Source organism: Haemaphysalis longicornis, unplaced genomic scaffold (assembly GCF_048455015.1).
Source record: "Haemaphysalis longicornis isolate Haplotype H1 unplaced genomic scaffold, Haemaphysalis longicornis Haplotype H1 scaffold_9, whole genome shotgun sequence".
NCBI lineage: Eukaryota > Metazoa > Arthropoda > Arachnida > Ixodida > Ixodidae > Haemaphysalis > Haemaphysalis longicornis.
In genome coordinates this window covers 156,173,465-156,317,643 of record NW_027526460.1, presented here as the reverse complement: position 1 = coordinate 156,317,643, position 144,179 = coordinate 156,173,465, and the positions used below count along the sequence as shown (strand labels likewise).

The following is a 144,179-nucleotide window of genomic DNA, read 5'->3' as shown; positions in this document are numbered from 1 at the left end:
TCACGCCCTCCTTGTTCTCGATTTACGTCGAAGAGGCAGTTGCAAGACCTGGAAGGATGACATGTTGCAACTTTGTACACGGCAAGAATTTATAATTTATGAACAGTCCGTTCGGCCTGTAAATCATGTACGTGCAGCCAGGACGAGACGTAATATTTTATTTTTTGCACACGACACGCGCCTAGGCCGGCTTCGGCCTGCTTTTTGGGAGGTGTTGAATTCACGCTGAATGTACACTTGAAAACGCCACAGGCCAAGAACAGTATATCTGGAACCGATCGGCATATAGGCCACGGAGGTTGCTAAGGTTAGCAGTTTGGGTGACCCGGTTCATACAGGTCAATTTAAAGGCAAAATTAACTTACTCAGCTGAACTAGGCACTGTTCTGTCAATTCAAAACTGCAGAATGAAGTGGTCCCTTTTTAGAAGAATTGGCGGGAACCAGATATTACGTGTGTTCATAAACACGCACCGACGTCTAAAACACAGTCCCTCCCAGTGTGGTCAGCACGTTTGAGGAGCAGCGTGTAACGGTTAAAAGGGCGCAAAGGCGCGTCAAGTCATTCTGCTGCCGCGTCACCGTCTCAGGTATAGGAAAACAGTTCATCTGCCCATGTATATCACGTCCCTTTCACAATTTGTTAGACATAAAAATAACAGAATTCATCACTAAGTCAATCAAGACACGTATTTATTCGAATATAAGTCGAGGTTTTTTACCAAAATGTGCGGTCTCAAAGTCATACCCCGCCTTATATTCGAAGCTCAGTATCCCAATATGCCGATTCTGGTGTGACAGTTTTGGTTTCCACCTTCCAACCATTTCCAAGCTTCCAAAAGAGCCCGATGACACTGTTGGAAATGTAACAAACAGATTTCAGAATAAAACATATAAAATGTTACACAAACGCAGGTTGCAGTAATTAGCGAGTTTGGGCAACTGCAAGGGTATTGAATATTTCGCGATACAGCAGAGGCCATGGCAGCAGACGCCTTCGACCATGTCAACGAGCTGAGCCAGAAGTAACCGTTCCAAGCCAGTAGTAGCCGCAAAGCTTGTGAACAAGTCGGGACGCCTTTTTGAATTTTTTTGTTAGAGCTCTCGGAGTCCCTGCTGCAAAATTTTCTTTCTCTGTGCTCGTTTCGCGCGACCAGCACAATGGCGAGTCGTCGTTGCCACTACGATGCAGCCTTCAAGAGGAAAGTCGTAGCAGAGGCGGAAGCATGGCGGAAGTCACTGGAAACTGCGCGGCGGGTCGAAAGTTTCACGTTCCCGAAAACAACGTGCGTCGTTGGCGCAAACAAGACGTCGCTCTTAGCATGCGCTGCGACGAGGAAGGCCTTCCGTGGCCCACGAAAGGGAGCGTTTCCCGAAGTGGAAGAAGGGCTGACGGACTTCGTCAAATAGAGAAGAGGCCGTGGTTTGGACGTTACTACCGACATTGTGCAGATGAAGGCGCGCGAAATCGCTTGAGAGCATGGCATTCCCGCTCTCAAGTTCAAAGCCAGCTGGGGCTGGGTGCAGAAGTACATGAAGACGGCCGGACTTTCGTTGCGAAGGCGGACCTCCGTGATGCAGAAGTTGCCAGGAGACTATGAAGAAAAAATAATTTCCTTCCAAAAATATGTTATCGGCCTGCGACGCGACCACGACTTCTACTTGGACAGATTGGCAATGCCGACGAAACTCCGTTTTTTTTACATGCCGTCGGCCCAGACCATTCACCAAAAATGTGATCGCCCAGTGAGCCTGCGCACTACAGGTAACGAGGAGGCTCGGATAACCGTGATGTTAGCCTGCACCGCGGATGGGCGGAAGTTGCTCCCCTTCATCATCCTGAACAGAAAGACTATGCCAAAGAACGAGGTGTTCCCGCAGAACATCCACATTCGTTGCCAGGAGAAAGGGTGGATGAGGGAAGAGCTTTTTCTTGACTGGATAAAGTCGATGTGGTGCCGGAGACCAGGGGCACTGCTCGCCCGAAGGTCAATGCTGGTGCTCGACGCCTTCCGCGGGCACCTCACGGAATGTGTGAAGAAGAAGCTCATGGACAACCAGACGGAGCTGGTCGTCATTCCCGGGTGCATGACGAGTCAACTACAGCCGCTTGACGTTTGCCTTAACAAACCCTTTAACGCACACGTCAGACGGCTGTACAATGAATGGATGGCGTCTGACACTGTGGCTCTGACGCCGTCGGGACGTCTGAAGCGGGCGTCCCCGCCTATGCTCGCCCAGTGGGTGGTCTACGCTTGGGCAGGGATCCCCGAAGCCATGGTTGCGGCATTGGTCCGCAAGTGCTGCATTTCAAAGGCTCATGACGGCGGCGAGGACGATGACCTCTTTGAGTGCGCAAGTGACAAGGAAGATTCGGATACCACCACCTCTGAAGACAGTTTCTAAGTTGGACTTCCGTGTCGCTCTGAATAAATATCGTTGTGTGCAGATAGTTCATGAATACTTGGTGTGTGCTTTGCTGAAAGTTAAGGAATTTAGTTGTCTTTTTTGTTTCCTTATTTCGCCTGATATTAGTGTGCAAACTTTTTTTTCTTTTTCTTGGGTCCATCAACTCCCCCCTCGCCTTACAATCGTAACCGCCTTATATTCGAATAAATACGGTACTTAGCGTTGAAAGATGGGAAACATGATAGCAATACGGGACAGAAGCGCTAGACACGCTAAATGCTAAACTAGTGTTTACTAGACACCCAACACATGGTGCAACAAAGGCACGTGTGCCGAAAAAGAGAAATGCAGTAGACTCACGATAATTCAAACTCGGAAAATGCTATATTTGGGTTAATTCAAACAAATTTCAGAGTTTTGGTGGGCCCGTTATGTTTTCAACGTATTTAAAGCCGTTTACGTTAAACCGCTACATTGCATAAATTCGGTAAATTGGTACTTTTAGCTTGCGCTTGCCGGAGAAAATCTGCGGCGTTTGCCGCTTCTAGCGGCACACTTGCATCATTATATCACTAATGGTCACAAAGAAAGCCAGTTATATTCATCCGCAAGTTTTTGACTAGTGCATAAAACTCTCCCAGTGAAGTGGCAGCTTTTACTGGTATCTAAAGCATTGTTTTTACTCTCATGCAAAGGAAAGAAGTCATAATTTTGTGATTTCTTTTTCAAGTGTAGATAGCACTTCGGTATTGTGTGCGAACGTTGCATATGTGAATGTTTCATTAAAACTCATGTTGATATTTTGTCGCGAGTAATATTTATGAGAACATCTGATAATTCAAACCGAATCCTTTGGTCCGTTTGAGTTTGAATTATTGCAAGTCTATCGTAATTCATTCTTCCGTGCCAGCGCTTAATGTGTGCTTCAAGGAGCCATGAAGAGAAAATGCAAGTTTGTTTACTCGAAAGATTTCGTGATTTATAGTGCCCCTAGCACTTGTCCGGATACAAACGATGCTTTATTCACTGAGAAATTAATCAATCCAAGTTAAAATTTTGAATTTCCCGCTAAATCCTTTGTTTTCGGGGTCTGCAATGGCATCACAGGAACCGACTGCTTTGCAGCCTAGAATACCTTCATTCACGCATCCGCCGTACAGGGTAGAGACAGGTATACGCTGGCGGCGCCTTTTTGGGTCCCTCGCTCGCCGCCGAAGCAAGTCATTGTGTGAAAACTGCGCTAAAATTATCGCCGCAACGCGGTTTACTGGTGAAGTTTGAATCATATTATCTGTTTCGCGTTCCTAGGTCTCGCGGGAAACGAAAAGAACAACGCGTTGAGCACGTTGGCCCAATTGCAGCGGCACGGGATCGTTCAAAGGGTGTCTCCACCCTGTACAGCGGTGTTGGTATGTTCCTGCGTTTGTTTACGTTACCCGAACGTAGTTGGCGCCACCATACCGTGGCAAGCCTTTGGTTTGTTTTTGACCGTGTTTAAACCTGGCTTGTTTTTGTTCTGGGAGAACATAATCGTTCCCTGAAACAGTGCTCGCTCGACAAATATGGTCACGTAAGACACCGTTGCTTGCGTCAATCGGCCAGTGTCGTCTGAAACAACCCCAAGCCCCGTAGTGCTGTGCAGCTAAACGAAGCATAGTGCGCGCCGTACGAACAGTAATACGCATGGGTACTTCTATATTTACACGTGCTTTCGTAACTTCCACTGTTTCTCCCACCATTCTTATTGCTTTGTAAAAAATGTGCCCTAAATTTAAGCGCAAATCGCTCGTTCCACTAGCTTCTAAGCTCTACCTAATTTGCGTCTGCTTGTGCCGTCCTCCGCCAATCGCAGAGCTGGCTCGAATGACATCATAGGTTCTGTTGCGGAAAATGAGCTGGTGGGTCGCATGGCCATTCCCTTTTTTCCCAATTATGTAGCTTATTTGAGCGAAGTTAACGTAAAAAGTGGTGTCAGTATTATTCTAACGAGGCAATCGTTTGAATGAACCTAACTTGTGGCTCCTTTCATGGCTTTTTTCAAGATATACCTTGCTTTCCTGAAGAATGGCGCAGAATTGGTAGCGACACAAGGGTTGCCTTCTGCACCGATGCTGAATCCCTGAAAGATTTCTCTCCGGCGTTGGCCTGCGCACAACACGTGCATTTCCATACGCTGGAGTGCACGCCCACCTGTGACAATGCTCGCCCAAGTAACCCTCTCCCATTACCGCTTGTGCTGCTGTGGGATGCGCTATAAGCCTCTACTTCAGACGTCCTCCCATCCGGCTAATGTAACAGTTAAAGCAGGGCCGGGATGTGGTATGCTACGCCAGTACAGCAAGGCCCGTAGCGCGGATGTGCTTTTTTGAGCGCCCAGGTCCTTTTTATTTCAAGCCACGCGATAATGCCCTTGCTGTATACCGGGGCGGGAAACCGCCTGCCGCTGTTTCGCGGTACTTGTTTCATCGTGCAACGGAGACCGCGTGAAGTGGGCGTGCCGTGTGGCGAATATTACGTTTTATTCCTGGCCAGCCAGGCTTAGTAGGGACGGCTGAGCCGCGGAAGGGCAGCTCTGTGTGCCGGAGCCCTGTCGAACGGGGCACGCTGGGAATGGGCGTCCGAGTGGCCGAGGGATGACCAACCAGGAGTCAGGGGTTTGGGCAGGGGAAAAGAATGCAAGGCATCTCAGTGTTATTGGTGGAGTTGGGTGTATATTTTTAGTCCTCGCAGTGTGAGGAAGCGGGGGTTGGAAACAGAGTTGGTGATATGTGGCTGAGGATGGGTCAAGTAGAGGGCGTTTCTTTTTGCCTTCAGAGTGCGAAGTGAACAGTTGGAAAAGGAACGACGAGAAGCATTTCACCATTCCCCCCTCTTCACACAGACACTTCAAAAGATGTGTTGCAGTGAGTTGTTCTTTTGGAAGAACCCGCTAACTAAGAAATCTATTTGTGTTTGTGTTCAGGTCCGTCTGATGTTAGGTGAGGACATCTACTTGGAGAAGAGCACCGATCGTGTCTTGGCCACTAGGATGTATCAAAGACCGCCGCCACGTCCCAGGGTCATATGCAACGTAAACAACCGTAGGCAGCTCCTATTATGATGATGTCTAATAAAGTTTTAGTCATAGCAACCTTAGATGCAGGAGTCAGAACCCCATACCTCAGTATCTGGGACGCCGTGAGCTGTGCTGGCGGATTAGTCGTCGTCACAAGCTTATGTCATTCCAAGTACGAGCTATTAACGCTGGTCAGCCACCACTGCTCGCACGAGGGTGAGAGTGCTTGCGACATACATAGGCAAGCAAGGAACGGTGTCTTGTGGCACTCCTATCCCGGTTAGTAGTGAGTCAGATGTAAGACAGATGAGGGAGGCGGAGAGGTGTTGTGGTAAATCGCAGAAGGAGAGTGCTAGGGGGGTAGGCACTTATTTCGGACAAATTCCAATCCCCACTGCACCGTCCTCCATTCTATCTACCCCCCTCAGCATCCCTACCTTTGCAATTTCTGTCCCACGCCCGGCACCCTGTGCCAACAGGTGTGGGAGTGCCAACAAACTTCAAACCTACTCCCTATCCTTTTCCCATCTTTTGAGCAGTGTATGGCTCGTCTGGTCGATCCGGACCTTGGATACCAGCAAGCACCGGTAAAGAGGGCCTGGACGGCAAGTCGCAGCCTGGGAATCCCGGAATAAGGATGCCGTTCACCGGGCGAGTGCCCTGCCATCAGTACTTACGCTTAATAATTTTTTATTCTCTCTTTATCTTTAATTAAGGATGCACAGTCAGCAATATTCTTCTCTTGACAGTTGTGACTCAAATGTCAGCACACCTGACTAGAAGTTTTATCTTGCGACCCACAATCGGGGATTCTCTTTCACGTGTGAACGCACATGGGAAGTGGCGTGAGCCGCGGCATTACCCTCCAGGTATACGTGGAAGGGTGTCCAAATGAGCCGCGGTATCAGGAATAGGTATCAGCTATATCAGGAATCAGGAATCAGGTATCAGGAATAGGTATCAGGAATAATCTTAAGGATGTGAAGTGCAGTTTTTCTGATGCCGCCTCCGTAGTAATTGCAGTGCGCCGCCTGGGAGAAGTATGATAGAACCTGTTCCTCTTATATCGGCTAGAGAAATTACGGCGTCTCCAGTGAATTATGTCCATGTTGTGCGGACGGGACGGTGAGGGCGGTCGTTTGCTTACCTGTTGCGTTGATGACGGCGCAGACCATGCGCTCTGGCTGGTGATTGTACAGAGACACTACGTGGGAATAAGCGTATTATATGATGATGGCTCGAGCTATGGCTATGCGCCGCGCGTTCTTTACTGGATGCATGTCCTTTAGAATTTGGGCTACCCGAATCACTCGTTGTCAGTTGGTGAAGAACCCGTTATTGGTGACTCAATTAGCGATTTTATTATACCAGTCCTATTAACTTAGCACGCCTGCCTGGCGTTATGAATAATCCTTCCAGCTGGGAGATGAGGTGTTCCTCCTGTATTTTGTCTAGGAGTTGTGTAGTATGAACTGAATAGCACTTTCAGTAGATGCTTGTGGCTGCGGTCCTCAGGATATTTTCTACCTCCCAAATGGTGATGTTGAGCCTTAATTTTTCAGATGTTTTGTGTTTCACTAAGGCACCAAATTAGATACCCGGCTGTGAGTATGGCCTGTAACACGCGTAAAGTGACTCAAGCCAAACCGGCAGTGCGACATACAGCGTATCAGAAACAATAGCTGCCGAAGAACTGCAACTGTATGAAGCCCTTATACATTTTTGGTGTGAAAGCACTAGTTAAATACGTTGGTGGAAAATCCGGCATCCGTGGCTCAAAAATTACGGTAACCGGTGGTTATAACAATATGGTCAATGGCACACAAAAGATGACCAACCTCCCAAAGGCTCAGTGTTGCTGTCTTGAAGGGCTCTTTCAGCAGCGTTGTATCAGGGTGAGAAAGATCTTGTCGGCTCAGGCGTGCAGCTTCAGAGGAAACCGGTCAACCAGGCTGTAGAGGTGGCAAGATCTAACGGAGAATCGAAATGAGGAACCTGGCCCAATCGCCGCTCTGCAGTGAATATCTATTTCCCTGTTTTACTCAGTAAAGATATCGATGATGATTCTGCCGAAGCACGCGCACATCGCCGGTCGTCACCCGTTTATGTTTTTGTGGGGGAGTGGCGTGCACAGGCGCTCAGCGACGTTTAAGAAGAAAGAACGGCAGCTGGATGAAGCGCCTGCGCGTCGCACTGACACCTTCTGTCCGAGCAACATGGACATCTATAGCATTGCAGCCCCCTCTCGACCTGCCCCTGCTGCAGAGGCGACATTGGATCGCTTCCTAGGGACGTGTCCAGGGCTCCAGCCAGACCGGGATCGACACAGGGGGGGTGGAGGGGGGGTCACAGGAATCCTCCAGACCAAAATCCCGATGTTCATCTGTGGACGCAAGTCCCGCTTTACAAGAAACTGCTAGGCTTCATTTCTGAAACTGGGTTCTATCATTTTCTGTAGTGCATGAAGCGACCCGCATCGTGTAGTTGTTTTTACTTTCTTTGTGTGCCGTGCCTATATACCATCTTGTACATAGTCTCTTCATGTTTCTTATGCCCACTTGTAAAACTCCGCAATGAAAAATCCCATAGGGTGCGGTCTGCCCCGCTGCGAAATATCCCACGAGCATAGGAACTACACAATAGGCATAAGGCTAGCAGCAACGCACGTTCCCGCTAAGTATCATCTTTGGTTGGCGATGCCCATGCGGGTGTCTGCTGACTCGTGGTTACCGAAACAACAGACACAAAAAGTAGGGGATGCCGACAACAATAACAGGACACGGGCGCGTTCTGTAATTTCACACTCGTACAATTGAAGAAATGATGGTGGCAACGAAGAACGCCATCGAATCCATCCAAGCCACACTCTCAAGCAAGACAATAAGTACAGCATCCTGGAAAAGAATCAGCAACTAATGACGAGCCACCCCATCTTCGCACAGATGCAGCAAGGTTCCCAAGTGCAACAACCCAACGACCAAGCATAACCGTATGGCAATGGAACTGCCGCGGCTTCCATGGGAAAGGGGCAGTACTTTAACAAGACATAGAGCACGCTGGACGCAAACCCGAGGTGCTGTTGTGCAAGAAACGCTCACGAATACACCATCCCTTCCCGCTTACACAGCGCACGTGAGCCCGGCCAACGGCAGAGGCCTGTGCGCCCTGGTCAGAAAGGGAGTAACTTTCATAGAACACGAACTGAGGTCCGTCAAGACCGAACACACCCTGGCAGAACTCATCGCAACCAGGCACAGAAAGGGCACCATCTTCCTCCTGAATGTTTACACCAACCCGTCACAAAGGCTCGAAAGATTCAAGACGGTCCTACACAAGGCGAGTACGACAGCTGGAAAGCACACTTTGATAGCATGCGGCGACTTCAACGACATGGACCAAGCGTGGCCATGCCAAGGACACGCAAGAGCAATGCCAAGGGAAGAAACTTGGCACACGACGCGCTTGAGCTGAACCACACCCTCATCGTTGACCCTTCACATCCTACCAGGATCAGAAACTCGGTATCCAGAGACACCACCCGTGACCTTACCTTCATCACAACAATGAGCCGATCACGATCACCTGGAGCAACACTGGCACCGATCTAGGCAGCGACCATATGATCGTCGAGATCCGAGCGACAACAGGACGAAATACACCTGGATCGACTGGATGGAATTCAGAAAATCTAGAGACCAGGACCAAGAACGGGCGCAAGAAGACGAGATCAACGACATCAACGAATCGATGAAGAAGATTTCCCAAGACGTCTGCAAGTATACTAAAGAGATCGAGACGGACATCTAACTCGAAAGAATGGACAACAGACTCATCAACCTGATGGATGCCAAGAACTCCATCCAGAACAGATGGAAGGGACGTCTCAACCGAAAACTACCCAAGAAAGTAGCAGAGCTCAACCGAGCGATCGAAGCGCACTGCCGCACACTATCTACCCAACAATGGAGTGATTTATGCAACACTGCCGACGGACAAATCCGCAACGGCAAAACTTGGAACCTACTCAAGCACCTCCTCGACGAGACCAAGAAGAAATCACATCAAAGGGACCGAATAGCAGAGCTCCTACACCAAGAAGTTACGACGCACGGGACGGACGCCATCCTGAAGCGAATGCAAGAAAAATACTTCCCATCCACACCAACTGACCATCACGCACCGTACAAGGGCGATGCAACGCGTGCCTCACAGGGACATCGAAGCAGAGGAGGTCGGAACTGCACTGCACGACCTCAACAGCAGATCGGCACCCGGTCCAGACCTCATCACGAACAAAGCCCTCAAGAATCTAGAAGATCGATCTATCGAATCTAGAAGATCGATCTATCGAGAAACTAACGGCGTACTACAACAAATGCTGGAAAACCGGCTCGCTACCACCACAATGGAAAAAGGCCAAGACGATACTCATCCCCAAACCGGGGAAACCGCCGAGCACGGACAACCTCCGCCCAATGTCGCTTACGTCCTCTGTGGGAAAGGTGCTGGAGCACGTCCTGCTGAACAGGTGGCAAGAGTACCTAGAAAGACAGGAGCTGTATCCCGACACCATCATCGGCTTTCGACAACACCTTAGAACACAGGACGCCACGATCCAACTCAAACATAAAATCACAGACAAAGGCACCAAAGACACCAAGGAAATACTCGGTCTCGACCTGCAGAGTGCTTTTGATAAAGTCAAACACTCCGCCATCCTAAAGCAAGTGTCCCAACTCAACGTGGGCGAGAGGACGTAGAACTTCATGAAGGACTTCCTCACGAGCAGGACAGAGGAACTTAAAGGGATACTGAAGTGAATTTGTCAAGCTCCCGTTTTTGCTTGCACTGCGTAGACTGGCTCAAATTAGCACACCTTTCATCGTTTATCCGGTTGACAAATCGGTAATTATTTTACAAAGAGCGAAAGAAGAAAAACTACCATGCGCGGTTTGAGGCGGCCGCACCAACTGAGCTGTGACGTTGGGAGGAGGGGGCACCTTGATTGGACGATGCCCAAGGTTAGCAATCAAACAAGTTTAGGTTTCGGTTTCGGTTCTGTAAAACAACATGTTTCACATTCGATGGCGTCGTTGGATGGGCATTCTCAATATCTCAGTAATCGTAGTACCGCGCTTCTGCCATGTTGTCGGCTGTAAAATGCATGAGATAAGCCTCCCAGGACGGCTTGGAATCGTAGCATTCACTAGCCGAGGCCTACGCAGTGCATGCACGCCCTCCGCGTCCCCGCAGACGCACAAATGCATGCGCTTTTCCCCCATATTTGGAGCTTGCATCACTCATGCCTGTATCGTAAAAAGCGTGTTCGCACCAGGCCGAGGGTGTGTTGATTTTGGCCTGTGCCCATTGCCCGCAAGCAGCCGGTGCTTATGGCAACAGCACGCCAAAGAGAACTCGCTAGCGCGCCAGCGCCAGGCTGCGCGAGTTCTGCGGACTAGTTCGTGGAGCAGTGAACGTGGCGGCCCGGAAAAAGGCGAACTCAGTACAGAAAACATCAGCGAAAAACAAAAAAGTTACCTTATAAAGAAAAAGCTGTACCAGCGGGGATTCGAACTTGTGACGGGCAAAACACTTGCGATGATATACCTAGCGCTCCAGACCACACGGCCACGGACGAGAGCGCTGCCGACAATGGAAATATAAGGTATTTAATGTATGACCAGTTTACACGTTTATTTAGTTTTAGTATTTCAAGCAGCTTAGGTGACTATTTGTTGTATTGCGCTCGTGCAGTAAGCGTCCCCCGAGTTTCCACAATATCTGATGTCTAGCAATTGCATTTTTTAGACGAAAAAGCGTTCGCAGATGCGCAGTCGTGCTGCTGACCGCTGTGCTTGTTCGCCCAGCGCAAAAAAGTGCATCCCGCACCCTAGTTTACGCTGTGCGGTAAAAATATCAGTTGATTTTATTTCCTTACTACCTATATTGACTTCGCTGACTCTTCTTCTCCTTCAAGAGGCCTTATATTTTCCTACTGGCGTACCAGTCAGCCAAGCGTCGAATGTGCGCTTGTGCAGCGCTTGTGGGAAGCGACCTTGACTTGGAGCTAGATACAGAGTACAAACTAACGAAGTAAAGAAAGGCACATTCTTCCATTCACAAACGTGTTGTGGCTTAGTTTCAACTGATCGAGCGAATTGTATGACCCGTCGGCGGCCGGCGGACTAAACGTTGGGCCGACTAACTCGGTCGCGGAAGGTCGGCGAGCCGTGCAGTAGCGCAGCTAATTGCTAGCTCCTCTCCTGCTGAAATCACACGAAAACGCCAAAAAAAATGGGCGAGAGTGCAGAGAGGAGGACAGCATTTTCGAATTGATTTTTCTACTAAATAAATTCGCATAAACGCGCTCAGAGTGGTCGAAACAAGGCGTAGGGACTCCGGACTACAATTTGCGCTCGTAATCCCACATTGTTTACAAATCACTTCAGTGTCCCTTTAAGGCCGGTGACCTGAAGGTGAAGGAGAAACGTGTAGGCAGCACGGTACGCATACGACATTACGCTGTGGGTAGACGGAGGCAGCGATGCTCACATAGAGTCTGCTCTGCAGACAGCCGTCGATACGATCAAACACTTCCTCAAAGGCCCCGGACTCAAATGGTCGCCGATCAAGTGGGAGCTTTTGTTGTGTCTACCGATCAGAAACCGCAGAATCAAAGACCAAAGGGAAAACGAGAAGATCAAGATCAAGACCAGCGACAGGACGAAGATGGCGATAGTGAACAAGAGTCCTGGGGCTGACAATAGGGTCACTCGGCAGGAACGGTGACACGATCACCCAACTCACCGGGAAGGCGGTGAACTCGACCAGACTTCTCAAACATGTTTGAACAAGGAAAGAAGGAATGAGAGAAGAAAATCTAACTAGGCTCATGCACTCGTTTGTGATCTGCCACATAGCCTAGCTACGTGGCGGCCTTCCACAAATGGAGAAAGAATGAGAAGACCAAGGTCGAAGTACTGATACGCAGAGCCTACAAGACGGCAGTGGGGCTACCCGAGACCACCAACACGAATCGCCTGCTTCAGCTAGGAGTCCATAACACCTTGAACAAAATTGCCGAAACACAAAGGACCGCTCAGGTTGAGGGGCTGTCAACCACCAAAGCAGGCAGAACGATCCTGAACAACCTCGGCATAGGCTACCACGAGCAACAAGGCGCGAAAAGCTCGATTCCCGACGACGTACGACGAAACCTCAGAGTAGATCCCATTACAAAGAATGTGCACCTGGAGTTCAACAAAGGCAGAAGAAGAGTGAGAGCCAAAGCGCTAATAGACATACACGCCAGCGACACCCAGGCCAGATACGTGGACGCGGCAGAGTATGTAGGCCGCAACGGTTTCGCCGTCGTCGTGGTCAACGGCGACGGAAACACTTGCACGGGAGCTAGCACGCTATGCACCGAATCTGAAAAGGCCGAGGAGATAGCCATCGCCCTGGCCATCGCAGACCGGGATTGCCAGACCGTGCTAAGTGACTCCAGACAGGCTGTAAGGAACTTTTCCAAGGGCAAAATCGCACCGACGGCGGTCCGCATGCTACAAGAAGTAAAGGGAAACAAGAAAGTACGCATCAAATGGTTCCCAGTGCACACGGGCGAGGGGTCGGAGAGAAACGCAAACCGCAACGAAACGCCACCCGCCAGGGCGCGCGCATTTACCGACCGCGCCCACGGCGACTGTCCGCTATGGTTCAGTACAAGAGACAGAATGACAAACTATAACGAAGTGACAAAGGCCTTACGTCTGACCCGAAGACTTCTCCCGCCGCCCTGCACGGGGCTAAACAAGTCGCAGGCGGTTGTATTCAGGCAACTACAACCCGGCACTACTACACAGATTGTACCCTGAGCCACACCCAAACGACAAGTGCAAGGCATGTCGCAGGGAGACGGCCACCTTTGCACACATGTTGTGGGATTGTATCAAGAATCCAGACGAGGCTAAATCAGGACGCATGCCGCCGCGATTGGAGGCCGCGACCATGAGCAACAACCAAGAAGAACAACTATGGGCCGTCCAGCAGCTCCTCGAGGCGCTAGCCAGGCAGAAACCCGGTGAGGCGGCAACGGCAAGCGGGGATCCGCGCCGCACGCCCACCAAGAGGACGACGTAGGCCCAGTCTACGCTCCAAAGCGCGCACTGGGGGCATCAATAATGTTTTTCCAATCCAACAATCGCCATTACATAGGTATGCTAAACAGGAGCGGTGATATATGGCCCTTGTGAAAAGGCCTGCTCTTCTTGTAGTTGTATTCCTGTAAAGTGTGTGTCCACTGTGAAGTATTTAGGTTTGTATTTCGATAGCGACCTTTCTTGGAATTCCCACTTAGCTTATGTATCTAAAAAAATTCGTGCTGTGTCATCTTTGTTGTACAAATTAAGAACATTTATTCCATTTTCGCTGCGAAAAGTCATTGTACATTCCCTTTGTTATAGTGTGCTTAGGTACGGTATTACAGTTCACTGTTCTTTACATTGGATAGAGCGAGTCAATTCCATTTTGCGTTTTTTGCTGCGTACCATTGCATATGACTTGTGTATGGAGAAAGGTGACAATGTATTCAAAACCTTGATATTGCCCGATTTTACCTCGCTCCTAAATGAAACCGTTATCTTAAAAGATTTTTGGATTAATACATTCAAAACGTGTTACACTCCTGCTCGGTCCCTGAGACCGAAGCAACGTCACGCAATTCCTCGTTGTTCCACAAGGTACGGGAAAAGAACACGCCGTTATTATGTGCCAGCTATATTTAACACTTTGCCATCTGACTTTTTTGCGCATGCTTCGAAATATAAACTGAAAAAGGCTTTAAGGCGCATGCGCTAGTGCTTTCCAGAGATTTCGGGAATACCACATGGTTATCTGTTCTTGGTTGCTACTGCGTAATGTAACATATATAATTTTTTTTTTATTAACGCTTGTCGCCTGCCAGGCTCTGCCTGACAAGCCCGTTGCGGCATAGGTAGGCCTGATTATGTACATGACTTCTGTCTGACTAATAAATATTATTATTATTATTATTAATATTGTGAACTGCCTCGGGGAATACTCTGGAAAATTGTAGGGTGGCCGTGTCCGACGCCAGCGGTTGGTGCTCGGTCGGTTGGAAACGCTTCGATATATTTGTACATGCCGTGTACATCTTTTGTGAATAGACGGAAGAGATTGGACGGCCGCTTGATCGCTTTTATTGAAGGCGCCATTTATGTTCACGGCCAAAGTGCATCTCTTGTTGATATTAATCAGCATATCAATTCCTCTGTTTTTAGTGCGTAGCATCCTTTTTCTCTTGCCTTCATACTTTCTCATCTCTCCCCATCTTTAAGCATCATCTCATATGCCGCGCGGCGAAAACACGAAGTTAAAAAAAATGTAAATATTTTAAAAATTCATTTCCGGGTACCCCAACCCCCCTCCCCCCCCCCCCTAGCAGGACCATGCATCTCCACAAAACTGCTGATTTGGTGAGCGTAACACTGCTAATAATTACAGTAGCGGGGATGGAGAAAATTTTCAGAGCCGAATTTTGAACCCCTCCCCCCCCCCACAAAAAAAAAAACACGAAAAACATGTATGATTTAGTTGATAAAGGAAGTGCTACTGGAAGCACTGTACGCTTTACGCATTTTCATCGTTTTCTAGTTCCCGTCTGGACCGAAATTACGTTTCGCAGGAAAGTGTTCCATTTTAAGTAACTATGTTGTAAGGGCAATATTTTTTTACTGATCACTGCATGGTCTCTGCTCGGATCGTTCCACGAGGCTGGCGTACTCTTGCCTAAAACTCTCGGATGGAATTTTTGGACGCACCGAAGCAGCTTGCTTGAAAGATACACTCGAACTTTCAAGCCTTGGTATTTTCTAACAATGGGACCTTTTTAAACAAGAAATTAAGAACTCAGCTATAGAGGAGTCGGCTCGTGCATCCTTTTTGAAGCGACTCTACATGCGTGTACTCAGCAGTTCCTTGATGCAATCACATGGGGATGAAAAGCTGAGGCTGGGACATGTTTTGATAAACTATTGTTACGTGGCAAGGGTACGCATATTTACAGCTATTTACGAGTCAAAATAAGCCGGGAAGCGTTGGGGTGACCAGCAGCGTGAGTACGAGCCAAGTGTCGCGTTCTATTTCTCTTTCATCAGCGGCACAGCGCCGATCGCATGCTTGGCTTGAACAGGGATTGCCCCGTCACATGACCCCCTGAGGCAGAGGCACCGTCTCGGAGCTGTCCAAGGAGCCCCGGCCGGAGGGAGCTGATGTGGCTTGAGAGGGGCGACGTGGACAATACTGGTAGGCGTGACAGTAGAGGACGAGGCCCCAGGAGCCTCATACGTCACATCTGTTGCGCGACGCAACCCTTTGTATGGCCCAGAATAGGGTTTAAGCAGTTTTTCGGAGAGGCCAACACGGCGTGCAGGGAACCAAAGCAGGACGAGGGAGCCCGGAGGAAAGCAGACCGTGCGGTGACGTTCTCAGTACCGTGTCTTTTGTGATACTTGCGAAGCAACAAGGTGGTCGCAAGCCAGTTGACGAGCTTGATGGGCCCTACCGATAGTTTCGCGAGGGTATTCAGATGATTGATTGATTGATTGATGGAACGTGTATTACCATTTGTCACATCAAGTTTACAAACACTGATTGGACACATAGCGAAGGGCTAGTGCCGGGTCCAATGAGAAAAGTAATGGACAGAAGCGGGAAATATCAGTTACACATATTACAGACATAGCTGTACAGACACTGTAAATACCGCTTCTGTGTAATGATGAGCATATACTTTTACACAGTAGAGAAGACTTTCTCTAATTAAACAATCGAGTCACAAAAAACAAAACTACATGTGCACATACAATCAAAACAAGCAGGCCGGAAGGAGCGAATCCAAAGGCAAAGTCGGTTCACGGCCAAACAGTATATAAAATGGGGGGAAACCGGACGTTTCATGGCGGGAGGTGCACGCGAAAGTGACGAATGGTAATGCGAGATCCCAATCTCGGCGGTCTGAAGACACGTACATATACAGCATGTCGGCCAGCGTCCGGTTCAAGCGCTCGGTGAGGAAATTAGTTTATGGGTGATCGGCCGTAGCAAGCTTGTGTTTCGTCGCGCAAGAGCGGAGGATGTTGTTGATAGCTTTGGCCAAAATTTTGTTTCTACGGTCAGTTAAAAGCTGGCGGGGAGCGCCGGGGTGCAGAAGGACGTCGTAGAGGAAAAAGTCAGCAACGTCAGTTGCGCAGCTGGTTGTAAGGGTGACGGCGTACCAAGTCGTGTAATCCGTCGCAACGGCCACCCACTGGTTTCCCGCGGACGGCAGTGGGACAGGGCCAATTAGATCGAGGCCCACCCGGAAGAACGGCTCATGTTGAATGTCGATGGGTTGAAGTTTTCCAGAAGGAAGTGTGGAAGACTTCTTCCGAGGCTGGCAGCTGTCACACGAAGCAACGTTGCGGCCATTGTAAACGGAAACTAGACGGAAATGGAGTTTTTAACAAGTAATGTGGCCTGAAAAGTACCTATAGCAAAACATTTATTCCCTAGCCATGGTGTAAAAAAGTGGACGCACCTCCATGGTACTACCGTTGTCCATCCGTGTAGCAAAAGAAAGGATTTAGGACGACTTAACACCATTTGTAAGATGGCGTTCGGTTCCTTGTATACAACCACAATAAACTCCCCATCTGGGGTAATCATCTCAAGGGGGCGGCCGCCATGTTAGTCTTGTGTTTTTTCCGTGTATAAGCACTTCAACCGTGGCCTAATGCTAATTAGAACGAGAAAGCAGGACGCGACGATTGCATGCAGCTATAAAACCGATACCGTACGTATACCAGTATAGATGCTTCAGTCAGCGCGATCACAAGCAGACAGCGTGTCCGTGTTGCTTCAATCTGTTTATTTTGGCGATAGGTGTTGTCAAACTCTGCTGCTAAGAAAGAGACAGTTCTCGCCGTTGCGAACAATTGCAATGTTAATCTGCTTCGCTTGCTTGCGCATATATAGACGATTTAAATTCTCGTGCCAACGCACCCGACTGCAACGACTCAACTTGCCCTGGCGGCACGTCTTACTGCCCGGATGTAAACAACTTCCGTGCTATCAACGCAGCGCGGCCGGTGACTTGGTGCGGCCGGAGCTTCAAGCGCCTCGCCTTGGGCCATCATTTTTAAATGCAGAGCATTTCTTTAACTCACATGTAGCGTCCGCCGTCCGTCCACAACAGCTCAGCGCGCAGGTGGGTCCTCTCCCCCACTCCTCCTCTCCCACATCACGCTACCCTCCTCGCTCTCAACAACAGGTCCGCACCCCTCCCCCTACACTATATAAAAAAATAATAGTTATCGGCGCCTCGTTTCGATCCCACGACCCTGTGGGCGGAACGCGAGGTACCTGGTGCTCTTCCCACTGCGCCACAAAAGCGACACAGAATGAAAGGGTACGAACGCGCCTGATATCCTTGACTCATTCAAACTACGTCAAGAAGCTGCTGATACACGGCAGCAGTTGCATCGATCTCGTCTTCACCAGTTGCTGCAACGCACGACCACTGCGTAAAGACCCCTTAACAGTACACCCCACGAGTGGGGACTCGAGTCGCAAAATCACGAAAGTAATAATTAATATATGAAAGAAATAATAATAATTAATAGTAATAAGCAATAATAGTTAACACATTCACTGCCAGCCCACCACCACCCCCCAAACACTAACGTTAACGCAATACACCCACCCCCTACGCGACGCATTTACTCGAGTCCCCTCTCGTGGGGAGATGGGCCCAATTTTGTCTTATTTGAGAAGGACTAGTTGTGCCATTTGGTGGAAAGATTTTCATGTGCCCCTGTCACACGAGGAACGGCCGCTAACAGCATTTGGATACGGCGACAGCTGTGGACAGCTCGCTGGTAAGTGGTCTGTCATCAGTCGATGCGTTTGTCAAACGTGTGGATAGGGTTAACTGCGAAGTACCCGTGCCGCCCACAGCACGTATACGCCCGGGCAAAGAAAAAAAGCACTTATTCGTTGTATTTTACTTGTTTGTGGGTTTCGGGGAATGCATTCGCCTTTTTTTTTGTAGGCCGGTTTGTAACAGGGCATTCGAGATAAAATCGCTTGTCGCTCGCGGCGTCGTTTCCGAGCAACGTGACGGTTACTTCGTGCTGGCGAAAATCAGTGCAGTCAGACGGAAGCCGGAAGGAAGGTAGAGAGGTCGGGAAAGAGGGCGCTCATATTTAAAAGAAAGCATAATGCAAGACGAGAAAAGGAACGCAACCCGCCTGCGTTTCTCCGAACTTCAGGACAGAGCCGCACACGGGTACGTTGCCACAAACTCGAGCGTACGGCGTCTAAAAGTACCGTATATTTTTTTCATTTTTATTGTACAGCACCTAATTCTTGTTACAGTCGTCCGATTCATTCAGTTCAGTTCCATTCGTCCCGCGAAAGTGCTGGAATTCTCTCAAACGAAGGGGTGGTAACGCGACCACTCGCCGGCTCGCCGGCAAGAAAATACCAAAATGAAAACTCCTCCGCTCAGCTTTCACCGAAGCTCAGTTCTTTCGAGGGGGCGAGCGTAGCTTTGCCAGTGCTAAGGCGTGTCGATGATTCTAGAAGGGAGAAAGAGGAAAGTGGTGTGCTCATCGGCGGCGGGCGCGTTGCGGGTTGTGCCCTCTACCTCCGCGAAGTGCGCAGTTATAAAAAGAGACTCGCGCCGAAGCAAGTTAGCTGCGTTTGGACGTCGTTCACAGGTAGCCGAATCGCCTCCGAGAGCGGTGCATCGTCCGACCCGGTCGGTGAATATTGTGGGACTCTGTCTCTGATATGCATCGAACTGTTCCTTTTTTTTTAGTTAACTGCTCTACTTTGTAATATATATTTGTTTACGCTCCTCATTGTACATTTTGTATTTGAACTGTTGCTCACATTTGTATTCATTCTAAGTTACCTCTCGCTTACGTTCCTGTCCTCGTGGTTGTACCGTGTTTTGCCTGTCCAAATATGTCTTTGTGTTGTTTTCGTTCAAGGCTCTGACTCATTCTTGCCGCTCTGGTCGGCGAAAGCCGCACATCAGACGGCCACCCCATTCGTCACCTGTGCCCTGTAGATTCGGTGGGATTGTTTACTCGCTTGAGTCTACTCCCCGCATCTTCTAACAGTGCACCCTATTAAGGAATCGGTAAGATACGTAAAAGGTGCTATGAGCCTATCGAACGATTAAATGCATATAGTGTGGTCCACAACAGCGACGTGGTTCTAACCCGAAATGTTTTTATTCCCTTCCGGATGAAATGAGGGGTAGGTATACAATCGGGGCCTGTCAGTCGCCAGGTAAGGTCACGTAATTAAAAACAAAAATGCATGCCCTTATGGAAGAGAACCGTGTTTGCCGTAGCATGACACAAGTCTGCCGGGCATAAAAAGGGATATCATTTTATATAAGAGCAATGCACATGCTCTTTTGTTGGTAATAACTTTATGTCATAATGAATACTAAGACCATACACAAATATTACTCGAATCATCTGACACTCGATTTTGACACGGAGCTTGAGCTCCAAAAAATGCACTGTGGTTTTGCGTGACGGAAACTTATACAATCACGTTAACATTAACTAAGGCAGGTGTGTGTGGCCTGCAGCGTTGGTAAGTTTGCGAGAATAGCGTTTCCATTTTAACCGTTTTTTTTTGTTGCCATGCAATCACAAGTAATTTGGTGCCATGAACGAGGTTTACGTTAGCTAACAAGGCTGTACTAACGGTTGCGGCTACAAATGACCTTATGCACCAATCATGCTTGTCAGCACGGTGAACTTCAACTTCAACAGAATATTAGGGTGTCGGAATACGGATGACTGAGTCGCGTAGTTTATCACTACTGTAAAAAAAGAAAGTGTTTTCTCACCCAGTGAAAGACTTTCCTGTATGACAAGCTGTGTTATGACCGATGAGCAGACTTGATGAGACAAGCCGTAACAAATTAGCTTTCGATGTAACACCAGAAGGGAAAGAGGTGGAGGTATCTGCAAGTATAACTGAAACAGTGTGTGCCTGTCCGGCATGAATTCATTATTTGCTGACGCGATTTTCTTCTGCAGATCCTGACACATGATCGAGTTGAATGACTTCATAAATCTTAACACAGGATAGGCTGTGCTGTACAAGGCAAAGCTGCATTTGGAAACCAAGTTGGCCCCTCCAGCAGAAGTGAGTGTTGCCACGGCTCGCAACAGCCGCCCAGCTCGCAAAAGCTGCACTTTTTCTATGAAAGTGAGCCACCATGATAGGGGAGAGGCAGTGTAAGGGTTTGCATCTTTAACAGTGTGCCCACTCACTTGAATAGATGCAAACTGGCATCTTAAAGCAAGAAACCGCAGTTAACAAAATCATGCAATACCAAAGTGGTTTTCAGTCAAAAACACAAAAACTAGTCTATCAACCTAGAGACACTTGCATTTTATCTTCACTCCCATTTAAAGTTGTGCTCGAGTATATTGTGCGGAAGTAATATCTTTTTTATTGCTGCAAAAGCCACGATGGTTAATGCACTGGAACTTGGTTTTATGAAGCGTTTGCATTCCTAATTTAAGTACTGGAATTCGCAGGGAACCTGGCCCTAAAATTTTATTACTGTACCGAATTATTAAGTTCATTTAACCATATTGTGTGTTTTGAATTTTACTTGTGGGGCATTTTTTTTCTTTTTTTTCTTTTTCAGGCAAATGTTCCTTTGACTCCCTGCCTGCATTCTGTGAACGGGGAAGTTAGCCTCCACATCGATGGCTAGCGTGTCTTGACTGCATCATCTTTACTTGGAGGACTGTGTAGTCTGTTTGCATCGTTCTGGGTTTTCAACATTCAATATCCCAAGAAGGCACACGGAGCTCTAACGTTTGTGGAACATGCCTTTTTGGACCTTGCCAGCACCAAACCACGTGTGAAGGCTTTAGAACTAATTATCCCTTATCGCATCAATATCGCTCACTAATATTTTATTTGTTTTCAATCCTGTAATCATTGGATAGTAGTCAAAAAGATTTGTGTATTATATTTCTGACTTTTTCTTTTTTTCTTTTTTTACTGAAAATGAGATATTTGATGGGCCGTTCTGTATGCTGATAATACAGCTATCTTTCAGTGAAGCAAATATATTACCAAACTAATTTAACTTGAAACAATTATCTGGTGCAAAATGAATCAACTAAAAATGATCCGAAAAACACGAATTTCGCACTCTAAGGAAGCTGTCGTGATACCACCCATTCTGTTCTGTATCATTGCAACACAGCTCTCGCTCATTTCACCACCAACTGAAAATGTTGCAAACCACTGCAACCATTTTTTTTTTCACTTTGTGTACTGAGTACTGATGCGTACTGATAAGTTCTGATAAGTACTGACGCGTTCTCGATCCTCTAGTATTATATAATGATTTCACTTACCATGCGGTTGCGTTTGTGCCTATCTGTTTTTCAAGTATTTCCAGTTCTTGTATTATTATTTTTTCTACAATTTGTTCAACTAGCACACAGCTCTCGCTCATTTCACCACCAACTGAAAATGTTTTTTGTTGTTGTAAACCACTGCAACCATTTTTAAAGACGATAGTCTTTCTTGGGCTACTTAAATCCAGAAATTTTGGTCTGTCTGTATGTCTGTATGCCTGTCCGTCTGTCTGTCTGTGACTCGATTCAGCCACCTGGCCAAAGCGAAACAATGTCTGCGCAATAGTCTTATATAGTCACAGCTAAATCTACCCGTCTATGTCCGGTGTAATGTTCATACTTGTCAACATTGTTGAAGAAGAACAAGACATTACGCAAATATGAGACAACAAATCAATACAGAAGTGATATTTGCAGTGTTCCTTTATAAAAAAAATCAAACATGCTTGACTTTTGTGAAATTAAATACTCTTTACATTGGGAGGAGCGCGACGCAAGAGGAACAACATGAGAGGTGAGCGGGAAAACGAAGGGAGGCATTTACTTCGCAAAAGCGGATAAAGACTATCGTCTTTTGACGGCATTTGCAACAAAAGGAGCAGATACGCGGCCAATTTTTTTTTCACTTTGTGTACTGAGGGCTGATGCGTACTGATAAGTTCTGATAAGTACTGACGCGTTCTCGATCCGCTAGTATTATATAATGATTTCACTTACCATGTGGTTGTGTTTGTGCCTATCTTTGTTTTTTGCGTATTTCCAGTTCTTGTAGTAATATTGTTTCTACGGTCTGTTCAACTAGCATCGTATTGCTGTCTTCAATTCCTAACTGGCGTGTTATTTAGCAATGTACCATTTGTGCTTTCTTATAGGAGGTCGCCCTAAGTTTTTATTTTGGAACCTCCTTGTGTACACCATGTACCATGTAAACTTGTCTGCGAAAGTTCGTTTGAAATAAACCTGAAATTGAGAAAAACCGTGTGAAATCAGTACTCCCACAGGGAACTAGAAATTCTCCCTTGTGGCCTTGAAAACCTCTTTTCGGAAGGCCTACGAAGCTACCCAAGCTTTCGTAAAACTCCATGCAAAAAAAGTAAATGCTTCCCTTGAACCTCCTAAAAACGCCCCTAAACTAACAAGTACTTCCCAAGGGAGCCGTAATAGGCTCCTATTCATCCGCCTAAAAATTCCATAAAAATCCCTTAAAAACGCCCTTTAGGAAGTAAAGAATACTCCATTTTGACCTCTTTAAATTCTCCCGGACATTTCTTAACACTCCCTAAATACCTCCTTTCTATCACCTAAAAACGCCCTGTTTTGAGGAGGTAAACAAAACCTCCCTGTTTCATGTAATAAAAAAAACTCCTACAAGGAGGACCACTAGAGGACAGGCGAAGAAGAACCTCTAGGGAGTATATGGGAGGGAAAAAAGTTTAGAGTACTGATCGACAAAGGCCAGGCCAGAAGAACGCACTTCTGGTTATATGGATAACCAGAATCCCTAATCATAACTTCTGGTTATCCTTAGTTGGCCTGCGGTGGGTGCTTCAAGTAGCTGGTACAGGACCCTTCGAACGCAGGTGGCTGGGGACGAGGAGGAGGTTCGGACCGTCAGAACGCAATTTATGGCGATGTAAGAAGCCATTTGGGGGGTGAAGTTGCGCATGGAAGGGTCGGGTGACGAAGAGGTCAGGAATGGAATGAGTGATCGGAGCGACGGGCCACGGCGCTCTTCGTCACCTATGTGAAGAAAGTCAGGTGGTCACGAGGCGTCAACAGGATGACGTAAGGCTGTCGGCGTCTTTATGCAAGTGACGCGACTTATGGGAGACGGAAAACGCATATTCCTGCAGACGTAATGCCCAGCGATCAAGCCGTCCGGTTGGATCTTTCAAGTTGGTTACCCAGCACAGCGCGTGGTGATTTGGGATGACTGCAAAAGGTGTGCGTACAAGTAGGGGCGAAAGTTTGTGAGAGCCCATACAAGGGCAAGACAGTCGAGTGATGTAATTGAATAATTGCGCTCTGACTTGAACAGCAAACGGCTGGCGTACGCAATCACACGATTTTTACCGGCTTGCGATTGGGCCAATACGGCGTCGATGCCGTGGCCGCTTGCGTCGGTACGTACATCGGTGTGAGTGGAAGCATCGAAGTGACCCGAAATAACCGATGAGGTTAGAAGGGAAATCACAGTACTGAAGGCTTGGACTGGAACAGGACCCCACCTAAAGGTGGCGCCGCTCTTCAAAACGTCTATGAGAGGCGAGCTACGTGGGCAAAATTTTCTATAAAATGACGGAAATAGGAGCAAAGTCCGACAATGCTGCGGACATCGTGAGTCGAGCGTGGCATGGGGAAATCGGTGACGGCTCCAACTTTTCCGGGGTCAGGCTGAACTTCAGAAGCGCCGACAAGGTGCCGAAGAATTGTTATCCGGTGGTGGCTAAAGCGACACTTCTTTGAATTTAGTTGGAAACCAGTGCGTCGAAATATTTCAAGTATATCTGACTCCAGATGCGTCTCAAATGTTAGTGCGAAGACGATAATGGCGTCTACATACCATAAGCATGTGGTCCACTTAAAAACGCGCAAAAGGGAGTCCATCATTGTTTCGAATGTGGCCGGAGCATTGCAGAGACCAGGAGTATCGCTGCTAGGGGGCCGCGCCGAGCGGTCGTGTTCCAAACGTGCTCAAGTTTTTTTCGCAAGTTATAACGTTTTAAACGACGTTGGCCCGTTTTCCTGTGTTTAACCATCTTCATGGACATGTTGTGACCCCGCCGAACCCAAAATTTGGCCCTTCGGAACCACCACGCGCTCCAGAGCCAAGTCTGTTTCCCGAACCGTCGGTTAGGCCTAACCCAACGGCATCCACGACGTACTCGCCTACCGCCGGCCGGAGCTGTCGGCGTGGCTCGTGTGCGGCTGTCGAAGCAGCTGCTAACCCAACGGCCTGTACGATGTACTCGCCTACCGCCGGCCGGAGCTGTCGGCGTGGCGGCTGCGTGTGCGGCTGTCGAAGCAGCTGTGGATGGAAAGGTTTCCACTCACTCGGATTTCATTCCCAGCCTCGCGTGCCTCGGAGCCGCTGCGCCGTCGAACGTACATCCGGTCGTGCGCCGGTTCCCGGGTTTCACGCACCAAAATATGTGGAGAAAGAGACGAGCCGCTATGACCCCGCCCGATGATGCCTTTAATCGAACACACTTCGGATGATGATAGTGGGGCACGAGAGAAGGATATCCACTTATTTCACAACAATAATCATAAATATAAAATAATATAAAATCAATAAAATCACCTTACCACTTCATTGCACTCTTACCCAAATAGTGCACCTCATACATCGGATTTTTCGGAGGCGCTCAGGGCTGAAAGAATAGGACACTATACGAATAATAGAGGCGATTCTCATCAGTTAAATTGCTTGCGGAACACCCTATCTGAGTCTGAAACCCGCCGAAATTGCCAAGCTCAATGTTCTGATAAGAAAATCATTGAAAACAGTACTGAAACCCCCCCGGAAACCTCGACGAAGAAGGTCCTTCAAATTGCAATATCTAACACCTGGGAAGAAATGTGCGAGGCACATCAGACCTACCGATTCCGCCAACTACGCCTGACCAGCGCCGGCCGCTTTACTTTGCCCCAACTTGGCTACCGCGTTCCTTCTCAGCAGGACCAGGAAACACGCATCCCACCCCGCGTCGGACAGAACAAACGGGCAGCACCCATGTCCCCTAAAATGCACCCCAAATACAACAAAGCAAGACGGGAGGCTAGAACCAGATACATACGCAAACGGTATTAACACCTGCCGACCACCAGATGCAGTGACGCATCGCCATACGCCTCGAACTTCGCGATCGCTGCTCCGCCTGCCGCCACTTTTCTGCGGCGCTTACGGGAGGAGGGCTGCATGGCTGGTGGGGGTTCATGAAGTGTTATTATTCTCTTTCGCTTCTTTTTGCCTTTCCGCGCCCGAAACAACTTATTATGGTTATGTCCGCACGCAAATAGGATGTTTCGGGCACTTCAAAAAACAGCTGCGTCTGTGGGCAAAGTGCTCGAAGGCCAACAAGAGGTATGAGGGGGCGCGGTTCTGCGCGCTTTTATGCTGTTCCTAAGGGCGTCGGCGACGGCAGCAGCATATCACCACTGTCACCTCCGAATACGTCAGACACAAGTGAATTCTATTGTCGCCAAGTTTACACCTGATACTGGCACAGTGAGAAGTTGTTTCGCTTTGCAGCGCGGACAACGAATGCGGGTTTGCATCGAATACATGCGTCGTAAAAAACTGTTTCGGTGATGTGATTACCCAATACCTGACAATTGCTTCTGCCTTTTATGGGAATACAATCCACGCGAAAATGGTGAGTGTATTGCAATGCTTTGTTTCGCTAAATATGTGCCCACACACGCCTCATACCAAGGACCAACGAAAGCCAATAAAACCATCAAAAAATAAATGGTCTAACAAATCCGGAAGAACAAGAACAGCCGGTAAGGGAATGAAAAAAACCTAGTGTAGCTTAGGAAATGGTTAAGACGTTTGTCAAAACTTAACGAAGGTAGGACTCACCGGATGAACTAGATAAGAAATGCACTGATATTTCTCAAGACATGCGTGGGAGTACGCTTAAGTATTGTTGCGTAAAAATGCGGAGCGTAATCAAGGAATGAACGTTTTAGTAATCGCACACAATCTGCGCGTTCACTTACCTTTTGTTTTTCGACTTCAACGAAAAGCTGGTCACTCGGTGGAGGCATTTTTAAAGTATACAGAAAGTTTGCAAGCAATAAAAGGTGTTGTAAGAGTGTGGTATCTGATAAGACCCTCTGATTTCAGTTTGTGCTGGATTCTGCAGGCTCCCTTTGTCGTATGACGATGTTTCGAAGGAACGTTTAGTCGCGGACGCCGATTACGCTATAAGCCCGTGTCCGAATTTAAGGGCAGTGGAATTGCAATCAGCTCCATGCACATGCCGGTTTCGCATTTGATACGCATTTGATACGGATACGCATTTGATACCGTTCATTTATTCGCATGAGCTCCATGGTTGAGTGCGGTGAACCACAATCACCGATAATGCAGGCATACCGGCGTCTCCTTCCCCACGCTTCGTTTGTACGCACAAGCCAACACTTTAACTGGAGAACTCAGACCGACTGTGGACTATACCGCCCAACTCTCTATCGTTCAGAAGTGAAGTGGATTGTGTCAACGCCACAGTTTTGACGGCATGCACTGATTTGTAAACTCTTCTGGAGCTAAAAACTTGTCAGCCCCGCCGACATGTGTAGCGTACTTACACAGTGCGGGCGTAGTATACCGGAAGAGCAGCAGGCACATATGCTTACGCACTCGCTGGCTTACGTCTGCTAACTGGCTAACCAAACGGTTTGCGGAAACGACGGAGACTCCCGGTGGCACCAGTCTCACTGGGGCGTACACTTTTCAAATTGCTTGCTTCGTTTGTTTTGCCAGCTTCTGCTTCTAAAGCTTCTTAAAAATCGCATACGGTGAATGAAGTGGCGAGTCAATTAAGTGGCTACGTAGCTGCCACGTCTTCTTAAAGTGTAGGTTGCCCTGCAGATATCACATATCTGGTCACACCGGCTTTGAGCGACTTCCTCTGCGTGTTTTTCGATTTCCGACTGCAGGACGGTTAGTCGTAGTTGGAGCTTACGGTTGAATTTATTTTGTCTCCAGCGTCTTTGAATGCTTTGGAAAGCTTCCCAGAGATGGGAAAGCCTGGAGTCCACTGTTAGAAAGGGGATATCTTTATCTATCTGTTCCGTTACGGTTTTGATATCAGATAGAAGCTGCGAGGCCCAGTTATCAATGCTTGTTATGGGGGACTCTTCTGCATAGTTTTCTCGCAGCGTGCGAAAGTCATCCCACTCAACAAGTGAACATAGACGGGCTAGTTATTGCCTCAGGCTACTTAGAAAAAAAAGCACCAAAAACGATACGACAGAAAGTAAAGACAAACACTGCGCTGTCGTATCGTTTTCTGGCTCTGTTTTTTCTAAGTAGCATATCATCCCACTCCGTGAGTATTTGTTGTCCGGGGACATATCTAATCCTGTCAGTGTGTGCTATAATGGTTTCTATAATACAGTGGTCACCGCGTAACCTATGTCCAGTGTTGTTCCATTTGTCTTGTTGATGTGTAAAGTGAATGTAAGATCGGGGCTGGTGTCTGCCTGCGCACTATTGTCGACTGTGGTGCCAGTGCTTGGGTCGTTAAGGAAATTAAGGTGGTGTTGTTGTAACTTATCCCAGAGGTATCTCCCTTTAGCACTGCTTTTCTTGTATCCCCATACAGTGTGTGGGGCATTAAAGTCCCCTAAAATTATGAGCGCATGCTGTCCGGCCTCTTTACGAGTCAGCGAGAAGAGGTGGTTAAATCTATGCTCGCGGTGTTTTGGGGGACTGTATACGTCGAGAATAAAGATTTTGGTGTAACCTCGTGTGCGTATTTGTCTCATGCAGCGCAGTTATATCAGGCCGAATGTCTTGAGATTGAATCAGTACATGCAAAGCGGATGGTTTACGTTTATATCCCCGGCAATTCCACTGCAAGACTTTAACTGCTTGGTTTGTTCCTTCCGCGTTCGACATGTGGGGCTGTGGATTGTTGCGGGGTGTCTGTTGGTACCTGAAGATGCTGTGCTGATTATATGCCTTTCGTAATGTTGTTTAGGAGCTCCATGGTGTTGTGGAGTTTCGTGCCGATGTCCTGAAATTGAGTTTCGAGGGTTTGTTCCTACCGGTTGAGATGAGGAGGAGGAGGAGGAAAAACTTTATTGTGAGCCAGGTGATGTGGGAGTGGCTCCTCAGTCCAGGAGACCATGGGACGACCTTGCTGTCTCAGCCCTGGGCACCAGGAGTTGCTGTGCATCCAAGCTGGCGCTGGTCGTCAGGTTCTCCCACAGCTCAGGAAGGGGAAAGGAAGTGGGTAAAGGAGGGAGGGCTGAGTTGTGTGCGCACCCCAAGATCATGTGTATGAGGCTACATGGGTTAGGGCAGAATTTACATGTGGCTGGATGACGACATAGAGTTTTTCCTCGTGGTCAGTGAGTTAACTAGTTACCTCTTTAGTGACGGGAGTCTCTACAACGCGTTTTTTGACAGGAGGAGAGCACAGGTCTGCTACCGTTGTGGTTGTTGCCTGAGCTAGGTTGTTGCGCAGTGCTTGATTCTTTGAATGCAAGGCCCACTTACTTTTTGTAGTTTCAACATACTTTGTTTGAGCGCTTCGATTTCCGCTCGCATGCTAGCTAGTTCTTGTGAGTGTGCAAAGGAGGGATGGAGTGTTTGCTGTTGATTCTGAGGAGCATGGGAGCCCGCGCCACCCCAGCTCACCTGCTTATTGTTGTGGGGGTGGTGGTGGCCCGAAAAATGGCGCATACCCACTTAGGGGGATTGGCGAAGAAGAGTTATGTTTTCATTACAATCAATCGTGCGAGGCAAAATAATGGAGCAGAAGAAAGAATTTGGTCTAGGTTAATGAGAGAGAGAGAGAAAACACGAAAAAAACAACAACAGAGAGAAGAGTAGGAAAACTATAGTAAAAGTCAGCCTAATCGGAATGTTTTTAATCGGAACTGTCTCCGAAATGAAGGAGTGGATGGTGTTGCACACGTCCCTATGGCATCGGCCCAGCCTAGTTCCCCCAAACGACAAAAGCACCGGTACAGTTAAAGGCAGTCCAAGATGTAGCAGGGGAATCTCCAGCAGCCTTCTCCGATGGTTAGAAAATCGGCGGCAAAAAAGAAAGAAATGCTCTTCGGATTCAATTTCTTGGCAAAAGTGGCACAAAGGGGAGGTTATCAGATCTGCCCTGTGTAAATACCGATTAAGTGGAGGCACACCACAACGAAAAGAAGTTAGCAATACTTCGCACAAGCGAGTTTGGCATAAACTTCTCTCCCAGCGGTACCTGAGGTGTTCAAGTTCAGGAGAAGAGTTCAGACCATGGTCGGAGGCATCTTGATTGAACAGGTATTGGCGATATAACGTGCCAACAACACGCAAGAAAACGGGGGAAGAACCTTGACGATCGGTAAAGCCAAAGCTCCTTTTGCTAATATGTCAGCAGCTTCATTGAGGGTTAATCCACAGTGGCCAGGCAGCCAAACGAGCCGAATCTCCCGCATGTGAGTGGGGACGCATGAATAAAAAGTTTTGACAATAGGATGTAAAGTTTCTGAAGCCATGCACACGGACAAGGAGTCGGTGAGTAACATCACGAAAGAATTCGACGGGTCAAGTTTCAGGATTGCAAGGAGTAGAGCAAGAAATTGTGCATAAAAAACGGGGATAAAATCTGGTAATCGCAATGAAAAAGACCAGTTCAACGTCGGAGAGAAAATGCCCACTTCAACCTTTTCGTCTTTTTTCGAAGCGTCAGTTGCAATGACCACGTGGGATGGGTATTCGGACTGGTGAGCCAGGAGAATGTTATTCAGTATCTTAGGCGGGAGAAGCTTAGCGTTTTTTGGGAAAATATTATCAAACGAAATGCTGGGTTAGAGGTGGTGGTGGATGGGTTTCTTCTTTCTCGTTGAGCAGAGCGACGATTTTTGTTGATAGAAGAATTGGAGCGGCTTCTTTCGCGTTCCCAAAGACCAGGCCAATCTTCTGGGCTCCTGAGTTGAGGTGGTGGTGGTGGTGGAGGAGGTGGTTGTTGGCAGAGTAACTGTAGGGGTGGTGGTCTCCTCCTTCGCTGGAAACTGGATTTGCATTCCGCAGAAGCAGTGATATGAGCGCCGTTACACACTACACATTTGATCTGGCACGGGTGTTCCTGGTTTGGGTTGAGTAGTCCGCACTTTGGAAAACGCACTTGGGAGGTTGGGCAGACGTCCAGTCGATGTTCTGTGCGCCAGCATCGGGTGCATGCTTCTGTTCGTCGTCGGAAAGGTTGGAATTGCTAGGCTGCTCCTCGGCATGACACGTGGTAGGGTATAATAGTACCGTCGAATAGGATTTGTACCGCGTTGGAGTTGTCCATTCTTCTGGCGTTTGGAATGCTGCTTGTCGGGTTGAATTTTATGGGGCTTTCCGTAATGGCCTCAGGCGAGTCGTCAACGGGGACGTTGAATATTATTACGGTCGCTGTGCGAGATGGGGCGGGGACATTCGTGGCGACCTCGAAGGTTCGGCCTCTGATTTTGATATGTTTGATCAAGGCGATTATACTGCATCTCTCCTCCGAAGGGGTGTTGAACATGAAGTAGTTGGAAGTCACGTTCGTTCTTTGTTCCTCACCTTGTACATATGATAGCCCCGCTGAATTGTACACGGCATCCAGGATGTCGGCTTGGCTTGTGCCGACATTGAGTCCGTCATGAGGTCGGAAGACGATCTTGAAGTCTTCAGGCAGCTTCTCTAGAGGTGGAATGCGTCGCTTCGGGCGAGGGCGATGCTGCTTGGTCGCATGGTCGGCCGAAGCAGTTCGGTTGGGTGCTTGAGCGATCTTCTTGGCGGCCGCGTACTCACGATGTGTACGGTCGATTTGCTTCCAACCGTCGTTTTGTAGTTCGTCAGGGGTGATGTCTTCTCCTTCCACGACGACTTCCATGCTGCCGCTGGGTGTCGGAGTGCAAGCTAGGCCTAACGGGGTAAGCCTAGTTCCGGCGTGGTTTTCTTTGGTGGCAATGGCTCCGGAGATCTGGGCCCGGGGACCCAAAAAATTCGCATAGGTCGCACACTTACACAGCACGGGTCTTTTTTTGCCAAAACACGCGGTGAAGAACGGTGGTGTTCCGCTCAAACGCTCAAAAGCGACGGAGCAGAAGTGAGGCACGGCTGTTCGCTGCGGCGACTTGAGCGCCCCCGCCTCCCCCCCTCTCCCCCCCCCCTCTAAAGCGTGAGTGCGTAGGAGGTATTTGCCTACCCACAAAACTCCTGAGGAGGCTTCGGGACATGACTTGAGTATTCGCAAACCTAGCTTAAGTATAAGTTTGGCTTCCGGCACTTCTCGTCGGCTTAACGCGTTTCAATAACGAAACTTAATCTGCAAGGACACCTTGTGGCGAAGTTATTGGGCCGGAAAATACGCGCTACTTAAAGGGACACTGAAGACAACCCGAAAGTTAGTTTCAAACGAAAGTCTGACCGCCCCATAACCATTTTAGCGTTGATTCGGCGTCAAAACATTATTTGATTGCTGAGAAATCGCTAATCAAACGCTGATAAAACGTGACGCAAACGGTGACTGCAGCGGCTGTTCGCGTAACGATAAACTGGAAGCAACCCAGGCAGCGCTGATGTATAGCGGTAGAGAAGCAGCCGTGTACAACGACATCAAGGTTTTGTCGGTTTGCGTCAAATCAGACATGTTTTCACGTTCTCTGCCGCTCAGGATGACCACTGAACAGAACGTTCCACCATTGGACCCGTGATCAATATTGCCGGTTTATTAAAGACAAAGAAATTCAAGCCGTTCCACTCAACGTGAAAGCTACCGGTAGTGCAGAGCAGTGATTCGCCATAGTGGGCTGTAGCGCCGTTATCCGCTCGCTGCTACCACCCAATGCAATTCAAATGTCCCGCTTTCGCAGTGCTCGCGCGTATCCCTGGCTAAAACAGCGCCAGCGAGAGTTCTGTTCTTTCTGTGCTTGCTTTTCTTCCCGCACGTGTCGGAGTTGCACTCCCACTTTTTTAAAGACGATAGTCTTTCTTGGGCTACTTAAACCCAGATATTTTGGTCTGTCTGTCTGTCTGTCTGTCTGTCCGTCTGTCTGTCTGTAACTCGATTCAGCCACCCGGCCAAAGTAATATGCTTACTGAGCAATAGTCTTATATACTCACAGCCAAATGTAAACGTCTAAGCCCGGTTTATATGTTCATACTTGTCAACTTTGTTGAACAAGAACAAGACATTACGCAAATGTAAGACAGGAAATTAGTACACAAGGGATATTTAAGTTCAAGTTCAAGTTCAAGTTCAAGTTCAAGTTTTTATTTGCATCGTGAAGATGTGGGTTGGCTGGAGCGAAAAGTGAAAGGAGTTTCACTTGAATAAGTCCGAGCCGCCCTTGCACAAGGCATCCATGCAACAAGGGCAGATAAAACAGTTCTCCACACCACAGGTTACAGAATCGAAACAATTCTACTTAATGTTCGTATAACAGTTAGGTGTGACACCACAAAATACACGCGATATTTCTAACAGTTCACTAATAAAGAAACAACAACAAAATTACCAATATAACACACAATTTAGGTACACTGTACATGTGTAAAAATAATATGAAACGAAGTAAACCGTAACACTTTTAATACCTCACATTCCGGGCTATGAAAATAAAAAAGGAAAAATTTGACGAAGATTACTTGAAGGATACCGTTCTAAAATTATACTCTGGCGCATTAACCTGTTCAGTAGGTGAGGAACAGCGTAAGAAAGCATTTGGCGGCCATATTCAGTGCGACAAAATGGAATGTGCCAGTACTCTTGGTTCCTTATACTATACATGGGAATGTTTACTTTTAATTGCAATAACTGTGTGAAACAACATTGATTATTATGAATGGAGGTTTTGTACCGAAGTGCTAGGAAATAGTCATACAGTTTATGAATAGGCAACAAATTAAAACGTATGAACAGTGGTCCCGTATGTGCGAAATATTCTGCATTTGCAATCTGACGAATTGCTTTCTTTTGCAGCAGGTGTAATTTGTTAGTATTGGTGTGGGTAGTGGAACCCCAAACCAAAAAGCAGTAATTAACATGAGACATAGTGAGTGCATCGTAAATTATCATTTTTATTCGCGCAGGAAGGAAATACGGACATTTAGCAAGAACGCCTACGCACTTTGAAACTGAGGTTATAAGATAATTAACGTGCGTATCCCAAGACATTTTTTTTGTGGAAGAAAACGCCTAATGTTTTTATCGTGTCAACGATTTCAATATTCGAGTCGCCAATGTTAGGTGATATATATCGGGGGCAGGTATGCCCCTTTGGATGAAAAATGATGGCTTTGGTTTTACGTGAATTGATAAGGAGCGTATTTGCTTCACTCCATGTTTGCAATGACTGAAGTGCTTTGTTGATGACCGGCTGTAGTAGTCGTACGTCCTTGCCTTGAAAAAATAAACTTGTATCATCTGCGTATATGATGTATTTGGGATTTTTATCAATTGTAACAATATCATTAATATAGAAAAGAAATAATAATGGACCTAATATGCTGCCTTGGGGCACGCCTGTTGTAATTCTCTCGAGTGGTGTTACAGTGCTCCTTTATTAAAAAAAATTCATGGGTGCTTGGTTTATCGATAGCAAATGATATTTTACATCTACTGCAGAAAACCGCCTCCTCCTATATGAAAAATCACACGGCAACAGCAACGAAAGGTTCCACTAGCTAGGTTCCACGTTCTGCTTGGAACGCACGTGGAGCACGACCACGCGGTTCTATAGAACTTGTAGTCGTCCGCCTCCATTCACGAGCATCTCCGCCGTACTGCAGCGCTGGCATCGAGGAACCCGGCCTGTAGCAGTGGAACGCGGTAAATTCAAATCGCCTTGAGGAAACCTTTAGTGTGTTTACCTTGAGATGAGCGCGACGGTACAGGAACAGCATGAGATGTGAGCGGGAAAGCAAAGGGGGGCATTTCCTTGGCAAATGTTGAACACTATCGTCTTTTGACGATATTTGCAACGAAAGGAGCAGACACGCGGCAAATGTTTTCTCTTACTCTCGAAAAAACCAACCCAAAGAGCGTTGATAAATAAATGAACACTAGTGCTGCCGGTTAATTACGTATATTTTGCCTCAAATGTACCTGCAGTTTTCTTCGCGCTAAACAACGGGGAGGTGTATGACAAGCGCCAGGGGTTCCCGAGTTTATGACTATATAAATTGCTTGGCTTTCGAAGCCTCTGGATTACGCCGCGACGACACCCGCTGCGACGAAACGCCGTGTGGCTCTACTTGGGCCCAGCGAGCGAGCTACCGCGACAAGGCGAGGTTTGGAAGTGCCCTGCACTTAAAACATATTGTATTTTTGAGGCCCGGTGTATGTTGGCGTGGAACCGACCGCTCGTGCCTATCTTGCACGCTTGCACGTTAGGTGTCTCAATTTTTTATTCATGTTTCGGTTTGGTTTGGCTGGGCTCTCTTATTTCTTACCTTTGTTTTATGAGGGTGGTTTATATAATGCACATTTTTGTTTCGCTTGTTTATTTGGGAATTTGATTTTCATTTTGATTTTGTTATCTTTGGAAGTTTCCTTCAACCCGTTATCCTTATTTCCGCTGGTGTACGGAATAAATGTCTTACTTTGCCAGTTACACAGTCTTGCGCAGCAAACGCACAGCGTCCCGAGACTGGGGCTGGGTTACTCGACAAACAATGGCACGCATTGACGCGAAACTGCGAGCGTATTTTACATCCGTTGCGATTGGACCGCAGCCGCGGCAAGCGGCCTTCTATGCAGCGTTTCCTGTTCCGTTATCCCGTGACCTTAACTACGACCCTGGTTAAACTTGCCCCGCAGAAATGAGCGAAACCCTTCGTCTCTCTGTGGAGGATGACTGCGAAAGTTCGAGAGAGCCATTTCGGACACGTGTGACTCTGGAATGCCTAACTACTGTGAAAACCCTGCACTTCCGATCTAGCGACATCCTGTGTGAGCAGCACCACCGTAAATCAAGAACCGAATGACCTGAGCGTGGCCTGTGGAGCCAGCCGCGATTTGGCGCCTTTTCCTGCTCCCACGAGCGACAAACCTTTTACGACAAGCACAAAAGCGCTATATTGTACCCACAGCTGCAACAGTCACTTGAGGCCGTACCTGAAAGCGAAGCCAAGCTCACACTTTCATTCAGGCACTCAGCGCTACTGGTAAGCCTTTACGAGTTGCATTGCTTGAAAATACAAATATAAGCCCACCCAAAAACCGCGTTGGTCGTTTGCGATGTGTCGATCCAGGCGAAGTTTGTCGTGCTATCCCACTGCAGCGTAGCCCCGTTCGAGTACAGTTTAGCTGGCTGACGTTGTTATTGCTGCCCATTCGGCTTTCATGGTTTCCCCCTTGGACAGCTTTCCTCTTTGCGGATTCAGCACTTTTGTTAGGCATAACGAAGTCACTCGTCCAACAGTCCCTTGCCGCTTTCGCCGAAATTGTGCGTGAAGTTAAGTATCAGTTTACAAGTAATAACTAAGGCAGTACGTTTCTTCGTTTGCGATATAATAGTTAAAAATGGAAGCAACAAGGGGGAGAAGCCGTAGTGGCCAAAATGGATGTCTTTTAATTTTATTCACTGCTTAAAACGTCATTTCAATTTTCCGAACATCCGCACTCTACTTCGGAGAAAGAGACAATCGAAAGCGGCTGTTCCACAACTGCAAATGTTGCGAGTTCGGAAAGTCTTCAGAGTATGATCGAATGGATACGTCGGTTACCTACTTCTCATTCCGCTCATTCCGCCTAGAGGCCTGCGGAGCAACCCAGGCTGTAAAATGTATTTCAGCCAAATATTTCAATCACAACAGAAATGTCGTTATTTGGCTCGTTCTCCTATTTATTTATTTATTTATTTATTTATTTATTTATTTAGTATTGATTAAATAATTAATTCTAGGTTTGACGCGCCCACCCTACACAAGTTATGTGAGGCACGCCGTAGTAGAGGGCTCCGGGTTAATTTGCACCCCCTGGGGATCTTTAACGTCCCCCGAAATCTGGAACACACGGGCGTTTTTGCTTTTGGCTCCATCAGAAAAGCGGCCGCCGTGGTCCGGAATCGAACCCGCGACCTCGGGCTCAGCAGCACAACGCCATAGCCACTGAGCCACCGCGGCGGGCCATCTGGAGGATTTAATGCACCGAAGCTGGACGTGGACAATGAAATGCGCCGCAGGGAGAGCTCACGATTTGTTCACACCACCTGGGCGTTATTTACGTCTTCTAATGCGTGCGCTATATTTGGCGGCTATCCCAAAGAACTAAATGTGTAATGGCCTGCATCCGTACGAGAATGCATGACTGGCGAAGTTTGAACATTATTCGCGATCGTCATCATCATCACTTATTTATTTATTCATTGTAAAATAAGGGTAAAAATACACTGTAGAGGGGGAGGAGCAATCAAAATGAAGAAGGAAACAATACAAGCATAAAAACAGTTCGACTGGAACATAAGTGAAGAACATCAAGTTCGTATGGGCGAACTGGTCTAGGGTACAACTCAGTGTACAGTTAACACGTAAACAAAAAATAGCACTGGCAGACGAATAGAATCCTCTATACTTCACATAACAGCTCGAGCACTTTCCACGTAACGAGAAAATTAACCAGTGGCTAGCCTTTCCACCTACAGCGGATAAGAATAAAATAGAGAAAAAAAGAAAAAAAGTACAGAGGCGAAAAAGAGGACCTTATTTTGAAAGGGCATGCCTTTTCTATTGCCTTTTCATGTACGCTAGGTAAAAAAAAAATACTTTCTGCAATTCTAGTTCAGAGATAATTTTGAACAGAGCCAGCGCATGCTCATAGAAAACAAACAGAACCGCAGCACAGAAGGTCACATAAATCGCATCAGGTTGCATTTCCGCACGTCGTATAGCGGAAACTGGAACACTGCAAGGGTAGCGTAGCGGGATTGATTGATTGATTGATTGATTGATTGATTGATTGATTGATTGATTGATTGATTGATTGATTGATTGATTGATTGATTGATTGATTGATTGATTGATTGATTGATTGATTGATTGATTGATTGATTGATTGATTGATTGATTGATTGATTGATTGATTGATTGATTGATTGATTGATTGATTGATTGATTGATTGATTGATTGATTGATTGATTGATTGATTGATTGATTGTGATTGATTGATTGATTGATTGATTGATTGATTGATTTGAAGGTTTAACGCACAGACGCAACGCAGGCGATGAGGCGCGCCGTAGTGGAGGGCCCCGGATTAAGTTTTACCACCTGGCGATCTTTAAGCATCTCATGCTCGGGGCTGTGTCCCTCCCTCCCTCGTTATCGTTCTCGTTGTCCGCCGTCCGCACTCTACTGCGCATGCGCGTATCTTCAGCCCCGTCAGCGTTTTGGCTGACGTCTGCGCAGTCCACTATAAAAAGAAAGGGTTAGGCGGCGCCCGGTTTCGATCCCACGACTCCCTGGCCGCAACGGGAGGCACGTGGCACTCTTCCCACTGCGCTACAAACTGAGACGTAATGCACGTACTACGAACGCGCCTTATGTCCTTCACTCATTCAAACAACGCCAAGAAGCCACTGATACAAGAAGGCACGCGAAGCTGAATGTGAACGGAAACGACGAACTGAAAACTAATGGGAATTTCAGTCGGACCCATGGCTGCTTCGCATACTACTCAGGGTTCCCCTACGGGAAGATGGTGTAATTTTTTTTTTTGCTTTTCTCTGTCATCAGAAAACTGGCCGCCGCGGCAGGGAATCGAACCCGCGCCCTTGGGCTCAGCAGCAGAACGCCTTAGCCACTGAACCGCCGCGGCGGGTAGCTGGAACGGGGGGGGGGGGGGAATTAAACGAAAGTATGACACTACGACGTGAGTAAATTATTCAACGCACTTTCAACGAGGGTGAATTAAATGCGAAGTTACTGCAGGACGATTTATTGGTGAACAGGACTAAAGAAATGATAAAAAATCTGTTTCCCGGGGATCTGAATGACAGCGCGTTTCTCTTGAGGGAAAATGTCAAGCAAGTGGTCAAGGGCTGGTATATTGCATCAGAAGGCAAAGGAAACCGAAAAACGATTGCAAGCGCAACTTCAATTTCTTTTCGGCATGGAAGCATAGAACCCGCGCAAGTGTAAAGACAGCATAAGGGTAGTTAACGCACAACTAGAACTTTTCGAAACTGAAGAATACCGTGGGGCCACAATTTGCGCACGGACAAAATGGCTATGGTTAGGTGACAGGCTCACGAAACGTTTTTCGGGAGAGGAAAAAAGACACGCAAAGCGTAATGAAATAACAACCATAAGCAACCGTGGCGAGGCAGTCCGTGAGGGCGAAAAGGCAGAGCAGGCTATTTATGAACACTATAAGGATCTTTTGGGACAAGCGCACAGCACTGATTAGGGGTTCACGACCACTTTTCTGCCGCTGATGCCCAAGTTAGAAAACGAACTAAAAGCTGGCCTAGAAGCCCCCATCAGCGTATCCGAAACTGGAAGCGCTATTGATGACGTGTCCTCGCTGAAACTGTTAAATGCGAGCTATCAATGGCCCGATATCGAGTAATTAGGAAAGCCTACAAAATAACAGCTGCCCACGTCTTTCAAGAAATCTCACGTTGTCTTGATTCCCAAATCAGGATAGGACACTGTATTTTTATCAGACAGAGATCTGCCCTATCAGTCTCACAAATGTGGACTGCGAAATTTTAATGACATGTTCAGGAAAGAGATTACAGAGCGTTATAACATATATTGTAGGTCCACATGAAACGTGTGGGATTAAGGGGTGATCAACACGACCAACATGCGTGTTAGAATGTGTAGACGTATTGGGTGGGGGGGGGGGGGTGCAGCCGTTTTGTAAATGAATTTAGAAGAGGCGTTTCACCGGGTAACACATGAGATACTCTTCAACAGTTTGGAGCATGTAAATATAGGTTTTGTCCTTTTAGACGCGGTAAAAATGAGCTACTGTGTGAGGCCAGCTTAAGGGTAAACGAGAACGTCAGTGTCCGTTTCCCGATACGATGCTCCGTCAAGCGAAGCTGCTCCCTGTCGTCCCTGCTTCTCTAATAGTATGAATTCAACACTTATGGTTAAAAATTCTGCAAGATGATGCAATACGCGGTTTCAGGCTGCACGATAATGCTCCCGTATTCTGACAACAACGCGGTTATTTGTGCTGACAGAGAAAGTGTACGCGCTGCCGTTAAAATAGTGTTTTGCAAAACTACTGGTATCACGATAAACTTGAACAAATGTATTGCGTTCTGGCATGGAAACTGGCAGCCTAAGCAAAGTTTATTTGAAAAAAAAATCAGTGCCTTTCCACTGTGTGAAGAAGGATGACCTGCAAAGCTGGACGCAGTACACGGAGTGCACGAAACAAAACATGTTTATCATAATTTGCGATGGAGCATATTCCCAAGCCAATTAGACGAATGAACCTCTTACGGATCCAAGCTTTGTTCTTGCAGATAAACATGGAACTGCCTGTATCCCTCGCTCTTCGTAAGCATCTTACTGTTTGTGTAAGGCCGGGTTCAGACTGTTCCCGCAACTGTTGTAGTAACTTTAAAGAATACGTCATCTCACGTCTCAGCCAACCGAACCGCGCGACATGGCATTTTTTTTACGTCCATAGATGGGAAAACGGGTTTTGCGTCGGTAATCTGAACATAGGCTAACACACAAACCCAATCCGCTCTGCCACTAAGAACTCCGGACAGGTCCCATTGGGCCGTTTAACGTCCGCGTTTAAATCTCGCACCCCAACAAGGGACGGGCATCTTACAGAACGGGCATGAAACCTGTGGGTACGTGGGCACGCCTCCCTCCTCCCTCCCACTATTCCCCACTAGAAACACTACAAACCTGCGCACTCATAAACCGGACACCGGTTATGTGCGCGGGCTTAGAAGTGACAGACGCCGTGGAAAATATCCCCTGAAAGCCCTCTGAAAAAGTGATAATGGATCACGCCGGCGTTCCAAGCGGGCAATTTGCTGTTGACCGGGTAGGGATTCGCCGTTACTGCACGAGCTAAACTTGAGGCGGTAACGGCGGTGGCAGCAGCTTTCCGTTGTTTTTTCACCCATTCACGCTTGTGTTCGGGCCAACGCTTCGATTCTTGCTTTTCTTCCTCCAAACGAACGGCATGCATCCGTCCCATAACGATCTAAAACCTGGAAGCGCTTGAGCTCTATTCTCGCGTACAAACATGTGGCTGACCGTTTTCTTTCCCCCTAGTATGCATCTCGCTGCTTGTGTAAGATGTCGGTGTAACACATCAACCCACACCCGAACCGCTCGATGGAGTAGGACAGGCGACTAATCGCATACACCAACGTAATTTTGATATCTTAATGCCAGCACAACTGTAATTCCATCGGTAGCAGCATGACGCCTAGCTGTGCGTGCTCGCCCTTCTTTTTATACCCGCAAACTGGGCACCCATAAACCGGTAACCGGGGATGGCGTACACATAGGCGCGAAAGACACCGGCGAAAATGCCAATCGGAACGCCTTCCAAGCTGAAAAAAAATCACGCCATATCCACGGAATGAATGATGATAAGTGGGGCGAAGCTCGAGAGGGGGAGATCATCGGTAACCGTAACTCTCCCGTGAAAGTTCGCCCATTACATCATTAAGAAAGACGTAAGACTGTGTGCGTACATTGTACAAATCAACTTTTATTTTCGGAGTCAATGCTCCCAGGCCCAGACCTGGTGAAAGACCCCGCGCCATCGAGGACTACCCCGCACCTCCACCACAATTTGTCACGTAGGATGGGACACAACGCTAAAGAAAGAACTTTTATCTAGGGCGAACTTGTGCGCCCGAACAAGACGAGAGGAAACGAGCAAAGGTCCTTGCGTCTCGTTCGATCTCCGAGAACGACTGCCTGCGTTCGTGGCGTGATCTCTTGCGTGATCTCCCCCTCGCAGTGCACGTGCGCTCGCGCCTCCGTTGGCGAACACAGACAAGCTCGCGCTCCCGGTGCCGAGTTTGCGCTGCCGGTTGCAGCCGGTTCTTGCGCGTGCAACGCGGCCCACTTTGCATCTCCGAAAGCATGCGGCGGTCACGTACCACGAGACACAAGGGATGGACAGACCCATGACTTAAGGAGCTTCGCCCCTAAAAGAAATATAGGCTCAAGCCGGCTTTCCAACTGGAGAAGTTTCTCTTCTACCGGGATGGATTTGCATCTTCTTGTATAAGCGAATTTGAGTGGAAACGGCGACGGCGGATATCGGTCGTTTTAGGGGGCAGCCTTTGGCTGCCGTTACCTGGGCTTCGTGGGAGCGGCGTCTGTTTATGTCCGCATAGCCGGGTGAGCGAACGCAGCAGCGACGAAAGAAAGAAAACGGAGAGGAGCGTCTAGCGAAGGGTGAAGTGGAGTACGACCCGTGCGGCTACGACGTCATCTCTCTCACTGCCTTTCCCTCACACATGTTACATGTGTCGCCACGAAGTAGCGCCCTCACCTGGCACGCTCCCCAGACGCAGTTCCATTCTCCGCTAATCCAAACCGCAGCGACGTGTACGCGGGTGCTTCAAACATGATACGCAACAACATGCTCGCCACTCTCTTGTGCGGGGCTAATCCGAACCACGTGAATTTGCGCGGGAGGTTCAAACACGATTTGCAATATGCTGGCCGGTGGCGGCGGCGCACTGCGAGGTAGCAGCAGAGTAACGCACGCCGCCCTACGTTCGCTGATCACGCGAACACTTCCTGAGACGCAGCAGAAATGCGCCGTGACCGAGAAGACCGCAGCTCGAACTGCGCACAAATTTCAATCAGGGAGTGTAGTAACGATCTCTGCGACACTGTTTTTTCCATTCCTATGTACAGAAGTGCTCACTCTGCTGGAACAGGTCGAGATGTGTTCAAACGGGTTAAAAAAATGCCAGTTTCAACGGGATGTAAAACATTTTCTTTCAACTACACACCGGACACTCCCTGTGAAAACATGGAGGCAAGAAAAGGACCTTTTTATGCCGTGGGGTAAACAGTGTTGGTTGTGCAACAAACCAGATACCATTGAACATGTTTTCATTGACTGTTGGGACGGGGTCTTCTTCTGGGATGTGCTGCAACGTACGCTAAAAAAAGGTGCGCCAATATATGCCCATGGTATTCGGTATTTGTCCGTTCAACATGATAATGATGGCGTTCCTCTAGATCTAATAATGTTACTAGGTGTGCACAGTATATGGAGATTCCGAATGGCGGTCCGCCACTCGGACATTAATGTGCGCCCAGTAAATGAGTATTTCCGAGAGGCCACATTATCTTTCCTTGAAATGCAAAAGGCACGCCAATGTGCTCCAGACTGGTTGTCACAAGTGGAGAAGTTAACAAAAATTAAAATATTTTAGCAGTCAGCACTGTATCCCAGAGTGGAACCGTGATTTTATGTCATAGTGCAATGGCTTTGTTTTGTTGTTATGTATTATGTTTGTAACAGCGGTGTTTGTCTGGAAATAAAGAAACAAAAACGGTTGTAGCCGAATCGGTAAGACGACTGCGCCTAACACCGTTCATTTACCAGACAGAGGTTTGAGTCCTGCCGGTGCCAGTGAGATTTCTGTTTTTCATACCACTGGTTGCCAACCTCGAGCGTACTGGGGACCACTTTTGGTATTGCAAGAGTTTCCCCGTGCCAGAGTTTACCCACACAGTTTATCCGTCAAACTTCTTAGCGTCAAACAATTCGCGTTTGCAGCTAATGCCACCTACGCACTGCATTTGTGCCCGCCTTTTGTGCCCGCCTTTTTAACAGCGAAGCCGTTTAGCAAATCGTAATTTTTCGTTTCCGCAGTTAAAAGTACCAACAAATTGCCGAGTGATCTCACGTGAGCGCGTGCCTCGCTGTGGCTGCCGCGCAGTAAACAAAGCCAAGAAAATGCCTAGCTCTCGTGTGTATGTGCCTTGCGACGACCGCCCAGCGTCCCCAGCGCGCGTTTGTCAAGCTAGGAATACCCACTCGGGGAGATTGACCAAACTTGCGGCGAGCACCCGACAGTTAAAAAAACACAAGAAAATGCCGATCGCTCTTGTGTGCGTGCCCCGCGGTGACCGCCCAGCGTCCCCGGCGCACGTTTGTCAAGCCAAGCGTACCCACTTAGGCAGATTGGCCAAGAGTGGCCCCCCAAAAAATCTCCAGCGTTCAAAGTAATTCTGGCAACACTTCCTCGGAACGATAAAGACACGTCATAGCGTATGCCCCTCGTGACGCTCACTGATTATCACTTTTTTAAAAAATGAATGAAGCTCACACTCACAGTACCAATTACAAGTAAATATCGTTGCGGCAGCCAAGAAGACGCAAATCGGCTGCAATCGTGGATTTAAACCTACGTGATGGTCGTCGTGTATGTTGCGTACAGCTTCGCTACGTTGAAGACTTACGCGTTAGTGTGAGCTTGCTTCATTTCTTTGGTGATGCTTGTCATATTTTCGAACAATTTATTCTTTCGGTGAAAATCGGACCTAACGCAGCGAAAATTCGGCCCAACGCCTGTATGGTGATTCTTGTGTGTCTAGCTTTCTCGCATAGCTGGCGTATTGTGCAGAAAGTCAACCTTAAAAGTCTACAACGAGGACACAAACTAAACGTACATGTGATCCATGAGGCCACTATTTTGCATTGTCAGTGAGGTTTGCGAACAAGGACAGCGGAGGGAGGAGAATATAATTGCGGGCTTCGCGGACCGCTGAAATGCCTTCGCGTACCCTCGTCTGAGAACACCACTGCTTTATACTGTTATAATGACCTTTGTGAAACGCCCGAATCAACGAATTGCGAAACAGCTTCGTTGTTAAAACCTGAAGTGGTGGAGCACATTTTTTTAGATAGTTAGGCTCTCACTGGGACAATGTGCAGTGCACTATATATAGAAAAATAATTACCTGTCACTCCTCATGGCATACGATTCGTGCCGACGGATAACGCTGAAGGGGCTGCATATGACATGTTTATGACTTCAAGCCGTCCTAGCGGGTGGAAGACTGGGATGGCTGTACAGCATGCGAGACCCCAACACACGCCCTACCAGAGACTACCTCATAGATGTGGGCAAAACCTAAGCCGAACAAACCGAGGGGTTATGGGTCCAGGACGCCTTGGTGAACCTGAAGCGTTTTAATCCGCCAGCAGTAACGGGCAGTCGGGTGTCAATTGTAACCTCGTCATGTTGTGTTGTGCGACTTTTTTTATGATGTGTAGTTCAAAACAGACAATATTATTAATAATAAAAAACGCCTCTGCGGTCTAACGGGTCGAATGCATCTGTGGTCTAACCATTACTTACTTGGTTCGAGCCTCAGAACATCTACCTTTTAATTTACGGGATGTTTTGTGGTAAAAATGCTACCTTAAAAGAGTTATGCGCATCCCTACATAAGAAAGGGTAGTTTATTATCTTTGAAGTCGGTTTAGGTGTGAAGAGAAGCACGTTTGATTAAAGTTGTGCATGCATCGTACCGGAAGTAGCCGTGCTAGAGTAGCTTGGTAAAGTAATGACGCTGCGTATGGTGCTGTAGGTGTCAATGCGCATTTGAGAATATCCATTATAAGTTGCAGTGCTGTTTTTAATACCGTTATTTACTTCTGTGCTCTTTTCTTGTACTTTGAGAGCCGGATCAACCACGAAGGACTAGTAAATATTGTTGATTAGTGGTGCGGGTGCTGCGTAACAGTGTTGCGGAATGGGCATACCCATTCCATTCCAATTCCATTCCGAGGAATTGAAACTTGTCGTGATTCCATTCCTTTCAATTCCGCGAAATGACAGAAGTTAGCCCATTCCCACTCCTAGAATGGACGGGAAGTTCAATTCCATTCCTTTAATTCCTCAATGTAAAAACTGCCTGAGGTGCTCTATTGAATTACCGAGGAACACAAAATGAATCTGACGTTACCATACGGGTTGAAAACTGCAAAAGTATTCAAAATGTGTCACTTGTCACCGAAGTTGAGAGGCGTAGCAGGTTGGTTACATATGTCGTGCATAACTACCCAATTCGAAAAACTATCGTCTTTTCCTAACGAAATCCGAGAGAAGCGCGAAAGCTAAAAGTTCAGCCAACTTTCGCTGAAAGGCGTCTAACCGATCGACAAACCTTCAAACACCCAAACAGCAAGCGAAGAACGAACCCATGCGACGATTTTTCGCGTACAAAGTAAACGCCACTACGAATGGTATAAGTGTACACCATTACGTGGTTTATGAGATAAATGTATACTATCGTAGTCTTTTATTATCGACGCGTGTGTTTTTTATTTAGAGCCGTTCGTTTTTTGCGATTTTCAAGTAAGCGTTTTGACACAATGGAAGCCCAGTTTCAGAGAGAGAGAGAGACATCATTTGCGGTCCCCGGTTTCACGCACGCACCGTGTGCGTAGAGACATTATCAGAGCTTTTCGGTCGAGCAACCGGTCTAAGGGCGAACGCATTAGTTTTTCGATAGAATGTGATCGGTCCCACTAAAACAGTTTTCGCTTTGAAAAGTGGCATCGTCACACTGCCCCCTCTTTTATAATAAGTAGCGGGATCCCACTACTTATTGTAGTATTTGCATGTAAGCATGTTTTAACGGTTTGTTCTTGCGCGACGCGAGATGAAGCAGCTATTACGTTGATGTCGGCTTTTTTCGTTTTATTGCACATTCCGGGGCGTGCTATCTCGCTGTCTGCTTTGCGTACCGTCATACCAGCGTAATTAGTATGATGTGGATAACTCACAGGCATGTCACGCGGAGCTTGCTCACATGTACATTCAAAATGCCTAATGTAATGATTTCAAGAGAATCTAGAGCATTGAGCCCTCTCGCTACACCACAACGCTAGAGGCGGGAGGGCAGAGTCACAGAACACCATTTACAGGTTTTGCATTCACTCTAGGAAAGTCGCCACCGCTTCCACGTTGACCTCCATTGCGATTGTTTATTGACCTGGCCCTACCACAGCCCAATCCGTCCAATACAGGACATTCTTTATGACTCCCTCATTTAAAGTGACAGAACCATATCGTGACGGGAGCCCTGTCAAAGTAAAGAAATGTGGTCAGGCAGTTTGTTTCCATGAATGCGCAACCATATGCTCGAGGACCTGACCAAAATTTTAAATGTGACCTCCCTTCCTGAATAGTGCCGATGCTCCAACTTTCGAGCCAACGACTAAGACTTCAGTAATCAGGTACGTTTGTACCCAGGCGCAACGGCCACGTGCACAAAAACACAGCAACCAAAGCACGAACAAGTTTGGCACGACTGGACGAGAGGGCCGCCCATTCAGATCGACGCAAAGCACGGTGTCGCACTCCTGAGAGCCGTCAAAGCACTCGCAAAAAGGGTGCTATTGGAGCCAGAACTGTTAGAAACAATCGACTGTCGACAGCTGTGTTCTGCATTGTCTTGCGTAATTGTATATCCCATCTGCTCACTACCGTAGCCTCCGTAGCAGAGCGTGGAGGTAGAAAGCTCAGTATCATATTCGAAGCTCGCTTCTTACGCTTTTGGCGGGTGCCGGGAAGCAAATCCCTCACCCACAATTTTCTTTTTGCTGCCTTGGCATTGGTTTACTGGAGCCCCGCGGCCGCTGCAACACACGGACAGACGGTCGACAGGTTGGCGCCGTATTCCTGTGTGATGCCTACCAGGTCGGCTTGCGAGCTACAACGCTATTCATTGCGCGCCGGAGGAAAGCGCTTTGTTGTGTCATGTGCGAACTCTTTATATTGCTAGCTCCAATATTTTGTAGTATCAGCTTGTCGTGAGAAACACCGCGGCTTCAGATGCGCGCCGTTCGTATCCCTCTCCCCCGCCCTGGTTCTCTATGATATTCCCCGCCTGCTAACTTGGCCACACGGCGCCTGCCACTGAGAGAGACGTTGGTCTGCTGTCGGCGCCATGACGGTTCTACAGAGAAAGCTATGCCTCAAAAAGCCTACCGAGGCAGGAAGAGCCGACCTAACGGCGCCACTGGCCAGACGAGCTTGCGCCGCTCGAAGTTCAGTTGCATACGCGCTGCGCGGAGTCAGTTACTCGAAATGCCAAGTACACGTTCTTGCTTTCGTCGCCGGTGCTCCCTTTGAGATATACCGACGCAGTCGTCGCCACAGACTAACTAATTAAGTAGCCGGAAGGAACGAGCAATGGTGACGCCGCCGTCTAAAAATCCTGACTCCATTCCCATTCCATTCCGAGCATAAGGCCCTTAATTCTATTCCAATTCCACTCCTCGAAGCGTTGTTCTCATTCCATTCCCATTCCATTCCGGCATCTCGAGAAGGTGGAATGAATCTGGAATCATTCCAATTACGGAGTGGCAACTTCGCAACACTGCTGCGTAACCCTGATGGTGGATGGGGTCCTCAATCCAGGAGGGTTGAATTTTTTCTGGCCATAGCGCCTATTTTTTGAGGGTTGAATTTTTGCTGGCCATAGCGCCCCGAGTTGCGCCTATCTCATAGGGCAAATATATTCAGCAGCTCCACCTACTGACCTTACGTAAGGTTAAGGTTAGGCGTGAGGGCTGGGGATTCTTGGCTTTCCCGTACACGCTAGTACAAGGCGCCCGGACCCGCTTACGCGAACAAACGGGCTTATTGGAAGTCTTATTGACAGTCTAGTCTTATTCACGGGCTTCAGTAAGCCCGAGAATAAGATTCAGACTAGTCCGCCTTCCCGAAACCTCACCGGCTAGGTTATAGGGCTCCTGCGCTGCCCAGGGGGAGCTGCGAAACCGGCTTCCGGGAAGTACTTCCGGGTAGTACAAAGCTGCGGGGGTCCCACAGGATCCCGTTTTGACAGAAGCAAAATGAGCTGGATACTGCCGATTGTTTTGCTACACGGTGTCCATCCCATCCCCGACTTGTTCAATCTTGTCAGGTAATCAACTTGGCATTACGGAAAAAAGCTTTGCAGCGCTAAATACGTTTACAGCGTCGACGAAAGTTCTGGGACGGTGACGGCGCCCTGCCACTCGCAGATTCGCCGATAGATGGCCGTATGAAGTGAAATTTAAAGTGAAAGCTTCTTGTTTATACCAAAACGCTTAGTGACAAGGACCTTTCAACAACAGCCAATCAAACAAATCGGCGATGATCGCGCGTAAAAGCCGAGGAGTCTCGCGGACCGCAATCTCGCCGCTCCTGTGAGCCGTACTTTTGTGCACCTGGGCACTTATGCGTGCATTTTCAATAAACTCCGCTGGTTTGCGTCATCGTTACGAATACATATTACAGCGCAAGGTTGCCGTTTTTTCTGTGGCTCAGTCACAAAGTTCAGCGAGCGTCAGAACCGTTCATGTTTGTGATTCCGAAAGTAGTGGCCGTAAAACGGAGTGGTCCGGCGAACTGAATGGCCGTAGCGTTTTCTTGATGGTCTCCCATTTGTTTAATCACGCTCTTGCATCATATATTCCAAGTTCACACTTAATAGACCAGAATAAGGGTCAGCTACGTTTTCAGGTGCAAGGCCGAGTTGCATGAAGCCGAAACGGCGAATGGCTGGACGGGAAATCGGGTGGGAGGGGGGGGGGGGCGGTAGGCTGGCTTTGAAGGCAAAGAGAAAAAAATTCAGCGAATTGCCAATAATATTTGACAATAACCTAGCGAAGTGTGAAGATGGGGGACAATGCAACTGGAAGCGATGAATTCTGATCTGTTCTTGTCTCGCCGTCTAACCCCATTTGAGGACAAAACTGGCGCGTCGGCGTTCATATTGTTAGCGACGACCCCTGCACTAGAGGATGACCAACGCAGTCAGTGACGATCTTATGTAAATATTTAGGCCATACACAGTGTATGCAGCTGCGTTATGTTACATATCTAAGCAGGCAACGGACTTGCGATTCGGTGCTTGATTCGCGTCCTGTACTTGCGCTCAATTTGTTTATTTGACGGTATTGCCTCAGTTACTCGCTAGTATACGTGTACCCTGCCGTTCGTAAACAGTGTGGCGTGAAATGTTAAGCAAGAATAATTTAGTTTGCGAAAATACAGAACAAATTTTCCACTCGTTTCCAAGGCGTCGCCAGGGCCGCAGCGTCCACTCAATGGGCTGTGCTCCTCGCGTCCGCTGGCATGCTCCCGCTGAAGCAACCATTTGTACAGTTACCTCAGGCTCAGCAACGTTCTGTTTATGCTACTTGTGAACTTTTCTGTGTCGTTCGTCCGCACGCAAGAAGAACGAACGATAGTTATCGTCAGCAAGTTAGAGCACCGGACCTGGCGATACTGCCCCACGCGCCGGCGATCATGACAGCTCGATCAAAAAAAAAAAAAAAAAAAACGACGATAAATCGGCTCGTTGTAGTGGATATTAATTTTTTAGCCTCTGCAACTACTTTATGCAGTCATTTAAGCGCTCCGCAAGGTGATTAAAATAATTACAATCAACTTTCGCTCTGGCTTGTAATTGGAAACACATGGAGGGCGCGCGTCGTCTGCTTTTGTACTACCCAGATGCGTTGGACACGAGGGGGCTTAGTATCCTGTCTTAGTGAAGTATATGGGGACAGTGGGTACCTAGACGGGTACGGGAGGGTCCCCTAAGGAAGAGGGGGGAATGCGCGGCAAAAACTCTATCGCTTTGGCGTTTCCGGCCAAGAGCAAGCGCTTATTTTGTACCATTATTGGTACAATTCTATAGATTTGGCCAATCGGGTGGCTTATGTGAACACTATTACGAGTCATTCACAATAACCCGGCAATTGGCCAACTCACGCGACGCGGCCTCTCTGCGCCGTTTGCAGTGTACGCTCTCCCCGTGCTTTCCATGCGTGAAAGAGGCCCTGCGCAGGCGGGGGGTGCCCGGGGCATAAGTCATGAACCGGTGTCCTGTTTCGAAATCGTCTGATAAGCGGTGCAGCTGTTGCAAAATCATCTGCAAAGAGGAAATCGTCTGCTAAGTGGCGCAGCTGTGGCAAAATCGGTTGCTAAGAGGAAATCGTCTGCCAAGCGGCGCTTACCAGACGATTTCGAAACGGGCCACCGGTTCATGACTCATTCCCCGAGCACCCGCCGCCTGCGCTGTTGTGACTCGCATCCCAGCTTGTCACCGATGTTGGGAATCAGCCATCCCGACGCTGTCACCACTGTTGAGACTGGCCATCCGAGCGCAGTCACCGGTGTAGCGACGCTCCCTTGCTCGGTCTGCTATCGAAGCGGCGCAGAGCAGAGCGATGAAGTTCTCGAGCCGACGAAAAACTGAAGCAAGATTTATATACAGTATGTGCAAGGGTAAGCAAACTCGCATGGCTCGCACAAAGGCGACAGCACCTCTCCACTCGGTGCCTCCGAAAAGTGCCGCCGAAGAATGCCGCTGAATAATGCCGATGATAAGTGCCTCCCGGCGGGTTTTTATACCCCCAGAAGTCCGTTGTGGCCTCGACAAGTTTGAATCGCTCCAATCAGGACTCTCGCTGGCCGATGTTGGAAATCCGACGAATGGAGGCGAAGCGTTTGGGTCAGCCGAGCCCCCTCGATGGGGAAAGGGAGGGCGACGCCGTCTCAGTCTCCGCGAAGCCGCCTCCAAGCAAGCAGCGGCCTGTCGGTTGGCGGTCGTTCACCCGATGCATGATTCGGCCGAGCCGCCGCGACGAAAAAGAGAGGGGCGACTCTGCGGCGGTGCATGTTCGGGCCCGTCGGCCGGGGGTGGTTTGGTCTGATTTGGACCACGATGTAAGATATACTATTAGGTGAGGACACAGCTTGCAAAACAAACGTGTACTCGTCGTTTTAATAAAGTCACCAAACTCACAGCCAAACTGGTGCCGCTGAGACCATTGACGGCAGCGCCCTCCAGAGGCAGAGAAAAGAAGCTGCCCGAGCGCCGGCTACTCGGAGGTGTTCGCATCTTTTCGGCTCCTTGTCGGGCCTTCTCGGCAGCTTCCGTAACCGGTCGTCTGCTTGATGTCTGCTCACCGCGGCTTGGCCGACTCCTCCGGCCGGTGGAGCAGACGACAATTTAAAGAAAGCCGTGCGAAAGCCTTTGCGCTCTCCCCAGTGTTTCAACGGGTTATAGGCATGAGTTTTGAGTCAGTAACAATCAAAGGAAGGTATAAAACACTAAACCAAAGGGAAAGTCTGCCGTGGTAGTCGTTCAGCCCTCACACAACTGAGATTTATTATTGCGCAAGGAAAACTGTGGTGCAAATGCTTTATTGAGTACGTACTGCAACGGTGGCAAGAAAACGTGATAATATTTCTAACGTTCCCTGCGATCCTAAATGAATTAATGCGTGCTCTGCAGCCATCCACAGCAGAAAATGATATGCTGCTTGCAGTCAGCATTCCTTTGAGTGTGGTTGCGCGAAAGGGTACTTTTCGTTTCGGAGCTTCGCGGGGGAGCACAACTGAATGTTGAAGAGGTGCGCGCTCGCAAGCGATGTAGTGCTACCGACTTTACCGTTGGCTACAGCCCCCAGCTACTCACTACAAGCGGCGGCAAAAAGAAAGCGTCCACTGCCGGAGCAACGCCCGACATACAAGGAAAATAGCCCAGTTTCCCAAATGGATTAAACTAGTGGGGAGTACGCTGATGTTTCTTTGTCGTAAATGACGTTACACAACTGGGGTAAGTTCACGCACGAAACGGCAAAGTCGAATTGATGTCAACCTCACTGCCAGTGTACAATGTTCAGATGAGCTTAGCGCGCGTCAAAATGAACTTAGGATGCCCAAACTCTCGCAACTGTCCTAAAAAAAAATCGAATCAATTCCGCGTTACAATCGCGTTGCGTGAGCTGACACGGTGAGCGCACACAAACAGCGTTGTTTTAAATGCATGCCGGTGCCTACGAATTAACTTGCTTCAGACAGTCGTTGGTAAAACCACTTAAAGCCTAGGACACTGCGAAGCTTAGTTAGGAGTTCTGCCACCAGGTGTCCTTTCAATCAAAGGTCTACGTGCGGCGCCACGGTGCCACCAACTCTATTTGACATATTTTTAGGCGGCTGTGTCCACACCTAAAAATGTATCTTACACCGCGGTTTGGACGAGGCGTGAATCGGCCCAGCTGTCGGCGCGTCGCGACGTCCAGTGAATTTGGGCTGGGCGCTCAGGCACAACAGCGCATAGCCTCTTCCGTGCAGGGAAAGCACGGAGAGAGCGTATACTGCAAACGGCGCAGAGAGGCCGTGTCACGTGAAATGACCCACCCAGCGTGGCGGGTCAGCATAAGTCTGTGAATAAAACTGCTCGGAGCAGGCTTATTCACAGTCTTACTGCATTGTTATTTAGAGCCTTATTCGTGTTTTTATAAGTTTCTGAAAAGCGTCTTATAGCATAGGGAAGATAAGGCCCCCCAAAAAATCTGCCATTAAGGTTAGACTGCGAATAAGTCTCTTATATTGAGTTTTGAGCAATAGGGCCCTGGTTTGTGGCGGAATCTGCGCGTGGATAGATAAATAGTGGGGCACATGGCATGTACAACGCTGCTATGTGGTTGGGAACTGGTTGGTATTCTCCAGTAAATCTGGCGAGAGGTATGGGTGCGGGTGATATTTCCGGGGTTTCGTACTCGCAGTGCGCTTTGACAGATGCTTGGAGCAGTTTAGGCTGTGTGCTGGCTTGACCTTGGCGTTCTTCTCCGCTTTGGAATTCAAATGAGCGCGGTCAGGGTGGGCTCCTCATCCTTGACGTCGATGGATCAGTGGCTTGCAGACGAGGTTGTTCAGAGCTCTGAGAGCTGTTTTTCTTTTTGTAAGCACGAGTCAACATTTATGGTTCAAATTTATTCCCCTGCTGTGTCACCGAAAGCTACGGCAATCTCTTAACTGTCTTCATACATTTGGTGCGTGCAGTGGCTGAAGCTACCAGTGTGTTTCTTGTTTGGAGGAGTTGATGAAGCTGGGGTCCTGTCAGTGACCTACAAGTAATCAATCTATACGTGTATTAAATTTCCAATTTGCTCTTTACCTTGTTTCAGTAGCTACGTACCTGCTAACAACTGAAGCCCGAACGTGCTTAGTCAGCCTACTTAACGAAGACCAGGCAATATGAAGGCGACCATCGAGGACGGGGTGCTGTACTCGCCGTACCCGAAGGTGGACATCCCGTCGTGCTCCATCTACACAGCAATTAGCAAGTTCCTGACCAAGCAACCTGACCAGCTGGCAGTGGTGAGAGAACGAGATGAACACCAGTCGCCATGAAAGTTAGGCCCGTAATCACTGACTCCTATCCACAATCGCAGGGTTTCCGGACGTATTTACACACGAACGCGGCAAAAGCCTGTAAATTATTGCAGAGCCCAAGATATTAGAGATTAAAGTGTTCTGTTCAAGGAGGGCTGTCTGAGTCTTAGAAAGCCTTGCTGGTATAGTTGGACGCGTCTAATGTAGCCTTACTGGTATTCGATAATGTGGGTTCTGCGAAATCATTAAGCAGACCAGAAAGCAGAAAAAACCACTCGCTGGTGTTGGTGTCTGCAGCAGCGAAGCGGCCCCTTAAAGGGACACTGAAGTGAATTTGTCAAGCTCCCGTTTTTGCTTGCACTGTGTAGACTGGCTCAAATTAGCATACTTTTCATCGTTTATCCGGTTGACAAATCGGTAATTATTTTACAAAGCGCGAAAGAAGAAAAACTACCATGCGCGGTTTGCGGCGGCCGCACAAACTAAGCTGTGACGTTGGGAGGAGGGAGCGCCGTGATTGGACGATGCCCAAGGTTAGCAATCAAACAAGTTTCGGCTTCGGTTTCGGTTTGTACAACAACATGTTTGACATTCGATGGCGTCGTTGGATGGGCATTCTCAATATCCCAGTTATCGTAGTACCGCGCTTCTGCCATGTTGTCCGCTGTAAAATGCATAAGATAAGCCTCCCAGGACGGCTTGGAATCGTAGCATTCACTATCTGAGGCCTACGCAGTGCATGAACGCCCTCCGCGTCCCCGCAGACGATCAAATGCATGCGCTTTTCCCCCATATTTGGAGCTTGCCTCGCTCATGCCTGTATCGTAAAAAGCGCGTTCGCACCAGGCCAAGGGTCTGTTGATTCTGGCCTGTGCCCACTGCCCGCAAGCAGTCGGTGCTTATGGCAACAGCACGCCAACGAGAACTCGCTAGCGCGGCAGTGCCAGCCTGCGCGAGTTCTGTGGACTAGTTCGTGGAGCAATGAACGTTGCGGCCCAAAAAAAGGTGAACTCAATATAGAAAGCATCGGCGAAAAAAAAAAAAGTTAACTCATAAAAAAAAAGCATGTACCCGCGGCGATTCGAACTTGTGACTGGCAAAACACTTGCGGTGACATACCTAGCGCACCAGACAACTAGGCCACAGAGGGCCGTAGCGGCAACGGAAAATATTAGGTATATAATGTATAACCAGTTTACATTTTTATTTAGTTTTTGTATTTCAAGCAGCTTCGGTGACTATTTGTTGTATTGCGCTCGTGCAGTAAGCGTCCCCCGAGTTTCCACAATAGCTCACATCTAGCAATTGCATTTCGTAGACGGGAAAGCTTTCGCAGATGCGTAGTCGTGCTCCTGACCGCTCTGCTTGTTCGCCCAGCGCAAAAAAGTGCTTCCCGCACCCTAGTTTTACGCTGTGCGGTAAAAATATCAGTTGATTTTATTTCCTTAGTACCTATATTGACTTCGCTCACTCTTCTACCCCTTCAAGAGGCCTTATATTTTCCTACTGGCGTACCAGTCAGCGAAGCGTCGCATGTGCGCTTGTGCAGCGCTTGTGGGAAGCGACCTTGACTTGGAGCTAGATACAGAGTACAAACTAACGAAGTAAAGAAAGCCACATTCTTTCATTCACAAACGTGTTGTGGCTTAGTTTCAACTGATCGGACGAATTGCGACGACCCGTCGGCAGCCGGCGGACTAAACCTTGGGCCGACTGACTCGGTCGCGGAAGGTCGGCGAGCCGTGCAGTAGCGCAGCCAATTGTCAGCTCCTCTCCTCCTGACGTCACACGAAAACGCCACAGAAAATGGGCGAGCGTAAAGAGAGGAGGACAGCATTTTCGAATTGATTTTTCTACTAAATAAATTCGCGTAAACGCGCACAGAGTGGTCGAAACAGGGCAAAGGGACTCCGGACTACAGTTTGCGCTCGTAATCCCGCATTGTTTACAAATCACTTCAGTGTCCCTTTAAAGGGGGACAGGGCAAACGGAGAAGTGAAGTCAGTGTCGAACACGAGTCGAACACACACCCGAGACACCACGCCTTCATGGCTTGGACTGAAAAGAGATTGACCCGAGGAATTCGTTTCGGCCTCAAAAAACGTCGACATCTGGGGCAGGCACCTCAACATAGGAGCTTGATGACGCTTTGCACGTCGTTAGGCTCAACATTGAGGTAACCACGCGTTGAAGCTGAATACAGTAATAACAGCGAGGCCTGAGGCGGATGGTCAACTACACATCGTTGGTTTGGGTGAGTTGGTACATAGCGAAACATCGAAGCGCAGCATGAGACGAGGGCCAGAAACCCAGAAGACGACACACAGAGAGCTCTGTGTGTCGTCTTCTGTGTTTCTGGCCCTCGTCTCGTGCTGCGCTTTGATGCCTCGCTACATATTGAGTAAAAATTATCACGTACCCACTGAGAAACTCGGCCAACCATGGCGGGAGTTGTCATCAGAAGCTAATGACCGCTTCACCATTTTCCATTTGGCTTCGGCGCCAAAATACACCAACAGAGGTTCTCAGGTACCATCCAGTAGGATTTTCCAGTGACGATGACGGCTGCGTCCGGAACTGAAGGTCAAAACAACAATTCTAACATTCTCCATAGGTTCCCACGACAAACATATCAAGTGCAGTGTGCGACGTTCAACTGAATATTTATACTTTTGCCACTCCCGATAAGTAGTTAAGCGTCATTGGGAGTTTACCACCTGTCGAGGCTGCTCTTTAGGCCTGCGTACACTTCTTCCCATGTGAGCGACAATGTAGCCTGTGATATTGAGCTGTTACCGGAACCACTGGGCGGAGTTCAAAAAGTGCTGATGCCAAAGACAAACTAGTGCACTCAGATACGAATGTCAAAGACAAGTGCAAAGCACAAAAATGGCAAGGACAATCAATCTTGGTTTTGTTAGGGCCTTATCTTGACCAGTGTCGGCCACTGATATTGTAAGAGAATATCAGGCTCCCGTATCCCACCCTGGGCAGAATTCATTCAGAGAGCCCATGGTAGGTGCGTGTGAATAGCCTTCGGCGTAGTTTGTTTGTTTCCCCCTTCGATGCCCTGGCAGTGGGGGGGGGGGGGGGGGACACACTGGAACAGCCTTGTAAAATCAAGTTAAACTAGGCCTCACCCCTCAGCGGTCATCCTAGCTAAGCAAGAACATTGCAAACCTTAGGAAATGTAACAAAACTTAGCTATACCGGAAGAAACTAGGCCGACCCCCAGCTCCGCCATTTTTTTAGCAACTGAAAAACTATTTCACACCGTTTCCTTACAGAAAGCCAAGCGTGTTGCAACCAATAAACAGCCTTTTCGACACACGACTATAGTTTTTTTTAATTTTGAAGGTTCAAACTGGTGTTTCACGTGCCAAAGCTAAACTTGGCGCATGAGGTGCACCGCATATTAAAACGAGCAATCATTGCATGCGAGCAATTATTTATTTGGCGTTTGAAAATTTATTGCGAGTGGAGAAGTATATGAGGGGATGTCTTGTTCTTTACAGTGTTATTATGCATCCAAGCATGCATATGCGTGCTTGGATGCAGGCTTGGATGCACCATTTCAACACCCTAAGAAAAACCAAGGGGGTTGAAGTTGCTCAACACCCTTTTTTTCACACAAAAAGGGTGTAGAGCTAGGAAAAGGGTGTTGATTGAAGAGAAAGGGTGTAAAGGCCTCCCAACACACTTTTTCCACTTATGCTACACCTTTTTTGGCTAAAAGGGTGTAAAAAAGTTTCGTGTGAACACAATGTAGCACCATAGTTGCCTTAGATCTTCATAAAATAGGAAACACTGTTTTGCTAGGCCCCCCAGTAACCTCGCAAGACACCGCTACAATAGATGTACTATCGTGATAAATTGAAATACGAGCAACGGGGCGCGTGGCTTTCAGTACATGCCGCGCATTCTGGCGACAGGCCGCGTATGCACATTGCGGTATAGTTGCGAGAGTTCGTAACCTACCTTGAAATGGAAAGGCCATCGCATTTCCGTCGTTTGTTGGGCACTCTGCACAAAATAAAAGAAACAAACGAATATAGCTGCGTGCACCGTTTTCAGTCATCGCCACAACAAGGTTAGAAAACGCTTGCGTGAGCGGGCGCCGAACGCGGTGGGAAGGCAAAACACAACGTTCACACGCCGAGCGACGGTGTTTCCATGTCAACGTTGGACACTCTCGTAACGTGTTCGCACTGCTCATACGCGGCCCGTCGCCAGGACGCGCGGCATGTACTGAAAGCCACGCGCTCTGTTGTTCGTATTTCAATTTTTCGCGATAGTACGTCCTTTTTCACATTTCCCACTCAAGGCCAACACAAAATTGCGCTAGTTGGGACGCACACGGCGCAGACCGGCAACTTACCGCTGTTTGAGTAAAGAAACACGTAAGAACGTAAATAAATTATTGAGAGAGAGAGAGAGAGAGAGAGAGAGAGAGAGAGAGAGAGAGAGAGAGAGAGAGCTTTGTTATCTAAACAAGACTCTTCAGTGGGACTCTTACTGTCTTTTGAATGTGCTGGCCTTTGTTTAGTCTCGTTCATGGCAAGAATAATTGCCCATGACAAGTGTCGGATGCCTTATTCCACGTATCGCGTTCCAGCTTGCCTTCTTTTGTTAGCCTAGGTTTATCCACAAATGGAGAACGCATTTGTTCGCGTTCCACGAGTTTCTGTACTCAAATAAAACCCCGGGCCATCTTCACTAATGTGAAACCTGAAGAAGAGTGAAGCATGCAGTGTATAAGTGCATCCTTGGCGCCTTGGCGCTTTTACCAACGGGGATGAAACCTCTGGGGCGTAGAGGTATACAGCTTTGCTGTAATAGTCGCTTGTATTTGAAGCACGAATCCCTCTAGCGCGTGGCGTAAACGAGTGTCCCGGTATGTTTTTAGTATGCGTTACTTTCTAGCGCGAGGCGTAAACAAGTTTCGCGGTGTTTTTAGCACCGTGACTACACGAGACAACGATTACGGCGACAACAGGAGGCGCCAACAGCCCCGGCAGCTAAGGGGCTTCGCCCCTAAAAAAACCAGCTGCTAGTCTGCACCATGCGTGCCCATTCTCGTTCTTTTGCCTCCGTCTTTCGCGCAGTTTTTTTATCCAACTTATCAGGCTGTAAACGAACCTCAATGAGCGAGTGCACTTCCTTTTTTTCTTTCGCAGATAGACGAGAAAATCCGGCTCACCCGAGGAGAGTTCCTTGCACGCATGAAGCGTTTTGCAGCCGGATTCCAGGCCCACGGCGTTGGGCTCGGAGACCGTGTGTGCGTTCACCTAGAAAACAGCGTGGACAACTTGGTGGCTCTACTTAGTTTGACCTTCACGGGCGCCTCAGTGCTGCTGTCCAATCCTGTGCTCAATGAACGTGAGACCCATAAGTCGCTTGTTTTTGCGCGTGGGTTGTGCGTTTTGGTCACGTAGTTTAACTAAATAGTGATCACATCAAAATCATCTTCAATAAACATGTGCACATGACTTCGTACCATCATTAGAGGAAAGGCTAGGAATTTTAGCTTCAGATCAGTTCTGGGGCATTAAAACGAAACTCAGCTGAGGGGCCTTGCCTTCGCTAACCAAAGATCAAATCCGACAATCTTACGCTCAAAAGGCTTACCCACGTATTCGAATCCCTCCTGAGCCTCCAGTCTAGGAGACCCTTGAGATCGATTTTAACATGTAAATGCATTGCGGTAGCCTCCACTCAACTGAGTCGAGGGAACACACGGGGTGGAGGGGAGACTGAGGATACGGCCATTAGAAAGAATAGCGCCGACCAAAGCAAACTCGACGCTACGTACGGGATGCAGGGGTATTCGAGGCCGGTGTAAAAGCGTTATCGATTGTCAGGGGAACGCGACATGCATCCACCATGCCGAGCTAAAGCAGAAGAGCAACAACTTCGCCAGGCAACCGCACTTATACCGTGCTCTGTAACCATTAAATCTTGCGCGCACAGCCGCCACTGCGACTGCGGTGAGAATCGGGCCAAGTTTACTAAAACTGGCCAACACTGCTCATTACCGTGACCTGTGCCGATGTATTACTAAGGTCCATTAGATGGCCCACTTTATTTAGAAGGATAGGAACTTGGTAGTTTACGGGTTGCTTGCCATAGTTAGTTCTAATGAGTTGTCTCTTTACTTGCGGTTTACGGAAAGTATAATGCGGACTTAAGGCACAAGTGTCGCTAACGTATAATTTGTTGCTACTGATGTAATGTAATAACTTGAGATAGTAAACTTGGGTTGCTCGCAATAGATCATATTTTTTAAAGAGTGGGCTGGTATGGAGAAGTTGACGTGGGCCTGTATATTTTTCTAACAGTCTCAAAGACTTTTTCTGGGGTATAGTTAGTCTTTTGTAGTTTCTACAGGTCGTGGTTCCCCATACTACCGTGCAGTTACTTAACTGAGAATAGAACAGTGTGTAATACAGAACGTTCTTTAACCATAAACGAATAAGTCGAGACAATTTGTCTAAGCAACCAATCGATGTGCTAAGTTGTACAGCTAGTATATCAACATGAGTGTTCCAACTCAAGTTTTCCTGGAACCACACGCATAAGAATTTTTCTGTTTTTACACGCTCAAGCTTAGCTCCAAGAAAAATAATATCAATGTTTTTACCCAGTGGTTTTTTAACAGGTGCAAAGATTATGTATTTGTTTTTTTTGCCGTTCAGATTTAACTTATGTATGTGAAGCGGGACGGGAAATTGTTTGAGATAAGCATTCACTATGTTTCGGAGTAAGCGAATATACTGTAAAAATATACTGGTGTCATCAGCATACATGATAAATTTTGGGGGAGAGAGGAATATGGCACAGATCATTTATGTATATGATGAACACTAATGGCCCAAGTATGGATCCCTGGGGTACACCATTTTGTATGCCTAACTTTGATGACAACGCTTGGTTCAGTTTCAAAAATTGGTAGCGGTTAGCTAAGTAGCTTTGAATTACTTTTAGCACAACACCTCGAACACCGTATTTATGTAATTTGGTCAAGAGAACCTCACGGCATACCGAATCAAATGCTTTGCGTAGGTCAACGGATAGCCCTAAAGTGTACAGTCTGTTCTGAAAATTAAGTATATTGTAATGTTTGATACTTAGCAGCCGTTTATTTCCCTCTCCGAAAAGCATACGGCATATTGCTAATTACCGTATATTTATTGAAAAAAAATCTCTAATCTGTTTTTTATGGCACCCTCAGAAACTTTCGACAAGGCAGGTAGGACAGAAATCGTTCAATAATTTGACAATTCCTTTACGTTACCGTATTTATTTGCAAGAGATATTCTGGTTATTTTAAGACGGTCCGGGAGGATTCTAGTTTCAAAAGTTGCATTTATGATGGCGGTTAAAATGGAAGATATGATGTCAAACACATATTTAATAAGGATTTCTTTTATCTCGTCGAAACCGGCGGCAGCATCATTCCTAATATTGTTGATACTTGTTTCAATTTCAGACGCTGTGACAGGTGTTAGGGCTACTGAATTCATAAGCACAAACTCGGTCAAGCAGAGTCTTTGTACATCGACATCAGCAAGAGGTGTTTCATCGTAATTAGCACTATTTACAAAATGTGGGTTCATTGCTGAGGCAGCACTGTCACCGGTCAATACTCCAGCGGACGTTTCTATATTAAGCGTAGGGCTACTATGCTTTTTTGAAGTCAGATTTTTATCTCGTTCCACACATTTTTGGGGTCATCACTAATTTTGAAGAATAAGTGTTCATAATATCTTATTTTCCCCTTTTTTACATCAGCATTTAACTGATTCCGAAATTATTTGTGAGAGTTAAATTTATTTCTGTCGCCAGTTTTTACGAAAGCATCATACATGTTGTTCTTCCTTTTAATTTTTTTCGTCCAATCTGCGCTAATCCAGGGCTTTTGTGTTTTACTTAGGCCTGCTTTACGTCGCTTCGGGGGAAATGTTATGTCATTACAACTAAAAAGCTTTTCAAAGAACTTGTACGCAGTGTTTGGGTCTTTTTAAATGAGTATACACCTCCAATCTGGACCCGCCGCGGTGGCTCAGTGGCTAAGGCGTTGCGCTGCTGAGCACGAGGTCGCGGGTTCGATTCCCGGCCGCGGCGGCCGCTTTTCTGATGGAGGCGAAAAGCAAAAACGCCTGTGTGTACGAGATTTCGGCGCACGTTAAAGATCCCCAGGTGGTCAAAATTAATGCGGAGCCCTCCACTACGGCGCGCCTCATCGCCTGCGTTGCGTCGGCGCGTTAAACCCTACAATCAATCAAATCAATCAACCTCCACTCTGTATTGCATACAAGTAAGCGAAATCGGTTCAAACTGTGTTCATCAATCCTACGCGTCACCTCATGTTGTTTATTTTCAATTTTTCGTGATACCGCGAACAAACAAAAAATGGGTAAGTGATCCCTTATGTCAAGTAATAAGAGACCTGCAGCGATATCAGGTGGATGCACGTAGTAGCCAACGTGCTTTCAAGGCATGTTGCTGAGTGATCTCTTCACATGCCGGAAGCAATTTATACTACAAAAAGAGCCCGTTCACAGGCTTTCCCTCCAACTAGGTTTTCACCAGCACCTTCTCAACAAGTTGTAGACATTCACGGTAAATTTTGTTCGCTTGTTCAGCTATAGCAGATATACAGATTGATCAAAGTTAAGTCGACAGGTTTTTTAAAAAATAGGCGCTTAGATTTATGCGAAGACCACCTCTACAGTAAGGTTTGCCGCCCATGGGCACACCTAATTAGGATGTAATTATTGATGTTGGTGGCTTAAATAAATAAAATCGATTATTTAACTATTTAGTGGCTGCAGTAACCAGGCATGTTTGTATTGTAAAGTTAGACGCAATCTTGTTTCTACGCAGTTTCAATTGACAGAATTCTTCTAGCGCATCCGTAGTCCGAGATATCAAATCCCGAAGTTTAAAGGGACACTGAAGTGAATTTGTCAAGCTCCCGTTTTTGCTTGCACTGCGTAGACTGGCTCAAATTAGCACACTTTTCATCGTTTATCCGGTTGACAAATCGGTAATTATTTTACAAAGCGCGAAAGAACAAAAACTACCATGCGCGGTTTGCGACGGCCGCACCAACTAAGGCTGTGACGTTGAGAGGAGGGGCGCCGTGATTGGACGATGCCCAAGGTTAGCAATCACACAAGTTTCGGTTTCGGTTTCGGTTCTGTAAAACATAACCAATGGCTTTGTTGGATGGGCATTCTCAATATCTCAGTAATCATCGTACCGCGCTTCTGCCATGTTGTCGGCTGTAAAATGCACAAGATAAGCCTCCCAGGACGGCTTGTAGTCGTAGCATTCACTAGCCGAGACCTACGCAGTGCATGAACGCCCTCCGCGTACCCGCAGACGCCCAAATGTCATGCGCTTTTCCCCCATATTTGGAGCTTGCCTCCCTCATGCCTGTATCGTAAAAAGCGTGTTCGCACCAGGCCAAGGGTCTGTTCATTCTGGCCTGTGCCCACTGCCTGCAAGCAGTCGGTGCTTATGGCAACAGCACGCCAACGAGAACTCGCTAGCGCGCCAGTGCCAGCCTGCGCGCGTTTTGTGAACTAGTTCGTGTAGCCATGAACGTTGCGGCCCCAAAAAAGGTGAACTCAATATAGAAAACATCGGCGGAAAACAAAAAAGTTAACTTACAAAAAAAAAAAAAGCACGTACCCGCGGGGATTCGAACTCGCGACTCGCAAAACATTTGCCGTGAATTCCTAGAGCCTCAGACCGCTAGGCCACGGAGCGGGACGCCATTGCCTTGCTAATATAGGGTATATATTGTACAACCGGTTTACACTTTTATTTAGTTTTGGAATTTCAAGCCGCTTAGGTGACTATTTGTTGTACTGCGATCGTGCAGTAAGCGTCGCCCGAGTTTCCACAGTAGCTCACGTCTAGCAATTGCATTTCGTAGACGGAAAAGCGTTCGCAGATGCGTAGTCGTGCTGCTGACCGCTGTGCTTGTTCGCCCAGCGCAAAAACGTGCTTCCCGCGCCCTAGTTTTACGCTGTACGGTAAAAATATCAGTTGATTTTATTTGCTTAGTACCTATATTGACTTCGCTGACTCTTCTCCCGCCTTCAAGAGGCCTTATATTTTCCTACTGGCGTACCAGTCAGCGAAGCGTCGCATGTGCAGCGCTTGTGTGAAGCGACCTTGACTTGGAGCTAGATACAGTGTACAAACAAACCAAGTAAAGAAAGGCACATTCTTCCATTCACAAACGTGTCCTGGCTTCGTTTCAACTAAGCGAACGAATTGCGACCAAGCATTTTTTTTTAACCTCCTTGATTGCGACGACCCGCCGGCGGCCGGCGGACGAAACGCTGGGCCGACTGGCTCCGTCGGCCAGGGAGCCGTGCAGTAGCGCAGCCGTGGCGCAGCCAATTGCCAGCTCATCCCCTCCTGACGTCACACGAAAATGCCACAGAAAATGGGCGAGCGTAAAGAGAGGAGGACAGCGTTTTCGAATTAGTTTTTCTACTAAATAAAATCGCGTAAACGCGCCTAGAGTGGTCGAAACATGGCCTGGGGACTCCGGACTACAATTTGCGCTAGTAATCCCGCAATGTTTACATATCACTTCAGTGTCCCTTTAATTGGCGTTCGCATGATTACGCATGCTAGAAGTCAAACCAGCGCAAAGCGCCTCCCTTTTGTTCTGAGTTTCGATAGCTGTTCCGAGTAGTGCAGATTGCGATAACGCCAGCCAACAATGAATGGGTGCCAGTTATCACTTTTTCCTGTGCCTCCACCCCTTTGTCGAACTAAACACCGTACGCAGCAGGCACGTCACAGAAGGGAGGAGCTTTGCGCCGGTGCAGACTGTCTCGCATGCGTAATCATGCGAACGGCAATTAAACTTCGCCGTTTGATATCTTGGACTGCGAATGCGCTAGAAGAATTCTGCCAATTGAAACTGCGTAGAAACATGATTGCGCCTAACTTTGCAATACAAACATGCCTGGTTACTGCAGCCACTAAAAAGTTAATTAATCAATTTTAGTTAATTAAGTCGCCTACATCAATATTAACCTCCTATTTATGTGTCCCACTGGGCGCATAACCTCACTGTAGAGGTCTTCTTCACGGAAATCTAAGCGCTTATTTTTGAAAAAACCCGTCGACTTAACTTTAATGACCCTGTATACAGTACTTTTTCTGGAAAAAAAGCTAACTGGGAGTAATCGTACATTGTTATCTGGCTGTATCCTCATCCCCAGAACGCCCAGACGACCGCATTGCTGCAACGTATCAACGCAAAGAAAAAGACGCACTTATGCAGATGCACAAAGATAGGACACACAACTCTGCGCAGGAAAAAAAAAATATACCTCCGGTTACCGCAAAAACCATTGCCGAAAATTCCGTAAAATGTGAGCGTGAAATAGAACTAACTTTCTCTCTTCAATTGCTGTTGCCGTCATGTATGCTGGTAGTGAGGCTAGGAAAACACAGATCCAATACCTGGTCCACAAAAAAGATATCAACATGCCTTCATCAGAGCTATGAAGGTGATAAAACAGTTTCCCTAAAAATGCGACTAATAAATTATAATACTACGTCCATGCACGTGCACCATCTTCACATTACTTTGGAACAAATTTTGTATTCAGCTCATGTTCGGTAAATAATTTTTTTAACAATATTTTTTCTCGCCCCTCAACTGTTACTTGGCAGGTGAACTCCTGTTCCAAATTCAGCACAGCAACGCAACGCACGTCCTAACCTCTGCAAGGAATGCTACCAAGGTACTTGCAGTCCGAAGGAGCGCCAGCATTAAGGTATGACAAAACAAACCAGATGTATGAGTTCAATTTAACATTTTTATAGGCTGCGCTAAGATGACAATTGAATATTTGTTCCGCCTATGAAGCAAACTATGCAATATTTCGGCACAAGATATGGGACGGCGACGAAGAGAATAAAGAATAAAACCATGCAGAACACTAGAACGAGAAGTGGCGTAAAACAAACTTTGTGCACGAGAACTGCAGCTCGACGCAGAACAACAGCGCCCAGAAACAACCGAGAGATCTTCTCGGTGTGTAATTAGCGTTAGGAAGTCGCCGGCATGTTTTTCAAGGCCGAGCCCGCCTGATGCGCTGACCAGGGAAATAACTCACTCACTCACTCACTCACTCACTCACTCACTCACTCACTCACTCACTCACTCACTCACTCACTCACTCACTCACTCACTCACTCACTCACTCACTCACTCACTCACTCACTCACTCACTCACTCACTCGCTGGCAGCGACCCACTGAAGAAACAGTCGGAACACGGGCTATGAAATACAAATTCTCGGAGTTCTGCTTGCTTCGTCGTCGAAAGTCAATATAGTCGCCTGCCGCGCCTGCCGTGAAACTCATTCGCCGCTGTCTGCTCGCACACCTAGTGCTCCTCCCCCTCTCTCGCCGTCCTGACGGGTAAATTTAACGGATATTTTTTCAATTCAATTTAATTTTCCAGCCTTCGCACTCTTTGCACGGAATGTAATGGGTCGGCGCGCATCTTTTTTTTTCTTTTCTGCATGCAACAGCACGAACGTGGAGTTCGATTTATTGGGTCACTTGAACGCGAAAATTGTCTGTTTTTCGGTCTGTCCCTCGATTCATCCAAAAGAAAAAAAATGCAAGGAATCTCAAACTACCGCGTAAGAAGGTTGCGTAAGCGAAGCTGTCTGTAACCTTCATGACCATTACGACGGTCTACGTCCACGATTACAGCCGATTTGCTTCTCCTTCGCTTCCACAGCGACCTGTACTCCATTTCTGTTGCTATAAGTGCTAGCTTCCTTCATTTTTTTTTCGAAGTGATGATCATTGGAGTTCACCTTGGAGGGGCGCACTGTGTAACATGTCTTTCCGAGAAAGTGTTCCCACGATTATGGCAGACGCTGGAGATTTTTTTTTTCTTGCCAATTTTGGCCAATCTCTCAAAGTGGGTATGGTTGGCTTGACTATCGTGGACTCTGGGCGGTCGCCGCGAGGGACGCGCTCACGTGCGCACGCACGGCATTTTCTTTTTATTTTTAACTGCTGACAGAAAACAATTACGACTTGCTAAAAAGGTAGAATTCTTTAACCTTTTCAAAAGCTTCGCGGCTAAAAAAGTAAAAGAATTGTTGAACGAAACGTTTATATAAAGTAAACACTTCTAAACTACTAAATTTGTTAGAATGTTCATACTGGTCAACCTTGCTCAGCAAAAACATCACATTAGGGATATGTGAGGGGAAACAGAAATGTATAAGTGACATTTGCAGTGTTTCTTTAATTACAAATGAATGATTGTGTGATTTTTGTGATAGGAAATATAAAGGTATATGTTAACAGCAATGTTCTGACTCCACAAAATACACAATGCGCCCTCTGATGGCTTTTCAAGACGTTCAACAGTAAGAGAGGGAGAAAGAGAGCGAGAGAGCGAGAGAAAGAAACTTCTTCATAGAGAGCAATGATGTTCTCGCGGTTCCCTCTTCACGGGGATCCATGCGCTCTTGTCTACAACCGCATTCTCAACCAGCAGGAACTGGCCAACAATATGCGAGCTGGGCAAGGAAAAGTTCCGTAGGTGGTGGGAGCGGTGATGCGCGGTAAAATGGACTTCCACCGTGTTTATCATGGGAGGAGTGAGACGGGAGGGGAAGCGCATGAGAGTTGGCCGGAAAGACGAAAGGTACTTACGGGGCAGAGGAGCAGAAGACTATCGTATTTCGACGATATTTACAGGGAACTAATGTTTTGTGCTTACTTTTATCTCGGGCGGGATGGAGCCTCTCTGTCCGATTTCTAACTCGTTGTTCTTTAAGCACGATAGTCTCTCTTGGGATACGAAAATTCTTAAGTTTGGTCTGTCTGTCTCTCTCTCGCTCGATTCAGCCACCCCGCAAAAAGTAAACGAACTCTTGAACGAGAAGTTTATATAGGCAAAACCTTTACGAACCAGTACCTCTGGAACTACGCTTCATGCTTGTTAACATCGCTGAGTTAAACGAAAACATTGAGCGTATTTGAGGCAAAGCATCAATGCGAAACTGGTACTTTAAATTAAAAATTCCCTCGCACTTCCCCGAGGTGGAGAGTGTGTAAGTGCGAATGCACGGTTGTTGATTGCGCGATTACGGTGGATATCGTGATCTTAATGAGTAGTCGAGAGATTACACACACGCACACAACTGTAATGTTCGCGAAAGAGAGATCACACACACACACACAACTACAAAGAAAGAAAGATGCATTCTTTCACATACACCTATTTGTGTTGTCGTTGTACTTGACTGCTACAGCGGATCTCAGCTTTGAAATTTCGTGTCAGTACTCCTTTAAGCGGGTGCATTAGCCCTTCTCACGCCCGATTCCTGGCCATTCCCCCACGTGGGTATGTGCCATGCACAGGCACCTATTTGTGTTGTCGTTGTACTTGACTGCTACAGCGGATCTCAGCTTTGAAATTTCGTGTCAGTATTCCTTTAAGCGGGTGCATTAGCCCTCCTCACGCCCGATTCCTGGCCAATCCCCCACGTGGGTATGTGCCATGTCAGCGGCCAGGCAGCGCGCGCCCATCTCCCCCCGTTGCCAAGGAAGACGAGGAGATTCCTGGCCAATCCCCCACGTGGGTATGTGTCATGTCAGCGGCCAGGCAGCTTGCGCCCATCTCCCCCCGTTGCCAAGGAAGACGAGGAGCGCGCGCACCCGCAGCTGTTGCTATGCGGACAGCTGCGGAATGCGGACGGCGGCGGACGCTTCAGGCTCGCTTAAGAAGTGCATTCGCACTTAAAAACTTACGGTCCTCCCCAATGCGAAATTTGGGGGCAACGCGAACTGTAGAGTCTAGGGGTGTGCGAATATTAAATGTTTCTAATATTAATGGAATAAGAATATCTAGCCTCGAATATCGAATCGAATATCGAATAATTAAGGGGGGACGTGGCTTTCAAAATCAACTTTTTTCATTTCTTTGTGTGTTTTGATGAGAAATGGCACAGCAACTAGAAACGCTTGCGTGATAGCACCATTACCATTTCAAAGTAATATTTTGAAAATTTTCTTTTATAAAATTTTCTTTCGGTTCACCTTGTACCGAACTTGAGCGGATTATAAAACATGATAGAAAACTAGTTCGAAGTGCTTGGCATCCCCAAATGAATGGACGAGGTCGTGACAGCCAGATTTGTTTATTAAAACACAATTTTTTTAGTTCTCAGTTTTTCAGAGGTGAATGTACAAAAGGCACATAGGCCATGAACGACTACTTGAACAAAAAATCACAAAAAGTAAACGTGAAAAACCAAGAGTGTCATGACCGCAGCTGTTCATCAAGGAATGTAACGTACGCAAAGAACGGAATCAAAATAGACCCAGCGGTCACGAAGAAATCGCTGTAACAAACGACGAACAAACTCTGAAACACGCTGCGCAGTTCAGGTGGCCGCCATCTTGCGTTGCCGTGGCGACGTCCAATGAGGAGGGCCGTTTCAGCGCGCGCCGACCGGACCATTCGCGCTTCATAATCTATTTCTGAATTCGTTTGTGCGTCTTTCTTTTTCTGCCGCTCGTGCGTCTCTGAATGAACGAAGATAAAATGAACGCTCGTGCGTCTCTGAATGAACGAAGGCCGGGATCGGAAAGAGGATCGCTTGGCCAATCCAATGGTACCAAAATGGCGGCGCCCGGTGGCACCATTGCGGAGATACAGCGCTCCGAAAATTGGCATTTTTTCGCCCTTTCGCGCTGACATTTTGTCACCGCACCTAGCAAAAGTATTTTTATTCCACTTTGCGATGCTTTTCGTGTTAAAAATTTGCAAACGCACAGGATAGAAAACATAGAAACCGAAAATGTTGCTTTCAAAAAAAAAAAAAAAAGACGGTGTTTTGGTCATTTTTTCCGATGTTGAACACCACGTCCCCACATTGAACTAATCAATTCAAATATTCGATAATAGCCGATTATTCTAACCATTTCGAATATTCAAAATGTTTCAAATACATTGTTTTCGCAGCGAATACGAATATAACATATTTATTATTCGACTAATAATCGAATTTTTCGAATATTCGCACACCCCTAGTAGAGTCATCTTGGCGTTGGCGCATAGCTGCCGCTTCGGCGGCGCGCACGTGTGAATTCCCACGTCGGCGCCGCTGCTCCTGTACTCGGGCAGCACTTTTTTCCTCTCAGAAGTGATAGCGTAATCGGCTACCGCACGACTGCTCCCGCTACTCTGGCTGCTCTAGCTCTTCGCAGCCGCGGACCAACTTTCAGGCGGTACCCTCGACATACCGCCCTCACTCTCACACTTTCTCCATACTGTTCTCCTCCGGTTTCCTCCTTCCTCCATCTTCGGCGTCCTCCTCGTTCCCGTGGTTACAAACCGCAGGAGCGGGGCCTTAAGAGCTGCGCTTGAAAATAGAGGAGGCTTAACTTTTGCGACAGCAAATAAAAACACGTTGAAAACAATGCCTCGACCGAAAAATAGAAAAAGGACTCGCTCCCTAGCCCAGACACCAAGGCGGCATTCCAAGGCCAACTGTAACGAAAGGTTCCAATAGATGGCGGGAGTGGGTAAATTGAAGTGAGTTTAGCCAACCTCCACGGTGTTTGTCGCGGGAGGGGCAAGATGGCTGGAGGTGTTAGGTGGCTGTGGCTGAGAGGGTCGACCATTAAAGGGCCTCTGCAGCACTGCCGATAAATGCTGTCGCTCTTTCATTCATGTCTGCAATCACGGCGAAAGCTACAGTTATCGCCAGCCCGGAGTGGTACTGCGCGATTTGCTCGTCGTAGCAGATGCGCCTTTCGTTTCTGCACTGCTTTTGTGGGAGTTCTTTAAGTGGTTATCAAATGCATTTATGGCTGAAACTGAAAGACATCCGGCCAATATCCGCTACATCGCTGTAATGACGCAATTCGAGTGCTCGAAGACCTCCAATACAGGAAAAGATAGAACATCCTTTCGAACAAGTTTCTTAGGTATCTGATGGGCATAGAGCAGTAATTTTTGGCAAAGGTACTCTGTGACCATTTTTTAAAGTACTGAGTGTGTTTGTTGACTGCGTTCTCAAAGCATTTATGATACAAAAAAAGTTGGAAAAAGCGTTGCAGGGTCCCTTTAAGTGACAGCAGAAGTAGCAACTTATCGTCTATAGACAAAGTCCGCAGCGAAATGAGCAGACACGCGGCCAATTTTTTTTTTTTCATTTCCTATCGTAAAAGCTAACGTAACGTCTATTTTAAACGAAAAGATGGCGTGTACTCCAGGTTATGTACTTAAACTATGCCTGAAATATGCCTAAACTTTTCTTTGCGCTAAATAATGATGACATGATTAGGAAGCAGTTTCAGTAGTTGGGAACGGTCCACAATTTACCTACTTCTTTTGATTAATTGTTCCAACATTTTTGCCGGTATGATGAATCGACGGACAGACAGACAGACGGACAGACAAGATTGTCGCGTTTAAGCAGCCCAAGAAAGACTATCTATCGCCTTTAAAGGGGCCGCCAAGCAGACAAAACAGAAATTTGGTTCATTCGAAGATTGCCTCCTTAGAATCATACTGACACCACGTTTAACGTAAACCTCACTCAAACGGGCTACACAGGAAAAAAGGGAATGGCTATGCGACGCACCAGCTCACTTCCCGCAACAGATCCTATGATGCATATGCCCAGCTCTGCGATTGGCTGAGGCCAGCAAAAGCAAACGCAAATTAGGCAGGGCTCATTGGCTTGCCGAACGAGCTATTTCCGCTTACAGTTAGGGCACATTCTGTTTATAGCAGTGAAAATGGTGGGGCAAACAGTGGAAGTTACGAAAGGGCACGTAAACGTAAAAGTACCGACGGGTGCTGCTGCTTGTACTGCGCGCACTATTCATGTTTTAGCTGCACAGCAGTGCGGCGCTTTGAAGTCATCTCAGACGACACTGGCCAATTGGCGCAAGCGACGGTGTCTTACGTGTTTTTTACGTGTACATTACATGCCTTACGTGCACATTTGTCGAGTGAACACCATGTTTCACGAAACAATTATTTTGAACCCTAACAAAAACCAGCCAGGTTCACATACGGTCAAAAACAAAGCAAAGGTAGAAAACGGCCCTGTGCAGTATGATAGCGCCATCTAGGATGACTGACGATAAACAAGGATCGGCAGTCGGCTGCCAAGCCTAATGGCGCACTAAGTTTTCTTGAAGACCTGTTCTTGTGACTACATTGCAGACGTCACGAAAACACACGATTGGGCGGGAGAATCGAAATTTTAACTTAAGTTGATTCATTTCTATAAATTCATTGATTTATATAAATTGATTCATTTATAAATTTATTCAATTAATTAAAGACAAGAAAAACAACACAAGCAACGCACAACTCTTCGTACGAGCGATAGGTTTCTCGGCTTACGTTCAGTAGTTCACTAGCTGATATTCACTAGCTGATAAAATAAAAAAGCGAAAGAGTACTACCAAAAAATAACGCTAAAGTGTCTTCCCCGGGAAAGTTCTTATCGCCAAAAGAGATAGTTACATCCAAACTCTGTATTGGTAATACCTTTTTAACTGAAAGCGCCGAAATCGCAGATGCGCTTAACAAATACTTCTTGTTGGTGTTCATGCGTGATGACGGTGTCAACCCGCAGTTTTCTAGCTATGAACACATTTTGCCTATTGGTGATATTAGAATTTCATAGGGAGGTGTCTTAGCGCTTTTGCTTAATCTGGATGCAAAAAAAATCGCCTGGAGCTGACGGAATTCCGAATGCATTTCTTTCTCGGAGCGCCACGTGGTGTTCAAAATATCCTACTTTAATATTCGAGAAATCACTGTCATGCGCAGAACTCCCAGCCGATTATAAGTACGCAAAAATCGTCCTCATACCAAAAACAGGAAATCTGTCTGTCCCCACATCACACAGACCAATATCTTTACTCTAGGCATGGGCAAAAGTCTTGGAGCACATAATTTTCAAACACATTTCCACCTTTCTATAAGAGAACGCAATAATTGATGCAAGACAACATGGCTTCCGCCGAGGCTTTTCGACCATAACCCAGCTCTTGGAAGCAGTTCGCAAATGGCAGCAGCTCTAGATAGCCAAAGCCAAATTGACCTAATATTCTTAGATTTCCAAAAATCATTCGAACGCGTCTCTCACTCCAAACTACTGCTCAAACAAAAAAAAACAATTTTAAAAAACGACACTTTAGTTAACTGGATTGAAGAATATTTGTCACTACGATCAATGATACAACAAATCAATGATACAGCATCGTCACCTGCAAATGTAGACTCAGGCATTCCGCAGGATGAGTATTAGGGCCGCTCCTCTTTATCGTCTTTATAAATGATATCGTTAGTGACATACGCGTCAAGATAAAGTTTTTTGCAGATGACTGCATGTTATATAACGAAATACGCAATTCAAGTGATCAGGGAGACTTTAACACCTCGCTATCTGTAGTACAAACATGGTGCTCGAAATGGCAGAGGACTATGAACTTAAAGAAAGACGGTTTCAATGACTGCTACCTGCAAAAAGAGTCCCTTAGGTTTCGCTTATAGCATTAGCAACCAGCCTCTATCCGTCGTAGCTTTGTACAAATACTTGGGTGTAATACTTACATCAGATCATAAGTGGAACGAGGACATAATATACATTTACAATAAAGCAATGAATAAACTGGGATTTTTAAGGCGGTCTATAGAAAATGCATCCCCTGAACTAAAACTTTTGTCATATAAAATATGTGTCCGACATATTATAGAGTACGCTCCCATTGTCTGGGATCCACACACTCTAAGCAACATCACTAAACTCGAGAAAATCCGGAGGAAATCAGGTAGATTTATTTGCAATTCATACAGCTGGTGCACGTCCACGTCAGATCTTCTGAAAGCTGCAGAACTAGAGAAATCTTTTTTTATGCAGGACTAACGTGTTTAAAAACTTTTTCTTCCCACACACGGTTTCCGAATAGAACGGACTAACCGTCCCAATTGTTGACGGTCAGGCTGTTTCATCATTTATTTCTGCACTTTCGAATAAATCACAGCTTTCACCTCCCGTCTTTTCCCGTAAAATTTTGTGCTGATTATTGTGCAGTTTCTTGTTCGTTGTCTGCTATCTTGTTTTATTTTTTTTTGCTTCCGAAGTGGCAAGGGAAAACATTTCTGTGTGCTGAACATTGTGCATTTTTTGCTTATTGTCTTCTATCTTGTTGATATGTGCTTTTACCGGATGCCCACTCCTGCCTAAGGCCTTGTAACAAGGCTGGCAGTACTTGTAAAATAAATAATAAATAAATTTCACAGTGAATTGTTTGCTTCCGGACAAGCGCTGGGGGCACTATAAAATACAAAATCCTTCGAATGAAACAAATTTGTACTTTGTATGTATGGCACTTTGAAAGGGGCATGAAGACAAAACGCAAGTCATGGTTCATTGGAAAGATTGCGTCATAAAAATAACGTTGACACGGCTTCTAACGCAAACTTTACTCAAGTAAGCTGTATAATGAGGAAAACAAAGAAGGGGCATGTTACACCCTAGTTACTTTTCCGCACTGAACCTGTGACGTGTAATGGTCAGTTTGTTGCCATTGGCTGACGCTGACAAAATTCGATGCAAATTAAACAGGTTGAACAGGATTATAAGCTTGCAGAACTAGCTATTGGCGCTTAAATTTGGTGCGCGTTCTTTTTATAGCAGCAATTATGTTTGTCTGCGAAATTAAATTTACGAACGAACACAGGCACATACAAGCACTAGTGCGTACGGTGGGCACTATGCTGGCCGACGCTGCACAGCCGTCGAGCACGTTGGGCTTATCTGAAGAGACACCGCCACTTACGTGACCATTCCTGTCGAGTTGCATAATATTTCCCGACACTATTACTATCAAGCGTAACATAAACCTGGTACTCACAAGAACGGTCAGCAAAACAACCGTGGGAAGAAAGTGGTTCTTTAGCGGTATCGTTTATGTTATTTTTGAAGGAAGACGGTATCTAGACTAACGAAATATGTTTTTGCTGTGAGCGGTACTACTGGTCAACATACTAGCCTACCATGGATAAGTCATTGTGGACATCACGAAACACCCGATGCGGCCTGGGAATTCGAATTTCGGACTTAATTGTTTGATTTCTCAAAGAAGACGGCATCGTTTACTGCCGGACAAGCATGCAGGGTAAACACGAAACCTTTCGAATACAACCGAATTGTTTTTGTCTTCATTGCCCCTTTAAAATTCCTGGGGACACTCAGGTCGGCCTGCGGCGCATGAAAGAGCAAGCATTGTGGCTTCCAGCCGCGGTGAAAGCCTAAATCCTACGATTCGGCTTTGTTGGTTTATGGCGTAGTTCAACACGCTTAGCCGATGCAGAAACTGGATGTACTGTCATGGACTAATGAAACGTGCGAACACGAAAATATGTCACAGAACAGGCAAAATCGAGGAAATTGGTTTGTAGAGATCACAAAATGGCGCGGTGGGGTATATCTGGGAAGTCACGTTAACAAACTTTGCTGCTGTTATAAAGTGATACCACAAGTGGACTTGCATAGAAAGAAATTGCGCCATTTGTGTGTTCCAGTTTGTATTTGCAAGCCTGCATTTGATTTGTCCATCACTGTACATCCGACATCGAGAGAGAGAGAGAGAGAGAAAACATCTTTATTTGTCCCGCAAACGCGACGCGGCCTCACGTCGTGTCAGCCGTCCACTCGGCTTCCGTCACCTACTCATGCCTTACCCCCGGGTGGTGGTGACACTTTCGGGCGTTGAAGCTCGAGGGCGTCCGACACTTGCTGGACGGCCATGTGTTGTATGACGTAGTGCATAAAACTCAACATACCTGGTGTCACCTCAAAGCAAACACTCCCTCAATTCTGCCTCCTTCAACTCGTGCTCGCCCACATCAGTGGCTGTTATCCGCATACGGCCCACATTTTTACGGACGGTTCATCTACACCTCACAGTAGTGCATCGGGCGTCTACGTTTCGTCTACCGGCCAAGCGCTGTCCTACCGCCTTGAACGTGCAACGTCATCCACGTCGGCCGAGCTTCATGCAATTAAGCAAGCCCTCCGCTACATTCTTCGTCAGCCATCAGCAGAATGGGCTATATTCACGGATTCTAAGACAGCGCTGCAAACCCTACGGCATGCCAGTTGCTTCAGCCTCCACGACCACGTATCCCGCGACATCATTTACCTGCACCATCTAGCCTACGTCGCTGGGCATCGTGTGACCTTGCAATGGATACCCGCACATTGTGGCGTTCTCGGCAACGAGAAAGCTGATGAGGCGGCTCGCAGAGGGCTACAACTGCGCAATGTAAGGAAAATTTTCTTTACAAAGCACGAGGCTGCAGCGCTAGCGAAGCAGCTTGCCTTAGAGGAACGAAACCGTCTCTGGTCTTTTCCCGAAACTCACCACCCTTTTCTGTATGACATAGACTCTGACCTGAGAATGAGGCTCCCAGAGCGAATCCCACGTCGATTTGAGACGCTCTACCATCGGCTGCGCCTCAACGCAGCACTTACGAACTCCTACCGACATCGCCTCGGTCAAACCACAAACCCTTACTATGATAACTGTGGTTTGCCAGAAACTACTGAACACGTTTTATTAGAGTGTCCGGCATACAAACAGAAAAGGAACGACCTCGCCAAGAAGATCGAGTGCCTCAACAATGGACTTTTATCATTGAAAGCTCTTCTTGGACCATGGTCATCTCCATCATCCCAGCGAAAAGTGTTAGATGCACTGTTTGATTATTTACACGACATCGGCGTCGCAGAGACACTGTAGAACTCCACATCGTCATCCTGTGAGAACACCTGGACTTTTACGTGACCCACGGAACACTCCATGTAGCCTTCTTTTTTACATCTTCTTTTTTCCCCTCTCTTTCGCCCTACTTTCTTTAGGGCCTTTACCTCCTCCACCCCATCCCCGCAGAGTAGCATGTAGGCGAATACATGCCTGCAGACCTCTCTGCTTTCTTCTAATAAAGAGCTTTCTCTCTCTTTGCACGCCGCCGCACTGACAAGGTACGGCGGGAACGTCTCTGCTGCACTGGCCTCGCTCGGGTGTCTTCTGCAGTCCCACAGGATGTGGGCCACCGTGGCCCTGTCCTTGCACATCACAAACACATCACTGGGGTACACCTCCGGGCATATTTGTTTAGCTATCACTGGAGTCATCAGCGCACGTGTTTGCAACTGCCTAAACACCACTGCTTCGCGTCGCGTCAGCTTAGGGTGGGGTGGGGGTAGCGTCCGGCGGTTAGTCCGGTACCACTCCAGGGTGTCCTTGTAGGTGGTGAGTGCCACCACCTCGTCGTCTTCCTCCGCCGCAAGTTGGGGGCTCGGGCTCATGCCGCGGCTGGTGAACGCGCGCGCCGCCCGGTCCGCCTCCTCGTTGCGGTTCTCGCCCGTGGTCAACGGGCCGGCGTGCGCCAGGAACCACTTAATAGTCACCGCTGATCGTCTGGGGAGTAGGGCCTCGCACACCCTCACAACACTGAGGGAGACACTATTCGTAGCGTAGTGCGAGATCGCCTGTCTCGCGTCACTGATCACTGTGGTGCACTCTGGGTTCGCATGGGCTTATGCGATCGCCATCTCTTCGGCCTGGTCCGTGCTCTTGGCCCTGACGCTGCCGGCCGTGTACAGCGCCCCGGTGGTGGCTGCTACCACCGCCGCGGCGTACGTGTACGGCCGGTCCGGGTACTTGGCTACGTCCACGTAGTATGCTCCGGTGTCCGTCGCGTGTGTCGCCGTGAGTGCCTTGGCTCTGGCGAGCCGTCGTTCCTGATTGTGCTCAGGATGCATGTGCCGGGGGATGGGTGGCACGTGGAGGTTGCGGAGCAGGTCCCGCGGGAGCGACGCTCGCTCCGCGCCGTCCTGCGTTCCTTGTCCCTAGTGCCCGAGCCGCTGTAGGATCGCGCGTCCCGCTCTCGTTTGCCTTAGTCTCGTTAGCTGTGCCGTGCGCTGGGCCTCGGCTATTTAGTCGAGAGTGTTGTGAACTCCCAGCTCGAGGAGCTTGTCCGTCCTGGTGTGCGTGTATAGCCCGAGTGCTGCCTTATATGCCTTGCGGATGATGGCGTGGAGCTTTTAGCGCTCCGCCGCCTTCCAGTTGTGGAAAGCCGCTACATAGGCCACGTGACTGACTGCGAATGACTGGACGAGCCGGAGCAGACTTGCTTCCTTCATCCCAGCATGCCTGGTGGACACCCTCCGGATGAGTCTAGTGGCCGTTTCCATCTTAGTTTCCAGCTTCCTGATTGCGAGGCCCTCGTGCTTGAGCGCGTCTATGCGGAGGCCGAGGACCCTCAGGGTCTTAACGTGTCGGGTTGCCGTGCCGTCCCGCGTTCCCAGGGTCATTTCCGGGGTTGTATCCTTGCACCTTCCGTTGGGTGGCAGAATTAGGAGCTCCGACTTTGCAGTCGAGCAGATCAGCCCGGTTCCTTGCAACTGGTTCTCGATAACGTCGATCGCCTGCTGCAGTGCGGCCTCAATGTGGCCGTCACTGCCTCCCGTCATCCACGGGGTGATGTCGTCGGCGTAGATCGTGTGCTTGACGTCCGGGAGGCTGGCGAGCCTGTTGGCCATCCCGATCATCACCATGTTGAACAGAATAGGCGATATCACCGAACCCTGCGGCGTCCCGACACTGCCCAGTGTCTTGGTAGGTAGCTGTATATCCCCGACGTTGATTGCCGTCGTGCGCTCGGTGAGCAAGTCCCTGATATAGGCGAACGTTCTCTGCCCCATGTCGAGGCACGATCAAATGCACTTGACACGATCAAATGCACTTTGTAAATCTAGGCCCAGGACCGCTCGGTTGTCTAGAGAGTGGGTCGCTTGGTCGATCACCTCCTGCTTAAGCAACAACATGGCGTCCTTAGTGCTAAGCTTAGCCCGGAAGCCCAGGATCGTATCGGGGTAGAGTCCTTCTTCCTCGAGGTACGACTGCCATCGGTTGAGAAGCACATGGTCTAGCACCTTGCCAACGCACGACGTAAGCGATATCGGACGCAAGTTGTCGATGTGAGGGAGCTTACCCGGTTTGGGGATGAGCACCGTCCTCGCCTCCTTCCATCGCTTGGGTAGCTTGCCGTTGCGCCAGCACTCGTTGTTGTACCGTGTGAGAACCGAGATGGCCGCGTCGTTCAGGTTGCGGAGCGCCTTGTTCGTCGTTCTGTCGGGGCCTGCTGCCAATCTGCAGTTGATTGTCTGGAGCACCACCCTCACTTCCCACTCCTCGATGTCGCCGTCGAGCCGGGCGTTGACCACTCCCGTGTAGCTCGGTAGGGGCTCCGGGGGCGTGGAGGGTAGGTACTTCTCGTTCAGGCGTCGGCGAACCTCCGCCTCGCCGAGTTCCTGCCGGGTCTTGTGTACGGTGCGGGCCAGGACGTCCTGTTGCGTTCCCTTGGTCTTGGTCTCGTCGAGCAAGTGGCGGAGTAGCTGCCAGGTGCGACTCTTGTGCATCTGCCCGTCGGCCTCTTCGCAGACCACGTGCCACTGCTGGCGGCACAGGACGGCGCAGTGTTTCTCTATCTCCCGGTTGAGCAGTGCCACTCTCTTACGAAGCTTTCGGTTGCTGCGCTGCTTCTTCCATCTATCTCGTATGGAGTTCCTCGCCTCCAGGAGGTGTGCGAGCCGGCTGTCAGCCTGGGGTGCGGAGTCGTCCAGCTCGATTTCGGTGGTGGCCGATCGGGCTGCTTCGTTGAGGGCTTGCGTCCACTTGTCGATGTCTTCGACGTGTTCCGGAATGCCTCCCAGAGCTTCGCGGTACGCGTTCCAGTCGGCGATACCTTGTGTTCTGGGCGTCGGCGCCTTGGACTTCAGCGGCACGGTGATTTCCAGGATGCAATGGTCGCTTCCCAGCGTCTCGCCGGTGTTCCTCCACCGCGTCTCGGCACCCTTGCCGAAATCCTTGCAAATAGTTAGGTCGGGGTTGGTGTCCCGCTGCACCGGCGTGCCGTGGCGAGTGTGCGCTGCCGGGTCGTTGAGCAGTTGATAGCCCGCGTCCGCAGCGTCCTCGAGTAGGGTGCGTCCCTTAGCGGTCGGCTTGGGGCAGCCGAAATCCAAGGATTTTCTACTCTGACGCGCAGCGCGAGCCAATTTGACAGTGAATCCCTCTCGGTGTCACGATTCACACACACTTCACACACGCATGAATCACGTTTCACACACACTTGTGTAACCCAAGGGTCTCGCGCTAGTTTTTGTTGGCATAAGTTGCCCGCCGAACAAGGCACCTGAGAGAACCCCTCGAGAACTACAGGGAGAGGACCGCCATGACTTGCTCCTCGTTTCACGCGCCAGTGAGGCCCACAATGCGTCACCTGTTATGGTAGTGCTTGTGTCTCGCGGCAGTGCGAAGAGCCCATCTTCCGCCGAACATCAAGACTCTCCAGGTGTGGGCATCGGCTGCTTTGGGCCGGACTCCCCCAATAGAGACTACTATGCCCCCTGTGGACTTTCGAAAGTACCACTGGGATACACAAGAGGGTGTAGACGCCCTCACCGCTTTCCCTATCCCGGACTATAGACCTGGAATCACACTTTATGAATAAAGGACTGTAATAATTATTCGCCGCCTTCGCCACGCGAACCCCAGACAGGCTGATAGCTTACTTTCGCCCGGCATGGAGCCAGGAGTCGCACGCGCTCGCTGAGCCGCGCGATGCCCGCACTCGTTTTTTGTTTATGTGTGTAGTCTCGCCGCTGCGCCCCCTTTCATTCCGAAACTTCGTTTCAGGCACGCAAGCACGCACGCACGTTGAATTTCAGCGGCAGCAGCTGCTGACGACGCTGTGTCTGCTGCCTCTGGGCACAAAATGGCTGTGGCCTAATAAATGGAGCGCATCGGCCATTCCAGCAACAGTTTTTTCGCGGCGTGTACGACAGTAAACTCCCAACCCGGCGGAGGCGGCGGCGGGGGTGAGAGGGGGGGGCGGGAGAGGTGAGTGTAGGGGGCGGAGGGTTTCAGTCACGGAGCACACTGTACATACCACGGCGAATTTGCCCAGCGTTCCCCGCGGGGAGGTGCCTGCTCACCGGCGGGCGCTTCGGCGGTACGGCTTTGTCGTCTTCTTTAGCGGCGGTTGTTTTGGGCCTGCTTTGGCGTAGCTTCGCGTCCATTGCGCGCTTCCTTCCCACGGCTTGATTAAATTTTTTGACACCACCTTTTGGGTAACCCGTACCCGACAGAATTATGTGGTCATGCGGCAACGATACGTTAAGGATTGGTTCGCAGGGGGGGGGGGGGGAAATTTAGAGAACACATACAGACATTTGGCCGCTAGAGAAACGCCACCTTTTGCGCACTGCTTGCCACGAAAGGGGCTCCGTTTTTAAATTGGTGAATACCAATTCGGTTGTGCTTTAAGAGGTATTACAAGAGGCGAAAGGAGCCACTGGCTCTAATGAATAGCGATTACAAAAGCGCCCTTAGCTTTTCCGCAGTTCTAAACCTCACTAAACTAACTAGTTTCATTCGGCATAACTAAGCTCACATGCCGAATTGTTTCCGTGTTGGCGCTTGTGTCGCGCGGTGGTGTAGCCCCGAGCTAGCACATCAGGATGGCTAGGTTCCGCTGTCTCACTGTTCGAAAGACGCAGCGTGCTTAGCGGACGCTGCTGTAGCCACGGGCGGGGTAAAACAGCGTCCGCCGCTGTAGCCCAACCGTGGCCGATGCTGCTGCGTTCGGGACGCCGCCACCGCGAATTCCAGGCAAAGGCAGGCAGAATCTCTGTATTCACTCTTTGTAGAACCACGTGTGTGAATTCAAGTGCCGCCGCATGGACAGTTGTTGCGGGTGTAGTTTAAAGCTTTGCTTTCCAGTCCCGTTCACAGCGTGTATTGGAGCCAGTTTTTTGTTTCTGTTAATTATGTTTAATGAAGGGCATTTACTTTCCCACTATGGCACAGTGTCTGTAATCACGATTCATTGAAACACGAATTGCGGCGCGCGTGGCTCTCAGTGGATGCGGCGCATCCTGTCGACTACACAGGATGCGGCCTGCCGTGAGGGCAAGCGCACACGAGCACGCTAATTACACATAGCATTATAGTGGCGGAGTATGTTCCCTAACCTAACTTTGCTTGCCGATGTGAATGCGGTTGTCTGCCGAGTCGTAGCATTCGATAGAACAAAGAGACAGGTAAAAGGCGATGATAATAATGATGATAAGAATTACGGGGCATGTGGCCGTTGTGAGAATGGAGAATACTGCGTTTGCAATTATGAGGAGTGTGTAGGTGTTCCTGTAGCTTTTGCTGAAATGCGCAGACTGGGTTTCGCTAACTTTATTCTAGTAGCGATTGTAACTTTACGTCACCCGCGAACTTTGTGAACATGATTATCAAAGGGCGGGGAAAATTAAACTCGATTTCTGTGCCAACACCTTGCCACCAAACAAGGGCTTGTGGTGGATGGCACCCGAGCGCTGCCTTGAAGCACGATGTCTGAGTCAGTGCAGTGCATTATACAGAATTGATTTGCTCTATAGATTGAACAGACATGCTGAGAAGATAGGACGTGTATTACAAGTGTCTGACGAAATGTTCGATACGTTCGACAACTAGTTTTCATCACTACCTTTTAAAAGCGAAGTAAGGAAACGACCTGTCAATCTGCACCTTTTTGGTGCTCTACAAACCAAATAAAGATCAACTAGGCGTCAGTGAAAATAAGTAAGGGCACAGTGGACAAGAAACCACCGTAAATGGCAGTCTTTAGGAATGATCGAATGTGGTTTATTCTGTGAAATGGGTTGCTCATATGCAGTCTCGCTGGAATTGTCTAAGCTCAAGGGCTGTCGTCCGATATCCTGCTAGCAGGGTTCCTTACAAAGATTGATCCAGGGAAAATTTTTGACCCTGGGATGCGATGTGTTGCAGAAAGCATTTATTTCGGGAGACGACATGGCTGGCTTTTTTTCGACTTCGAGCTTTGCGGACATCAGCGAGGACAATTTCGAAGAAGTCCCCATTGAAGATCCGAAAAGCACCACGGTCGCCTTGTTCTACTCCTCCGGTACCACGGGGGACGCCAAAGGAATGGAGATATCCCATCAGAGCGTGGTTGCAAACCTTCACACGCAAGCGTGAGTGCTTGATGATGTTATCGCCAAGACTGCGACTATAATAACCGTGTAAGCAATTTAACCCTGCAGTCAAGGCGCGTCCAATGATACCGCTGCGTTACGAATCGAAGCAGAAGGCAATGTAAATACAATGCGTACTTAGTGAATTCCCCCAACATAATACGATATACGATCGAATTCGGTTTTCAAGCACACGCCCATGTAGTACACCACATGTCTCTAGGCCTACTTTACAAAATTATCAATTTAAAGCGAATACTTCTTACGAATGTATGGGGACCCGTTCAGTGGGCATTTTATTGTCGCCATTATGTCGTTATAATGAACAACTTAGGAACATCAGTTCTCTCTAGGAATTCTGTGTTGATAATTTCCTCATTCCTAAATAGATGTAAGCAGCTTGCGATTCCTGCGTATAAAAGGAAGGTGCAATGCACTACAATGCACTACAATGCACTACAATACATGCACTACAATGTGCATGTACGGAACTGCTCAACTTTCCTAGTACTGTCACCTAGGCAAAAACGATGCGAAGTTTATGTTGTGATAGCAATTTATCAGTGAACCTGCTCTGCAAAATGCAAGAGAGCCCAAGCGTGTAGCCAGCAGCCAACTACATTGACCGGAAGTTAGCGGCTCGAACGAATTAATTTCGGGGGTTCCCCTAATCCAGAACATTCAATTAAATCGAAAACATGGTCGATCAAACAGGAACTACCTATGATAGCGATGAAAAGCTAAACGTTTCTCTTAGAATTCAAGATTATCTGGCATGAGATACAAGAAAAAACCGCGGTTCGCTTTTTTTGCGAGAGATTACCTTGCGGCGTTAGAGAAAGTTTTTAGAGGTACAACATCGCACCCATTTCACGCAAAAATGCAAGAGACCGGTGCTGGGGACCCCACGTCCAACGCTTAGGATCTGGACGTCTCCAAAGGTGGAGCCCTGTTTCTCGGAGGCGTTGCGTTCGGGAGTTTTTAAGAGCTGGGAATTCCACAAAAGGTTCAGTGACAGCCTTCGACGAAGTGGCAGGTGTCCGCGAACAGCGCGTGATAGCGGGCAGGCCAGACGTGGGTAACTGCTGGATATAACGGCACCCCAACTCGAAGTCTCCGCAGCAAGACCTCCTCCTAGCGATGGAGACCACTGGGGAAGCCAGGTCTTCGCGGGGGTAGTGGAGCACGCGTGGAGCGGCGAAAGTTCTCCCTTTTTCCCAGCAGCTCTTTTACGGTGGATACTGGGGGAAGTTGATTTGATTGATTAGTTATTGGGTTTAACGCGCCGAAACTACGCAGGTTATGAGGTGCACCGCAGCGGAGGGCTCCGGATTGATTTTGACCACCTGGAGGGTATCTTTTAAGGTGCGCCGACATTTCGAACACACGGGCGTTTTTGCTTTTCGCCTGCACCTGAAAAGCGGCTGCCGCGGCCGTACTGCGAGCACTGAAAGTGGCCATGAGAGGTTTATACGGTGGCAGGCGCCATTCGCCGCTGTATTGGCAGGAAGCACTCACCCAAGAATCTACAAAACATGGACAGGGCATGAATAAGTGTCCATAATCATGGGAATTCATGCAACCAGGCTTGTACACCGCGCAACGTGACGTACATCACAAATCGCTGCCGTTGAGTCCTTGAAAATTTCTAGCTTCATCCCACTAGTCGCTGTCGACGGAGGCACCTGCACACCATCCCGAATTGTTGTACGTCCTGCCATAACGCTGGGTGGGAGGACTAGGGCCGGCGGAGGACCGTCAGTACATATTTAGATCAGTACGAGCCCACAACGTAGACACGCTAGTTTGGGGCAAGGAGAATGTGCTTCCCGGTTCTTTTCTACAGTAGCAGTACGTATGTTCTTAGCACCCGGACAACTTGACTGAGTGGGTAATTTGACGCAGCGAATGTTGTAGCAGACAGTCGCTTGCGAAAACGGGAACGAAAACACCGCGAAGGCCAGGTGCTCGTTTTCATAAGTGCGAGCACAAAACCTTGCGGAGCTTTTGAAACAATTATTTATTTGAAGTAACGGCAAAATAACAGTCTCTATTGAGCCTCTCCCGAAATTTTACATTGTTGTTAACTGCCAGCTCAGTCTGCAGTACACTAGCCATGACCGTTGAGGCAGACTCAGGAAAAAGAACACGCTTTGTTTTTTATCCCTTTACATTTAAAACAGCGTGTGTTATTTTATAATTATAAGATTTCACACTCTTCTTTGCTTTTCTTGTGGTATTTTATTTGGATTTACGACCACTAAAACGTTTCGATCCCAGCCAATGATAAAACTAAGGCCAGTGCATGTTATAGCGGGGCCCATGACAACACAGATGGCCTTGATGTGAGCCGCATAGACGCTAGCGCCACATTCCTCCCTAGTGCATATAGTTAGAAACTCTGTGATCTCAGCAGCGTGGGAAGAGCAGAGTCGAGTCAGGCCGTGTCTCAGCAACCGCTCGTCGCGCGGTTGCCATAGTGAAAGCCCGGGCAAGCACGGGTGGCTTCGCTGCATTTGTTCGTTCAAATTGTTCGAAGGGAGGGGCACGCCAGGCTGATATCATGTAAAACTCACGCTGAAGCCACTGTTTCGCGGTCTTCAAAATCGGCAACCAGGAAAGCTTTCGGAACGGGAGGCTTAGAGCAAAAAAAAAAAAAAAAAAGAGACGAGGACGGTGGAAGACGAGGCAGGCGCATCTCGTCCGTCTCGTCAGCCACCGTCCTTGTCCTTTTTTGTGCTAAGCCTCCTATTCAGTATGTACCAACTAGCCCAACACCACGTTTTGTTGAATAAAAGCTTTAGCGTGCTTCAGTTGAACCAAATAGTTAAAAAAGAACCAGGGGAATTAACCACTTGGTACGGACTGGAAGAGTTCTTAGGCTTTGGCTTAGTCGAGTCCATAGCCCTAGTGCAGCGAAAGAATGCAAGTGCTTGCTTGGGAGGACAAATTAGTAGAAACACTTTTGAATACCAGTAAATGTAAGTACAGATTCAGTGCGAGTGCAAGTGAGTACAGATGAGTTGTGTGCTGCCAATTAAAGATTGAGTACGATTACTCTGAGTACTGACTTAGCACGAGTACTTGTGAATAGATAGCGTGCGAGCATAAGTGAGTACAGATTGACTACGAATGAGTACAGATTGAGTACGAGTACTACGTGAGGACTAATGAGTTTTGAGTACAAGTGAGTAAGTTTTCTAATGAGTCTGTGATGAGTGAATACGAGTGATTTTGAGTGCAGACGTGCTTTTTGAGTCTGAGTTTGAGTAAGTATACCATGAAGAAAAAAATTACTACTGACTTTGAGTGACTTATTTCTGTTTTGTTGACCTATGCTGAGCTACTGACACTGATGCCGATATATCTAAGCCCCGAACCCGCTTGAAAAACAGGAGTGGATGACCGGGTGCGGGCTCGCTCACCTACAAAACACTAACGAATCTCAAGGCGCGGTTTGACGCATTCCCCATCACGCCTTAAGGGGGCGCCAACCCTAAGCTCAAACAAAAGTTTATGAAAACAATGCAAAGTCTCTTATCTGCCTGAGTACGGCTTTAGGCAAACCCATAGACTGGGCCGTTCCCGTCGTATTGATGTCCTGTAGTCAGCGCGGGGAGTAAACTCGCTCTCTAGTTTCCCAACAAGTACCCCAATTCTGGATAGCCCGAAACACCGCCGTATAAGCTGTTCACTGATGCCTCGTAATCAAAATAAGTTGCAAAGCCGCAGCCCACCACCGTGCCAATACTGGGCGCCTCAGCGTCGAAGATTGTACCTTTCGGCGTCGACCCGCTGCTGGGTCACTAAACGAACTCGAGGAAGCTGGCGGGCACGTCCGCGAATGGTAGGTAACCTTGTTCGTTGACGTTGAGGTCGTCTTCTCCAGCGCGCAGTAGCATGGGGTCGAACATCGTAGTCGGCTGTCTTCCGCAGGCAAGCTCGAGCGGTGTCATCTGCGAGGCTTCCTGGACAGCTGTGCTGTATGCAAACTTGAAGCAAGGGTGAACTTCGTCCCACGCTTCACGTTCAACGTCAGCGATGATAGACATCATATTCGCGATGGACCGTCTGTTTTTTGAGGGTGGCAGGCCGTGGTTGTTTGGTGATCCCCGGTGGTGTAGCTTAATACTCCCTGCATGAGCTCCGCCGTGAATGTCGTTCCGCGGTTCGATAGTTTCGCTTGAGGAGCTCCATATCACAGCAAATCTTGGCGGAAGAATTTGACGACTTATTTGGGAGTCCCATTGCCTGGAGCTGTGGTATCCGTGCAGGGGCGTCATGTAGTCTGTGACTACGACAAGCCACTTGTTTTCCGCTCGTCACTTACGAAACTTGCCGTAAAGGCCCGTTCCGATCTGTTGGAGGCGCCTTCGAGGTATGGCGATATGGTGCTGAAGTCCGGCTGGACTGCGTGCCGTTTTCAGTAGCTGGCAGTCACGGCAGCTCCGGAGGCCGCGGGTAACATCGGATGCATGGAGGGGCCAGTAGTATTCAGCCGACGTGTCAAAAAGACGGGTCATCATAGTATGCTTCCAAATTTCGTCACGAAGGTCTGTTGGGATCGCGAGAACGAAGCTTGTTCTTGTGACGGGGTCGAAAGCGGCGTTCTTTGAAAGATACTTCAGAGAATAGTTGCGTCAAACCCCAATCCGTCATACTCTAAGGTTGGCGTTGGAAACTGTCGTGTTCCTTGGCTACCTTCTTTCTTCTCTACATTTGTGGCCCCAATACCTGATTTAGATATTGCTGCGAGGCGATTTGCAATGCCGCTATGCTGTGCGCCGGTCAAGGCAGCGGGGCTATGCACTAGCAGCGCAAGATGAGGAGCCCAATGGCCAACCGAACAAAGAGGAAGCTCAGAACCTGGCTGGTGATCACCTGCATTCGTCTGCCAGCGCTAACCGGATTCATTGGGAAATACAGCAGTCTTCCGCTTGCTTCCCGTAAAATATCTCCATGAGGTTGTTACTGAGCTTCAAGAACCGTGAACGAGTTGGCGGGTATTTCACACGTGGTCATTTACGTGCAGACCTGTGACTGTGCCTGATTAGAAGTAAAATTAAGTATACTATTAAGTCAGAGGGTGAGAATAGCATAAAACTGTCTTACTTTTGCTGGGAAACGGGTAGTAGCGGTTAAACATTCGCGGTGATCAAAATCTACTAAAGCGACTCTTACGTTGTGGAAATGCGTGAGAGCGAAAGCACAGACACGAAGAAAATATTTCCGTGAGGTCTTTACATCATACGTCAAACCTCTGAAGTTTCTACGGGGAATTCCAGAATGGTTAAATTAGACCGCTCTTTTTCTTTGGTTAAGGTCAGCTTTGTGGCTGAAATAACTGTGCCGAGAAAAAGGTTGACAGTTCTGAAGAAAATGCGCTCATAGTTCTATGGTTTGTACGCACTTCAGCGCTCTCCTGAACAACGAGCCCAAAGACGTCCTTCTCGCGTGGCACCCAATCACATACGCGTCTGGATTCATGTTCGTGCCAGTGGCTGCTTGCGCTGGATCAACGTGCGTGATTGTTCATCCCGGTATGTCCTTCGACGATCTTGTCGGCACTGTGAACAAATACCAGGTGAGTGTATCGAGATACTTGCGTCATCTTAAAAAGGCGTTGTTGTAGTCAATTACAAAGTCTTGTTGTTTCATAGTGTAACTCCTGCCGTCTGCAAACAATCCATGAAATCTATCGGGCAAAATTAGCAATAAAAAATTAGCACCACTCACCTACAAATAACTTCACCGCTTGCTTTAGACAAGTTTCAGTAATGCAAGACGCCATGAGATGTTTCACATGAACAAAAGATTGGACAGTTTTTCTGTAAATGCGGCATATTTATGCGAGAAAAGATGAACCCCAAGGCGGAAAAATAACGAATACTAATTTCCAATCATCTTTTATCGACACGAGCAAACTAACCTATCGATGGCGATGTGCAAACGGATGCTGCGATCGGTGGCAAAAAGGTCAGTATGCGGCAAAGGAAACAAAGACTACGCCGGATTTTTGCGAAATGGCTGTAAAGCTGCTAGCGCTCCTATATAATGCTTGAGTAACGTATTGTCATTCAGTTACGCTGCAAAACAGTGGTTGGACTGTGGCATACAGTTGTCGTAAATGATGGAAAGCAGCCTGCCTGTTGTTTCACTCAGGAAACGTAAAAGGGCTTTCGTCGCTTTCTGCGAGGTCGATGGTAAAGACCGAACTTGCGTGAAAGACTATAGTGCCAGAAACGGGACTAGAGTGCGCGCTTTCCCACTCCTATCTCTTCCTCTTCTCCCCCCCCCCTTTTTATTCCCTGCGCCCCATTCCCCCAGTGCAGGGTAGCAAACCGGGCTCTACACCTGGTTGACATCCCGGCCTTTCCTTTCTTTTTTCTTCTTCCTTCCTGCCTGTTGTGAAGCACTTACATTACCAAGTACAATAAGTGTCCATTGAACCGCCTTTCTAGGGTTTTTCCTAATTTCTCGCGGCGCTATAGCAGTCTGGTGTTCCGTAAAATACATTGCCACGCATCCACCGAGGACGAATGTTTCTCGACGACGTGGGCATGCCGAGCGAATGCGGCAAGTTTATTTTAGCAACAGCCACCTCAGAAGCCTGACTTTGATAAGCACGGCACCCCATGTGACGCTTTCCTAACCGGTTCCATGAATCACCTGCAAGTTCCACAACCACGCGGAAGAGCGTTATAATGGAAACAATACGGTACTCGAGTAGCAAATGTGTATGGCGTGCGTTTGGCCTCGAAGGCAATGTCTTAGCGTTTATATTCGCTACATAAGTCCCAAAAACGCCGCTCGCATTTCCCTAGAGTAGTTGAGATTTCGGTACTACATTCGTGGCTAGCGTGTTCATTTGTTAGCAATTAAATTTATTGTTCCGAATGTGACCGCAGAGTAGGGCTAGTATTTTTTAACATTCAGCCGCCGTGGTGGCTGAGTGGCTAAGGCGTTGTGCTGCTGAGCACGAGGACGCGGGTTCGATTGCCGGTTTTTTGATGGAGGCGAAAAGCAAAAACGCCAGTGTGTACGAGATTTCGGCGCAAGTTGAAGATGCCCAGGTGGCCAAAATTAATCCGGAGCTCCCCACTACGACGCGCCTCATCGCCTGCGTTGCGTCGGGTCGTTCAACCCTACAATCAATCAGTTTTTCGACATCCGCCTCTTCCACATATCTGTAGCCGGAGTTCTGAAATTGCTCTGAATTATAAATTTGTACTTAATATATCCTTATGGCCTCATTCACTAAGTATGAACAGAGTCTTTCAATGTTTTACTGGTCACGAAACTTCGGCGCTCGTTTCATATAGGGACCGCGCGCGCCGCTACAGGCGCCACCGCCGCACGAAGGTCATCCAGCCGCCGCGCGTGCGGCGTATTGGCCAGCTCTTGGCGTGCAAACGCTTGCTGCTTTTGGTCTCTGCGCGCTGATTAGGTGTTTTTTTTTTTGCGTAGTAGTTAGCGATGAATAGTCCAGTCATTGTGTATATCACCTGCCTTCAATGGGGTTTTATTTTTCGAAGTAAATTACCGTTGACTTCGGCCGCGAACGGCAATGGCTTCTGTGTGCTCTTGCACAAGCGCTGCGCCGTCGTGTTTACGGATTTTTAAATCTATATTGCTTCTTTTAGTAAAAGCAAAGTTGTAATTACCACATATACGGTAGCTCCGTAGTCCCGGACTGCTGCGGTCCTATCGATAATACAATAAAAAGAAACTGAAAGAAACCAAGTACGCGTCGTTCAGACTACGCTTAATAAATCCAATGATTGCTCTGGAATTTACAGAACGCTAAAAGAGATAGCCCAATAGTATTGTCGTTTCGATGAGTGGGTACATACTTGAGAACATCTAAACACGCTGCAGAAACGCGAAGTATCAAAACACGAAAAGATATACAGGGTGTCCCAGCTATCATGCACCAAGATTTTAAAAAAGAGTAAAGGCGTAACTCGAAGGAAACCAGGTGCATATTGTTTGCATTACTGTGAAGAAGCGGACAGTATTTTTTCTTTAATGAGACTTAATTAACTAATAATAATTAATTATCTAACTCGAGAAATACTGTCCTTATCACTAAAGTGTCAATGAGGCACTTGTAGGTAACCACGAGGGGCATATAACTGCGGCATTTTCGGCGTTGAACTAATTGCGTACACATTTATTCTGACTGATAAAGGAAACCCGCGAAATATGAGAAATACCACGTGACGGTGCCTCCGCGCGCACCGTAAAGCAACGTCCTCAAACAGGCTGCCTCTGAGTTAGCCAGAATGAAATAGACAAAAGAAAGAAAGAAGAAATCGTGACCGAGTTTGTTCCTTATCTGCACACGCGTTCCGCGAATCTTGCTGCTGCTCCTGCCATACATGCTATTACCAAGGTGATGCGCTGTCTCTCCGGGCGGGTAACACGCGAAGCAGTTGCTTTCAATCAGCTTTGTTCGGGGACGCTGCTTTACAATGCGCGCGTAAGCGTCGTCACGTGGTATTTTTCATATTTCGCGGGCTTCCTTTATCAGTCAGAATAAATGAGTACGCAATTAGTTCAACGCTGAAAATGCCGCAGTTAGATGCCCCTCGTGGTTACCTACAAGTGCCTCATTGACACTTTAGTGATTAGGACAGTATTTCTCGAGTTAGATAATTAATTACAATTAATTAATTAAGTCTCATTAACGAAAAAATCACTCTCCGCTTCTTCACAGTACTGCGAACATTATGCACTAGGTTTTCTTCGAGTTACGCAATTTCTCTTTTTTTAAATCTTGGTGCATGATAGCTGGGACACCCTGTATGTCGCACCATGTGTCTTTCTGCATCCACGCTTTGCAATACTTGAAAAAACAGGAAGCGAAAAAATAACAATAAAACTGAACTTAACACACGCAACAAAAAATTTCAATGTTACGAAGGGAGACAAAAGAGCGTGGTCCAGCGTACAAAAATTTATTTTTTCGCGCTGCGATGTGAAGCACACGGAGAAAGCAGAATATTTCCACGTAGCCAAGAACGAAGCAAAGCTTCTCTGAACGCAGCGAGCGATCTCCTGCACTACAAAAGACTAGAATGAAACACAAACGTCGAAGAAGCAGTCCGCAGTGTGACGTGCACAGATGAACGTCGATAAAGTGAGTTGCGCGGCGTTTGCTATGCATGCATTACTCTCGGAATGTTATTAATTTCAGATCCATGGAAATGGGATCGAGAACATTGTCGAAGAAACAAAAAATCAAGTTAGCGTCAAGGTGGCACCCTTTCCATATCAAACACTATTGCCTGACCGGACGTACGACAAAAAGAGCCAACGGGCGCTCCGGTTGAAACGCCAGATAAGAAACTGGAATCGGCCACGCGCGGTTACAAAACAAACAAAACGAACCCTAAGGGATAATTCGCGGAAATATGAAAAGTAAAAGCACAAGGACGTCCCAAAGCTGTTTTACACGCGAGCCTGAGCGCAAGGTAATACAAGTTTGCAAACAGGTAATGGAGCACCGCTACAACCTGACTGATATGACAAAAATCCGGCTTTAAGTTAGCCTTGTACAATGCTAGGTCCACGATGCTCTCAAAATGGTACATTGCTTTTTCCATTCTCACACACAGTGCATTTCCGCACACTGTCACGCACTTATAATCGAAGCTGAAATCTCCCGTTGCTTGCCTTGGAATGGCGCGCCTCCAATTCTCACGCAGCTGCCCGTCGCTCGGTCAACAGAACAAGGAAACATTTTCTGTGGTATCGTTGTACAAGGAACGACATCCCGGGACGCAACACATGTTCGGCATCGTCGTTGCACTACTTAAGTCGCATCACAAGAGCGCGATATGCACGTTACATTTTTTTCCCGCACAAAACAAACACAACTCGCCGCGGCTCCGCCGTTCGAGCCAGCGCAACGCCGCCCGAGGAGTGACCTCAGTGAGAGGGTGGCGCCACCGCGCGGCGGCCAAACGCAGCATATGAAGCTCTCCCATTGAGTTACGGAGCAGTTTCGTGACCAGTAAAACATTGAAGGACTCTGGTATGAAGTAGCATGAGTATGAAGGTGCATTTTCCCCGCACTTCTCAAAATGCACTCCGCTCTCGTTACGAAATATTACCCCTTAAATATGAAAATTCCGCCATGTTTCTATGAATGCGAAGCTTCGCGCACCCATAGTGAATAAAACTCAAGGCCACTCTTACGATACTCTGTTTCTACCAGATTACTTCCTTAGCAAGTGCCCCGACACGTCTCTACTACTACGTTGCTGACATGATCCGCACGGGAACGAAACTGCCATCTGTGAAGAAGATAGGCATGGGCGGAACTGTGCTGACGCAAGAGTTCGCCAAGCAGATCACGGCGGCTTTCGACGGCTTGGTCTCCATGCGCAATAATTACTCCTTGTCGGAATCCTGTGGTGTTATCTGCTCGACTCCGTACGGCGAGCTTGCGCCGAAGAGCGTTGGCTTTCCTGCTCCCATGGTGGAACTGAAGGTGGGTCCCACCTCTTTTTTGCTGTTTTAGCAACGGAGGAGAATCTCTTTTGACTTAATGGCTTTGAGACATCCTTTCGCATAGCAGCTGAGAGCAGTCACGTCACAAGAACGTAGTTGCAACAAAAAACACGCTTCGTACGCTCAAGAACTCATCGGACCTTACCTGGGGCCCATATAACTTGGTTTATCTTTCTCGGGTAATCATGATACAATAAAGCCCACTTATATCGATCAGCCTGAGGATTGTAAAATAGTTCGATATAGCAAAAATTCCATATAGAAAGTGACGCACAAAAAACTTACATGAGAGCAATCCTGCCGACGGAGTCACGAGCTAACACTGAGCTCTTACCAGCCTGCAGTTCACTATTGATACGACACTTCCTTGGAAAGAAAACATCAATTTATTGGGGCGGAAGAACTGCGTGAGTGTAGCCTGCTTCTTGGAGCACAACGTATTGCTGGTGGCTGCTTGTTCCACGGTATCTAAACTGTCGACAAGCACAAGACCGCTGCCCTCAATGGCACTGCAGTATCGCCCCAGCAGGGCCACGGCAGCGACGGCTTCGCTCGTGCTCGGAAGCGGTACGGAGTCCTCGGCGTCTTCGACATAGCGGAGAGAAGCATGAATACAAGCGAATAACGGCGAACCCAGCGAAGCGAGCAAGCGCGGGCAGCGAGCGGCGCGGACTTGAAGATCGGTGATACCGCAGCCCGCAGCACCCAATGTGACGCTTTCGGCGCCAACGGCATGCATGCCTGGAGCTGGTTCACTCTGCCCATATAGTTAGTGAGAAACTCTATGACTCTGCCACGGCCGGTTTGGAAAAGCTCGAGCTCGCGCGGGAGTCGCAAGCGACACCCACGCCACCGCTTCGCGCCGATGTATTGCGGGAAAGCCTTCCGCATGTCTAAGGAGAGCGAAAAATCCGGCGCGGGAGAGTTCGATATATCCATTGTGAGCAAAATCGCGTTCGACATAAAAAGTTTAAAGTGTATGTAATTTTGTCAGAATTAAACAAGGGTTCGCTACAGGCAATAATTCAATATATCCGTGTTCGATATAATCGGACTTTACTGTAAATTAATACGATAAATCAACCGAATCTTCACTAATTTATTTTGAGCGCCCAGAGACGATGGTACAGTGTTTTGGAACACTAAGGAAAAGATGACAATAATCACTGTGACAAGACACACAACGCAATAATCCTTAAAATCTGCCACACTAACACAACAAACACAATAGTAACAAAGAGAGGACACATATGACATGATTTTATACAAATACCTACAGTGCACAGAGTAAAGAGCACAAAGAACTAAAAGGTAGCGAAGGACGTAAGCTTGAACAAAAAATAAAGTAGGAAAAAGAAAGCAGAAACGAAAATTGATTTAAGCATTGCAATAGTCACTGTATGCACACATATAAAGAAGCAATGAAAAACGTATAAATATGCCAAGGCTACAGAAGTACCGTCATACAAAATACTGAGAGGGATTCAGGTGCACGAGGCTGTCAAACACAAGCTCTGATCATAAACTGTAGTTGCCTTAATTAATCTCTCGATTACCTGAGATGTTTCACCGTCTCTTGGAAATCTGAAAGCGCTTAGAAAGTGATACTTCAAAAATTTGGTTATGTCCGGTACTTACCCCATTCGAAGAAAAGTGAAGCAGCCGGGTGTAGTCATCTGAGCCATTTTAATGTACCATAAAAATCTACCCTTAAAAGTTTAAATGGTCACTCTTCCAGTGATTGATATAAAGTCCAGGTATGAACAATATCCTCTTCTGTAGAGCTTCGGATACGTACACGGGTGTACAGAAATCTCCTTTCAGTTTTTAAGCCCACAGCCACGTGACTTTTCCATACATGCTTTTTCATCTTGAAGGCAGTTTGGAGTTTATGGGAACCAGTCCTGAAAGTTCGGACGAAAGTGTGTGTTTTTCAAAATAGACATCTCGATAGCCACCATTAAAATTTAATTCAAACAGTTTTATTTCACTTTTTATTACGATACCCTCATGGCCAAAGGCATTACAGAGGGTAGTGGTGTGAAAGCAAAAAAAAAACAAACAAAAAACAAAACAGCACAAAGACGTTAAGATACAACATACATTAAAATCCTTAAACCCAAGGTAATTAAAAATTGGAACTGCGACTCATGGAAAACAAACATTATAAGAACTCCTGATTATACAATGTTAGCCGGAACATTTCGAAACTAATGAACGCCTGTAATGAATACAGTGTCAAAAGGAAGGAGATTCCAGTCGCGACTTGTCCAGGGCAGAAAGGCATGAAAACAATGCAGTTTTACACATATAAATTCCAACTTTGTGCTCATGGTCAACGCGGCGGGAATGATAATGTTGCCTATGTACAAGCTGGTCACGCAGTGCGGGGTGGTGATACAGCTTATAAAAAATAGTTAGTCGCAAAATTTGACGCCTAGTAGAGAGAGATGGGAGGGCTGGATCAGATTTCATTCTAGTAATGCTCGCGGTTCGATTCTTGACCAGCACAAATCTAACAGAAATATTTTGAACACGTCCTAGTGCAGTTACAAGTTTTACGTGACATGGGTCCCATACTGAGCATGCGTATTCCAGTTTTACAAGAACTAATGCTTTGTAGAAGTATAATTTGAGTGACGAAGGAACTGCAAAGAAGTTGCAGCGCAAGTAACCCAACATGCGGTTGCGCTGGTTAAAAATATGCTCAATATGAAGGTTGCAGGTTAAGCTTGTGGTAATGTGAATGCCAAGGTATCTGTAGGAAGCAACTGATTTTAATTGGACATTATTAAGAGAATATTGTGATGCATTGGGTTTAGTTCGAGAAACACGCATTGTCTTGCATTTGCTAGTGTTGAGTTCCATTAGTCAAGTTTTCGACCAATTTACAACATAATTGAAATCAGACTGCAAAATGGTGGTGTCGTTATCAGTGGTTATTTCACGGAAAATAACACAGTCATCAGCAAATAATAGGGAATTAGATTTCAACAAAGAAGGCAGATTATTAATATTAATAAGAAACAACAGGGGCCAACGAACAATCCCTGCGGTACACCTGAATAAACAGGGCTGAATGGAGAGCAAGATTGATTAGCGACAGCCAACTGCGAACAGTCAGTTAAATAATATTCAATGCACTTCAACAAACTTCTGCGAATGATTAATTGATTTAGTTTATCAAGCAGCAGCCCGTGTAAACCCTTATCGAATTACTTTGAAAAACCAAAAAATGTGCAGTCAGCATGCGAAAATCTATCTAAAATTTGATGTAATTCGTGAGTAAAATAAATTAGTTGGGTTTCACAGGAGTATGTCTTGCGAAAACAATGTGGGGCTGCTGCGAAAAACGAGTTGGATTCCATATAATTAACCAAATTACTGTAGATGACATTCTCTATATTTAGCAGCAGTTACTGGTTAGAGAAATGGAACGATAATTACACGGAATATTTTTATTGCCGGACTTATAAACTGGAATCACCCTTCCTATTTTACATTTCTTAGGAAGCGTACCCGGGTCCAATGATTGCTGAAATATTTTTGTTAATATGGTAAAACAATAAACGGCCGTGTTTAAAGTTTTGTGCTAATGCCATCAAAGCCAGGAGATGAAGAATTATTTAGGTCAGGGATAAGTTTAGAGATACCGGAAACATCGATTTGTACTGGAGGCATAGCTGCGCAACTGAGTGCTTAGGTTGAAGGCTTCGCAACGGTAGACGCCGCGGAAAAGTTTTTTACGAACGTTTGGTGGAAAAGCATAGCACAAAGATTGCTGGAAACTGGTTCGTCAGATGTGTCGTTTCATCGGATGGAGGGTTAATGGTACGCCAAAATTGCTTTAAGTGTGAAGAAAGCATTGACGGAAGCACATTAGATGAAAAATTCTGTCTAGCGTTTTTTATAGGCGAAATGTAATCATTGGAAGCAGTCTTGTACGCATTCCAATGCGCGTTAGAAGGTGAGCGTCTGGCGATGCGATGCACACGTTTTTGCTTATTTGACAGACGCTTGATATGGACGTTGTACCATGGTGCTTGAGCACGCGTGGTTATAACTCGCTTTTTTTCGTATGTATTTATCAATTAGTTCCTTAGATTTAGCTTCAAACCTGTTCCAGTTAACTTCTACAGAGTTGTCAACTGTACTCAAGAATACATCTGTAAACTCGTGAAGTTCGTTACTGAGTGCGTCGAATTTGGCTCTGTTATAGTCAAGGATGGTTTTTCATTTTTTTGAGCGCGCTTGAGCAGCAAGTGATCGCTAATTCCAGGACAGCAAGTAACAGCAGATATGAGATCAGGTGTGGGAGTTAAAATTAGGTCAAGTGTGTTAGATATGGTCGAGGACAGCCTAGTGGGTTCGGTAACAAGTTGAGTGAAAGAAAAGACAGAGCACAAATCCAAGAATAGGTGTGCTTTAGTTGAGTATGGGGTTACAGTGGGGTTACAGTGGGAGTTGAGTGTGGGGTTACCTGCGTGACGCCCTGAGAGGAGATCAAAACTTTAAAGAAATATGCACATCACAGATAATGGCTTAAACCTTCATAATCGCCTCGGTAAACAATGACAGCGAGTAAAACAGCATATGGGTAAAGATAAACTACACTGTACGAATGAGATGCGCAAATGAAGGCTAGAGGCTGAAATTTATCTAAAGAACACCTCCTGACCACATAGCTCATCGAAACCGTGAGCACAACACCACCAAGACGGAACTCGCTTTTCCTTCGAGCGGGTGGACTGAGCGAAGCCTGAGTAGGGCTCACAGCATAAGCTGCAAAATGTCTTCTGTAGTACCATAGATGCTTCGGGCTGTATCGCTTCAAATTTGCTTACCCAGTTTTCCAACGAGTCACCAAATAACGCTGGCTGCGGAGGAATGGTCATCAGGTATTCTGAATCAGCGGTTTAGTTTATGACCAAGAAAATATAAAGGAAAACGGATTTGCGCAGTTCCTGGACTTGAACACCGGGAAAAAGGTTGGACCAATGCAGTACGGCGAGCTCTACTTCCGTATCCCGAGCGCCATGAAGGGCTACTACAAGAACCACGAACTCACCAGGAAGTTCATGGACGCAGAAGGCTGGTGTCGATCAGGTGAGCCAAGTGAATTTTGTGCTTTCCATGGTTACTTGTGGCAGGCAGTGGGGGAAGCCGGAGGCGCAACTGTAACAGCTTGGTGCGCGCTAGAGACTGCGGAGAGTTAGTCGTGCTATTGTCCTCTGCCAATCTTGTAACTCGAGGGATTGCCAACGAAACTGCTTTCCTCGCACATTGTTAAGGATGTGGCGCTAGTTCAGCTGACACCGCAATCGTTTAACGTTCCTGAAGGAGGAGGAATGCCTTTATTATCAGAGGGGGCATGAATGCCCTGTTGGGGAAGGAAAGGGACATGAAGGAAGGGAGGGAATAATCGAAAAAAAGAACAATGTTCAAGGTTCAATCACCTTAAATGGTGGATAGCATTGTAACGTCCGTGAACATATAGTTCGCAGAAACCGTGAAGAGATAGGTGCGAAGATTTTTAGAGGTGTCGGTCCAGGACAGGTTATTACACCAGCTTGTAAAGACCACTGGTTAGTGCGTATTCAATAACTTTCTCAAGTACTGAGGCGTCCTCTCGAACGCGTTGCAGGTGCACTTCTTCATCTCCGGGTGGGGAACCGAGGTCCAATAGTGGCTCGCGATCGGTCTTGAAGTGCTCACAGTGCCATATCAAATGGTACAGGTTAGCGATACACTTCTCGTCACCACCCCGGTGGGTGTGCTGGGCCCGCTCAAGACGCTCACACGCTCGGGCGAGGTGGTAGCTAATAAGATTTACGCTAACACGGCCCTAACCCCTCATGTACTACATAAATGGACCCACGGAGCCAGCTCGCACATCCAACGCTGCCCGTATTGTGACGTTCCTGAAGAAAGGTTTTCAGCTCGCGCTCTCTACTGGGAGGGAACTATACTGTGACACCGGGAAGATATTTCTGGAACAAATAATAAATCCCTTGAAATTTCTGGAATGGAAAAATAGATTTATCATACTGCTACTTGAAAGTAAACTTCCTTCACAGATGCATTCACAGGAGCAATATTTAGCAGTGTCAGTACCTTATACGATTCTTTGTGATTTTTTAAGGTGTACCTTCGAATGAAAATTATGAAAATGTATATGAAATTGAGGGATATCTTAATGCGAAAGCATTAAGATATTCCGTACATTAAGATATCCCCAATGGCCCACTGAGCGAAACAGCCGGCTTCTGGTGTCCGGCGTCTGCACTAGTAGTAAAACCGCTCCTGAACGCCACTCTGGCTTCGGGGCGTACATGTAGCTGCATAGCTCTATTTCCAAAGCAAAAGCATCGCACCGTCGATCAACGCTTGCGAAGGCAGAGAAAAGAAGAAGTAAAAGGCCCGAAGCGCTCTACACCGGCTCCGAGTATTTTTAGCCGAAAATGTGGCAATTCTTTGGGGTACGCGTATCCCAATCATACCACCGTATTCAGGAGGTATTCGCCGTCACCCTGACACCTCGTTTGGACCAGTGGGTGAAATATTTCCGAAGCTACTTCCATACTACGCCAGCCCCTGGCTTCCGCTTGGCGTAGGCCTAGCACTGGAGTTATCATGCAAGACACAACCAGCAGCGGCGACGAATCAACCACTGCGAATGCAGTCACAACCAACTCCACCTCGACCGACGATGAAGTGGATTCAGCTCAGATGGACGAAAGGTGTGAGCCTATAAATCAAGAAGAGCTGCAAGATTTCATCGAGATTGTCTCCAAAGCTCAAAGACGACGTCAGCGTAAAGCAACCTCTTCTGACCTGACCTGCGCACCAGTCTCGTCTTCCACCATGCCTCCTCGTTTGCAAGCAGGTAAGCCTGCTGTGAAACCCAAGCCTTTACCTAAAGACGACTTCCAGCTGGTGCTAAGACCCCAAGGCGGACTAGCTCTCGGCGACATTCCCTATGTTGAACTCTCCTTGGCGTTGCTGAACGCAATAAACGCCACGTGGCGTCAGGCAAATCTTCAATTACGGGTGGACGTCACGCAGAACATAGCTACAGTCAGCACCCCGTCATCGGAGGCAGCGAGGTTGCTCAGCCAAGTTAAACAACTCATCTTCGACAAGAAGCAATACCCTGTTCAACTGTATGGACTCGCACCTGACGACTCTATCAAAGGAGTCATTCGTGGCGTGCCCACAAGAATCACAGAAATAGAAATCCTGAACAACATTGACCAGACGGTGGACGAAGTATATACTGTCAGACGCATTGGAACCTCCTCCACCGTCATCATCACCTTTGCTGCCCTAAAGTCCCTTATACAGTACGGCTATACGGAGCAGAATACCCTTGCTCTATTTACAAGAAAACAATTCCTGTTTGTGGCACCTGCCACACGGTTGGACATCGAGCGACAGCCTGCCCTAATCCAGCGACTGGGGTGTGTCACGTCTGTGGCCTCCAAAATCCACAACCAGAACACGCCTGCAACCCTACGTGCAGCCTCTGCGGCGGCTCCCATCTCTCTGGGTCCCCTGGGTGCACTAAACGCTACGCTGAACCCTTCGTTCTCAAACAACGACGACTCCGACAGGCACGACCTGAATCATCCAGGACACCGCAGGACCTATCACCACATGGAAGTCGCTCACGAGACCGTTCATCTACGCCTGCTGGACCGAAACGCTACCGCTCCAGAAGCAAGTCCAGGGGGGCCTTATGCTCCACGTCACGTGGGGATCAACTGGATCGGCCGGCACAAGTAAGCTGGGCTCAGATGGTTTCCCCCACAGCTCAACCCCAATCTTTCCCACCCCTTCCTACCAAAGCTACACAAAATCCAACACCCTGCATAGAGTGCAAAAAGCTAACCCGTGTCCTGGAGGAACAAACTGCCTTAATTACGCCTCTTCAGGCCCGTCTCGAGGTCCTTGAAAGCTCTCAAAATAATCTCAATGAGAAACGCAAGAAACCCAATCCTCCTCCCGCCACCTCAACCTCCCCTAACTCCGCTGCTCCTCCCAAAGAATCAGAATCAATGGCCCTTCCCCAAATTCATGATATGCTCTCCCAGCTCACAAACCAGCTAAGTGGAATAACTCAAGAAATTCAACTCATCCGCCTAGAAAATCAGAGCCTTCAACAAGAACTCCAATCTCTACGGGCTGATCAATGTTCCCTCCGAAATGAAATCAGCATTCACAACCCGACCACATCTCCCCTAGACCACACCTATGACCTCAGCACTCCTCGCACCGAACGCCCCAGTAAAAACGTGACTCGCGCTCACGGACGAGCTCTCCCTTACGCCCGTAACTCCGATGCAGCCCTCTCCTCCCCCCTCCCGGATGCCAGGGACACGGCGTCAAGCTAGCTTAACCACCATACTTCAGTGGAATTGTAGAGGCATCAAACAAAAAAGAGCAGCTCTCCATCAATTCATCTGCACCCTCGACCAAAAACCAGTTGTTATAGCCGTTCAAGAGGCCAACACGTGCATAACATTACCTGGGTACATATCGTATGGATCAATCGACACCTACCCAACTTTAACCTTTGTCAATAAGGCCGCATCAGCCGTTCATCACATCACACCACAGCACGGATGTAACCACACCCTCCTGGAGCTTCTGTCCCCGTCCACCAGAGCCAAGTCCAGCGAATTTATACTCAACATATATTGTCGTCCTACCCAAAAGTCACCCGACATTAAAGCCACGATCAATTATGCCATCAAAATCGCCAGAAATAGACCTCTTTTTATTTTAGGAGATTTCAATGCCGCTCATCCTAACTGGGGTTACCACTACAAAAACCAGCGGGGCTCCATTCTGGCCAATGTTATCGACGACCTTAATCTACTGCTGCTCAACCAACCCAATTCACCAACCCGCACTGGTACAAGCGTCACGAGGGATACTACCCCGGATCTTTCATTTCTTTTGGGCTCCCTAGACGTCTCCTGGTTTCTCCCGCAGGAAAACCTTGAATCTGATCACGACCTTATACTAATAACAATTAAAAACCACATGTACAATGCTCAGCTGGGGGTGGCACGCCTTACCAACTGGGACGCCTTCAGAAAAGCAAATTCTTCCAAACCTATTGACCCAAACAAGCCCCTATCAGCATGGATTGATGATTTACTTCAAACTGTTCACTCAACAACCAAAACCGTGGCTATCAACTACCACACCCCTGATGTCGACCCGAAACTCTTGAGGCTTTGGGAGGCACGACGGAGCCTCACCAAGCGCTGGAAGCGACAGCGGCACAACCGCAAACTGCGTCTCCGAATCGCTCTTCTAAATCAACAAGCAACAGAGTACGCCAACCACCTTTCCAAAGAAAATTGGTTACAGCTGTGTGACAGCCTCCAAGGTACTCTGACAACCAAAAGAACTTGGCACCTGCTCCGGCATCTCATCGACCCCCAAACCAATAGGAGCGCTGCTCATCGAGCATTGACCCAAACTCTTCATTCTTTCAATGGCTCTTCTGAAGCACTCATGCGTTCCTTGGAAAATAAATACCTCCACACAGCCAGAAATTTCACTCCCCCTCCCTACACAGGCCAGCCAAATCCGGACCTTGATCGAGATTTTCAATTTTACGAACTCCGAACATATCTTTCCGAATGCAACAAAAACAGCACCCCGGGCCCGGATCATGTTACCTATCGTCTTTTAGCCAACTTGGATGACGCCTCAATGGAACAACTTCTGCAGCATATTAACGCCCATTGGAAATCTGGAAAACTTCCCCCACAATGGAAAACAGCAGAGATCCGCTTTATCCCGAAGCCTAACAAGTCCCCCCATCTGGACAACCTTCGTCCAATTTCTTTAACATCTTTTATTTATTTATTTATTTATTTATTTATTTATTTATTTATTTATTTATTTAAAATTCCTTACAGGACCCTTTACAGGGCATTGAGTAAGGGGGGTAATTGGTGAAGTGTTACAGATTATACAAAATTGATTAACGCGTTACAAAGCATAGCAGCACAATGAATTGCGACGAGGTTTGCAATAAGTTGAAGTTAGCAGACGATAACAAGAAGAAAAAGAAAAGACGTTTTCATAGTGCACACGCGACAAAGTGAACCGATACAGTCATTATGGTATATGAAGGCGACATCAACCAAAGATAGCTGGCTTTACCGACCCAATGCGCACCAATGAGAGTTTATAATTTGCAGAACACACAATAGAAAAATCACCAGAAAAAAGGCATAACCTATGCCCATACGCCGAAAACATTTCTAGTATGCAACAATCATATTCGGGCACGAAATGCGACACTGAAAAAAGAAAAGAAAAGTATAAGAAAGCACTAGCTGTGCAACAGAGACGACAGGTTCTGTGGTCTTCAGGTACATTTTTTTTTGGGGGGGTACACAGGGGGGGGGGGGATACAGGGCATGACAGAAAAAAACAAAAAAAAAGAATGAGCAGAACAGTGGTAAGACCTTATTGCGAAAAGAGAGTAAGCAGCAACTGACGGAAAGAATTATTGTCTGATACAGATGCGATGTTATCTGGAAGAGCATTCCACAAACGTATGGCGCGAGGAAGGGCAGATGAGTTGAACGCATCAGTTGCCCCGTATAATCGCGTGAAACTGAAGTGATTATGCAGCCTACGTGAAGTAATGGAAGGAACATCGAGGTGAAGTGGAAAGGTCTGTTGGTGTACACGTATTTGTGAAAGAGGCAGAGAAGGGAAATGTCGCGACGAGTGCTCAGGGGTTGAAGAGAAAGGTTGTTTTTAATTTGCGTTATGCTGCTGTGATAGTCATGATTGCGTGAAATGAAACGGGCCGCCCTATTCTGAATCGCTTCAAGCATGTTAATTAAGTAGTTGTGATAAGGGGACCAGATAGGAGCGGCAAATTCAAGCTGTGGGCGGACAAAGGTTTGATAGGCTAGTTGACGGACGTGAGTGGGACAGCTATGTAAATTACGGCGTAGATATCCTAAAGACTTGTAAGCTTTCGCACAAATGGTGGTGATGTGGTGAGACCAGGAGAGCTTGAGTGTGAAATGGACACCAAGGTACTTATAGGAAGATGCCTGTGACAGTGCGGAATTATTGATAGTGTAGGGGAAGGTGTAAACGTTTTGCTTGCGCGTAAAGGAGATTATTTTACATTTTTCCGTGTTCAGGGACATTAACCATTTGTTACACCAGTCATTAATGCGGTGAAGGTCGCTTTGTAGAGTTAATTGGTCGTCGGGGGATGATATAGGACGATATATTATGCAATCATCTGCGAAAATTCGCATGCAGGATGATATGTTATTTGGCAAATCATTGATATAGATTAAGAACAATAGGGGACCGAGGACGCACCCTTGTGGTACGCCAGAGGTTACGTGGGAAAGAGGGGAAGGCGAATTGTTAATTACAGTAAACTGCTGACGAAGTGAAAGAAAGTTACGAAGCCAAGATAGAGTTAGAGAGTCTAATCGGAGGGCAGATAATTTAGAAATCAGACGGCAATGGGCTACACGATCGAAAGCTTTAGAAAAATCGAGAAAGATACAGTCAGTCTGAATGTTACTGTTCATATTAGAATGCAGCTCAGTTGTTAGTTCTAGCAGCTGTGTTTCGCAAGAAAAACCCTTACGGAATCCGTGTTGGTTCTGAAAGAAGAAATTATTTGATTCTAAGTGTCGGAAAACATGTGAAGCGATTATGTGTTCAAGAAGTTTGCAGCATATACATGTAAGAGAAATTGGACGGTAACTTTCGGGTGAATGCTTATTGCCGGCTTTAAACACAGGCACTATTTTACCAATTTTCCCGTCAGAAGGGAGTTGACCTGTCGCTAAAGATTGCCTGAAAAGGTGATACAAAATTTTAACAGAAACGGAGGCGGTGTTTTTAAGAATTTTAGAATTGATGTTGTCGATGCCGGCTGAAGTGGATAGCTTGAGGTTATTAACTAGAAGAGCAATACCCTCGGCAGTTATTTCTATCGGTTCCATGTATGCAATGTCAAGTTCGGGAACGTATGGTACGTCGGAATGGTCTTCCAGCGTGAAAACAGATGAAAAAAATGCGTTAAATGCTGATGTGCAATGACTATCTGAAAGGGGGACATGGTCGTCATCTAGCAAGGATATTTGTTGGCCATTTTGTTCAGGAGAAAGAAGGGTCCAGAACTTCTTAGAATTTGATAACAAGAGGGAAGGTAGATCGACAGAGTAATATTTATGTTTAGCAGATTGTACGGCCGAACAGTAGTTTTTCATAAAGATTTTGTATGCCTGCCACGCAGAGGGCGTGTCATGGAGTTTAGCTGTGCGGTATAAATGCTTCTTTTTATTTCTAAGTTGCCTGAGAGATTTCGTAAACCACGGGTTTGATTTATCGTTTTTCACTTTTACGAGAGGGACATACTGATTTGTTAGTGCACATAGTTTATCTCTGTACAGCACCCAGTTATCATCTACTGAACGACGGTCGAAAAGTGGTAGGAATGTGTCAGAGTAAAAAGTATCGAGTTCGGAGTTAATTTGGCTGTAGTTGGCCTTACTATAGTCGCGAATGTTTTTGTGGTCGGTGCCGGAGAAAGGTAGCGGAATGTTAAGAGTTACTTGGAGGAGGCTGTGATCGCTGAAACCATCTATGTTAAGAACGGTACCTACTGTTTCAGGAACTGTCGTAAGAATTAAGTCAAGGATGTTAGAACCGCGCGTGGGTTGGTTCACTATTTGAAATAGGTTAAAATCTAACGCAAGGTTTATAAATTCTGTGGAACTGTGGCAAGAGGAAGACAAGTGGACCCAATCTATTTCGGGAAAGTTGAAGTCGCCGAAAATGTAGATGGCGTCGGTGCGACATAACTTGGTGGCCTGGGTTATGCTACTGCGCAAGTCATCTACAAATGAATGGTAACAATCAGGGGGCCGGTAACAATTGCCGATAAGTAGTGTGGTGAACTTCGTAACACAGGCTACCCAGATCATTTCTAAATCAGAGTGAACATTGATAGCGTATGATTGCACAGACTTTCTTACTGCAAGAAGTACACCTCCGCCACGCCTATTTTTACGGTCATTTCGGTATATGTGGAAGTTGTTACGATCGGGAAAAATTTCATTATCGGTGATATCTGGGTTAAGCCACGTTTCAGTAAGGGCGAGTATGTCGCAGTCGCTGTCATCTAGAAATGAACAGACCAAATCCCGTTTCGGCATTAGGCTACGGATATTAGTAGATGATAGCGATAATGTTGGAATGGTATGAAGTGAAGTCACATTGGGATCATGCAAGGACTTATTCGACTTTAGCTATCTGCTTGATAGCACAACTGCGTCCGTGTTGATGTCATAGACGTATGTTTTTTTATCAATGTGCAACCTGTCAACTGAAACTTTGAAGGCCTTGTTTTGGGTTTTAGCAAAGCCCACCAATTTGCGCCTAACCTGTCGCGTCGCCGGCGAAAAATCTTCGCCGATTGAATACGTCGTACCTTTTAGTTTCCGTGCAGAGGACAAAATCTGCTGTTTATCTTTGAAGAAGGTTAGTTTGGCAATTATTGGTCGGTTTTTTCCCTCGGTGAACTTGCCAAGCCTGTGAACCCCTTCAAACTGTGAACTAGTTGTTGTTATTTCGAGTCGTTCGGAGCAAAAGTTAATTATTTTTTCCTCGGCCTCGGCCCATTCCTTTGTTTCGCTATCTTCAATTCCAAAGAAGAGAAGATTAGACCGCCGCTGCCTATTTTCAGCATCGTCACATCTAGACGTGATTTCCGTCAACCGATCTGAAACTTGCAGCAGAGCACTGCCAGTAGATCCTTCGGCGTTATTTTGCAAAGCAAGTGTTGCCTCGAGGGCAGCGATTTTAGCATGGAGTAATTTAATCTCATTTTTAGTCGTTTCGTGCTCGCCACTTAGTCGTTTCAGGTCAGCTGACATCACGGCGTGATCAGCTTCAAGTTTTTTTACTGTGGGTAAATTAGTGGAGCGCATGTTACTCCGACGTCTACAACCCTACCTAGAAGCCAAGGATCTCATCCCAAATACAATGTATGGTTTTCGAAAACATCTGTGCACTCAAGACATCCTTCTTCGCATAAAGGAAGAAATTCTTATACCAGCCTCCCGAAATTCACCTCGTGCAATTCTTGCATTGGACTTAAAGGGAGCCTTCGATAACGTCTCTCATTCTGCCATCCTCTTCCGTCTCAACGAAACAGGCTGCGGCTTGCGTACCTACTCCTACATTGCCGATTTTCTCACCCACCGACAGGCGATCCTCAAAGCAGGCGATGTGAAATCTGATCCCATCACTCTAGGAGATCGAGGCACTCCTCAAGGTTCTGTTCTTTCACCTTTGCGTTTTAATATCGCTCTCCTAGACCTCCCTCGTCAGCTTAAAGCCATCCCCCGTGTTCATCACGCACTGTATGCGGATGATATTACCATTTGGACTGACACGGGTTCTTTAGGTGAAATTCAAGATACCCTTCAAAAAGCCACTGACACTGTAAACCAATATGCCTCATCAATTGGCCTTCGGTGTTCCCCTCAAAAATCTGACCTCATCATTGTACGGAAAAGTCCACCTGCATCCAACAAAGAATCAGTTCGAATTACCCTCGATGGTCAGCTTATACGTCCCAGACCTTCACTCAAGATACTTGGTGTTACAATCCAGGCCAATACACGGAACGATCAGACATTATTCAAGCTCAACACAGTATTCACTCAAATTACCCACATGCTTCGTCGCATCTCCAATCGTCATCGCGGCATGAAGGAGGAAGACCTTCTCCGCCTTATCCGCCCCTTCCTCATATCACGGGTCATCTACATCGCCCCCTACCTCACTCTCAGCAAAAGTGACACGGAAGCCATTGATCGCCTCATCCGCAAAGCCATAAAGAAAGCTCTTAACCTTCCTATGTCCACCACGACCACTAAACTGCTCCAATTAGGCATTCACAACTCGGTCACGGAACTCATCGAAGGTCATCTTTCCAGTCAACGTCTCCGTCTAACTCAAACACCAACAGGACTGGCACTTTTACAGGAGCTCAAAATGTCAATTCCTCAAACCACGGACAGAAAACCTCTTCCCCATAATTGGCGTCAATCCATTCGTGTGCGCCCTCTTCCCAAAAATATGCATCCCACTTTGCACTCCGGTCGTCGACACGCCCGTAGCCAAGCCCAAGAACGAATCTACGGAAAAAATTCTAACGTTTTGTACACAGATGCCAGCCCTTACTCCAATCCGTCCCATTACTTAGCCGTAGCAACCACTAAAGACAAGATCATCACCTGCGCCTCAATCAAGACCACATCTACCTGGGCCGCAGAAGAATTTGCTGTGGCCCTCGCCATCACTCAAACACCCGCCACAATTCTAATTACGGACTGTCAAGCCGTGTGTCGCAGCTTTTTATCGGGTTACGTGGCCTCAACTACGTGGAACCTCCTGGCTCAACACGCCCCCAACAGGAAGATCGACATTGTGTGGACCCCGGGACACTCCTCACTAACGGGCAATAATTTTGCCCATAGACAAGCCTGCGAACTCTCCTCCCAGGCCTCTGAGGAACCACCAAGTCTCGTTCCCCTGCTCACATTTCAAGACATCACCGAACTTTACCGCACATCAAGACAACATTTTCCCCCTCCTCACCCGCATCTTACTAAAACAGAAGAAGTAATACTCCGGAGGCTTCAAACAAACACCTTTCCTCACCCAACTTGGCTACATCGGATGTACCCCACCCAATACTCTGCCACATGTAAATTCTGCCCTAACCCATGTAGCCTCATACACATGATCTTGGGGTGCGCACACAACCCAGCCCTCCCTCCTTTACCCACTTCCCTTCCCCTTCCTGAGCTGTGGGAGAACCTAACGACCAGCGCCAGCTTGGATGCACAGCAACTCCTGGTGTCCAGGGCTGAGACAGCAAGGTCGTCCCATGGTCTCCTGGACTGAGGAGCCACTCCCACATCACCTGGCTCACAATAAAGTTTTTCCTCCTCCTCATCCTCCTTGCGAAGGCATAAAACAGAAAATGGAGCGAAAGAAATTGCCCTCTCTTTCTGCAGAAACGTCCGGGACGCGGAAAATGTAAAAGTGCGTCCAATCGACCGTCAAGCCTTCACAGACACAAATCGCAAACGAAGACGAACCCAAGCGGCGATTTTTCGCGCAATATGTAAACGCATCTATACGCCCTAGCTAAAGGTGTACCGATTCGTGGTTTATGATATAAGGGTACGCTATTGTACTCCTTGTTCATGGTCGATGCATGGATTGTGTTATCTAGAACCGTTCTTTTTTTCGCGATTTTCCAGTAACCGTTTTGACACAATGTAAGCCCGGTTTCAAGCGCGTGCCATCTGTCCACAGTCATTATCAGAGCTTTTCTTCGACTAACCGGTATATGGAGAAATACAATGGCTTTTTGTGGCAGAACGCTATCGGTCCCGGTGAGACGGCTTTCCTTTTAAAAGCCGGTGACCAACGTCCCACTTTAGTGGCAACAAAACAACTCCTACGGCGGCCATTGCCTGCGTCCCGTTCCACACCGTATTCGCCGCAGCTGCTCCAGGAAAGCCGCCCCACGGTGAAGAACAGCTACGGAGTCAGAAGCATCCACATCTTCGGTGGCAGCAACAAAAGGTGGCCATCCTTGCGAGTACACCGTGGAGGAGCAGACTTCCAAAAAATCCTTACTCGCACTGCGAACCCCAAAGGCTAAGCGGCGTTCATTTTCGACATTGCTCCTTTCGCGTTCACAACCAAAGAGGCGCAAGGTAGCGCATCAATTTAAGCTATACTCAGCGGATTTTGCGCCATTTTAAATTAATGGATTCGTTGCATAGACATGAATATTGTCTCGTAGCCAAAGGCGACGCAATAGTCTTTATAGAAAAGCAGGTTTGTTGGAGCGAACTTGTGCTCCCCTATCAACTAAAAAAAAAAATCCCCCCACCTCCCCGAAGGGGATCGTGCGGAAATGCGAATGCATTGGGTGCACCGATGAGTGCGCTGCGAGTAACACCGACTTCCATCGCTATCAAGGCGCCAGTCGGCAAGCAGTCACGGAGATAGGCGCGCGCTCCACTGCATTTATATATATTCCGAGCGCAGCGAGCGGAGAGGGTACGCGGAGAGGAGAGAGAGACCCGCGCAAACACCCCAGCCCGCGCGCGAGCTCTCTCTCCGCCGAGCTCCGCGATGCGAGCGCACTCACACGCCCGAGCGCGCTCCTCCTCTCCCCTTGCCCTCCGCTACTCCCGCCCGAGCTACCACCTGCTCCGGTTGCTAGGCGAGCCACAGCTGTTGCTAGGGCGCGGAGAGATAACACCTGCGCGCGGACGCCGGCCAACGGAGCACGACAGCCCCCGACTATGAAATGCATTCGCATTTAAAAAAACACAGCACGACCGGCTTTATAGATAGCGACCTAGAGTTGCGCGTCTGATTGCCACATGCCACGGGTTCCAGTTCGACAGAAAGCCCGCTTTCAGTGCTGCGCACAGTCAGTTCTCAACTGGGCATCGGCAGTTGTGGAAGCGGCGGCAGCGGCGGCCGCTCATCTGATAAGCGGTCCAATATCGTGCGCCAGGTTTTAGATGCGATGCTGAGAGCATCTCATGTCGGCGGCCCTGTCCTTCCTGCGTGCGTCCGTCGTCAGCGTCCGCACTCTCCTCCGTTCACACCCTCTCCTCTCCGATAGCGAACACTCTCTCGCGAGGGGCATTGGATTGGATTTGATTGGATTGGCTTGGATTGGCTTGGCTTGGCTTGGCTTGGCTTGGATTGGATTAGATTAGATTTGGATTGAATTAAAGTGAATTGTGTTGGATTGTGTTGCGTCATAGCCGCGGCGACGCACTGGCGCCGGCGCATGCCCAGGTGAGAGTGAACACTCTCTCTCAACATCTGTGGGTGTGCGGCCCAGCGCGCTCTCATTCCGCCGGTGGGCGGCGCTGCGCGCGGTGCTGCGCATGTGCAGTACTCTCTCTCTCCACGGTCTCCTCTCCTTCGGGCGCGCTGCGCATATAACCGGTGTGCCGCTCTCCGGCGGCTTTTCGGTCGACGGTTGCTCTCCGCTTGCGCTTGAACCCCCCTCAGCATCGCATCACACGAGGGTTCCCGCGAGGGGAGGTGGGCGTAATTTTTGCCCGGCCGCTCCTCGCAACTTTCGCTAGCGCGGCGGCCCGGTGGCAGCTTTTTCACGTGAGAAGTGTGGCTTTCCCGCACGACCTGGAACTCAAGATGTCGGATGGACGCGCAACTCTGCTCCCGTAGGGGAGCTATATACAGGAACTCTATAGCGACCTGCCCATGCGCGCCAATTCTTCGTGCCGAATTTGTTACTGCATGTTTGGTTTTTTACTGCAAAGCAGTATACGGCTAACCCCCCCCCCGCCTCTCCCCCCCCACCCCCCCCCCCCCAGTTTTTATTCCGGCGTCATCGATTTACTCAGCGCCACTCCGGGGCTCCTCCTCACCCCCTCTGACACCTCTTTCACGACTATTTTCCCCCTCGCCTCCACCGATGCCCCTTTGGCATGTTGCGCAGTCGGCAGCTAATGGCGGTAGTGCGGTTATCAGATGATTGCGAAAAATGAACAGAAGCACGGATGGGCGTAAAAAATGATCTGACGAATACTACACTCCGTAGTATGAAATTTGTGCGCAGCGCGAGCTGCAATCTTCTCGGTCACGTCGTATTTCTGCTGCGGCTCAGGAAGTGTTCGCGTGGTCAGCGAACGTACGGAGGCGTGCGCTACTCTGCTGCTACCTCTCAGTGCCTCGCCGCCAGCGGCCAGCATGTTGCAAGTTGTATATTAATGATATTGTAGATCCTGGTACCAATTCGAAATGTATATTATACGCAGATGACGTCACTGTTGTTTTCCTCTAATTCTATTGAGGATGCCACTAAAGAAGCCGACATCCCAGTAAGAAAAGGGCAACACTGGTCTAAAATAACAAGCGAAAAATAAATGCAAAAAATCGAAAGCAGTTTTTTTTTCGATCGCGAAACAAACCAGGTGTGATTCCTACTCATGTACGGTTAGGTCGTGACACCATATAAGTTATGGAAAAAATTAAAGTGTTGGGTGTAATCTTCAATAGCCGCTTGACCTGAGAAGAACATGTTAATGAAGTTGCTTGCAAGCTTTCAAAAATTGCAGGAATCATCAGGCGGCACCGCTACTTACTACCGAATAAAGTTAAAACGCTGTTATATAATTCCTTATTCATGTCTCACCTGAACTGTGCTCACTTAGTGTGGGGAACAACAACTATGGTAAATAAGCACAGAATTTTTGTTTTGCAGAAACGAGTGCTCCGCTCAATTCACAATTCCGGTTATACGGCGCACACGGCCCACTTATTTGAAATGCATAACATTACAAAGATATTTGACATGTACAGTGGGGTCCACTGTTAAAGGGAAACGGCGAGTGCGTGGCCACTGCGCTCCGCGAAGCCCCGGCGCCGAGAAGTGGCGAGATTCGGAGACAGCCGGCACATGCGCATTGACTGCACGAGGAGGGAGGAGCGTTCTGTCGTCTGCTACGCTGCTTCGCCCGGCCGCTCACATCCTTCCGAGTGCGGAATCCCTCAGCTGTTGCAAGCTGAGCGGCGCAGCAGAGCGGCGCAGCAGAGCACCGTAGCAGACGACACAGCGGCTTCTCTCGCCTCATGCGGTCAGTGCGCATGTGCCGGCTGTCTCCGAATCTCGCCACTTCTCGGCGCCGGCGCTTCGCGGAGCGCAGTGGCCACGCGCTCGCCGTTTCCCTTTAACAGTGGACCCCACTGTACCATGTGAGGCTCCTCGACGCCGACACAAATGAGATAAAAAAAATTCACCCGCATTTCCCCGAAGGGGACCATGGGGAAGTGCGAATGCACGGGTGATGCTATGAGGGGGAGTTATGTTGAACTGTGTTGGCATTCGCCCGTTAGTTGCATTTAACACCCCACGTGATCAAGTGGGGATTCACACACCCCGTTAGTCCCTCTCTGGAAATCTTGGTGAATTGAAGTGTATGTTCGAGAGGGAATGAAATCACACACACACGCACACACACACACACACACACACACACACACACACACACACACACACACACACACACACACACACACACACACACACACACACACACACACACACACAACACACACACACACACACACACACACACATACACACACACACACACACACACACACACACAAACACACACAAGATGCATTTATTCACAGACACCTATTTGTGTTGTCGTTGTACTTGATTGCTAGAGCGGATCTCAGCTTTGAAATTTCGTGTCAGTACTCCTTTAAGCGGGTGCATTAGCCCTTCTCACGCCCAATTCCTGGCCAATCCCCCACGTGGGTATGTGCCATGCACAGACACCTATTTGTGTTGTCGTTGTACTTGATTGCTAGAGCGGATCAAGCGGGTGCATTAGCCCTTCTCCCGCCCGATTCCTGGCCAATCTCCCACATGGGTATGTGCCATGTCAGCGGCCAGGCAGCGCGCGCCCATCTCCCCCCGTTGCCAAGGAAGACGAGGAGATTCCTGGCCAATCCCCCACGTGGGTATGTGCTATCTCCCCCTGTTGCCAAGGAAGACGAGGAGCGCGCGCACCCGCAGCTGTTGCTATGTGGACGGACGGCGGTAAACGGAATTCAGGGTCGCTTATAAAGTGCATTCGCCCTTAAAAAGGGGTTTGATAATGTACGAACACTTGCCGGCCTATGTGTGAGAGAACCTGCTTATGCCAGCCGAAACCCGGAACACTTTCAGGTGCCTATTTGTCGTACGGGTTACGGTTTGCAAAGTGTATCGAACATGTTGCCGCATCTTTTAAATTAATTTCATGCACAAAATGTTGATCACAAATAAATTTCCTAGGAGAGTTTAGAACACATGCCCATGTTAGTACTTATCATTTGGTGTCTTTTTCTTCTCGTATTCACCATTTATACATGTAGGGATTTTTGTTTTGGTTGTTGTTATGCTCTACAAGTGGTAAATGTTGCACTTTAAATCATGCTGTGCTAGAATGGGCCTCACACAGGCCGCTCAGTGAAAGAGAAGTGTGTCTACGGCCGTATCTTTATTTTTCATATAAGTCACCTCTATTATTGACACAGCCTGACAAGCCAGCTCTTGCATATTTGTGTACCCCCCCTCCCTTTTTTTTTTCGTTTTTTTTCGGGCTGCAATGTACTTCGGCGATGTCACGCAAACTATATCATTTTGTATGTGTGTGTGTGCAGCAAGGTTGCTACAGTTGCCTGCAACTACGTTTCTGTATAATTGCCCATTGCTGCCATGTACCCAAGGGGCTGGTGGGCCCGTCTAGCTGCTTTGGCAGCTTTTTCCTCAGCCCTTTTCATGTTATCAATGTATAAATGGGCAAATAAACTTTATCTTTATCCTCATCTTTGCAAATCGTGTTTGAACCTTCCGCGCAAATGTGACCTGGTTTGGATTAGCGGAGAATGGAACAGCGTCTGAGAAAAGTGTCCGGGGGAGGGCGCTCCTTGATGGTGACACATGAAACATGTGTGAGGGAAAGGCAGTGAGAGAAATGACGCCGTAGTCGCACATGTCGTACTCCACTTGACCCTTCGCTAGACGCTGCTCTCCGTTTTCTTTCTTCCGTCGCAGCTGCGTTCGCTCACTCGGTTACGCGGACGCAAACAGACGCCGCTCCTGCGAAGCCCAGATAACGGCTGCCAAAGGCTGCCCCCTGAAACGACCGAAACCCGCCGTCGCCGTTTCCACTCAAATTCACTTCGCCAAGTAGCTGCACATCCCTTCCGGTAGAAAAGAATCTTCCCCAGTTGGAACGCCAGCTGTAGCCCATATTTCTTTTTCAGCTTGGAAGGCCTTCCGAGCGACAATATCGCCGGTGTCTTCCACGCGTAAGTATGCGCCATCACCGGATGCCGGTTTATGCGTGCACGATTTGCGGGTAGAAAAACCGAGGCGTGCGCGCAGAGGTAGGCTTCATGCCGATACCGATGAAATGCCGGTTGTGCTGGTATTGAGATGTCGAAACTGCATGGCTGAATGCGGTTAGTCGGCTGTCCTCCTCAATCGAGTGGTTCTATTGTGGGTTGATGTGTTACTCAGACATCTTAAACACGCAGTAAGATGCATACGAGGGGGAAGTAAAGCGGATAGCCACATGTTTGTACGCGAAGGCTTCCAGGTTTTTAATGATTATGGGACGGATGCATGCCGTTCCTTTGGAGGAAGAAGAACAAGAATCGAAGCGTTGGCCCGAACACAAGCGTGAATGGGTGCAAAAGCAACGGAAAGCTCCTGGCACCGTCGTTACAGCCTCAAGTTCAGCTTGCCGAGTAGCAGCGAATCCCTCCGGGATGAACAGCAAATTGCCTGCTTGGAATGCCAGCGTGAGCCATTATCACTTTGTCGGAAGGCTTTCAATTGATATTTTCGACGGCGTCTGTAACTTCTACGCACGCGCACGTGACTGGTTGCCGGTTTATGCATGCGCATGTTTTAAGAGGAGAATAGTGGCAAGAGGGAGGGGAGGCGTCCACGCGCAGCTATAGGTTTCACGCCCGTACTGATGGATGGCATGTCTGTTGTGCTGGTGCGAGAAACGACCCAATGGGACCTGTCCGGAGTTCTTAGTGGCAGAGCGGATTGGGTTTGTGGGTTAAGCTATGTTCAGATTACTGACGCACATCCCGTATCGTGTTCTATTTACGCAGAAAATGCCACGTCAGGCAGTTCGGTTGGCTGAGACGTGAAATGACGTCATTCTTTAAGGTTATTACGACAATTGCGGCAACAGTCTGAACATGGCCTTACACAAACGGTGAGATGCTTACGACGCGGGAGGGACGCAGGCAGTTCCATGTTTATAGGCAAGAACAAAGCTTGGATGCGTCATATTCATTCATCTAATTGGCTAGGAAATATGCTCCATCACAAATTACGATAAACGTGTTTGGTTTCGTGCACTCCGCGGAGTGCGTCCAGCTTTGTAGGTCATACTTTTTCACGGAGTGGAAGGGAACTAATTTTTTTATTGTTTTATTTGTGCAGGTATGAGCGAATTTTTGAAATGGCCCATATAATAGCGAGCGAGGAACTATTTCTCAGAGGCTGAGCACTTTTTCTCTTCCTTCGACAGACAATGGCTGGAATAGGCGATAGCTTTTTCGCAACCACTTTGATTTTGGACGAAGACGGCCCCTAAGGCTATATCACTGGCGACCGCTTGCATTTCCGTTTCGGTGTTTTCGTCGAAATTAGCCAGCACTTGGGCCAACTACAACGCTAGAAAGCCCTGATCTCTCTAGCTGACGTGGCAGCGCCCCTTCCCTTACCGGTGTAAGATGGCCACCGGCCGTTCCCGGGTTACTTTTTCTGTATAAACGTTTCACAACAACGCCGAGCGTACCCCGGCTGTATTCTGTAAATTTCGCTGTTACGGGCTATAACGGTGGATCTGCGGCTCGCAAAGTGGTATTTTAAGGAGGAAGTGAGCTGGAAACACCGGTGCAAGTTGCAATGGGGGGAGAAGAGTGCCACCACACAGAGTTACGGTGGTTGATTTAATAATACCCCATTCACATGTGTGGAGAAAAGCCGAGCCACTGTCTTTATGTTCTTCAAGAAATACGCAGGAATTTAATAGTTTTTAGAAAGAAACTGCGTGGCAGCACTAACTGCAATTAATACCGCCTCATATTGTGCTCTCACCCGCAGGGGACGTTATGTACTACGACGAAGACGGCCGCGTTTACTTTGTGGATCGGCTTAAGGATACCATCATATGCCTGGACCAACAGGTGTCGTCGTGCGAGCTGGAATCCCTGCTGCAGAGCCACGGCTGCGTGGTGGACGCCGCTGTCGTCGGCGTACCAGACACACGATACGGAGACGCCCCGGCGGCCTTCGTGGTCACTAAAAGAAGCGATACTCCGCCAAGTGAGCTCGCAGCCGAGCTCAAACGTCTCATAGCAGGTAAGTCACGCAAACAGGCACTGATCTAGCCTAACTGAACCTTATACGCGCTGTTGCCCAATGAACACACATCGCTGAAATTGATTGATTGATTGATTGATTGATTGATTGATTGATTGATTGATTGATTGATTGATTGATTGATTGATTGATTGTGAGGTTTAACGCACGAAACGCTACACAGGCGATGAGGCGCGCGGTAGTGGATGAATCCGGATTAATTTTGACCACCTGGGGATCGTTCACGTGCACTGAAATCTTCAACACAGGGGCGTTTTTTTCTTTTTGCCTCTATCAGAACAGCGGCCGCCGCGGCCGGGAATGGAACCCGCGTCTTTGGGCTCAGCAGCACAACGCCCTAGCATCGTGAAGATGTCGCTAAGCTTTATTTTCCTTTGTAAACATGAATTGAGCGCTTGCAGTTTAATGCAGCAACCTGCCGCAATGCTTGCCAGGGGACTTTCCTGCAAAAAACCAGCTAATTTTGTGTATTTTGGGCTTAAAACTTCCCGCTAAAGTGAATGTTTTGCAGGCGCGCTGTGTAAAACGAGAGCATGCTGTGCATCTAAATATTTACAGCCCCCATTAACCCGGCAGAGAAAGCATAAACTGAATAACTGATCGCTAAACGATTGCTACAGGGAAGAAGGCTAAATCAACCTCTGGGAAGTACACGTCTCCGAGTTTCCCACATGGTTGCTCTGTTCAACAACGCTCATGAGTGCGAAAATTTCAATACTCTTACGGCCAAGTCTCGAGACCATCACGAGGGAGACGGAAATGGTTTGGCCACTTCATTTGGCAGAATATGAAAATACTCTGGAGCACGTACTAGTTGAGAGTATCCAGAAAACGACGTATCAGGTGACGGGACTCCCCTACTGTCAAGTGTACCGGTGGTCATACGAAGTGAATTTTGTGATCGGTACTTTTTGTTTTCTTAACAGAATGAGATTTATTGCAAAGGGCTTGCAACGACCGGCCGTTATTCAAAAAAAAAAAAAGCAAGGGCACTTGTAATTTATTCCATCATTTGTGCGTTGACGGTTCAGTGATGCGCCGGAAGTACCTCCTGCGGCCGCCCGGGCTGCGCGCTGCTGTGATTTTGCGTATTTTCATCGGTAAGCAGCGGTTTGAAATAGAACCTGATGAAGAATTCGCTTGCATTTTCTTGAAGGATGGATGAGGGTTATGCAGCATCAAGCGATGGCTGTGCATCCGTTATTTCAGACACAAAGCGGGAAACGGCGAGTACGTGGCAGGTGAAGGCAAGTCAGTGCTAGTTTCTCGTCTTTCTTTTGTTTTTGACATGTCTATTTAGGGCTCTTTTGTCGCCCAGTGGCTACACGCTTGTCCTTATCTAGTTTGTTTTGTTAAAACACGTGAATTTAATTGAAGTTAAAAGTATTGAAATGTTTTTCTACATTCGGGCAGAATTGTCTTCCGCAGCACTCCTGCCAACTGCTAATGCATCTCGATTCTCATCCTCTTCGTCTTTTCTTCCATGATAAAGCAATAAACCAAGAATGTTCCTTGCGTTTAAGCTCGCTGAGTGCAGTACACAGTGGTACTTTTTTGTCATAATTGACAGGCTATATTCAACTTGTAGAAAAATAGTCGTTGTCAGGTCTCTTAAGATATTCATCCATGTTTCCTGCACTGCAAAGGATTTTAATAGTTCCCATTCCCGCGCGCTTTTACCTCAAGGTGGTATAACACACGCCCAGTGTCCTTGTCCGTACTGGCAAGTCGCGGCAAGTGTTAGACGCATATTTTGAACCAGTGAGCAACAGCAAGTATCCCTCAAAGTTGGCTTTGCTTGTTGGATATACGTTTCAATGCAGACCAAATAACAGCGGACAGAAACGGGGATATCTGTAAATAAATTTAACAAGTAACTATCATGAGGCCGAAATTTCCAAATATTGTCCGCGCGACAGGCCTAGCTAGATCACTTTGATACTATCCTAGATTTGTATTGATTGGTACTTACACTCATGCGTAAAGGAGAAAAATGTACACCGCTGCTTTCGGAGCAACTTTTCCTTCTTGGAGATCCCTACGTCTCGGATCAGCTTTAACATATGTATTTTTGAACATTTTATTTCTATAGTGTACAGCGGGTAACTCTGCCGAGTTTACAGGCTTTTTAAATCAGGCATGCAGAGTTTAATTTATAGCTACTCTGCGTCACTCTAAAACAATATTGTGACGACCCGTATGTGTGTTCACATAAATGGCACTCTCATCGAGTTCGCCATAAAAACTCATGCAAATGTCTGAAAATTAGTTTTCGGGTTTCGTATAAGCAACCCTAACTCAACGAATATGAATTTGGGGCATAATAGGCAGGTTTCTATGAGCAGTCCATAGCAGGGTGATGTTTTGCGTTGCGACAAGTGTTGCAAATAAAACGCGCATAACAACATAAAACATTCGCCCTAAACAAGCCACAATAGCCGCAGATTTTACACATTTCTCTGAAAATAGAATCGAGACTCGGGATGCGGCTATAGAAGAGGGGACGGATTAGCACCATTTCTTTAACATTGTGAGCGGCTCTGTGCAAATCTGATCTTGTGCGTTAAAAAAATAATTCGGGAGTAGGGAATGCCCATGACAGAGTGAAACCTCATATGTTGGCGGTTATGACACATCGCCACGCACTGACTGGGCTGTCTCTTGCTCATTTTTGTTCTCAGCAAAACTAAAGCGCTTAAAACGACAAGCTGGGTGCTCCGTATCACCGCACAATTGAGGCGTTCATTTGAATGAGGCTAACAACGGCGGCGCACCACAACTACGGCCGTCGCCAGTGCCCGCTGCACTGTGCACTTCTGATTGTTGCATCGTCCGAGACCAAATGACCAATTTTCCGCTAACCTCAGGGGTGACAGAAAGGGTAAACGTTTTTGAAATTGTTATCTAGCCGCCCACACGAAACAAGATAGATTTGGAAGTACCGACCGACCGAATGTACAGTACCACTACCCAAAGACGCGAGATCGGCGGCTGCGGCAGTTCACTCGCTGGTTTAAAAATGAATTCTCTGCTTTGGGATTTTGTTGGTACACTGGATGAAAAATGTTGCCATATTTTACGATTGTAATAGCGATGAAACTCGCCGAATAAAATAAAAATCGGTGGCGCATCTGCTGGTCAACGCAAACAACCGTGGGTCACCTGCTATTGTACTTGCTACTCAGAGGGGCAACGCAAGAGAGGGCGCTGAGTGTGGCGCAACTCCGGAGCAAGAGGCCATAATACGTGTGCCGCCTGCCGTTTGTCTAGCGGATGCCTAAGTTTGATTGTTTTATTTGTTTTTCTCTGCAGGGAAAACTGAAACGTTCAAGCATCTTTACGGTGGAGTGGTGTTCATCGACCGCTTGCCTAGAAACGGTAGCGGAAAGGTCATCAAGCATCAATTGACCAGCGCATACAAGGATTCAACGGTGTACTGAGATTACTACGTGACACTACTATGTTCAGTTGCTGAAGTATATATTCATAAAGAGCAGTTTCCGACGGACTGACTGACTGACTGACTGACTGAGTCAGACTGAATGACTGACTCGCTGGATGGCCTAATTTACCATATTTTCTTTTCAACTCAGTTATCGACGTAATGCGAAAGCGTTATATCTCAAGGCGTGCAATTTGTTGTTCTAGGGGGGTTGCTGGAAAAATACACGCACTCCCCACGTTCATGTGACGAAATATTTCCGGAAAACTCCAATCTGGTTACGCGCCCTGAAGGCAAAGGTCTGGCGATACTTACCGGAGTTGGCTTTACTGCTCCATGGGATTTGCGTCTCTTTCTTCGCTTTTGTGCCTTCGTTTTTTGGCGCGAACTAAATCGACCGACAAGATTTTTAGTGCTACAGGGTGTTACCTCCTTCCTCTTTAATTTCTTCGCCTCTTGGCACTCATTAGTTCGACAGGCAGAGTGGTGGCACCTCACTCACCGGCTTCTTCCTTGCGGCTTCTGTGAAGCTGTTCACTCACGCGCCGTAACATCCACTCGTCGCAGCATACGACGTCAGCGACGCCCGTGGCTCCCTCTTCACAGGATTCAATATGCTGCCTTCGCCACCTTGTGTCTGGTGACTAGCCGAAGCTGGTCCTTCAGGGCGGGGCTTGACAGTATGATCTTTTATCTTTTATCGCGAGGGCTGCTGTTATTAGGGGGGGGGTAATTTTTATGGATAGTGGGAGTTGGTGGCTGGGTGGCTGTCCACAGAATGGGTAGCTGTCGTGGAACTATTGGGGAACATGCCATTCAGAAAGCGAGAATGAGAGATGAACCCGCATTGTATTTTTAGAAATATTACTTGCGGCTACCGTGGAAATTTCGGGTGTCGGGAAGAAAGTATGGCTACTCTATCGATAGTACGCGATTGGCCATAGGCTGACCTCTAGCGTCCCCCACCGCTGTACATCAACGTTGGGGCCTGCCGGGGAGCCAACTCAGTGCCCTCCACCAAGGAGTGGGCCAGAACCCAGATTTATTCAACGTGGCGGTACAAAACAGTGCTATGCGGAGAAATAAAACACGAAATAACTCGGAACATTGCTAGCGATAGACGGGACAAGGACGAGGATCTACACACACAAATGAAGCGCACAGATCCTCCTCCTTGTCCCGCCTAGCGCCAGCAATGTTCCGAGTAAAAAACCAACTAGCCCCATTTCAAGCTCTGGTTAACAAAACAACTGCATATCCCGTGCGTACTTTGTAATTCCAGAGACGGAGGCGAGGTTGAGCGCTGTGGGGAATTTTAAAGGCGGTAATCTTTTTTGGGCTAGCTATTCGCGAAACTGTCTGTCTGTCTGTCTGTCTGTTTGTCTGGCCCTCGACTCAGGCGCCAGGCCAAAAGTTATATCTGCTCTCGAACGATGCGTTTATACTGCGAAAACATTTTCGAACTGACTATGTACGCAGAGTTCATACTGTTCGGCATTTTTCAAAAAAAGCAAAGATTAAATATTTGAGGCAAAACACAAGCATATATGTCTGGGTTGCATGGAGTGTTCTTTTAAATAAAAATAAACGTGGGCGGAATTTTTCATGAAAAACAGATTCAATACAGTGTTTTACACACGGAATACAAAACAGGCTGGGGCACGATACTTGGGCTCGTGGTTCTGGCGGCAGGCTGAAACTAAACAAAAGGTGTCAACAGGCAGAACACAAGCCATGGGGCGCGGGAAAATTGAATTGAATTCAGGAGACCTCCACCGTGTTGATCGAGGGAGGGGGAGAGAAGTATCACGTGGAAGAGGCGGCACAAGACTTCTCACGACATTTGCAGCGAAGTGAGCGCACACGCGGCCAATATTTCATCGTGTTTATGTCGCCCGCCGGCTATTTTGTCTGTTATTTGTCCTTTACGATGCTCACAGCACCAGATATTTGACCTACTCAGTCAAGTAACGTCTTTGAATTAATAAATATGCGGAGAATTTCACATGAAGCACTGGACCGGCCGCTTTGGCCTGTCCGATTCGGCTTGGTGCCTTCACGGTGCCACGGTGGCCTGCTGGCTGCTCTGAGAAAAATCCGCCGACTCCGTGAAGGCTCCTTTCCCGAAGAAGGACAAGGCAACGAGAAAGCGGAGGGATTTGGGCGCCCAGGAAAAGCGCACAGCGGCTCGCATGCTGACCGAAAGGATGCGGCGCCAGCAAGGAACATCCAGACTCTTCGCTCCGCCGCATCCTTGGGCTGTGTCTTCTAGCTATGTATGGGGTTGTTCGTTTTCAGGTCTTGCATTTTTTTAAATCCGGAGGTAAAAACCCCGCGCATTTTTTTAAATATAATAATCGGGAAGAAATCGGGTTTGTTGTAAAACCGTTGCGAAATTCGGGATTTTCGGGTTACATCTAGAGGTGTACTGAGTAGTACCCCTTGTTTGTTGTAGAACGTATCACGAGATTCTTGACTGTGACGCGTTAACATTGGTGTTTATTTCAAGCTGGTCAAGGTTTTCTAGCAAATTCTCTCTGAAATTGGGCATTTATTTGGAAATGAATCAGTAATGATGACAGTAAAGAGCGTTGATAACTTCTAAGAAACGAAACATTTCATTCGCGAAACCCTGTCCATTGATTTTTCCCTCATTCTTGTTGGCCTTCATTATCATCTGCATGAGCAACATGGCGGTCTTCATTACAGACCTGTCTGATCGTTGAACGTATCTCCCCTGGGTAAAAGTTCTTTCGCCATTAGCTATGCACAACAATGCCAGTGCAACAATTGCCAGCCTGGGGCAGCGAGCGGCGAAGTCATGCCAATGCTTAATGAGTTCGACCGCTGTGTTTGTGGGGCTTGCTTCCAGCAAGTACTGGTTCAAAACGATGGCCCGTTGGGGCACGATTGCCGAGGTCGGTGCTTTGAAAAGCTCTACAGGGAAGAAATCAGGTTTAACCCGATTCTCCCGAAGCAAGTTCGGGGTGTAAAACTGGGTTAAAATCCGGTTTGACCCTAAAACTAACAACCCCATGTATGTGTGAGGCCCACACGCGAGGGTATTGGTGCAAGCAAAGGATAAAGCGGCTGGTCGTACGCCGGAACAACATACGAAACCAGGGTTAAATGTAGGAAATGTCGCGACGTCTCCCAACCTTGCGGTTTGTTTCTTGACGAAGAGTTTGTTAACGAAGATTTTGCATGAGCGAGGCAGAGTTTGGAGACGACTGAGGTAGCCAGCTTGAGGTATTCAGGCGTGCACCCCGATTTTTGTTATGCTGGTGAATGGGCATCGCTGAAGAGAGCAAAAACAATTGAGAACAAAAGAATTCACGCATCTCCACGAAGCGAATCATGACGAGTGGGCGATGCACTGGGGGATCGTTCTTTCCGTAAATCACCCGTGGCAGTGCCCACTCGCGCATGTAAATGACTTACAACATATATACAATTCCAATCCGATACAATTCAATTTAATCAAATCCAATCCAATTCACATCCAATCCAATTCAATGCTCCTCGCGCATGTGCAACACTGTGTACACGGAGGCCAAGGGACAAGACACGGACAAAGCGAGGTCCTAAGGTGGTTCGCCCCTAAAAAAAGAACGAAGGAACAATTCCCTCCGCAGGTACTCGATATCTACTAAGAAGAAAACGAACTCCGAAGGTAATGCCAGGCCACACAACTGGAACTCCACAGGAATATTTTAAACGAGCTACATGCGAAACAACTCAAAGCGTGATAACGCTAAGAACGTATAGAGAGAGGTGAACACAGCGATTGGCCTAGCGTTCCGGCAGAGCAGGACCTCCACGGTCATTTACCGGTGCACCTCTGCTCCGGCTGTTCGAATCGGCCGGATACAGCGCAATTGCGAAAGTTCTTTAGGCGAAGAAGAGAAGAAAATAAAGCTGAATCTGGGCGAGGAATTCGAATCCGGGGCTCACAAAAGGCTTTGGAGTATGGTAACTCCTCGCAGTAGTAGCGGATATGGAAGCTCGCGTGGCAGTTCCGTGCATGGATCTGCTTGCAAAACTGCTCGCTGTACGTGTTGCTTAAGCAAAAATTCCGGCAGCTCACACACGTGTTCTACCGCCAAGGGTGTGCGTTCCGCAGGCGTTTCATTCGCCAGCAGGGCCCCCTTGCATGTTGCTACGGCCATGTCGGCAGCAACCGAACTGAAGAACGACTTGATGTTGAATGACACCATTACGTCGTCTTCATCCAGGGAGATGTCGCGCACTTTCTCCACGAAAGTTGAGGAATTGGCAATATGGGTTCCTATTTTTCCGGTGAGCGAGGCCAACGCTTGGTGTAGGTAACCCAAATGTCCAAGCAGCGGTGACCTTGTGAAGTCGACGATGGGCCGTAGCGGAACGCCTGGCACATGTACTTTCGGTAAACCGTAAATTTAGACCCATTGGTGCACATCAGGTGATAGTAAAGGGGCTTGTGCTGCGGTGGTACGAACTGAAAAAACCTTTGAGAGCAGCTTCTGCCGTTTCGTTTGAAGGCTTGCCGTGGGGTACCTCTGCATCGCAACGTAAGTATCCCCGTCCGAGACCAAATCCATTATCTTCTGATCGTACTAACTTCTGTTGAGTATCACAACGGCGCTCACCTTTTCCGCAGGAAGTATGGCGATGGAGGTGTTGCGTCGGAGGCCCTTGATGGCTTCTTTCTTTGACGGTGAGGACCTGACTTGAGTCCCGTGCGTCCGCCACTTCGATAAAACACCGATAGCGCGGGCGCGAGCTTCGTCTCTGACTTGGAGATGAAGCTGTGTGATGGCTCGCTCAGCGGCGCAAACCACTCTCGTCGGGTTCGGTGAGGCGCCTAAAGAGTTTTAGGGGCGAAGCATCTTAAAGGAGTACTGACATGAAATTTTCGTGTTACGTTTTTTTCGCTTATATGCCCACTAATCATAGAATGACAGATTAGACGGTCGAGCGCAGGGTAAACATTAATTTACGCCGTCATTTATTCGTGTCACTTTCGGTTTCGACAAAACGAACACCGAGCGGCCGCCATGACAGGAGGTATAACGTGACGTCACCATTCTTCCCGTATCGCTTCCGCTCTTGAAGCGCGGGCTAGCGAGCGCACGTGCGCGCCCAGACCGGCCGAGGTCTTCGCCGTCCCCACAGGCCCGGGCAGCATGACGTCAGTCCCAAAACCATGACGTGTACACACGCCCGAGCAGCGCGCGCGAACCACAGCCAGCGCATCGGCTTCGTCACGGGAGCCCCGACGTCAGCAGTTTGGGGCAAGTATCAGATGATGTCAAGTCGGTCCGCTCTGGGCTTCCTCGTGCGGGCGAAGAGTAAAATGAATTTTAAATATGTTTTGCTGAACGGTTGCCTTTGAAACTTGCTGGGAGATATCTCCTGATAAAAAGGAAGCTTTCTACATAGTTATCTCAGCTTTGAAATTTCGTGTCAGGCCTTCGGCGGCCGGCGTCTGTGCTCACGGCACAGCACCGTGTAAATCGAAACATCTGTGAACAAAATGTTCACAACAGGTTGTCAAGAACAAAATAATAGGCTCACAAAAGGTTAGAGAGAGCGAGCGAGCGAGCGAGGGAGCGAGAGAAAGAGTGTGAGAGAGAGAGAGAGAGAGAGAGAGAGAGAGAGAGAGAGAGAGAGAGAGAGAGAGAGAGACGAACACCACCCAGTAAATCGAAACATCTGTGAACGAAAGGTTCACAAAAGGTTAACAAGAATAAATAAAAGGTTCACAAAAGGTTAGAGAGAGGACGAAGATGCGGTCCCTAACCTAACCTCGTGAAGGTGAAAACACAGAGACGTTGCGGTACCCGTACGGGTTCCTCTATCACACTAAGCAGGCAAGAGCCGTAGTCGCTTCTTATTCTAAAATGTGAGGGGTGTTGCTTGCCGACAGAGTTTATTTAGAAAAAAGGCTTTATTTAGACATTGAACAAAAGGTAACAAAGCTGTAAAACACATAATCCTTCAGTTAAAACGAAATGATATACTACCGTTAGTGCCCATTTAACCTTTCCAGCACCTGAATATCACAGACAAGATGAAGTGGATAAATTTGCATATCGGAAACACTTTTCATAGCACCAAGCACAATAACGTTTACTGCTCGGTTTTAGGAATCCAGCAGTGACTTACAATAGGATGGAACAAACAAATAACTCAAATCCATACGCATTCGTAATATCTAAGCTGTTATCGCAATTCTCATAAACACCAGCACAAGGTAAAACAATCTTGTGTACATATGCTAAAAACGTAAACATGTGATGCAACCGGCTGCGTGAAGTAACATATTTGTGCAGACTAAACTGCAATCTATGAGCACAAAACATAATTAAACTGCGTGTTTTCTTCGTCAATTACCATAGCTCCAGTAAAAAAAAAAGGTGCTTTCTTCCCTCCTTTTTACACAAACAAGTTTGAACACAGTTGGGTTCAGCATATGGAGGGATGAAAGAAGAAAATTCTTGGGGCAAAGAATGGACTCGAGCTGCGCAGGACAGGAGCGGTTGGAGGTCAATGACTCATTCCACTTCGAACGCCCTAGGTGTGACGCTCGAAATTCCCAAATTTAAAAAAAATTCTCTACTTCATTAACGCGTCCCGTATAGCCATGGTTGTAATTTGGCGCGCGGAAATTTTTTTTTCACACGGGACAACCCTTTAAACAGTTTATTTAAAATATTTGAGAGAAGATGGAAAGGGGACACTGTGGTTGTCTCAGGTCTGTTTGTTTGCCTCATCGGTCATTCAAATTGAATATCATTAACAGGTATTTTACCTTTTTTTTGGTGGGGGAAAGAAGCTAAAACGGCGCATTTTCAACAATTTATAACAATATCTTACGCAACGTAGAGCGAAACAAAAATGCTTTTGAAGTGAAACCACTTGATCTACATACCTAGACAAAATATTTTCTCAGCAGTAAAGTGAAGCCGTTCTTTAAAAATAAACTTTGCATTTTGCAAGAATGCCCTCTTGCCGTCCATTGACACGCAAATGTGCCTTATATCAATCCTACTAAAAATACTTTGGATAGTTTGTTTGGTAGATGTTATATTCCACTTTTGCGTCACAAAAATTAGAATTTTGAGCATTGCTAAAAGCGAGAAACAGATTTTTGAATATTGGTTCATACGCGTTTGTTATACGTTGCTCCTATGTCGGTTTCCTTACCAACTACACCGACACCGCTGCCCATAATGGCCACGCAGCAAGCTCTCCGGCTCAAAGAGGAATCCTGCCCTTCACCCTGTTCTGTTGTGGCAATAGAATAAAAAAAAAAACGACTGCTGCTTCTGCTGGTATATCACGTTTTATTGCGGCATGAAATGCTATGAACTGGTACGAACAGCTATGAACCGTTACGAACTATTTTTTTTTGGTGCCGAAGCTCAACCGGAACGAAACATTTATTGATAGAATGAAGCAGACACCGGAACGAGCGAATTTCGTTCCGACACCCTGCTTGTGCGTCCCATGACGTGAGAAATCCGGCGTTCTGACATAGCAGATAGCCGAAAACAACGTTTTAGGGGAAGCGAAAACGGTATCCTTCACTGTGTTCAACATGAGATTCTGTAATGTGGACAATGTGCGAATAACGGCAGTACTGAATTTGCACCAGAAAAAGCCTAATCCGTAACTGGGAAATTTATATTGGCAAGTCTAAACAATGAATCACTAAGACCAGAAAAAGCTCAGGACCGCCACTGGAGTTTAAATGGTCTTTTATTTTTAAAGATTATGCCAAGGGCAGGGCGCGTTTTGTGTTTTTTGCTGTTCTTTGTCCTTGTTTCCTTCGTGCGGCTAAATGGTTTATCAGTTCTAACAACCATGCATTTAACCCAGCAATGCGCCTGGAACGACCTACTGGTAACGGGTTAATGGGAGATTCTCACGCTGAGGACGTAACACAATGTCCCCTAGGAAGGCGACTTATACAACAGCCCTCGAAGCTGGAAACGGTAGAGGATTATCAAGGCTGACGAACATGAATTCGATCTTTGACGAGGAAGTAGCTGTCAGTATGTTTCGAAAACAATGCGGAGCCAGCAATAGCTGATCCGGCAGCGATAAACCGTCCATGATAACAGCAAGTGCACAGCGGTATTTGAAGCCCTAATGAAGAGTTCCTCCTAGTAGATATCACCAAACGGAACACTTGTGAGGAATTACAACGACATGTGGAGATAATTGGAAACCTTGCAAACCCGGTGGAAGCCTTACAGGTACTTTAGGCAACCCGTGGTTGCAGTGCTCGGTGTGGGCGGTACCCGTGTCATCGGCGTTGTTATTTTCGAAAGCATTGCATTGCCAGATGTTCAGTTGTGAATCATATCGTGGCTATGTCCCCGCTGCGAATTGCATATAACCGGCATATGCGGACACCGGCATGATGTCAGGACGGCACAATATGGCAACCCGGCATTACCGAAACAGTCGCGGTGATCGCGAAAAATTGCGCTCGAAAAAAGGCAAGAACCGCTCAATGTCCAAGTAAACTTTTCCTTTAAAATACCTCTGCACTTCTTTCTGCTCATCAAAATCGTTCTCGACTACCATGCCAAGCTTTTTGGCTGGCATTTCATAAGAACTTTTCTGCTTTCAGGAAAGTTTGAAGGATACGCACAGGAATAAGTAAATTCACCTATATATTGCAGCTGCGCCTGCTTACCCAACACCAATGAGAGCGTGGATGAAAAGAATTGCATCCTGCCGCCCCATTTCTGAATATCTCGTCGGGCTGCTTTGTTTAAAATGCTGGGCACCATGACGCCCTTCGTATTTGATTTGAGCCTTGAACTGCAGTGCAGCAAACGAAAGTGTCCTATTGTTGTTCAGGGCCGAAATTAAAAAAAAATGCGGGGTTTTATGCACCGAAGCGGCACCATGGCTGTGAGCTCAGCGTCATACCGGACGAGTGCGAATTACTTTAAAGCGCCATGGATGCGTTGGTCGAAATCATGGCATCTTCTGTCTTCACCAGAAAATAAAAAGAAACTCTGGCAACTGTCTTCTAATGCGCCAGCCTTCTTTTAACGCTGATCTCCATTGTGACTTTCTATAGCCAGATATGGCGGTCACTATATAGCCAAATACACTGGGTTCTTCAATGCTTTCTAGTTTTACTTTGTTTCTTTCGGCCAGTGATGTACTTTTACCTAATTATAGCTTCGAATGCCTTAACGTTACAAATTATGCATTGTCGTGCACACGCATGTAGACATGGTTGCCGCTTTCTCGCAAAATGTTTTGGTGTTCGCATATTTTATTTTTTGTCTTTCGTATTTTTGGCTTCATTTTGTGATGGCGGTATATCAGCTAGAATGTCTTGATTGCGATAGTTCATTTGTATTATTTGTTATTTTATTATGTTCTAAGCTATGGGGTTTTTACAGACTCTGTTGAACCCATTCTCTATAAAAGCTATTAAAAGATGAGATCTGTTAAGTTTGTCCCTTATTCAGATCTGTGCGAATCCAGGGAGGTAGTCCGTTGATCTTTTGACTTTCGTTTTGAATCCGTGCCTGAGTGGGATAAAAGAAGAAAATGTGGCGGAAACTAGACGTGGCCGAAGAAGACAAGGTACCACAGATACAGGCGCCAACAGCGCTCCACGGCTGGGCCGGACACGTCAGCGCAACTCTCCTGTCAAGGAAAGAAGCTCCTCTGTGGGGTTTGGCCAAGTTTTTGAGTGGTTTTGTGTTTGTTTGAGGTTAAGAGGCTTGGTTTTTCAGCCTTGAAGGGTTTTTTTTTCTTGTGAGTTTGTGTATTGGTGAGGGAGATGTCTTTCAACTTCCCCGGTCAGGGTTCCTCGTCCTGGTCGGCTTTCCTCCCCATGCAGGAGTTGTCTGTGGAGGCATTTCTCAACGGATGAGGGCGGACCATCCCCGTGACCCTTGTTCAAACAAACGGGGGCGAAATTCGGTGCAACAATCCGCAGGCCATTCAGGTGGACCTGCAAGAGGTGACTCTGCATTGCAGGAAGATCTCGGAGGTGAGACCGTTCTGCAGGGGTGGCATACTCGTCCAGTCATCTGACGAGGCCTGCGTGATGGAACTTCTAGCCTGTACTCAGTTCTGCTCAGTGCCGGTGAGAGCGTTTATTCCTTCTCACCTTGCATGCTCTAAAGGTCTCGTGAAGGGAGTTAGCAAGGAATAGAGTACACCGGAGGTGCAGAATAGTTTCTCAGCGGCGGGTGCCATTTCGGTCTTCCGGTGCAGCAGAACAGTCAATGACAGAAAGATGCCAACGGAATCCGTTATTGTGACTTTTGCGGGAATCACCTGCCCCTCGGAAATTAAGGCATGGCCTTTGCTGTTCCGGGTAGAACCCCTTCAGCCACGGCCATTCCAATGCCACAAATGCTGGAGATACGGCCATAGCATCAAATGCTGCAAATCGAACTTCCGGTGTGTGTTGTGTGGAGGAGCTCATGCTGCCTCCGAGTGCCAAGCAGCTGAACCCCAACGTTGCCTTTGCCAGGAATCGCATCCGCCTGATTACTCCAACTGTCCGACTCCTGCTCAGGAAACAAGTGTGTTGAAAATCATAGAGAAGAGAAGGTGCTCACGTGGGGAAGCTGTAGCGGCGGTCAAAGAAAGGGCGCGTGGTTATGCTACTGTGGCCTCCCGCCAAGTCTCTGTCAGCGAGCAGTCCATTTCCAGCATGATCAATGCTTCTGTAGTGAACTCCATGGCTACCATTGTACAGCCACTTATAGGGTCCCTGTCCGAGTGCATGAGTGAAATGCGAGCCATGACTCAGAAAATGACAGATGATGATGATGATGATGGTTGGAGTTTTTTGGTGCAAGGCAACCTGGGGCAAAGAGCACCAAACAAAAGTATCTATAAATGAAAATACTGGCTACTAAAGCCATAATAACAATAAAATCATTTAACGGTAATGGTGATGGCTGGTGCATAGGGCCAGATTTGTTTATGCGGGATAGGAAATGAGGTTTAAAAACTTAACGTCTGACAAATACTCAAACACACGTTTCACGGAAAACATTGCATCGTCACCCAGAAACAGCGATGGATGTAGTGGAATATGTTGTCTGTAGAGTTCTCTGAAGTGTTTGTGTCGTGTTGTGTGAAGTGCCTTGCATGTGATTAGTATGTGCACTACGGATAGGGCCTCTCCGCACCTGCTGCACTGGGGTCTAGAAGATCCCGTCAGCAGATACGAGTGCGTTGCATGGGTGTGCCCTATCCGCAGCCTACCCAAGGCGACTTCTGTGTGTCTGTTGCGTATGTCAGTGGTGTATGGTCCCAAGCGTGGTTTTATAACGTGTAAGTTGTTATCTGTCTGTTCACTCCAATGTGTTTGCCATGTTCTACGCAAGTGTTGTCTTATGTGTGGCTTGAGGTCTGTATATGGTACGGTTGTTATGTCTACAGTGTTCCTGAGTGCAGCAGCAGCGGCCCTCTCGTCCGCTAACTCGTTCCCAGCGATCCCAGCGTGTCCTGGGACCCAGCAGAGGAGCAGCTGATGCTTCTGTGCATACCAGTGTTGCGGAATGGGCGTCCCCATTCCATTCCAATTCCATTCCGGGGAATTACAAATTGCCTAAATTCCATTCTTTTCAATTCCTCGGAATGCCGGAACATCGCCCATTCCCACTCCGGGAATTGCCGGGCAGTTCAATTCCATTCCTCTAATTCCTCAACGTTTTATCGGGTGATTATCAAGTTACCAATGAACCCACCATTAAGCTGATGTTATTACACGCGTTAAGAACTGCTAAAATACGCAAACACGTAATCAAAGTCGAGGGATAGTGGCTTTGTGACATATCTCGTTAAGTGCAATCACCCTACTAATTCCCACAGGGGCAGTTCTCCAGGTAGTTATTATAGTATTTGCATGGTCAGCACGTCTTTACGAGTTGTGATGCTTTAATATTGTTTAAGTGTGAATGTGTTAATGCTAACGTGACGACATGTTCTATTTTTGTGCTGACAAAAGTATGGTTCAAGAAGACATTATATTCCTTAAGCAGTTAACACGCGTATGGAGCGGTCGTGAGCATGGTTAGAAATATAATTATGTTAACGAGGAACAGAACCTCCGGATCTGGTGGTATCAGTTGGAAGAATTACCGCTCGAGCACCTTGTCCTGCCTTTGCACCAAATACGGATCACGGGCCGCACAAGTCGTCAGCACTCACGCATGTGAAGCGCGCCTTGAAGCACGAATAGGTTCAGAACTTCCTGTGTTTGCCTGTGCGCAGGTATGCAATATCGCCCTCGACGAAAAGCTTAGTTACGTGCGTCAGGTATCATTCACTGCGCACGAGCGAAATTTCAGGCTGTGCATTAGAATATGCGCGACCTTTGTATGGGTGTCTCGATGAGAACCAATGCGCAGGGAGAATTCTTTTTTCTCTCGTTAGTGTACACTGTGATAGTGCATTGGTTCGTATACTAATCTGCGTCTTGCTTTTTTTTCTTTTAGAAATAGGGAGATTGTTCACACTTTAGCCCCATGCAACCTTTGGCTCTAGCTAACTGAAGAAGAACTTAGAGAATGCGTTGCGTCCTTGGACTCAGTAAAACTGAGTCCAAGGCCTTTGTAACTAATTGTATAACTGCGGCCTGTATAATTAATTTGACGAGTTGCATTCAGTGGAGTAGCAATGAAGGTTCCCCCAAGTGTCCTCTCGTCTAGGCGATCAACCGAAAGAAAAGGTGTAAAGAAAAATGATAACGATAACAATAGAAGGACACGTTCGGCAGCCGGTCAGTCTAGTGTTGTGGAAATACCTACGCCATAAAAAAAGTGCGTAGGTGTCCTCGTTGATATATTGTAGGGTTTAACGTGCCGACGCAACGCAGGCAATGAGGCGCGCCGTAATTGAGGGCTCCGGATTAATTTTGCCCACCTAAGGCCGAAATCTCGTACACACGGGCGTTTTCGCTTTTCGCCTCTATCAGGAAAGCGGCCGCCGCGGCCGGGAATCGAACCGCTACCTCGTGCTCAGCAGCGCAATTAGGTCTCCTCGTGAATTTTATATGCTGCAATAAAGGTCCCAAGCTGCCGTGAAAGGTCGAAAAAAACTTTATTTTGGTTTCATTCATCAAAATTACGTAACAAAATTGCGTGAGCCAAATGGGCGCTTCGCCGTTCAGTTCTGAAAACACGAAGGGTAAATGACGGCTGCTTCAACGATCAGTTCTAAAAACAAAAAAAAAGTAAACTAATACAGTTGCCTTCTGCCTGTGTGTTGCACTTGACAAACGAGCTGCTTAAAAGAGCTGTTTGAGAGCCGGTTTCGCTTCGCTGTCTGTCATTAAAAGAGATGCCGTGTAAAACACGCGTTCCACGTCAGCTGACGTCACATTTACACCCGAAACTGCCCTTGCGAGTCGGGAAAGCAAGGGAAAGTGGCTAGCGTTCGCTTTCCGTTAGGTCGCAATCGTTTAGGAACAAAGCTTGCAGCGTGCAGCTTGCAGGCGCAGGCTTGACCGCAGTTCCTATCACATGGGCTCTCCTGTTTCGGGTGGATTCTCGAACCAATATTTTAGGCCTTCGTAGACGCTGCTTCGGGCAAAGGCGTCCGAGTGTCTAGGTAGGAGGACCAGTATTGTAAAACGTCCTGGGGGAGGAGGGTGTAGCGCGAAGGGAGATGGGGCGTAAGCTGATATGCGAAATTTCGCAGTGAACACAAGCACCGCGCCAGCGTCCCGATGACGGCGAGGTGGGATGCGATCACCGACTGTTCCGGACGCAAAAAACAAAAGTGAAGCGTGGGGAGACAGCTCGCAGCCGGGGCGAAGGCGCCGCCAAGGTAAAAAATCACAAGGCGAAGTTGGTGGGAGACGTAGGGGGGGATGCCACCGCGGTACTTCCCCACGACGGATACCAACGGCTTAGAGCAGCGTTTATTAGGCGGAGAATCGCGACGAACTTCGCAGCAGCGCTGTATTTAAGTATATAATTGTGGTACAATCGCTGCTTATAAATATACCGTGCTTGTAATCAGCCAATCGATTTTAACAGTACCGAGTTATTGTTATATTCAAGGCTCCGGCTTACTAATGTTTGAACTTGGGCTGGTGGGATCTTTTGCGTATTTTTGCATATTTTGACAAAAAACAGCGCGTAGAAGGAAAAGCGCGCTTTATTTTGGGAAAAATACATGTAATTCCATTCCCATTCCATTCCGGGCAAAAGGCGCTTAGAGGGACACTGAAGTGATATGTAAACATTGCGGGATTACTTGCGCAAATTGTAGTCCGGAGTCCCCAGGCCATGTTACGACCACTCTGGGCGCGTTTACGCGATATTATTTAGTAGAAAAATTAATTCGAAAATGCGTTCCTCCTCTCTTTACGCTCGCCCATTTTCTGCGGCGTTTTCGTGTGACGCCGAGAGGAGCCGAGCTCGCAATTGGCTGCGCTAGGCGCTACTGCACGGCTCCCCGGCCTTTCAGACAGAGTCAGTCGGCCCAGCGTTTCGTCCGCCGGCCGCCGACGGGTCGTCGCAATTCGTTCGCTCAGTTGAAACGAAGCCAGGACACGTTTGTGAATGGAAGAATGGGCCTTTCTTTACTTGGTTAGTTTGTACACTGTATCTAGCTCCAAGTCAAGGTCGCTTGAACAAGCGCTGCACAAGCGCACATGCGACGCTTCGCTGACTGGTACGCCAGTAGGAAAATATAAGGCCTCTTGAAGGCGGGAGAAGAGTCAGCGAAGTCAATATAGGTACTAAGGAAATAAAATCAACTGATATTTTTACCGTACAGCGTAAAAATAGGGTGCGGGATGCACTTTTTTGCGCTGGGCGAACAAGCACAGCGGTCAGCAGCACGACTACGCATCTGCGAACGCTTTTCCGTCTACGAAATGCAATTGCTAGACCTGAGCTATTGTGGAAACTCGGGGGACGCTTACTGCACGAGCGCAATACAACAAATAGTCACCTAAGCTGCTTGAAATGCCAAAACTAAATAAAAGTGTAAACTTGTTGTACAATATATACCTTATATTACCAAGGTCAGAAGAGCCCGTTCCGTAGCCGAGTGCTCTGAGGCGCTAGGTATGTCGCCGCAAGTGTTTTGCAAGCCACGAGTTCGAGTCCCCGCGGGTACGTGCTTTTCTTTTTTTGTAAGTTAACTTTTTCGTTTTCTGCCGATGTTTTCTACATTGAGTTCACCTTTTTTTGGGCCGCAACGTTCATGGCTCCACGAACTAGTTCACAGAACGCGCGCAGGCTGGCACTGGCGCGCTAGCGAGTTCTCGTTGGCGTGCTGTTGCCATAAGCACCGACTGCTTGCGGGCAGTGGGCACAGGCCAGAATGAACAGACCCTTGGCCTGGTGCGAACACGCTTTTTACGGTACAGGCATGAGTGAGGCAAGCTCCAAATATGGGGGAAAAGCGCATGACATTTGGGCGTCTGCGGGTACGCGGAGGGCGTCCATGCACTGCATAGGCCTCGGCTAGTGAATGCTACGATTCCAAGCCGTCCTGGGAGGCTTATCTTTATGAATTTTTACAGCTTACGACATGGCAGAAGCGCGGTACGATGATTACTGAGTTATTGAGAATGCCCATCCAACAACGCCACCGGTTGTGTTTTACAGAACCGAAACCGAAACCGAAACTTGTTTGGTTGCTCACCTTGGGCATCGTCCAATCACGGTGCGGCTCCTCCTAACGTCACAGCTTTAGTTGGTGCGGCCGCCGCAAACCGCGCATGGTAGTTTTTCTTCTTTCGCGCTTTGTAAAATATTTACCGATTTGTCAACCGGATAAACGATGAAAAGTGTGCTAATTTGAGCCAGTCTACGCAGTGCAAGCAAAAACGGGAGCTTGACAAATTCGCTTCAGTGTCCCTTTAATTCCATTCCCATTCCATTCCTTCAAGTATTGTCGCCATTCCATTCCTATTCCATTCCGGGGTCGCGAAAGTGTGGAATGATTCCGGATTCATTCCAATTCCGGACTGGTAACTCCGCAACACTGGTGCATACACAGACATGATAGTGTTGAATACAAGATTAATTATGTGGTTTTTAGGGGGTGTATGCGATGACAGTGCGCGAACAACACTGTAGATGATAGATGATAGACTTCGCAATTTGATTTTCAAGTATGTGTCGTACAGTCAGTAAAATTCCATATGCTTCTGCTGGAAAAATTATTGTGTGGACGCTCATGGATCTGGCTGCACTGAAATTCGGACCATGAGCAGCGCAGGAGACCATAGTGGAGGTTTTCGACGCGTCACTGTAAAATTCTGGAAGTGGGTATTGAAACTGCAGAGACAGAAAGTGCTGCAGTATTGCAGCTCGCGGTACCCGATTTTTGTCAAGTTTCATAAAAGAAAGGTCGGAGGACACAGGACGAACTTTCCAAGGAGGTAAAATGTCTGAAAAGGATGATCTGTACACATCTAAAAACGAAGCGCTCAGATCCGAGGCTCGCTCTATCACTCTAAGTGAAAAGGGCAGAGGAACGGATGGGCGATTTACAAAAAGCACAGATGTCGATGTGTCGTTAAAGACAGGATAAAAAGGATGGTTATTCAGCGATGAAATTTTAAAAGCATAAAGTAAGTCCATGTACGTCCGTTGGTTCTCAAGGCTCCACTTATTACACTCGGCATACAGACTCTCGACAGGGCTAGTGCGAAAAGCACCCGACGCAAGCCGTAGCCCCAAGTGTAGCACTGGGTCAAGCATTCACAACGCTGTTTTAGTCGCCGACCCATATACCACACTGCCATAGTCTAAACGAGACCCAACCAAAGCAGTATAGAGCCGTAGTAGGAGTTTTTTGTCGTAACCATACGGTTGGTGGGAGAGAACCTTAAGTATATTCATTGTTTTCAGATATTTATGTTTAAGTTCCTTGATGTGTGGAATGAATGTGAGTTTCTGGTCAAACACAACACCTAAGAACTTGTGCTCCTTGTTCACAAGAAGCGACACGCCATTAAGAGTAATGTCTGGGTCTGGATGGACCCCGCGCTTCCTGGAGAACACACCGCAGGAGCTTTTTGCAGGATTCAATTTAAACCCATTCTTGTCTGCCCAGCCGGCAAGCTTCTTGACACCAAGCTGGACTTGACGTTCGCATATTGACATATTACATGATTTAAAAGATATTTGCACGTCGTCTACATACATAGCATAAGAGATTGTTGGTGGCAGTGCCTTTCCAAGAGAGTTCATCTTTACTATGAAGAGAGTGTAACCCAACACGCCACCTTGCGGCACGGAATTTGCTTGGACGTGAACCTTTGAAAGTGCACAACCAACTCTTACTCTGAACGTTCTCTCTGAAAAATATCTAACAAGGGTGTTCAACATATTACCCGAAACACCGAATGACCTGAGGTCACTAAGGATACCATAACGCCAAGCGGTGTCGTAATCCTTCTCGAGGTCAAAAAATACAGTTAAACAGTACTGCTTATGCACGAAGGCGTCCTTGATGTATGAGTAAAGTGCAACCAGTTGATCATTCGTCGATCGCCCCACCCTAAAGCCTGCCTGGCAGCTTTCGAGAAGACCATTGTACTCGAGAAAGCACACGAGCCTGCGATCGATCATCTTCTCGAATAGCTTGCACAAGCAGCTCGCCAGGGCTATTGGACGGTAACTTGAGTGGGACGACGGCTCCTTTCCCTCCTTCAAGAAAGCCACTACAATGGCCTCCCTCCAAGAGCGTGGAATGTGCCCCGAAATTCATATTTTAATATATAGATGTAGAAGTGCTTCAAGTGTGTCTGCGTGTAGGTGTTGTATCATTGTATATGTAATGTTGTCTGGGCCTGGAGCTGAGGGTTTACACGTGCTCAGAGCAGCCCTCAGCTCATGTAGTGAAAACAGGGATTTGTAAGAAGTCTGTGATTTGTTGTTGTCGTGTAGGGACTTCTTTTCACTAGAGTCTTTATACTTCAGGAAAGTGTTCGTGTAGTGTGCTGAACTGGACACGTGTTGGAAGTGTTGTGCGAGTGTGTTAGCCTGGTCTTCCACTGTGTCCCCTGTTGTACTGACCAGGGGCAGGCTGTGTGTCGGTTGTCCTTTGAGTTTGCGTATACGTGTCCATATCTTGCGTGTGTCTGTGTATGAGTTTATAGATGTTATGAATGAGCGCCAACTATCTTGCCAAATGCCAAATGCCTTGGCCCGTTTGAACAAGAGGAGGTTTCCCGACGTGGGGTACCGACGGAGGATACCCCACGCCTTGTTCTGGGCGTCTCGCGCCCACCTACAGTCCTCATTCCACCACGGCCTCCGCTGGTTGCGCGGGGCACCAGAGGCGTGGGGAATGGACTTTTCGGCGGCGTCGAGGATGTGCGCCGTGAGGAGTTGTGCGGCTTCATCTACGTGCAGGTATCTTATAGTTGTGTAGTGTAGTTTCGATGTCTCTGTAAATGTGTTCCAGTGAGCTCGTGCTTCATTGAACCTATTATGGGAAGATGAACTGCTTGGGCCTTTACCTATGTATGTTAGTAAGGTGGGAGAGTGGTCAATGCCAGATGGGTCAGTTCCCACACCCCACTCGAGAAGAGGAAAGAGAACTGCGGAGCCAATAGCCAAGTCAAGACATGAGTATGTGTTGTGTCCTATGTTACGATATGTAGGCTGTTTATTGCTGAAAAGGCATGCTCCAGAGGATGTAAGAAACCTCTCTATCAGGCGACCGTGGGCATCCGTTCGAGAGGAGCCCCAAAGAGAATTGTGAGCATTAAGGTCGCCTGTTAGAATGTATGGTTCGGGCAGCTGGTCAACCAGCGCCTCAAAGTCAGAGCTCAAAAATGTAACATCAGGAGGAATGTATATGGAGCATACCGTTATCAACCTATTAAATATTTTAAAGCGAAGAGCGCTCTTCTCTCTAGAGAGAGAAGAGCGGTTGGCCATCAGCAGCAACTTGGGCGGGCACCTCACAGACCACTGCAAGCGCTGCGGTTGAGAGCCACTCCTGGATAAGACGGCATTTCTTAGGAGAGCAAGAAACAAAACGCAAAGGGAGGTGATTTAGGCGGTTTTTATCAAAAGAGCCGGCGGCAAGTGCGTTAGCACGCCGCCGGTTTATCGGTTATAGCACCGTGATCAGTTATATGGCCATGATGGACGTTGCCACTGGTGCACTTTTGTGCGAGTTTCTGGGGATACACGGTTGGTCCGTTATCACGATTATTTAATAGAGTTTCGGTTTGCTTTCTGGGGCCTTCATTTTTGTTTCTTCTGCGAGCGTGGTGGATATATATATTTCATTTCGTTAGTTCATTTTTATCGGTTATAGGGCCATGATGGACTTCATTGGCTGGACCTCACATGAGGGAGGACCCTCGCAGGTGTCCCGCGACGACGGCAAAACAATCGGCCAACCGAAACGTCTTGCTATACTGGGGTACAGCTTAAAAAGTAATAGCTAGCTTTTCGCACATTTCAAACCTTGAGGTATTACACAAAACGTCTTTGTTTGTGGATGCAGTGTCCACCTCCACAACATTTTTGGAATAATGAAAGTTCGGTTAGGTGGAACAATAGAGTTGATGTTCGTACAATGTGTGTTTATTTGCTCCAATGATGTTAAAATAGCAAATTGGTGTTAAGAGTCCATCAGTACGGACTAGTTGGTGATGCATAGCTAGGGGGCAAAACATAGGACGTAGGAACAGAGACCATAAAGACTACAAAACAGAACGAAGCGCACTAGTTCTGTGCATCACCTTATTTCGTTGTCTTTCTTGCATCTGTTGCTACTGTCCTAAGTTTCAGCGCTTCACACCCCAGCTAAGATTTTTTGTTATTTAAAATATAGATCAATAATTAGCATTTTTATTTACTTGCGCCGGCGGTTGACAGAAATAACTTGGTCTATTAAGATGATTAGTGTAGCTATCCAAATTCCCCAACAAACCCAATGTCAAATTTTTCCACCCATTTTTTTTATTCCGGAATGGAATGGTTTCTCATGCGGATATGTACAGCAATTGCTTACTGAACGAAAATAAAAAAAACAGTGCGGTATGATTTCAATATTTCTAAAACAGTAACAACAGCGCCAACTTTTCATGCCGAAAAGTGCCACAAGGAACCAATATAAGGAATTTTGAAAATCACGAAAAAGATACATTACTAACAAGAGCAGTGCGTAACCACTGAGTAAGTACTAGTTCACTGACTATCCCGTTCCGGGGCAAGGCTTCATAATTATTCGTTCATATTACCACCATTTTAAATTTTCATTTGATATTCTTTCATATTCTGAAATACTAAACGTTCCCACTTACTTCGTCGAATTAATCGTCGAAGGTAATGAGTTAAAAATGGGAGCTTTGTTTGGAAGAAAAAGTATCGAGTGCTTGACTAAATTCTTCGAATTACCACTTGAAAATCACAAACCTGAGAAATTTTTCGAAGTGCTACGCAGAAGCCAAAACTCTTAGAAATTTGACATTTCTTCGCCTCAATGGACAGAGACAGTGGGGCGCTAAGGGATTCACAGGAGTGCGTTTTCACGTCTCAATGAACTGAAACAACGACACAAAACTATCGATTTTAGGCGTTTAGGAAGCCTTGTGGCATGTATTGGGTGAAGTTTTGAATTTCTCGTGTTTGGTCGTCTTTACAGTTTCCAGCCTTTTGGTATACTGCATTGGGACCTAAAACAAAGACAATGTTCCTGACGAAACCTATTCAGAATACACTTGGGAATAAATAAATAAAACAAGGAAGCAGTTCTGACTAGAAGTGAATATGACGTGGTTATGTCTTACTGAACTCCGCTGAGTGCTCCTTTTGAGTTTGGTGGTGTGTCATTATGTTAAGATCACCGGATGACTCCCCACGCTACGCGCACCTGTGTTCATGTTGGCTCCTTTGCTTACGTGTACTCCCTCTGGCGGCACTGTGGTCCCATTCACTGTCCGCGTATTGTTCTTCCTCATCTGATTTGACTATTTTACCGGAAAATCTTATATTGCCGTGAACACAGATTTGATTTGTCATGTGGTTTTTTTCCGCTGAAGTTGTTCATCCTTATCACCTACGTTATTCAGGGCCTTCGTCGGCATCATGAAGAATAAAATAATAATCTTATTTGTTGATTGATTGATTGATTGATTGATTGATTGATTGATTGATTGATTGATTGATTGATTGATTCATTCATTCATTCATTCATTCATTCATTGACTGGTTGATTGATTATCGTCGCCATTAGCGTGTTTGTGTCCACTGAAGGACAAAGGAGTCTTCAAAATATTTTCAACTTATTACTGTCACGAGTTTGCCAAGTCCGTTTTTGCCCCCGAATTTTCCAAGCTAACCATTGATACATCACCTTCGATTGATACATCACATTCGCACTGCTTGATTACATAATTCATTTGAAAATATCGCTTAGTTACCCCCTTAAACCAGTTTGTCATACACTTTAATCGCTTAGTACCACAATCTAATATGCTGATTTGTCCACATGGATCATATGGTCATCCATGCTAAATTCCTTTGATTCAGTTTGATACACTTAATTCACTTCTATTCATTCAGCTATTTCTCTTGAGGTCAGTTTTACTCCGAGTATTTCCCTCAGTTCAATTTTTATTCCTCTTCACTTTGATATACCCTAATCAGTCAGTCATCTACTCAGTCGTTTTGTATGTAATCAGCGGAACAACGTATATACCAGGTGTACTGTTGCTCGACCACGGAAAAGGTGTCCATGTAGGCCTGAGGTAACACACTATATAGGTTCGTGTTATGGAAACGCGGTTAGAGAACAAGTTGTAAACAATATGCATTGACGACCATAGTTCGTTAATGTCGACTAAACAACGAGATTCATATTACATTCCCTTACGGCAAATGTTAAAAATTCCAAGGGGGTCAAAATTAGGCCAAGAATTCAGCAGGGCGTGCTTCATGTTCAAGGAGTAGCTGTGGCGCTGTAAACCCCAAAACTCCAATTTAAACTTTTGCCTCAATGAACACCTTGAAACACTTCCAATTTTGCTTCTCCGCTCAAACTGACCAATACTCCGTAGATGGCCCCTTTCACACCCAGTTCTTAGCCGCACAGGCTTAAGTCGTCCCTGTGCCTGTTAGAAACCTTTCCACGAGCACTACAAACATTACCTTAAGGTCGTCTCATCCTCCTAGATGTAGGCCATAACATGACGGAGCTCCCGCATATTCCACCACAATGGCCACCATGGCCCTGACAGCCAATATATTATTGAAGCCCATAATCAAAAACAGCAGTACAGACCAGGCAAACCGCTACAACAGGAACAACGGTTATTTACACCGGCGCTGCAGCGTACGACCAAGACCACAAAATTGGAAGGACAGCTTTTCACAGTGGCGTCTTCTGCGCAGAAGCCAAGCACTCCACTGCACCATTGTCGACACCTCTGGGGCTTCAGGCTATTGTCAACACCATAGCAGCACACTGTTGAGGAAAGAAGACGAGCTTGGGACTATCACCATCAGTGGTTAGAGAAGAAGAGGTGCAATAAAAGGCGTTCTGAGCGGTGCCATAGCCCGGGGCTTGGTTCCTCAACATTTGGTGCCGTGAAACCTGATAGGAACGCCCCAGTGGACTGCCTGATGGAGCAGCACGTCTCCGAGGCTCGCGAGGCCTGGGAAACTCCTAGTTGGGATACTTCATGATTCCCTCATCTCGGAGGCCTTGCCCTTGGGCGGCGCCCGCCAGGGCCGGCTGATCCACGCTTCACACCACCCACACTGAACCCGGAGACAACCCGCGAGCAGACCTAACCTGATGCGGCGCAGTCTTCGAGGACGCTAGGCCTGGGGTCCTTTGGAAGCTACCCAGTTCTGCGAGCCTCGTCACCAAACCCTGTCTGCCGCTCGTGCTCGTGCCTAGGACACCCGGTCGCCTGCGTTCGCGCCGTCTACTATGGAGGAGCTACGCCGCCACCGTGACATTGTGAGGGAAGCTGTCACAAGGGGCGTAGTTGCTATTCAGTTACTGCTACAGGATCCGCTTACGTCGACCGGCCAGATCCGCTCGCACCTGCGCGCCGTTGACAGCAGGTACGAGGAGTTGAAGTCCCTCGATGAGCGTATATATGAGGAGACCACTGATTTGGACGACCTGGAGGCCGATTTGTTCGACAGCTACAAGTTCGACGAAAAGGTCGTCACGATCCGAACCCCGGTGTACTTCGCCAGAC

General features: G+C 47.6%; 2 protein-coding genes across 2 annotated transcripts in view; both read left to right on the top strand.

The window, feature by feature from the left end:
• The window catches only part of LOC144153510 (uncharacterized), a 23,447-nt gene extending 22,419 nt beyond the window's left edge, over positions 1–1,028 (top strand). Inside the window, exon 7 of the mRNA XM_077685142.1 lies at positions 973–1,028. Coding sequence (XP_077541268.1) covers positions 973–1,028 — 56 coding nt within the window. The remainder of the gene's footprint in view (positions 1–972) is intronic.
• A 52,639-nt stretch (positions 1,029–53,667) lies between these two features.
• On the top strand, positions 53,668–120,989 carry LOC144153085 (luciferin 4-monooxygenase-like). Its single transcript, XM_077684737.1, has 9 exons — positions 53,668–53,790; positions 58,983–59,184; positions 65,518–65,621; positions 82,765–82,970; positions 88,386–88,554; positions 93,193–93,468; positions 98,450–98,594; positions 117,271–117,528; positions 120,862–120,989. Exons 1-9 carry the CDS (start codon positions 53,668–53,670, stop codon positions 120,987–120,989), a joined length of 1,611 nt encoding a protein of 536 aa, XP_077540863.1.
• Positions 120,990–144,179: the final 23,190 nt, after the last annotated feature.

Bases quoted from the DNA above. Each gene is read 5' to 3' on its own strand.
- LOC144153085 (XM_077684737.1), top strand. From the start codon at position 53,668: ATGAAGGCGACCATCGAGGACGGGGTGCTGTACTCGCCGTACCCGAAG. The intron at 53,791-58,982 runs GTGAGAGAACGA...TTTCTTTCGCAG, and splicing joins AACCTGACCAGCTGGCAGTG to ATAGACGAGAAAATCCGGCT. The intron at 82,971-88,385 runs GTGAGTGCTTGA...TACGCACTTCAG, and splicing joins GCAAACCTTCACACGCAAGC to CGCTCTCCTGAACAACGAGC.